General features: G+C 41.1%; 1 long non-coding RNA gene across 1 annotated transcript; it reads right to left on the reverse strand.

Moving 5' to 3' along the window:
- Positions 1 to 37,055: 37,055 nt before the first annotated feature.
- On the reverse strand, positions 37,056 to 78,179 carry LOC125699656 (uncharacterized). Its single transcript, XR_007379647.1, has 3 exons — positions 77,994 to 78,179; positions 42,225 to 42,272; positions 37,056 to 37,149 (listed from the first exon to the last, which is right to left on the reverse strand). It is a non-coding gene; the product is annotated as an uncharacterized LOC125699656 (long non-coding RNA).
- Between the last annotated feature and the right edge of the window lie 66,000 nt (positions 78,180 to 144,179).

The raw sequence follows: 144,179 nt of genomic DNA on the forward strand, positions 1-144,179 counted from the left end.
CCCATCTCAATATTTTCACGTTAACCTTTTCTTAGATACAGCATCTACAACCCCCCCCCCCCATCATCTAATACACTTTTCTTACGGGAATTTTCCACCTCATTCTCAGATGAGCTAAACTCATTACAGACTTAAGCAAACAAATCCTGAACATTGCAGGACAATCCCTGCAGGAGAAATAACCTCTGACTAAGTGAAACACTTCCTTTATCTCTTGCAGCCAACGCTCAGTTGAGTTTGTGGTGAAAAAAATGCCACATAGAAAGAAAAAAGAAAAGATGCCTGAATCCCAAGGTAATTATTCTGCAGTTCAGAAATCCAAAAGCTTTCATTCTTAGCAAAATCCTCGCCTGTTAATTTTTAAGACCTATGAATACGAAAGCTGCTTTGTACTCTTTCATTTTGGTGCCTGATATTCAAACAAGGCTCACAACAAACCTAATAGCTCAGTGATCATGCACACTAATAGGACTCCCTATAGCTCCCTCTGAGAACAGGTGAACCTTTCAAGCCCGGTTTTATGGAAGGCCACAGTACAGATGCTGTACCTCTGTCAAGATTTTGTCATGGTGTTTCTAAGGACAGATGAGAATTTGTAGAATTGGTGTTCTGGAATTTGCTACCAAGTATAAAGAAATACGAAGTCATACCTTAGCTGCAGGTAAATCAAATGATTCATGAGGGTACTTCTTATATTCCATCATCATAAAACAGGCAGAAGATTTTTGTTTGTGTGTTCAGGCTGTAAGCCTTCTTAACTTTCTGCCGGGGCACTTATTAGATTTATGGTGCCAATAATCATGTTAGTGCAAATGGTTAAGGGACAGTTTTCTGAAGAAAAATCACTGCTTAGGAAAGAATTATCCATATCTAATTACAGCTCATGCTGCTGCTGGACATTCTCCTTGTTCAATTGTCATCTTGTCCATTGTCCTCTTGTTTTAAAAGGCACTGAATATGCTTCAGGCATTGGATTGGGTATTTGGAAATCAAGGCCCCACATACAACTGTGACAACCTACCAGTTCAGCAGCCACTCTGCAGATCAGCCGTGCTGCTGGTGAGAAGTGAGACTTCTGAGCCTTCCCAGGATAGCTGGGAGCACTGAGTGTCTTGTCATAGGAAGGCTCTACAACAAAGGTTCCACATCCTTGCCACTGCAACAGCATCCACTGCCATTTCCTCCTGTGGTACCTTTCCCTTCCCCAGCAATTTGTACTGCTCTGTTCTTCTCCTGCAACGAGCTCAACCAACTGGGAAGCCTTCAGCACAGCACAAAGCCTGCTGTGGGCCTCTTGCCATGCAGCCTGTGCAGTGAAGACCAGCTCTTGCAGTACTTTACTAACATAGGGACAGTGCCTCATGGAGGGAGGCCTTTGCACAGGTGGGTGTCAGCACAGCATTTCACAGAAGATGCTAATCACAGCTATGAGCATGCAGAGCTGGGGATGCAGCAGCACAGTCGCTAATATCAGAGGGATTGGTAAAGATCCACAGCTCTCAGCAACTGCAGCCACACAGATGAGCTGAACGCAGTGTGCTACAGCAAGATCTTTCTGTGCAGGCTCCTGTAGCAGTTCTAATTGCACTGCCTTTAAATTTGTAAAGAGCCTGGAGGTTCAGGGTCCCATTCATTAACAGTACAGCAATATCTCCCAATCCTGGGCAAAGTGCTCCCAGAGCAATCATATCTCTGGCAGAATCTGGTTCTGAGCCGATATCTTTGACTCTAACCAAGAAATTAATTATATGAGATTTATTTATTTTTTATATCACAAGCATGGCACTTTTATAAAAATATTTTGCAGCACGAGATGTTTTCATAAATGCATCACTCATGCAAAGATTTTTGTCCAAGCCATCTTCAGGAAATTATAATGAGCATCAAAGACCAAACTATTCAACAGAAATCGTTTTAATATTAAAGTCTCATAAATTCCTCAGTCAGTAACTCTGCCTAGATGAAAATCAAAACCAAGATGAAAAATTGACTTATTTATTTGAGAAGGCATGGAGAGCCTCCTCCTTCTGAAAGCATGTGAGGTGGGACCAGGCCTGCCTGGGCTCAAGACTGCCTCCACACAGCTCCAACACCCTGGCACACTACAGCCCAGTGTGCCCAAACCATCTACCCATCAAAATAGAACCAACAGCTCCATGTTCTCCCATCAGCTACCTTGCCTTATTCCACACTTACGCCACAGAGCCAGATTGCTTTCTTTAACTTGTTTTAAAAACCTCAGGGACACTTAACATTTTATTCTGGATCTAGTGATATTAGCAGTGTTTCAGCAGTCGTTCCCTTTTTCATGCAGGGAAGGCATCTGAAATTTTCCTGCAGCTTCACAAAGTTCTGCACCAGCTTTTCATTTCACCTTCAAACGGTGTCTATAGTCCTTAAAAAACAAGCAAGCAAACAAAATGTACCTTTTTAGGTGAGCAGAAAAAGGTGAAATCTAAGATAAATTCCACATAGCAGAAATCTGAGTTGACTCTACACTGTATTTACCCTGTCTTTATTTTCTTATTCCTCAAGATGTTTTTTTTCTCCCTACAGCTCTTCTAACCACCACCATTGCAAATTTTACCCGTCAACTCTTGATTTGTATTTTTCTTTCATCCATGAAATAGCTTCTATATCTCAAAACCAACATTAAAATTGCATGGTCAATGTTTCTGAGCAGCAAAGATCAGTCAACAGGGGAGTTTGCCTCACTATCCATAATACACGCTCTGGCACCGCTGCCATTTATGCATCTGCTGAACCACACAAGACAAGCCTCAACACAGAAGATGGGGAATTATATGACATAACAGAAAAGTATTTTAATTAAGCTACAAAAGCATGCCACCTGCTCCCCTTCCACGAGTCCATTAGTAACACCCTCGTTCAGGCTGACATGGCTGAGGGTCAGCACTGCTGCCTATGTAAAGGTAGCCACAGCTCTGGGAATACTGAGAGCAGGTGACAGTCATCCCAGGGATAATGCTGCATTTTGCCCCACTTTAGAAGGACTAATCTTTGCAGTCACACCGAAGCACTGCTATAATACAAACGTAGGGGTAAATACAGTGTAGAGTCAACTCAGATTTCTGCTATGTGGAATTTATCTTAGATTTCACCTTTTTCTGCTCACCTAAAAAGGAACATTTTGTTTGCTTGCTTGTTTTTTAAGGACTACAGTCACTGTTTGAAGGTGAAATGAAAAGCTGGTGCAGAACTTTGTGCAGCTGCAGGAAAATTTCAGATACCTTCCCTGCATGAAAAAGGGAACTACTGCTGAAACACTGCTAATATCACTAGATCCAGAATAAAATGTTAAGTGTCCCTGTGGTATTCCAGAGGAATAAAAGGATAAAATGAACAGTTTGCAAGCTAATTCTCCATATGTAACAGAGTATTTGTGCAGATTTAGACTATGATCTTTAGGGATGCTAAGGAGAGATGGGCTCCCAACTCCCATTGAAAAGCAATGAAAACTCACCTATTAAGGGATTTCACATTCAGATTCAAGGGTTTTTTCCTCACATTTCATCCTTTAGTTTGTAATATTCATAAAATTAGTGAAAATATCTGAAAAGTTGTTTCAGTCAAACATCTACAATTCCAATGGCTTATGTTATTGCAAGTACCATCCTGGGGAAAGGGAAACATGAAAATAATGATACAATCTGGACTTCCCAAGGGTAACATGAAGGGAAAATAGACCAGCAATGAATACATCACTAATTCTAAAACATTAGTGGTACATACTGGAAATTAAGGCAAACTGTGTGTGTCTGGTCAATAAGTTAAATGCATTGCAAAAGAATTTGAAAGAGAATTGTAGATCAGGGAAAAATCCATCGTGTGACACCGTTTGATGGTTTTCTTTTCATATTTTTTTGTAATCGATGTAGAAAAGTTAAACAGATGTTTCTGGCTTATATTTTATAGATAACATTATAAACAAATGAAAAAGAATTTTTCTGAAGACACAAAGGAGCAAGCTAAAGCTACTGCTATTTCTGAATTAACAGGCCCAGATACAGAGCAGAAAGCTGAATATTTCTCTGAACCACTGAGGTGTACATTTAGCCTTCTTCAAAGTAGGGGAAATATTAAGGGCTTTGGGACTGCCAGTTTAGTATTTAAAAGGACAAAGGCAATACAGAAAGAGCAGCAGTGACTAGAATGGTACAGATTAACAAATGGTCTAAATCTGAGAACTGCTGCCAGTTAACTGCCATAAGTGAAATATACTGCTAGGTGAGACACCTGGAGACAAGTCATGGCTTTCAATCAAAAACAGAAGTACAGAGAAAAACTTAGGGACCATCACAAGTAATTGCCTCACAATGATTTCCCAAGTCTGCGATGGCCGAAAGGACATATGCCATCCCCACATGTTTAAAAAGGTGATAACTAAAGAACAAAGCATCACCTCTAAGCATAACACTGGTGAGAGCATTATTAGGCTGTTGCTTCCAGCTCAACTCGAGGAAGATGTGAAAAAGGGATGAGCAGTTTAAAGAAGAGCCACAAATGTCATTCACTAGCTGGGAAGTGGCTTCTACTGCAGGGGTTGAAACATTAAATAAATTTAGCTCTCAAGAGAAGCTGCAGAGGACGTTTGATCACTGTATGTACAGGTGGAAAAGATAGGTGTGATGGCAGTTTTTCACAGTTGTTGACAAAGGAAAAATAAGGCCCAACAGATGGGAATTGAAGTCATGCAAATTCAACCTGGAATCAGAAGTCATTTGCCACCACAAGGACTAATTAAACACTCAACAGTTGTTTAAATTGAAGGTGATGGACTTCTCCAAATGTGAGCCTCTAAAATGAGATGAAATACTTCTTAATAGACGTTCTTTAAGCCACACTTTATTTGAAGTGCTACACAAGATTCATCCTCAAAAGCCTGGAGGAATTGCATATGCTTTCTGCATATTACTTAGAGCTTTGCATTAGCATATGTTACCTGTTTCAGTACCATATCAAAAGGCAAATGCAGACTGCTGGAAGGTTTTGGAATGACATTGGTCCAATTCTTTTTTGTTTTTCTTTCCAACTTTTGATATTTTTGTAGAAATTGTCTACAACTGAAACACAGACTGCACTATGAGGAAACTCAGTATGCAAACACAGTTTCTTTTTCAAGATTAAAACACCTCACAAATCTATAGTCGCATGTTTTACCAGAGCAGGTAACATTTTTACCTCATTATTTCAACTCAGCAACTGCTTCTTGTTTGGTTGGTTTATTGCCTAATCTGCAGCTTTGGATCCTAGAATCACTCAGGCAAATTTCCGCTAATCAAGTCCTTGTTAGTTAACAGACCTGGTGTTCTGGGGACAAGTCAGTTGCTTCTAGTTTCTTTCTGCAGTACACAAGCTGAAAATCAAGATGCTCAAATCAATCTAGTCTTTCACCAGGGTCAATGCAAGCATATCACAGAATGATAAGGGTTGAAAGGGGCCTCTGGAGATTACCCAGTCCAACCTCCTGCTGAAGCAGGTTCCTTGGAGTAGGGAAATGTAAGAAAAAATATCACGTTAAAAAAAGGTTACATAGGTCTTTTCCATTCTGGATCTGCAAAGTAAGAATGCCCATAAACAGCACGGAAGGGTTATACACAGTTCAAAAATGCATCACTGTGAATAATAAGGAAAAAGAAAACCTTTTGACCTGGCATCTCTGTGAGCCTTAGCGGAAATATTGTGAGAATGAGCATTCCAACACTGAAGTGCTGCAGTTATGCACTTTCAGCATGTTCCTGTGTTTTGATAAAATATAAGCTGATGGCACCAAGGACATTTCTACCTCTCAGAATGGTAACTAAAATGATTTTGCCCAACACAAACCACTGGGAAATGCAGTCCGTAAATGGGCTTGACAAACAAGCCTAGGATGATCTTTTACCCTCTCCTTTCACCTGATGATAAAAGAGAAAAGACTCAGTGCAGGAGATTGCTGAGATGTGCACAGCATTTGACTGTCTGGGCCAAAATCTGTTTTCACTTGCACAGCTGAGCACAGCAGTTCTTACCCTAAATCTCAGGTGATTCCCCTGAAGTCACTGCAGTGCGAGAGGTTTGCAAATGGGGATGTTTTTCTTCACTTGAGAAGAAAAAAGGAGGGAAACAAGGAACATCACACATGAAAACTGCATACATTTTATACATCTACAATGAACTCTGTTTGCAAAAGCACTTCAGCTTCTGCTTCCTACATTTAGGTATGTCATGGCTAGAGAAAATCAATAGCTTTCAGTTTATCCCATTCTTATTTATAATAGCTTAGTACATTTTAATTAGCCCAACAGTTCTGTTGGATTTACAGGCAAAATGTACTAAAAGCTCATGTGAGCAATTGGTAAGTTATTAATGAACTATGATCAGACACTATAGAAGAGAATATTGGATTTCTCCATTTTGAACACAGTGGCACTCAGCTATCTTTGGACTCTAAATCACAAATTTATTTCCAGATTTTCTGTACTCAGTCACCATTCCTGCTTAATAATGGAAATTCTACATGATCTGCAAGCAGCATTAGAAACTCTGATTTTCCCTTTTCCAGCAATGCCATCCAATGCAATTAATTACAAACAATAATCACAAAGAACAGAGAGAGATGGAAGGAAAGCAGACATAAAGAAACTAGGAGCATCAACATCTGCAGTTAATATGAGTGAAGGAAAAATGTGTGCAAAAACAATTATAGGACCTGTGCTGAAGTACACTGAAATCAAAAAAGTCTTTCTTCAAGGTCAGATACTATCACACCAATTCTAATTCCTAATTCCAACACACTTACGTTTAACATAATGACAGTTTAGGGTACCAATCTGTCAATGCCATGTGTGTCTCTCACCTTTGAGAGTTTCTGCATGGTTGATATTTCCAATAGGAAAATAATCAAGGGTTGGAACCCCAATTATATGGCACGTGGCAGGAATTCTAACAACCTAACTACTCATAGGGAAGGGGAAGTAAATGCAATTTTCTAATAAGGACATCAGTATCAATATTTTGCATCCAAATGTACTGAGAGAGCTGGCTGATGTGGTTGCCAAGTCACTCTCCATCATCCTTCAACAGTCCTGGCTAACCAGAAATGTCCCAGCAGACTGGAGACTGACAAATGTGACACCCATCTTCAGAAAGGGCTGGAAAGATGATCCCAGCAGCTACAGACCTATCAGTCTCACCTCAGTGCCAGAGAAGGTTATGGAACAGATAATCTCAGGAGCCATCATGGACCAATTAAAGGTCAACCAAAGGATCAGGCCCAGTCAGCATGGGTTTATGAATGGTAGATCTTATTGCTCTCTTCAAATCATAGAATCATAGAATCACAGAATCACCCGGGTTGGAAGGGACCCCAAGGATCATGTAGTTCCAACCCCCCTGCCTAGCAGGGCCACCAAACATACACATTTAGATCAGGTTGCCCAGGACCCCGTCCAACCTGGCCTTAAACACGTCCAAGGACGGGGCATCCACAACCTCCCTGGGCAGCCCGTTCCAGGGCCTAACCACTCTCCTAGTAAAGAACTTCCCCCTAACATCTAACCTAAATCTTCCCTCCTTCAACTTAAAACCATTTCCCCTAGTCCTGCTGTTGTCAGCCCTTTTGAAGAGTTTACTCCCCTCCTGGGTGTAGGTTCCCTTCAGGTATTGATAGGCTGCAATGAGGTCACCCCGCAGCCTTCTCTTCTCCAGGCTGAACAAGCCCAACTCCCTCAGCCTGTCCTCATAGGGGAGGTGCTCCAGCCCCCTGATCATCTTAGTCGCCCTCCTCTGGACCCTTTCCAAAATCTCTATGTCTTTCTTGTACTGAGGGCTCCACACCTGGACACAGTACTCCAGGTGGGGCCTCACAAGAGCCGAGTAGAGAGGGACAATCACCTCCCTGTCCCTGCTGGCCACCCCTCTCCTGATGGAGCCCAGGATCCCATTTGCCTTTCGAGCTGATACCAAATACCTGAAAGGTGATTGCAGTGAGTATAGAAATGGCCACTTCTCACTGGTGACAGGTGACAGGATGAGGGGAAATGGTCTCAAGTTGAGGGGAAATGGTCTCAAGTGTAAGTTCAGGTTGGATATCAGGACAAACTCCTTTAGAGAAAGGGTGGTTAAGGATTGGAACGGGCTGCCCAGGGAGGTGGTTGAGTCACCATCCCTGGATGTGTTCAAAAACCGTCTGGATGTGGTGCTCAGGGACATGATTTAGCAGAGAGTTGTTAGAGTTAGGGTAGTATGGTCAGATTGTGGTTGGGCTTGATGATCTTTAAGGTCTTTTCCAACCTGAGCGATTCTATGACTGTATGATTCTGTCAGTTTACAGTAAACTAAGGAGAAAATCTCACAGCTATTCCTTTGATGGCTCCAACATATCTGTCTAAATAATCTGTTAATGTGCATTTGACATAACTTTCAGAAGAACTGACTTACCAGCCCATACCATGAGTTCAGCCCTGTGTCTGCTGTGGAGTTGTGACACTCTTAAAAACAAGAACTGTATTCCTGCTGGATAACCTGGTTCTTCATAACATGTTCTATCAGCATTGTGATCCTTCCTAACAGTCACCACTCTTCTCTCTCACTAGCCAGGACTGCAATGCTTTTTACTGACTGACCCTATAAATGTGTTACTAAGCTTAATTAGTTAATATTTCTTCAGTGCTATATAAATTCTAAACAGTAGTTTTAAGACTGGTGTGAAAGCTGTAAATTGCTGCCTAATACCAAATTTCTGGATGAGCTGTTAAATATGCAAAAGACGTTCTGCTCTCTACTCCTAGATCTGTGGTTGTCACAGTGATTAAAACTCCGTGTTTCCTAAACAATTAACTAACAAAGTCTATTAAATCTCATTTTATTACTTTGAATGGATTGCAATGGTACAATAATCCAACTCAGCAGCGAGAGAGAATTTACATATCTTTTTCAGAAAATGGATGAGACATAAAATGAACGACATGGTGGATCAAACCAAATCCTAGCATGTTCTCAAGTCTCTTTTGCATTTGATTTTCTCTGCTGTACTATAAACAAGTTCTAGCAGTGATAGACTCAGATTATGTAGAAACTAAAGAGAGAGAAAGCTCTGTAGCCTTCCAAAACAATTCACTTAAACAGAATACACACTTATCACTCAGCATGTTTTGACAAATTCAAATGTGCTATCAGCTCAAATGTTTATTTCCTCTGACTGGTGGTGCTGGAGACAGTACTGCATGTTGTGTGCCCCATGCTGAAACTTCAATTCAATTTTGTGGTTTGGAAAGTTTTTCTGTTCGTATTTCAAATGGAATATATGACCTGCGATTCATTTGTATTTCCTGTGTAATTAGTAGCTGGCAAGTAAAACAAATTAGGTGCTTGATAAACACACACAATTATATTTTCAAAGAACTTGTATTTATGCTTGGAAGGAAGGACAGTTTTATGAATGTGTAATCAAGGATGTAGAATTGGAAAGAAAACAAAATAGAGCATAGTTAATTCGGTGGTAGCGACAAATTAACACTATGCCAAGCCCCCTGCACATGCACTGCCCTGATAAACTTGTTATTGGCAAAGGCTCACTCCAAGAGGAGCTTGGTAATCCTTCTTCTGTGTTTGTTCTTTATTACTCCTTTGAGAAAATGTTGTTTATAAAATAAAGATCTGCACAAGCAAAGATAACAGAGTCCTCCTTTCCTGCCTAACCTGTTTAATAGCTAACAAGCTGGGAATATATCATGCTTTCTTTCTATTTCCTTTATATATTTGTGTACAGGTGTGTGCTGCACACCAGTGATTACCAAGCATTCACGAGCAGATGTGCATCCAAATGAAAGATGGAGCTGAACTGAAAGTTTGTTTGAAATGCAAGTAAAACCTGGCAGATGGCAGCGTCCAGAAATAGCACCACTTATACTGAATTTTTTGTCTAGCTCCTGCTCCCGAGCACCAGCAAGAACAGGGGGGAGGACGACTCAGCAGTGATCTATCCTAAGGGTAAAAGGAAAAAGAAAAGGCAGTTTTAGGGGCAAGGAGACCACTGTGCAGATAAGAAGAAAATTAGCTTCAGATGTCAACATCTGAAAAAAAAAAATAGAGAAACTTAAATAAGGATTAGTTATAAAAAGAAAAGAAAGGAATTCAGAATATTTATGAGTTTATTCATAAAGGAAAACGAGCAAAAGGATGTGCAAAAAAGAACATCATATAGAAAATCAGAAATTATTTAGAAATTTAGAAAAAAGGAAGGCAAAAACTTACAAGCTGCTGGGATCAAACAAATTGCAAATTAATATCCTAAAAGTTTTTGACATATTGTGGGAAATCAACTACATGTTGAAAGGAATGGATATTTACACTTCCAAAGAAGTACTAAAGGAAAAGCATATGCCTTTCACTAATACCAGCATGAGGAGAGGAGGAACCCCAAATATAACATGCAATCTTGGCACCAGGTAACTCTGTGAATTACAGCATGGTTTGGGGGCACAGTGAAGTGCAGGAGAAGCAGCCCAAGATGTGCACTTCCTTTCACCGTGTGCCCACAGGGGGCACAGAGCACAGCTGGCGTGTTTCCCTTACACGGTCCTGTTTGTGGTTGGCTGTGAGCAACTGTTTGAGCTGAGTTTTTTTCAGAAATTGCTCAAAGCTGAATTTGAGAGTAACTGTCACCTACAGTTATTCAGCTCTTGGCCAACACATACACTCTCCCTTCGGTGATAGGAAATACCTCTGAGCATCACTGTGATCTCCTAAGAGCAATTTGTGTTTGTGAGGGAATCATGCTTTTGCTTTCAATGTCTTTATGCATAGCAGCCCTCCATAAGGCCTAGGTAAGGCTCAATAAAAAGGTTTGAAACTATCTGAATCGCTTTTCAAAATGGAGTCTGTCTTAATAGTGTCACATATATGTACAGAGAAAGACACACAGCCAATTCCAGGCTGACTGAGTGGCACTGAACCAATCCTATTGCTGCATTCTGTATAGATAGGCTGGAAGAGAGGAGCTGCTCTCCAGTCATTGTACTATGCTCAGGGTAAAAAACATATCTGATGTGACAGAGTAATCAGAAACTTTAAATTAAAATTGCATCTGGATGTAGGAATAACTTGAACATCCTACTTCAGAAATGATTTCACCTCGTATTGCTTTCTGACTGCAAGTGACGTCAGATAACTCAGTAGTCTGAGATCAGCAAAGCCATTGGTCAGATTATTTAGATGACTTTAAAAAGATCCCTGATCACCTTGCCACTATTGTGCACTTTCTTTAGAGGAAGCTGACAACCTTCCCTCCCTGACAGAAGTTGTTACAGATGATTCAGATGAGTTGCTCATGACAACCACTTAGCAAAAACCTTCTAATGTGACTCACTTTAGGATGAATCATTTACTTTTTCATCGTTTTAAAACTTTCCCATGTGAAATAAAGATTTGTTGAAGAGACAATTTACAAATGCAAAACTGTATATTTTATTAGCAGCAGAATTGTTGGTTGGCCAAAATAAAGCTGTGATGAATAATTTCCATCTAGCTGTAGCCTTGTAAGCAAAATCCATTCTGAATAGAATGCTGAATACCATGACATCAGATATTCTGCAGCATGGGTAGGTTACTGTGAGATGCTGCAGATTTCTGCAGTGTTATCTAAAATTTCCATCCAAAAGTTGTGACCATTGTACTGTGTTGTCACCAAGTAAAACTTAGGTGCAATTAAGTAAAAAACATATGGAAAGTTTTGGGGGGTTCTCCTTTTATCAGCAGATTTCCCTTTAAAGTTACTGTACACATCTTGTATAGCAACTGAGGTCTTCCTCGGCAATGAATATTTGTTCTGCTAAGAACTGTAGGCTTTTCAAACTTGGGAACTATTGAGATCAACTGATTGAAGATTTGTAGATAACACCTGAGGTCTAAGATTTCCTGAAATGTCCCCAGAAGACCAGAATTTTGGCTGGCTTTTAACACAGAGCTACACTGGAAGAGACACGTGCACTGCCTTTATACGTTCAACCAGACACAGCAGCTGTGTGAAAGAATCAGCACACTTCTAATCAAAGGGATCCCACAAGACCGGGAAATTTCACTCACATTTCAGCTCCTTGAGAGCCAAGACCTATGATTCCCACATGAATAATCACATAAAGATTATCAGGATTCTGTACAGACCAAAACCAAAGAAAGTTGTCTTCTTGGTGCTATACTGATGGACTTCTGAGTCAATAGTATGGATTAATGGGCCTATGCTAACTAGAGAGAAGCTAAACAGACAGCCCTCGGTTGAGGGAGGAAATTAAATTACTACTTGCAGTCAATTAACAATAGGAATGTGACAGGAACACTGAAACCAAGGGAATACAAAGTCAAATTTGAAGCTCTGTCCTCATCTAACACTTCTTTCCCAAAGGATACGACTGCAAAGCAGCAGCAGATTTTACAGTTTGGACATGCTTGCTCTGCAGTTGCTAAGTCTGGAGGGAACTGAGGATACTCTTCCAGAAGCCCAGAGTTTGCTTATCACGTTTGGAGGTTAGAACTGTGTTGCCCAAATAGAAGATAAGGAGACTTCTGAAGATGCCAAAAGAAACATCAGCTATGAAAAAACCACTCATAGACATAATTGTTTCCATTTCTGTGTTGCTATTGTAAAATAAATAGATAACCTGGTATTGTGAAATGTGCAGATCCATATGATCAGTTATATTTGTGTGTACAAGAAAGGGCAAAATCTGTTTTCCATTAGACACAACCTGGTGTTTTGTACGTATCCAGTAAAGCAAGACTGACTAATGCATTATTATAATGAGCTTGTTGGGAAGATGAGAAGCTCTGGGTCAAACTCTGCTACATTTGCACCACTGTAGTGGTTTCACAGCATTTCAGTGTGCCTGCTTTTTTCACAGAAAATTGTTTTTAACTCTTTCATGATCTTCTGTTAAGAAAGCACAGAATTTTGTCCACATTTCCACAGAGGTCTAACTTTGACCTTAAACAAACCTCTCTACTGAGAACTTCCATGATGTACCTACGGATGAAAGGAGCGCACAAAAAATCTGATACCTATGAATGATGTGGAAGATAAAAATTAGCACAGGTTCTGGAGAGCAAAACTATTCAGCTATTTCATAACAGCTATTAAAGGAAAATACTGTTCTTTCTTATTTCAGAAATATTCTCAAGTAAAGCTTGCTTTTTGCCTCCAGCAGCTTGTTTCCTCTCAAGCCTGTTATACAAAGTGCTGTCTATGATTGTGTTATTTTTCTTGCTATCTGCAATACACAGGCTGACTGCCTGAAGCAAAAGAAAAGATGATGAAGGTGTTTCAAACATTCCCTCCAATGATCAGAAAAACTGAGCAATGGAAAAGTACAACACTGGCTAGCAAATGAGACACCAAAGACACTCATGAATACAGTGAGATAACAAAGATAATTTTATCTTGTCCACAAATAAATGGTTGCCTTAATCAAAAGCAAAATTAGACATCTGTTTGTGTTCATTTCTGGTTTCACTAGCGCCAAAGATACAGGCATCCTTGTTCATGCAGTGCCTCTCCAAATCTTTTATGTAATCAGCCACAATCAGCTTTATGTCAAAACCAAAACGTTTACCTCATTTTTTCCCTTATTTCCTCCCTTCCTAAGCTACCAGTCTCCTGCCTCCCAAACACAGCTGGTGTAACACCTATGACCCAATCCATAGGTTGTACGATAGTCATAAATTTAGACACTGGACAAGAGTAATAATGCTATTACAACTTAACCTTAAGTGAACCCTTAGTGCTAGCACTCTTCTTTATTTTGTGCCATGCACTTATTTATCTGTAAATAGGCATCTTGAAAAACAACATAGGAAATTCTATCATGCTTCAACTTTCTGTTCACTTGGACATATTAAAGTAGCCTAAAGTAGTGGAGCCTAAAAAGTGCAGTGGGAAATAATTCAGTGTGTATTGATTTCTAATCTAGAAATACACACAACAGTTTTCACCCTGTATCATAATGTTAAAATAATAATTTCAAAATGCTGTATTTTATTACTGTGTCTCTCTGTTCCTTCGTAACTCTATTCTTTGGGCATCTGCAGAGTCCCATCTGGCATATTGAACCACCAACCCGTGGGATTCTGGCAGACAAATCCATGTCTGTTAAGTCTCCTCAGCAGTCAAAGCTCACCCATAGCAGGGTACAGGTTAAAAACCTTGTGTGCAACAGAAATGCACTGGTAACGCTTGCAACTGCAAGCCAACATTCCACCTGTGACAGGGCATGGCATCCTCAAACTTTCTAAACTCTCAGATTCAACAGAATTTCTTATTTTTCTCTTCTGAATATTGATAAATCAGAATCTAGTACAACACCTGCTAACCCACTGCACTATCCTAACTATACACAGCTGTTCCACACCTGACGGTACTGCTCTTATCTGTGGCTAACACAGCACAGTGGTGCATTCATTCCACCAATAAGCCATACAACTAAGCCCCATCTGAATCATTTCTATCAAACTGAAATTTCTCAGGGAATCAAAATATTTTATTACAGTCTTCATAGGCTAAATGCTAACAGCCCTAGCTCCCTTTCTTGCTGAGTTCCCCTGGGGAAGAATAAAAGTGCCAATTGAGCTGACTAGCCTTTGTTTTCAGAAGCTGACTGATATCAAAGAGGGCTGCAGATAGTGGATGTAATCCTACAATACAAGATTTTTTTGATGTTCTGCTCTAAGTGAAATGGATGCCTAAGTTATTAGTGCATGTAATAGTTGCCCCTTGGATTGAACTATGTAATTAATAAAGAAATACGAACTCACTAAATTGAATGCTAAATAGCACCAGCATAAGGCTCGATACTAATGCTGTGTTCATTAAACATCAAGAGGAATAAAAAAATATACAGAAGCCCTTTGATTCTTTAAGTGCTATTACTCTCTCAGTGTCAGTAACATGTATGATGGGGTACACACTGAATTTGCTCGCTTTGTATTACACACTTTCATATATCTCTATTAATACGGTAAGTATCACTATTTACATTAGAGCAGATTTATAAATAGCACTGTTGCCTGACAGACCCGAAGAAGGCCAGGTAGAAACTATCTTGCAGAACAGAGGCAAGCCATGCCATCTATGCAAGTGCCTCACGTATCCCAAACCACTCTGAAAACAGAAACTCAGATTTTATTACAACGCCCTCACTGCGTAATAAGTTCACCTGCCTAATTCATTAAAAAATGTCTAATCCAACATCCTGAAATTAGTGCCTCAGAGAATTTGAACACCGCATTTGGAACGGCAATGAAAATCTACTTGGACACTGAGCTTGGCATATTTGATACAGGGAAAGGAAATGGATTTATGAGTGAAATATAATTTCTCATGAAAAATGCCCTAAAAGAAGAATGAATCTTTTCCATACATCATTTATGATTCTCTAAATTTGGAGTTGTCAGCGCTAGCAGCCTAACTAGACTCACATCAGAGTTTGAATTCATTGACATCTCTTCACAGAAATCTGATGAGAAGCTGATGGGATGGAGCTCAGGATCAGCTTCTGTGTGTTAAACTGCAAGACAATACTCGAGAACAGATGAAAATAAAAGAAAATGCAGACAGGGGGTATGCCTGGGTAGGCAGAGCAATTATGTCTTCCAGTGCTCTGGAGATGTTCATTATTTTTTTTTCCAAATGTCTTGCACTAAAGAAACTTTAGAAAATTTAACAGAGCAAATAAAAATATTGCATAAAAAAGTGGATCATGTAGAATGTTGAACGTCATGACTGAGTTTAAAAGCACAAATGTTTAAATAGAACTTCCATGGTTCCACCTTTTAAGGCGGCATCTGCCAGTTTCCACAGACAGACTTTGTGCCAGAGAACAATATGTTGTCTGCTTCAGGGAACACAGCTAAACCCATTTCCTTTATTCTGAAGTAATATTTGTGAAATAGCAACATTACTCGATGTGTCTATAATATATGTGTCATATATTGCTTTTTTGTGTGTAATTAGACCTTTATTAGTAATTAGCAATTAGCTTCCTCAGTTACGGAGTGCTCCTATTCAAAATGAAAATAGGACTAGCTCCATACATAACATACTTATTCATTATAGGCCAGTTAAAAATGTGAGACTCAAAGTTTTTCTTTGCTTAATCTATTTACTAACACTGGGAATGAATGAGAACTGAGAAAGCTGTTGATTGTTCTGCTGTGTGCAGGAAGGGATCATCCTCAAGTGCCGTAGTTATCACATTTCAGACTACTTTATCCCATGGGATGAAGCAATTTCCTAAAATTAAAAAGGAGGTGGTGATTGTTTTAATTAATCTGCTGATGGTAAAAAAAATCTAAAGATATTAACTGCCTGTCTCTAAAGGGGTGTGAGTTTTTGCTGTGAGCACAAGAATTCCTCCTAAACGACATTTCTAATATGCATGCTTTACCCAAACAAGGACAGTTAAAATGCTCTGCTACAAGCAACCAGATTTTCACAAAAACTCAATCTCAGATAAAGTGAGGAAGTAAAACAAAGGGAAACTTTCAGAGTGTGTTTGTTGCAGATTGCTCTCCTCCATCTAAAATACTACACAGCAGTCAGAGCCACTGTCTCAGCAGCAATGGAGAGCAGAGGAGGAAGACGAAATAATTTGTCCACCTTGATTGACCAGGGAACTAAAAGAAGTGAAAAATATATGAGCGTTTACAAAAAATTACTTCATGAAAGGCAATTTAAACAATATGCAACTCATCTCACTTCTTAGCTTTCAGTAAGGAGACCTTTAACCCACTATATATAATTAAAGCTAATAGATATGTATTGTAATTAAGTGACTGTAAGTACACCTGTTCCCTAGTGGTGGTTACCAGTGACAACTACCAATGTGATAATCACAGAATCACAGAATCACCTGGGTTGGAAGGGACCTCAAGGATCATGTAGTTCCAACCCCCCTGCCTGGCAGGGCCACCAAACATACACATTCAGATCAGGTTGCCCAGGACCCCGTCCAACCTGGCCTTAAACACGTCCAAGGACGGGGCATCCACAACCTCCCTGGGCAGCCCATTTCAGGGCCTAACCACTCTCCTTGTATAGAACTTCCCCCTAACATCCAACCTAAATCTTCCCTCCTTCAACTTGGATCCATGGTCGATAAGACCAACACAGAAAAATATGACATTTGTCAGAGCTAAGGGATGGGTTCAACAAATTCAGTGAAAATGTGAGGTTCCAAAAGGAATGTACAAATAGGAGGTACTTCCCACAGAACTAGAAGGACCACACAGGGACAGAAGTATACATCAAATCATCAATTCTCGGCAGTCTAACCTATGGTTTTCTTGTCACCGCCATCCTGCTTGAGGTCTATTAAAATGGTGAATTCTTAGCTTGGTTCTTTAAGAAAAAAGGCATATGCTGTGCTGCCTGGCCATCTGTTAGTTTGCTATTTTCCCTCAAGCATATTTTGAACCTGTTGAACGATTTCAGCCAACTTGACAGAAGGCTGAAGGTCTCAGTCGTACAAATTTCTGTGTATTTCATGAAAAGCAAGAGCAATGAGAGGAGAAAAACTCAGCTTACAGCTGCAGTGTGGCTGGCCAGGCTGACACCTTGCAGGGCACACTGCCCCCAGGACTTGGACAAGCAGGCCTATGATGGGGGCTGCATGTGAAGGAGGAGAAGTATAGGCGTGCTAAAGTTCTGCACAAATCCATCAGAAACTGTGTTTCCTCAGCAGCAGAAAAAGCGTCAAACCACAGTTTGACCTCCAGGCTTTAGCCAAAAGTCAGTCAGTATGCTCAAAAAGATATTTCAACTTGTGGGGAGGTTTTTCACTCCCAAAAGCTTACAATTCAAGACAGAAATCAGAGAAATGGGGCACATTGCTGGTAGGAGTGGAAAGAGAATCAAAGACTCAGCTAGTGCAACCATTTCTGATCTATACACTACACTTGAACACAGAAGACCACAATGGGTAATAGTTCAGAGTTCCCAAACAATAAATTTTCCATCTGATATCATCTCTGGTATCAATCTGTAGACACTGGAGATTCTAAGTTAGTCAGCAGGATATGAAAACCTATCACCCTCTTTGTTTGGTAGTTGCGTGCCAGAACATTATACTTTCTTACTAGGTCTACCCGTACGTTAGTTCAGCCTTAGTGTAGCTCTGTCTCCAGCTGTGACTGGGCAGGAAAAAGTATATAACAAAAAGGAGTGAAACTCCCACCTGTGCTCAGGGATTGCAGGTATCTATTTAGGTGTTCTTGAGCCAGTGGCTGCAACCAGGCAATTGCATTTAGTCACCATTGGTCTGTGTGTCTACACCCTATTAATCTGCCAGATCCTTTCTTACACCTATGTACAGTTTTGTATTCCAAAACTTCCAGTAATCATGAATTTTGCAGCTAAGTCTGCACAAGAAGCACATCTTTTCATTTAACTCCCTACCTAGTAGCTTAAGAGACTTCTAGTTTTCTATCACAAGAAACAACAAATGTTTGTGATCCACATGCCACAGAATCATAGAATGTCTTGGGTTGGAAAGGATCCCAAGAGATCCTATCTGAATTTATAGATATCATTCCTCTCAGTCATCTTCCTTTTAGACTGAAGAATCCTGGCCCCTTTGGTACCTTCCTTATGAGAAACCTTCCAGTGCTTCCAACCAACCATGTTAGCTTGCCTTCTCCTTGTGTTTTCAGTGCTGGCTGTGGGGGCAGAGCTGGAAGCACAAATCAAGATATGGGCAAATGGGGAATAGACGGTGGTGTAATGATGTTCTCAGCTTTACTCTCATTTCCTACACTAATAATGCTTCAAATCCTACTTTATTGCTAAGAAATTGACTGATTCTTTAGTGAGATGTCCACAATTACTCCAGGATTTGTTCCCTGAACAATAATAGAAGATTTGGAGTCCACTCTCATGTATCTACAGCTCTGCTTATTTGTCCCATGTGCATTAATTTTTGAAACACTAAATTTCATATCATTTTTTTCTTTCCATCATTGAGTATAATGTTTCTGTCTTATTATTTCCATCTTTCTTCTGCTATCTCATTTTTTGCTAACATATCTTCTAAATCTCTCCTGTATTTCAAATTCAAAAGCATACACCTCTGTCTCTATATTCTGGTGACCTGCACACACAAGTTTTACCTGTGTCCCTGGACACTAAATTAGATTGGAAGTTTGACATTACCAAGGAAAACGTTAAATCAGTTGTAATAGGACATATTTAATGTCAAATTGATTATGTTAATTTTCCTATTTAGAAGTTCAGTAACATTGTCAGTGCTTTCATCTGCATCACTCTGCATCAGAGGTCAGTGATTATGTGCGTGCCTCGCAGACAAACCTAATGCCTCTGCCTTTACGTAATGGATATTTCAAAAATATTTCCTGAAGTCTATTGCTCACTACCAACACCATGTGGAATTACCAAGATGATTTGTAACATGATTAGGAAGTCTTAAATACTGTTTTGTGCAACGAAGATACGCTGTGACAATATTTGAGTGGGTGCAATGAGTCATCCATATTTTGATTTCATGAAAGCAGGACTGCATAACAAAGTGCGAGGCAGCAGTCTCATTGACAGTACAGTCACATACTGCCTCCCTCATTGAAAATACAGTCACATGCCATTATGCTACTTTTCATACAATGATATCCACCTATTCTTAGCAAGCGCCGTGTTGAATGCAAGTGGAATAAAGTATGGCATGACTGCCCCTTCTGCTATTTCAGACAAATACACAGTGGAAGTCAGAGTGTTTTCACAGATGGAATGTTTAGGGAGAAGGGTATTACATTAGGAATCACAAGTGCTCTGTTTAACCTAAGCTGCATGGTTACCTAACCACTGCAGTAACTGGAAGCGTGCTGTTCAGTAGCACAATTTTTACCAACAAATATATAAGAAAAAAATCCATTTTTCATCTCTGCATGTAGCTATTTTTACAGTGTGAGGTTTTCTTCTATGTTTTTCAAGCCAATTGACCATTCTAACTTGATTGAATGAATTCTGCCATGTTGCATCATGGTTTAGGAAATAGTTTAACCAAAGAGAGTAATTTAAAGGACTCTGAACACACTGTCATCACCATTAAAAGAAAAATCCTATTTCTTAAAAGCAAATACTGGATGTGCACTGGAGCTATGGCTGACTATTTTAAGGAATGTGAGAAGAAAAGACCTTTCTGTACTTCAGTCCTAAAACAGCAGTAAAAAGTACATCAGAATCATTCTGTCTCTAGTACTTCAATAGAATATTCAATACCTTTATCTTTGAGGAGCTGCAATCTCCATCAAAAGGGAAAAAAAAAAGATGGATCTGATACTTTGTTAAGATTTCAGAAGCTGCATCTGTTTACCCAGATACGAATTTAAAGGAAAAGATAAGTCTGGAAGGGATGGTTGGAGGTCATATAGTCCATCTCCCAGCCTCACAGCAGGTTCAAATATCTCTGTATCACTTCTGACAGATGTTTGTCAAGCATGCCCAGAGATTAACATGGCATTAACCGCCCAGGAAATTTACTTCAGTACTTCCACTTAAAATGGTTGTATGGAAGTGTTTTTGAACTGAAAGGTAGAGAAAGTTGATAGGAGTAGAATATACAGTTCAGCATAACACTTCTCCTATGAGCAAAGACAGAATAGTTCTGTACCCTCCAGCAAAACATAGGACAAACATCAACAAAATGCCAGTAGGAAGCATCAAATAAAAGTTGCAACAAAAAAAATGCTAAATTTGAGCCTAAGAATAAGCAACCAGAACAAATACATACAGTCTGTTTGCTAAAGAAAGCTCAGAATGAATTTTGATAAGTAAATTAAACATATCAACAAGGAACAGAATCACCACGGATTGTAATTCTAGTCCTCAGCAACAAAAGAACAGTAGTAAGCTTATACCACTAATGTACCAGAAAGATGATGATGACTGTGAAGAGCAACTTCAAGGACACAAAGCATAACAGAAGGTTTTTCAACTATGCTCAGGTAAACTGGATACTGCTCAGTGTAGGCAATACAAAAATCTTAGGTAACAAAAGTATCTGCTTTTTGGGGTAATTACTTGGGAAACAGAAAGGAAAAAGGAAATACTCACTTAAAACCTTAAACCTAGCCCTTGATTTCATATTGAATAGTGTTTATGACCTTACACAGAATATTGTTTCAAAGGCATGGTGTTACAAAAGAGTCCCAACACGTGCTTGGTTTCAGTAAGGGAGTTCAGAAGCAACAGCCAAAAAGTTACATTTTCAAAGGTGACATTATATATAATGACATCAGCAATAGCAGGCAACATATGAAAAAAAATCTTTAAGGAGCTCCAGGAAGCCAATGTAGTTCAAAACAGAATCTATTAGAAGCAAGAAGATATGTTTCAAGTACTGCAAAAGTCTCCAAGAAGGAAAACAGTAGAATGGACTATCTGACAAGCTACATATAAAAACACAAAAAAAGGCATACAAACAAACAGAGATCTTAACATCTTTTCTTGAGAAACAACTACCAGAAAATACTAAAACTAATGACTAATTCTTAAAGAACGGCCAAAGTATGCAGGCAATCAGTCCTTCTGCATGACCAGGTGATAACAGGGATAGGAAGGGATCATTCGTGGAGGATAATGCCATAGAAGAAAAGCCAATACATTACTGTCACAGGGATAAGTGCAGGCACTTGGACTCAACAGCCTTTGGGGATATATCAGAGGATTGGTATTGAATGGTTGTGTTAGGAGAAGGGAGGCATCAAAAAAAACTGGAAAAAAAGGAATAGTAAATTACAGGACACAGAGGAGCTCATGAATCTTAAATGTAACACTGCTGAACTATTATACCAATCATATGATCATAGCATCATAGGATGGCTTGGGTTGGAAGGACCTTAAAGCTGCCATGGGCTGACAGCTCCCCCAGCTCAGGCTGCCCAGGGCCCACCCAGCCAAGACTTGGAGCTCCAGGTGGGCACCCACAGCCCTGGGAGAAGTGCCAGGGCCTCACCGCCCTCTTGAGTAAAGAATTTCCTCCTAAAATCTAATACAAATATCTCCTCTTTTAGTTTAAAATTAAATTTATAAGAATAAAGTTCATATAAGAATATACACTATATAAGAATAGAATATACAGGAACAAACCCGTTATAATAAAAAACAGTCACTCAACACAGTCCTTGTAAAGGTAAGCCATACCACAGAGGCATGTTTGAGTTCTCAGTAGGGCATGGAAAAGCTAGTTATATCCTGTAGTTAAAATCTCTAGTTTTCAGTAGGATTTTTTAACTGAAGGTTCATAAAATGCCATAGGAATGTTTCATTATGGGTTAATAACAGTTTAAAAGGAAACTAAAGTAGGGATAAGTAGGAAGGTTTCAAATGAAGACTCTGCCTTGAGGCTTCCACTTTTTAGTTTTTTAATAAACTATCTGGAGAAGGGCTGGACAGAATTGCAACATTTGATACTGTGATTACAAGTGATTCAAGGCAGTAAAATGGCAATCAAACTGCAAAGATTTGCACAAGAGTGTCATGATATAGAATGATTAGGCAATAAACTTACAGACAAAATTCAGTGTCAATAAATGTGAAATAATACACAAGGAACAGTAACCTTAACTATGCACATTCCAAGACTGAGTCTAAATTAGCTACTACCCCTCAAGGAACCTATCTTGGAGTTATAATATATAGTACCATGAAAACATCAGCTTGCTACTCAGAAGCATTTTAAAAGGCAAATAAAATGTTAGGAATTATTAGAAAGGAAGAGATAATAAAAGAGAAAATACTATTGTGCTGTTTTATAACCCTATGTTGCATGAAATCTGATTGCTCCACCTTGGAAAGCACTGAAGATGAAAAAGGTACAGGGAACTGCAGCAATAGCGATCAAGCCTCTTCAGGACAGAAACAACAACAGAGAGGAAATTCTGATATTTCATGATTCGCATAAAATGAAATCCTAGAGGAGATGAGAAATTCATTTTGGAAATGCCAGCATATGTTGATTCTGAAACACAATATGCTTTTTAGGACCCTGACAGTTGCGACTGAAATTACAGTAAAACTGCTGAAGTTTCACAGCTTAAGTGCTGTAGGCATTTGAGAAGGGAGCAATGTCCCATTGCTCGGTGTACCTCAGTCCCCAGGGGCACTCTAATGATCTCAGCCTCCTTTCTGCATGGGCTGGCTGGCAGCTCCAGCCCTGGCTTCCCTGGATGGATCTGATTTGTTCTGCTGCAAAAGCCTGAGCCTAAAAATTCCCACATCAGTTCTGAGCTGATGTTCTGAAGCATCAGTTAAACAAGCATTTCCTGGGATCTCATTTTCATGGCCCTGGACACAAAAATTTACTCACATATAATGCCTGTAAAAATGTCTTTGCTCACCTCCCCATCAGGCATGCTGCCTCTTCTTGGAACTCAGAAACTCATTTGTCAAACAATTACCAGAAAACATTCAAAATTTGAATATTATTTTTTTAGACAGACTCTCGCTTTGCACAGTCTAAAAGATATGACTGCACAGAAAAGCAGTGCTAGAACAGAAGAGCTCATATGTGTGCACAGATATGGACAGCTTTAGAAAAGAAAACAAAGAGCAGATTTTAAACCCTCCCTTAATCATCTAAGAAGCACGTTGAGGTTATGATGCTACCTTGCTCAAGATCTGAAGCACCTGCAGTACTGCTGACCAGCCTTCCAGAGTCAATGGATGTGATGCTAGTCAGCCTCTCAGCTACTGGTTTTATATTTTTCAGATGTCTTTCCAGCATGATTTAGAGGAAAGTTTTAGTCTCCTAAAGTCACAGAGAAAGGAAACTATCCCATCCTATGGTGAAGTTTACTGTTGGAATGCAATTATGGAGACACCACAGTCTGGCAGGTAAAGACACAATGCTAGAGATGAAGACTACACAAAATCTGACCAGAAATAATTTTATGGTGAGCTTAGCACCAAAAGTAACTTACTATCTTTATACTCCCATTTCCCAGAAGACATCCTCAACCACAAAGAAAAATGAATACTGTGACCTATAGTGTACAGATCAGACTGGAGAAGCAAGAGTCCTTCTTTCTGCCTTTATAATCTGTGAAGCTGAAAACATAAGTTGCTGGAAGCATCTCATATTTTTTAAACTAGTTCACTGAAAAAAACTTCTGTGGAAGACATGAATTCCCATGGCTAATGCACCAGAACGTAACTCAGAAGGCTTATAGCCTATGCATGATTGCTTTTATGTTTTTTAAAATACATCAAACTCATGACAGCAACCAGTAACTTCATAGGCAAGACCACAAAGATAAAGAAAATTATAATCTTCATCTTAAAAAGATGAGACTTGATACGTGGTAATCATGAATTCTCTCCTCTTTCTTACAAATGCCTACTTCACTCCTCCTAATCCTTTTATTTAAATTAAAGGTGAAAATTTAGAAGTATTTCCACTTTTTCATGGGAGAAATGGAAAATATTCCTGCTTGATTTACTTACCACATCCATTTATTTCTCTCACATATGGCTGCCTCGTACCCACACATTTTCATGCCTTTCCAAAACAATATGTCAGTCCTCATCTTCTCACCAATTTTCTTACTAAAAAGAGACAACAGTACAAATGGTTATTAAAAAGTGGCCATAGCAGCAATAGCATACAACTTAGTAAATGAGATATTTCAGCATGAAAACCTTTAGGAAAATTTCATTCAATATCAGTTGACAACTATCCTTTCTCTCTCAGGAGTTTGAATGAATCTCAGATTGGAACATGAAATTCAGCTGAAACCATCAAGTTTGATCAAAAACTTGATTCTGATCAAAGGCTTCTCTTGTAATATCTGATTAAAATCCCAAACCACCTCAGCTTCCTCAAACTCTCTGAAATTCCTCTACTACTTCTGCCCTTTTTAAGGAACTGAAATTAATTGGCCTCAAAGTTTATACAGTTTATGAAATTTTCACACAGCTTTAACAGAAACAGTGCCAAAAATGAAGGTGAGGCTGACACAGGACCTCCTTAGATTTAATGCTATGCCATGATATGGTGCAGCATCGGTTTGGAAATAGAATATTTCTGTTTGGTAAATAACTTTGGGTCAGTGAACTTCTATTTGAAAGCAATGTGAAGGTTGCCACAGGCACAGTTTGAACTAGAATTTTACCTATTTCTTATTTTGTCAAGAGAAAACAAAAAAATCATTATTGATTTTTTTTTAAATATGAATTAAAACCATTCTATTAAGCATTGATAAAGGCAAACCCAACAAAATAACTACCATGAGCATAGTTTGCAGCTACATCACTCTAAGGTTCTGAACCCAACAGTTAGTAATTTTTTCAGTGTGTTACGATCACTGGAGGAACAAAGAAGCCCCTTAAACAAGGGGCTTCCTCACACTTAATTTGATTCAGCCAGGCTCTTTCCATTGAATTTGGTGTGGCTGGGTCAGACTGTTCTCACACAATTGTAGTTGTACATAGGTGTATTTGAGAACAATACATGCAGGCATACAGAACATAAATAATGTGCCCTTACTCATAGGAACAACAGCTCTTCTCTTGGGTGAGCCAGACACATGAAATAGACCAAATCAGATCCCTTATTATCTTCAGATTTACAGAAATAATCAAAACTTGCATGGATTAACAATTACACATCCATCACTGACAAACTGTGATTAGCTACCTTGTTAACTTTATGGCACCACCTATCTGGAAATCTGTAGCCAGAAAGGATCACAAACTAATTTTTACCAATGGTATTTTTTTTCCTCCTTACTACTGTCATTAACTTAATGACTTAATTTTTCTGTTCTTGCTGATGGGCATGATGTCACAGGGCCCTCAGATATGCTAACCATTTGCAGCAACATTAAATTAGACAGATTTTTATATTTCTTGAAGGAAAAAATAAATAAAGAGAATTGTGAAAGAGTCTAGACAAGCATACAAAGTCAATATGCTAGGATTAAAGGATATTTGAGATAAACCATGCACGTATCTAAGAGTATTAGTTCTATGGTGAGTAATTAAAGATGCATCATCAATGAAGATTTCTTAAGTAATTGATGCAGATGACTGTAGCTGTGTGGCCATGGAGACTGGCAGATTTCATTGAGCCTACAAGTGTCTTTCCTATCTGCAGTTACTGCATGTGAGTAAACTTTCTGCAGTGCCAGCAGTAATCCAGGCATATAATGACAACACCTTTGAGAAAACTCATCTGAGGAACAAATAGGCTTGCTTTAAAAAAAAAAAGAAAAAAATCATATTGCCCCGACTCATAAATCTATGCTGTATTTAATTAAATTCAATACACAATTTTAAGGAGAGAAACAAATTAAAGAACCTGTACTAAATGACAGAGAAAATTCCAAATAAATATAATCCATTTTGCTTTTTAATCCCAGTGTTGCTTGTCCTTGTGAGGAATGATGCCTGCCTTACTCATCCTTCTAATTCCCAGAAACAGCTCTTACATAATGATATTACAGACACGTACTACAAAATATATAATATTTTTTAAAATCAAGTGAGCCGCCCTGTTGTTCGCAAGCACACTGAAGAAAGCTGGAAAAGACCATCACAATTTTTCATTATACCAAGGACTTCTCCTTTAATGATTCTGCCCCTAACCTCTCTGGAGAACAGCAATTAGCATGCTGCTTGTCCAGATCCATCAACAAAGGCACATATAAAGCCGTAAATATGCTATGCATGTGTTAGATTGATTAGGGTATCTTCTACTCTGACAGATTTAAACGTTCTCTTTTTGCTTGTAAGGGGGGGACCACTGCATGAAACAAAGAAAATAATGTGCAAGCAGCAACCCTTAGTGATGTGTTAGAGGCCATCTGAATCTATGCAGACTCTCAGGGTATCCTCATCACCCTGAAATCCTGGTCTCCAACACCCACCCTCTTCTTACACCTCTAGGGAGAGCCACTCATTTCTGTCACTGTTGTGCTCAACATTTTCCATGCTTAACAAATGAAAGTGAGGGGATGAAAAAAATAGTTAAAGCAAAGGTTCCGAATCCTGCTCGGGAGAGATGGAAACTTTTCTCTGTGCAGACTGAACCATCCCTCAAGTCTCTCAAGCCTGGGACATAGCAGACACACTTCCCACCTTCCCTCTTTTCCTGCCCACATAATCCTTCACAGATTGTTCTCCCAGGCACAGAAAAGCCACCCTTCCTGTCACTCCTGGCCCTGCTCCACTGCTGAGAGCCACAAGAGCAAGCCTGCTCCGTGGGCAAGCAGGGGGATTTCTGTCACTGAGAGGCGTCAAGCATTGCCCAGAGCCACGTCAGCTCAGTGGCTGCTGTGGGGAGGTGGGCAGGGAGAGCTAGCAGCAAAGGACAGAAAACATTTGCCTCCAACAACTGAGAAAGCAAAGGTGAAAAAATCTAAAGAAGCTGACAGGTGGTAAATCATGAAATGTTTCCATTTGGGTTTTTTAGAAGACAGAGGAAACCACCATGTGGTTCCCCCACGCAGAGTTTTATAATACATGTGTGTCTGTCGATGAAGCAGGCAGTGATGTGTACTGCAGAAAAGTTCCGCGTGTTCTTCTCAGCTCCTTGTCATGGGGCCTCTCTCACCCCACCCACTGAACCTGGAATAGCATCCTTGTTCCTTCAAGTCTGGCATCTTCTCTCTCTTCTCTCTCCTTTTTTTCAGCTCCCAGTCAACTGCTTGTTTCATTTCCCAGCTCTTTGCTCTTCTTCTCTCTGGGTCTCCACCTCCTCTGTAGACTCAAGTAGCTTAGAACCCCTGCAGCAAGTCATTCATTCACATGATCTTTTACCTCTTTTTTTTTTTGCCCTATCTTCTTACTATGTCTAAAGTCTGCACAGATTAAGACCACTTTCTTGAGGCTTCTGACACGACATGTATCTGACAGACTCTGTACTTTGAACCTGCAAGACATATTAGTGTCCAAATGTAAAAAAGCCTCCTGACGTGAATTATGAACAAAAAACTCACATGGATGTGGAAAAAGCCAGCTTTTTTTTTTGTTTTGTTTTCCTGTGAGACCAAAATAGAGTAAATCCAGGAGGGAAATAGTTATTCAGGTTTAATGATATGAGAACTATTGGTGTTGTTTTGAGCACAGGATGCGTTTTAGCCTGACCTCAGAGCCTGACAGTCCTGAGTAAATTCCAAGTGCAATTTTTGTTCTTCCTCCTTTTTCTACAAACGTGTAAGTAGAACACAAAGAAAAAACAATACAAATATAACAGCAAGAAAAAAAAATGATCAATGACCATTAAAAAATATACTAGAACTTTTGGATTGTGTTCATTCTGCTCATTTGCCAGAAGTACAACATACGTCTGGAGCGATACCTTGAGTTTGATTCTTCCTGCATCCCAAAGAGTTCATCTTGACCCTGGGGTGTTAATATGAAACCAGGCAGTGTTATTCTGTAGGCAAGATTATGTGCTGTCAACCAAGTGGAGCTTTCGCAGGATCAGCTGAGCTGCTGGAATTGCTCCCAGCCAGAATGCCGGGGTCATTTTTAAGACACCTCATGGAGAACAGGTTTCACAAGTTAGATGCCAGCACAGTTGGTTTTTCACCTAATAGGGCCTCAGGCTCTGCTATCGGAAGGATCCCGGTGACTGTGAGACACAAGGCTCAAATGTCAGGCATGTAATATTTATTAGAGGCAGCAGAGGTTTCAGCCTCCCTACGTAAGATTATTCTTTACTGAACAGAAAGAACCACAGCTCCCTGTGGTAGGATGTTCAGCAGTTTCGTAGTGCAGAACTGTTAATAAAATCACTATAAATATAAGCAAGGCTTTCATTTTCTCCAGCCAGCCTCTAAGGCTACGGCTGAGTGAAGGACTGCGGGCTCTGCGTGACCTGGCATTCCGCATAAACAGAAGCGTGCAGTGCAGCACAACATCTGTAAGAGCATCCGCTGAGATGTCTTCCACCGCTTCCTGGTTCCCAAACCAGGATCTGTGGGCTTTTTTTATTGCGTTCTGAGCTAGAGAAAAACTGTAAGGCAAGGAAGTCACAAATCAGAGCCAAGTACTTCAGTTCTCTAACTGACCCCAGCGAGAGGCCTGCTGCAGTGACAAGCGGGATGCTGGCTCTGCAGGAGGACTCGATTCCAGCAGCTGTTCCAAACTCCCTGGGAGCGTTCACAAATCTCTAACGCACTTACAAGAAAGCATATTATAATTGCTCCTAACGAAGGGAAATCTCTGTCCGAATTAATGACCCCAGAAATTTTTGCACATTTTTTATCACAAAATATTCGAACCGGTAACTTGGAACTGCTCCTCCAGTGTTTCCCATCTGGAACCAACAGTGGTTGTGGTGCCTGACTCAGACATTTAAGTCCAAATTTCACCCTGAAATACTGACGGGTGAAGATTTAAACCCCCATCCTAATCCACTCCTGTCAGTTCCCAATCCCTGCTGGGTGTGGAAAATCACTTTGAATCTTACATATCTCTGTCTTCTGTTCCTTAGAATAATTTCTTCCACACGATATTTGCCACATGTGTGAAAAACAAATTTGTCACCCAAAAGCATGTATTTCCAATGGTCTCAAAGAACAGTGATTCAAACAATGATTCACATTTTCAGCAGCACTAATACTATAGAGATAGGAGAAAAAGGAGTGCAAGAAAAAAAGAAAACAAAAAGGAATATAGAATTCTTCTTAAAGAAGAAATACGTGGAAGAATAAATGCAAACAATCCTTCACACGTGAAGCATGCAGAACACTGGCAGTGATAGAACAGAGTCTGCAGTGCGTTTCGACAGCTTAAATTATGATACTTGCCAAATTAAAGAAATCCTTTCATTGGAAACTAGAATCCTCTCATTGAACGAGTTAAAGGAATGACAAATGCCTTGATTAAAGTGAATTTTAAATCCCTGTGCATGACCACCTATTAAGACTCTTGCCCACACTGTCTCATACAGTTCTGCCCAGCCCTTGCTGGGAGCAAGGATGTCTGCATGCCAGGCCATCCCATCCTAACACAGAGCACTCATCACAATGGAAACTGATGGTCCCCCACAAAAAAAATTTCAGAGAGCAAATAAATCACACGCTTCTACTTCCCTCATTTTTCGACTAAGAAAGATAATTTTTCTTCCTGCTTTATGATGGTATTTTGAGAAAGCTAATATAATCCATACCAACCACTGTGTCTGAAAACTACACGAACTCAAGACAACCAAGTTCGGCCATGCCTTGCAGCAGGCAGTGCACTGGGTGCCAGTGGAAATGGAATGATCTGGCCATGCTGTACCTAGGGCTAGGAGACCAATGTCTTCCAGGAGAATTTTTAGCTATGCTTTGGGACCCAACCCAGGATCAGGAGGCAGCCTGCAAAATGAATCTGTGGCACAGATCACTTGCTGGAGGTTTGCCATTCACATACTCTTTTCGTTTGGCCCTTTGCCCCCACAGCTGCAGGCGGCATCCTTCACAATGGAGGCAATAAAACATACCTGCCAGAACTGCAGCTAGCAGCTAAGAAGGAAATCTAAGGTGAAGTTTGCATATGTGTACTGCAGCAAAAGACTTTTCCTCTAAGGAGTCAACATCTCTGTAAAATGGGATAAAAGAATACAATGCTCATGAGAGCTCTGAAGGCAGCAAGGCAGCTGCCACCCTCAGGTCTCTACTTTCTCTCTTCGGGGAGGGATCAGACCTTTAAATCAGTTCATTCCTGAAAGGGACGCAGTAAACCTCAGGGTTCACCATATCAACAAGCATGTATACATTCGCCTACTGCCCAAAGCTGAAGGGTGGTATTAACCAGGTAACCTGTTCTGCCAAGATAGAGCCACATCCCAGCCTGAAGACCCACAATGATGCCTGAATGTAGCAAATAGAGTAAATCTCTTATCTATGGCTTTAAATCCACTTATATTCCCACTTGTCCATGACTTATGTTGGTTTCAGTGGGTGGCAATTCTATTTTTCTGACAGCATTTTATAATAAGAGATCTATCTTAAATAAAGAGGGAAATACATTCTGATTCCAACAGTGCACTCACAATGGAAACAGACTTCCAGCTGAAGACATCCTTGTGGATGTATTTTATTGGTTTCATAGAGCATCAGCCGTAAAAAATGAGTCTGTGGAATTTATCAATTAATTGACATCAGCCTGAGACAAATCCTGAGCACATCATGACTCAGCCTGCAGCAGCAGCCTCCATCTGCAGTGCTGTGGGATGCACTCTGCTGCCCGTACACCAGATCTTTATGCATAAATTTTACTTCTGTGAATGTAAATAGTTTTATTTTTAATTTTTACTTGCAAATGCTTTTAAGAGAGTAAAAAATGTAATGTGTCAAAACCTAGTTGCTTTATATTTCTATTTTTATGACGACTTCTTGTAATGACAAAGTGCCAAGCATTTAATTGGTATGACCCAATTAAGCAATACATGAAAACCTACTTCTCTAAAGTTCATTGATGCCAGCCACCACTGCTGCTGCAAATGGCAAACACGTGGATTTATAGAATTATTGCTGAATACTGAAATGTAATCAAAAGCTGAAATGTGAAAATATACACTGGAAAATGCAGAAAATGCAGCTGTTCTCCAAAGAGAGCTTTCCTCTCTCTTTCCCAACTCCTCTCTACCATTGCTAGTGCCACAAGACCAAATGAATCTGCATTTACCTGCTGCTAATGGGTATAGGTGTCATGAGTACAAAGGCCTGAATTCAGTCATGAGACTTTAACATCAGGCTGGATGTGGCTCTGGGCAGCCATGCCTGGTGGTTGGCAACCCTGCACATAGCAGGGGGATTGAAACTAGATGATCTTTGTGGTCCTTTTCAACCCAGGCTTTTCTATGATTCTAGGAAATGCCAAACTGCTTACTTTCACACACACACCAAAAACAAAATAAAACAAAACCCTCCTCTAGGTGTCCTGTCCCATCCTGTGCCAGGCCGTGCAAATCTCCATGCTCCTCATTCTGTTCTTTTACTGTTAGGCTCCAAGGAATGTGCCAGATGTGACTGTACCTGATGGCATGGCACACAATGACTTCATCACCAGGTAACAACACAGAACAGCGCTAAGAAAAATGAAAGTTAGCTTGAAACAAAATTGCAAGGCAGCCAGTCTGAAGAGGAGTAAGACGCCTCCACCTTGGCTATGCCTGTGCTGGGGGCAAATGTAAGCGTCAATTGCAACAGCTATACAAGGAGGGTGGTGGTGAAGTGCAGTAGCATCCTTTGGACATCATTGTTCTGCATAGCCAGTATGAAGAATACAGCCAGAAGACTGGGAGCATTCCAGAGCCTGGGATGCCAGAGCAGTGTGCCAGCACTGTGGTGCCAACGCTGCAGCTCCAGCTCTAAATGAACTTTGAGATTCATGCAGATCCCAGGCACTCACCCACAGCAGCAAAAACTTATCCCCAAAACAATGAGATGGATGCATTGCAACACTAACAGAAACATGTCATTAAGAAGCGTGGTTTGCTACTCCTTCCCTTTAAAATCCTTGATAGCATACTATCTCAGTAAAACCTGGGCTCCTCTCATTTGCTTCATTTGAAATTCTCTGTAGGTAGATCACACAAGGTATGACAACCTCTATAAGACGAAGGAGTAGCTCTTGGCTTTCCAGCACTGAAAGTAATGATAAGAATGATGGCAAAGCCTACAAGCAGGCTTATGGGACTGTATCTACCTAACGCTGGAATGGATTAGCATTTGCCCTGTCTGTTCTCCTCCCCTTTGTGAATGTGTGGATTCACCACACCAGAGCCCATCCCCAGTATCCAGTTGCTCCTGGTACTGATGATGCAGTGGAAGCTGGTCAGAACGTCTAAGAAACCCTTCACAAATCACTGAAGATGCCCCGAAGGATAACACAGCAGTATTGGTACAAAGCACTAGGGACATGCTTAGTGATTTCTTTTCCCTACAGGGTATGAGGATTGCAGATAAGGAGAGCACTGTGCTTTCTTAGGACTGCTCAGCATGCTACTTTGTCTATTTTGCTTCAATGAAGATGAAACAGATGCTATTTGTTGGTCAATAGTGATGCTGTGACCAACACGTGAAGGCATGCATTGTGCGTAGGACTGGAGATTTCACCCTTCTTCCCACACAGCCCTCAGACACTCACGCTGGCTGTTTTTTTCTTTCACTGCTCCTGTTATCCACTGCTTTTCAAAGCAGTCTGCTTTTCCAGACTGCTGACATGAGGTGCTGCTCTGAGGCAGCAGTGAAGGTAACCAAAACCTTCAGGAAGGCCCACCGTGCTGCACAGACGCATCGGTGGGGTTCCTAAGGAGCACCCTGCCAGGATCTAATCAACTTCTGTGATTCATGCAAAGGACTGGCCTTGCAGGAAGAAGTGGAGGGAAGGAACCTAGGAAAATGGAAAACCGTGCATCTCTGAAAACATTTGAAACTTGCATTGGATACTGCCACCAAAGCAAAACCTTGAGCAACAGTTTCCCATTTTCCATCTTTATTTCTCTCTGTACAGGCATTCACAGCAGAAAATGTGCAATGATATTATGCCCCTGTCTTCAGCTGATAATGAACAATCTAGTAGATAGATATATAGCTGTCACTTTGCTTCTGGGATCCATGTCATATACTGAGAGGACATTACAGGGTTCCAGAACTGTGAGTTTGATATATGTAAATGTTTTCTAAGTTTTACTGACAATGAAAATTCATTCTGTGAGTGATACAACACTAGGACTGATGTCAGAGAGCATGATATTAACTTTCAGTCATTTTGGCATGCTGTTCTACTAGTGATGAGGCAAAGAACTTGATAAGCAGTCAAGCAACTTCTAATTTAATTTACAGCAAGTCCTTTGACACAATGGCAAACTGAGCATATCCCAGCTAAAGAGCATATGGAAGTTCATTTCCCAGTTACTCTGGTGACATAGAGCAATACCAAAGAGCAAGTTTCCTGATTCAGCTCTGGAATAGATGTATCAATGTGTTTCAACAGAAACAGCTTTTGGAAAGCAACTAAAAATCACACATTTATGATCCACTGTAGGATTACTTACAAATGTAAGTCCTAACTCATCAGCCTTTAGAACACAGCGTATCTTGGTAACTTTATGTTCTTTTCTTGAATAATCCCATCAGCTGTGCAAATTTGAATGACTTTGTCTTCAAGTGGCATTTATATCATAATTCACTAAAGTCATTGTAAAACACAAAAGTCAGCAATTTTAGTCAATCCTTGCTTTGTTCAAAATCACATTGACCAGCTCCACAGCGGAGATCTGTCTGATTATAACTTTGTGCATCTGTTATATCAAATGGATCATACAATAATAATCAGTCACATACTTTTCTGCTCTCCCAATCTCTCCTGAAGAGTGTTAGGCAATTACCCTCCTATCACACTTGCTTTGTCTGACAGCAAACCACAGCTTTCACATGGGGAAAAAAAGAATGACAGAGTATCATTGCTTGGACAAGATTCACAACTCCTGACAAATTGCCATGCAGCTTGAATTGCTCCATTCAGAAGTAGAGCTGCTCTCCCCAGCTCCCACAGTGCAGCAGACAACAGCACTTGCCATGGCACAGCACAGGGTGCAGCAGCAAGAGTAAAGAGCTTCTTTTCCTCTTCCCATCTCATCAACCCTGAGGGAAGAGAGACTGAGATGCACAATGAAAACAGACGAGCTTCACAACAAGATTTACACTTACAAAATCCCAATTTAAAATTGGACACTAAGCAACAGCATGAAATTCAACAAAAGCAAATGTCAGGTGCTGTGCCTGGGATGGAGCAATGCCAGACCCAGGTACAGATGGGAGAGGAGTGGCTGAGGAGCAGCTCAGCAGCAAGGGAGCTGGGAGTGCTGCTGACAGTAGGCTCAGTGTGAGCCAGCAGCATGCCTGGCAGCAAATCACATTTTGGGATGCATTAAACCCAGCATAGCCAGCAAGATTCTCCCACAAGAGTGTGATCTCCGTTATATAAAATGGATGATAAGGTCCCTAAAAGCTTCCAGAAGAAGCACCAAAACTGGTACAAGGGCTGGAAGGCATGTCCTGTGAGGAGAAGCTAGGACATTTGGGTTGTCTGGTCTGGAGAAAAGGAGGCTCCGAGGTGACCTCATTGCTCTGCAGCTTCCTGAGGTGGAAAATGGAAAGGGAGCTGCTGAGCTCTGCTCCTGGGAATTAAAAGCAGGATGCATGGAAATGGCACAAAACTGCACCAGAGGAGGTTTAGACTGAACAATAGGAAATTCTCTCCCAGGAGGGTCTTCAAGCACTGGCACAGGCTTCCTTGCAAAGCGAAGATGATTGCCCCAAGCTGCCAGTGTTCAAGGGGCATTTTGATAATGCCCTCATAAATATGTTTTAATTTTTGGTTAGTCCTGAAACGGTCAGGAAGTTGGACTAGATTATCAGAAAAATTCCCTTCCAACTCTAGTATTCTACTCTGTTCTAAAACTAAAAGCACTTTCAGCAGGACAGGGATGTGTTACCTGCAGTTTAAAATCACAGTTTGAAAAACGAGGACCAATGCAAAACAGTCTGAGTTTCAGTGAGACTTTTGGCAAAAGATCAGTAAATTGGAGCTAGGACATAAACCTATTAGCAATCTAGTTCCACACTAGGCTGTAAATGTCACAAAGCTCATGCAGTCATTAGTCATCCCTGTGCACAGTACATACACACACAGGATAGAAAAGAGATCTTATGAACACCTATCTTGAACATCAGCATGGATACAAATATCATCAGTAATAGGGGATAGCAGAGTAAAGTGGGCCCAATACATACAGGAACCTCCCAAAACTGTTTCCCCACAGCTCAGCTATGAAATACCACTGACATTTATATAAATTCAATTATTATTTTTAGATCTTGGTGATTTTCATTGCCTTTGTACTTGAGGAGTCCAGATAAACAGAGCCTAAATGCTGAAATGCTTTGAGAAAAGCAGTTGACATAAGTTTACTAGCCCCGGGTTGAAAAACGAAAAGGGCTGGAGCAGCAGCTAAGCATCCAGAAGTTAATTCTCTGTCAGCATACATGAATGCAGCTCCGCTGGGCAAAGAATGTTCCCACCAGTCCTGTGACTGCTGATCTGAACAGAATCATTCTCCTATGGTTTACTGCAGAAACAGCCTGGCAGTACCGACCTGGTGCTCTTGCAAAAGCTAAAAGTGAGACAAAAGATCACACCAGACATACTCATGTCCTGATCTGTCTTCACAGCCAAAATTGTGCTGGTAGCTACTACCTCTATATGCCACATTATAGTCTCTCCCACAGACCTTGCATATTATCTGCCCTTTAACTGAGTCATCCAATTCTCCATTTGGAAAGCACATCTCCTTTGTGTTCGTTCAGGAAGACAAACATACTGCCTGAGTCATTAGGATTTTTCATGTGGTCTCGCCTTAATGTTCCAATACTCCAGTTTAGACAATATCCACTTGGAGGAGTTCTTTGCTCAGCAGCAGGAAAGAAAATAACCTGACTCCATAATGAAAACCTCAAAAACATCCCAAGTACTAAAGGGTAATGAGACATGGCCCTGATTGATTGTCTAATAACCTTTATCTAGATACTAATGAATGTAATAAATTGTGAGATTTATGTACAGTCTCTGCTCACAGACCATCTTTTAAAGTACCTTCATGGAGAACAGCAAGTTGTGATGTGACTTCCAGCTTCAGTTTCACCAGGAAAAAAAAAAAAAGACCTGTATAATGCATAAATTTGAACTGATGATCAACTGAGACATTACAGTGAAACAGTCTAGGGGAATAAATTTGCATTAAAGTTTAAGTATTATTGTGAAAAAATATATATTTAAAATTTCAGACATACTTTAGAGGTCACAAGAGCCAGCAAGAATGCTCAGTTCATTTTATCGTTATCATTATTTATTACAATCTGATAATTTATTAGTTTCTTAAAACCCAGAAGTAATATCTCAAGGTCTTCTTATATCACAGAACCAAAGAATCATAGAATGGGTTGGAAGGAGACCTTGATGTTCACCCAGTTCCAACGCTCCCGCTGTGGGCTGAGTTGGCTAGTCTGGAAGATTCTTCCTCTACATGACCAGCAGCCTTCCCCCTGCTGAAAGGGCTCCTCACAATCCTTTGCCTCTTCACAGGTTCCTAGCTAAACCAAAGAGTACATTCAGAGTCTATCAAGAAGCTTCCCCTTTTTCTCCCTCCAGCTTTTCTGCTCCTGTGATTTTATAGGATGGTACTCCGCAGCCTCCACCCTTTGTTTTCTGCTTCTGCAGCTTTATTTCTACTTTAGGCACACTTCAAAAGCTGTGCCAAAAGAACGGTGCCATGCAGAAGTGCAGCGCCACGTCTCCTCTCTGCCTGTTTCAAACAAGACAGAGGGATTGACAGAAATCTTAGTGTGCTTACAACTTGGAAAAGAGAATTAAAAGTCACTTTGTTGCCTATTCAGGCAGCTGAATTGCCAAGAAGCCCTGAGCTGCCACCAGCAGTTTCATTCTGTGGGTATACAATGCCAAACATTTCTGTGTTCAGACCTGCTCTCGCTTTTCAGAAAGGAAGGAGCCCACTTTTTCCCTTTTTGCTTCCCTCATTCTCTCACTGTTCAGTTGCACTTTTAGTATGCAATTTTCTAGAAGAAGAGTATGGAAGTACCATTTAAAATGTACAGTGTGGTCTGCTTTTGGATCTGGGATCAGAACTGCAAGGAATTATCGTGGACTTTAACATGACTCCATATCAAGGCCTCTGAGTGTTACAGAAATGTATAAATAATACAGTTTGGGATCAGAATTTGCTAATAACACTTTCTACCAATTAGGCTTCCCAAATTTGGGAAGTGGGACTGTGAGGCAAGCTAATCTCTGGGTGCCATTTGAACTCTTTCCCCCTTATATTTTGTTGTAGAATTAAGAAGTAACAGGCAAGGGATCTGGGATAAAAGCAGGGCAACCTGTATGGAAGCTTCCATGTGGATTGGCAGTGTTCATATTTGAGGGCAGAATCCAAGTTCTTACTTTTGTGTGTGTGTTATTTGACATGTCTGTGACTATTTAATTCCTCCACTTCCTTAGGGCAGTGACTTCTGGCTAGTTTTAAGGGGTTCTGTAGCTAAAGAGGCCTCCTCCTCCCCAAGGCACAATCTATATGTTTCTCCAGTTTAGGGAAAACAGACCAGTCCCAGTGTCAAACTGCAGCTGATCAGCAGCCAGGTGTGAAGGAAGCACAATGTGCTCTGGCCCCATCCCTCCAGCCCAGGGATGCCTGCCATGCCAGAGAGAACCTGGCAGCTCCCCCATGCAATGGGCTGTGCTCCAGGCTCATTCAGCAAACCTGGGGGCAGGATGAATCCAGCAGGACAAAACTGGGTCCAAAATGCTTGGGTGGCACTGATGGTGGCAAAGTATCTCATGAGAAAGCAAAGAAAACAAGCATTCACTCACTATTGCCATGAAAAGATTCTCTGTGTCTGGGGATCAGTTCTAACACCAGCTATTTCCAAAGGATACCAGCTATCACTTTCAGTATTTTCACTGTAAAAACAATTTTCCTACACTCTACAAACCTGAAAGAAATCCTAAACAGCTCCCAAGAAACTGAAACATCTCAGATGAAGGCAAGAACAGTAACACCTATAAAGCATATTTGTAGCAGCACTTAATGAACCATCAGGGCCTAATCCTCATTTAGATTGTGCAAATATGAACGGCCTTTTGCTTCTTTTTATGTTAGCATCGTTTGCCAGCTAAAATCAATGTCAGTACAAATGAGCAATGAACAAGGGAATGTGTCCAATACTGTCTCCATTTTAAGATTCCAATGTTGATTTTTCAACTTTCAGAAAGATTCAATATAAATTTGCAGTATCTTTGTGGCAACATCCTTGCCCATGACTATAAATATTCATAGAAACAGTAAGAGAAAATGCTTTGCTTTTCCAAGGACAATTGATCCTCTTGCAGAATTTACTTATTTGTATTATAGATCATCCAGTTTTTATTCTTTGAGAGAGAACGTTTAACAACACTTAGCATGTGATGGTCTCCACATGACTTCCCATTCCCCGTGTTGGGAAGAACAGAGCATTTGCACAGCATTAATAAAGAATGCCTGTTCAAAATTGAAGAGAAACAGTTCCACAGCAATTAGTCATTAGCAAAGTGCAGACATGCAGCCTCACCAGAAAGCATCTCTGAATATGCAACCCTGACAGTCTTTTCAATAGACCTCTGCTTGCACTCTGCTTCTCCTGGTCACCAGAGAACAATAGCTATGACTAATTCAGGTTTTGAATGCTGCCCCTGCAGCACTACAGAATCTGCAGCACAAAAATAACAGATGTGCCTCGAGAACAAGTCTTACAGGTGCAGCAAGAACCAGCAATATGTGAGAAAACCCAAAGCTTGCTCCTATCAGCAAAGTTACAAAGGAGACCTTGCTGAGGAAGGCAAAGCTCATCCATCACTTCTTCTAGCAAGCAGTACACAAAGACCCAGTTTTTCCAATTTCCTTTCTCTTTTGAAAGCTTGAATAGCAAAAAATATTTGCAAGCTATGAAAATGTTTCCATGAAAGAAACTCAGATACTGGTCTAAATGAAGAGCATTATTAATGTTACTCCTAAAAATCCCATACCAAAAGCTATTTCCATAGCTGGAAACCTCCGGTTTTTGACAGGTTTATTTTCTAGGGGCACACATAATATGCAAATTAAACAAGTATACAAATAATAAAATTTTATTTAGAGGTAAAAAATAAAGCTGATATTCAAGTCACATTTAAGATGCAAATACTGTCCTCTCAGGACTAGATAATTTCAAACTGCAAAATGATTTTGTTTATATTTCCCTCGATAAGCAAAGTATAGAGGAGCAGGAAACAAATTTTGCATTTTATAGCTTCTAAACAAGTGCACCTCTGTCTAAAAACAGAACGTAAACATAAATGTACCACACACTGCAACTTCAATTACAACTGTTAAACAACAGAGCTCTGAAATAGCTGCTCTAATTGCCAAAATATGCCATGCCTAGCACACCACGTAACACTGCCAGCATAAATACCATCTCCTTCAGCTTCACTCATACCGCCAATCTTGCTGTATTCAAACCACATTCCACAACAGCACTTTTCAAGCTGAGGATTTTGCCTTTCTTTTACTTTCAATAAACTCACTGGCTAGGAAGTAAAAATGATAATAAAAATAATATACAAAGACATAATATTAATTAATTAGATGTCCAATAAATTTTTAGTAATGGGCACTGCAAATTTAGTTTCATGCTGTTGCTAAATATCAGAAGAAACAGAGAATCTCTGAAATTCTCTATGTTTCTATTAATTAATGCTCTACATAAATGAAAGGAGTTAAGGCATCTGTCTGGTTCATACATTAACCAGAGATTCAGTGTTCCTGTCCCATCTGATCTACAATGATTGATTTAATCTTAACAGCAACCATTAACTATTAGGGAAGCATTACTTCAACAATGTAGATACACATGGGTGTCAACTGCTCAGCGACAGTGTGCCCTGTATAAATAATAGGCTCCGAGCTAGATTCATCAAAGAGAGCAGGAAGATGTCTTGGAAGAGAGAGAGGGAAAATGAATTCGATGAATCATGTAAGTGGCAGCCTGCATCTTGAGAACAGTTCTCCATACTGTGATTATGAATGTGTTACATGCAGAGTTTCGTCAGCAATTGCTGAAGAGGAGTAAGATGCTCAGGAGCAGCACAGTACGTTGGTGAGCACAGCACGTGGGAGGCTCTGATTCAGGGCCCAGGAACTCTTCCAAATGGCCCCAGTAGGACCTATAGCAAAGCACTATCGGAAGAAGGAAGGAAATGCAGGACTTCAGATGTGCTTCAGGGTAACGATGGTGCCACAACTCTCTGATTACAGGCCAGGTCTGCCACAGGCCAGTCCCCTAGCCAGCTCAGGCCACAGTGAGAAAGTGATTTGGAAACTCAAGAGCCACTGAGGAAGAGCTGCTGTGCTGTCCCAACACTGACGGGGGCTGACTGTATCACACAAATAGCAAACATCATCGAGTGAATCCCCACTGCTGCTTCAGAGCTGATCCTTTATAGGCAACCCACACACTGAGTCGTAATTACATATGTCATTCACTGAATAATTTCAAATTAATGAATGTGTTCATGAGTATTTAAAGTGCTTTCACAGACCATTCACACACAGAAAGAGCTTCAGAAGCGCCACAAGAACTATGGGGAAACAGGCTTTCACTGTGAGTGCATTTTATAGTTTAAATTCACACTGATTCTTTGCCAGGCTGAGAAGGAAATTTTCTCAGCTGGATTTAGATTATACACAACCTCAGGTTATCAGGGGGCCTAAATGACGGGCATGCCATCAACGTGAATAGAAGGACAGAAGTTCATCACTTGGCCACAAGTGTGGCCCTGTATGCAGAGCCATAGCTCCAGGGGAAAAGACTTTACAACAGCTTCCTCCACAAAGCCCTGCCGAAGCAGCAGCAAATGCCTGCTTCAGGAAACCATATTTCATTTTGTTCTCATATTTTCTGCAGCTGAAAATGAACTGGGATAAAGCAGACTACCAATTAAGTCTAAATAGTTTAGATGGAACAGGCTTTGGTATTGCAGCCTTCTTAGATTCTTTGTTGGGGTAGAAAGTGAAGTACTTGAGGCAGACCTCAACTTCTGTCACTTCCAGACACTGCACAGTTGTGTGTCCAGGAGGCTATGCCTCATTTTCAGATATGCACCTCATCAAATAAATCCAGTGCAGTTTCTGGAATTGATTCTTAACTATCACAGTGAAAACCAAATCAGAAAAGCCAAAGCAGTTGCCACTGTTGCCAAGGCAGAAAACAGAAGCTTCCTAACCCTGAGACTTCCTTCTCTTCTCCATCTACCCTTGGGAAAGTGAAAGCAACTTGAGATCTTAGCACTTCCAAAGCTCTTCCAGATGTACCCAGAGGCCAGCTCTACCTTGAATCATGGAGCAGAAGTATGCAGGAATGGAAATAATCTCCTAAGTAACTAATTTTGGTTCCTCTCCCTCACAAGAAATCATGTTGTCATGCTGCTCTCCCTTCAACAGTTGGACCCAGGCCTGGGGAGCTGGAGACAAGCCTGCACCACTGGTGAGGAAATATCCTTCCACCATGACCAAATGTGTCTGAAGAGCCCACAGGAATGTGTCAACACTGATAGACAGGCAATGCATAGAACTCACCTTAGAAAAGGAAGCAACTTCTCAGAGGCAATGGAACATCTAATTATGCTAAAAAGAAAAGGAAAAATCAGTAGAAGTAAATTAGGAGTATGGAAAGTGAAAGATTCACTATTTTTTGATAGAGCCTTCTACAAGAGGGAAATCATAACTGTTAACATCCCTTCCCTTACTAATCTCTTTCTCTTCCTGACTGCTAAGGAACAATAAAAGTCCATGCAATTTTGCTGACCATCAGACATCACTTAGTTTTTCATACAAGGACCACAAGACAGGAAATGGGATCACCTGTATTTTGAATGTAACTTCTCCAAACCCAACACAGAACATTCCCACATGACAAATGTTAAGGCCCTGTTCAGTTTCTCATTGCTGATCTAGCCTGCACAGTACACTTGAAAAGCTGACAAATCATAGAGATTTTTCACAGACAATGCATTGCTGCTGTGACCACAGCTACATCAGCTTTAATTTTAAACCACGCATCCTTCTCTTTAATTTAAACATCCCCTTTAGTGCAGAATGACAGAACTGTACAATACAGCTGGCCTAGGTTTATTAAACTTCAGTGCAATGTGTAGCCAGTCTGACTAGTTGGTTTGACATTGATATGAACTGAAAAACATGCTGATTTATTGTATCTGGGTCTGAAGGTGATTGTTTATTGTCACTGCCACACAGATGCAAAAACACTGCCTGGGGGAGAATGTATCAGCTTGCAAACAATATAACAGGAGAAAAAAGTATTTCTCAAAAAATATAGCAGACTACTTGTGATATATCTGGGATCTTTGCTGAACCTGCCGCTGAGTAAAATGGCTAAATTTAACAAAACAAAATTAAAAATAAAACATTGTGTCATCATGCGCTCAATTTTGGCACTTAAAACTGATTTAGCCAATACTTCTGAATGAATCACACTGTCCTTCTTCCCTTCATACTTGAGGAGAAACTGCCCCAGGTTTCACAGGAACTACAAGCTGATTCAACACTATCCCAGATGTCTACAAAGGACTGACATGCAATTCCTGATGCAAATTGAAGTACATTGCTGGAAGTGGCCTAACTTTACATTTCAAGGAGATCCATGAGCACTGCAGTACAAATTAGGGACAGGAAATGTAAATAGCAAAAGAAATTTCACTTATCACCACTTCTGAAAGTAATCATGAAAGAAAAGTGCCAGAAGACAGAGAGCATTTTCACTTTCTTTCCTCATTTTTTTAAGCTGTTAACCTAGACCAGAGCAAAAGATGACATTCAGATCCTCCGAGGGAAGAAAAAAAAGAACTAAGAGTTCATCCAATGCTGTTATTCAAACACTCCTGCATCCATCAGATGAAGCACAGTTCCACCAAGCTGGAGTTTCTCCCTGAGTGAGTCAAAGCAGAGGCAGCAGCACACCAGGGCAACCTGGCAATGCAGGTGTGGTGCCTGGTTGCCTTCCTCCTGTCATATGACACACAGCAGGTACACAGCCAGGAATGCTGGCAAGGTGAGGGAAGATGGTCACATCCATGTCACCTTCAGAAATCTGCTCTTGAGACCAAACTGAAATGTTTCTCTGGCTTGAAGAAGCTTAAAAATTAGAGAGTGGTTTGGATATATCCACAACCACTGACTTGTGGGTCAGAGCATCAGATGCTTTTATAATGTTTAGGTTTTATCAGAGAATAAGCATTATTCAGAAACATAATCAAATAATAGAATTCAAGTGGACATCTGAATTTTGACTGAGAAGTACTGCAAGCTTAGAAGGATTCTGAGCTAAGACTTAACATGAGCCAGCAGTGCGCTCTGGCAGCTGGAAAGGCAAATGGAATCCTGGGCTCCATCAGGAGAGGGGTGGCCAGCAGGGACAGGGAGGTGATTGTCCCTCTCTACTCGGGTCTTGTGAGGCCCCATCTGGAGTACTGTGTCCAGGTGTGGAGCCCTCAGTACAAGAAAGACATAGAGATTTTGGAAAGGGTCCAGAGGAGGGCGACTAAGATGATCAGGGGGCTGGAGCACCTCCCCTATGAGGACAGGCTGAGGGAGTTGGGCTTGTTCAGCCTGGAGAAGAGAAGGCTGCGGGGTGACCTCATTGCAGCCTATCAATACCTGAAGGGAACCTACACCCAGGAGGGGAGTAAACTCTTCAACAGGGCTGACAACAGCAGGACTAGGGGAAATGGATCCAAGTTGAAGGAGGGAAGATTTAGGTTGGATGTTAGGGGGAAGTTCTTTACAAGGAGAGTGGTTAGGCCCTGGAAGGGGCTGCCCAGGGAGGTTGTGGATGCCCCGTCCTTGGATGTGTTTAAGGCCAGGTTGGACGGGGTCCTGGGCAACCTGATCTGAATGTGAATGTTTGATGGCCCTGCCAGGCAGGGGGGTTGGAACTACATGATCCTTGAGGTCCCTTCCAACCCAGGTGATTCTGTGATTCTGTGATTCTGTGATTCTGTGACTAAATAAATGAATAAAGTTATCTCTTTGTGGCTGTTTAGTTGATTACTAGATTTTTCTATCACACAGCCCTAGTTCTCAGCATACTCACACACAGAGTAACAGATTTCCCCTCACCAGTGCCGTTAGTGACCTTGTCCCTTGGCCTGAGCACTATGTACACAGAGTGCCACCTGTCTGTGACCTTTCAATGTCACAGAAATAACTGAAAGGAAACAAGCAATCACCTTTTCAACTGAAATTTCATTTGCAAGCTGTAATTTTGATGTGAAAAAAATATACATTTTTGGAAGTCAGGAAGAAGGCAGAACACCACCTATTACATGGATGTCATGATGACTTCTCTCCAATCATTCAGTAAACACATTCTCAAGAACACTTATCATCTCTTTCGTCTTCGTTTTACTGATCTTACAGTGTAGTAAAAGAAACATCTGTGGAAAAACAAATGTAAGAGTGATTGCACATTCAATCATAGAGAAGTATGTAGTAGTAGCTTGTGGCACTGATAGGAATGGGAGGGTGGTTGGACTAGATGATCTTGCAGGTCGTTTCCAACCTTGTGATTCTGTGATTCTGTGATTCTGTGAGAAGTTACATGTTGCTATCCTACAAAATGTAATGAAACACTGAACCAGGTCACCAGGGCGTAATACTTGTTGTTGTGTGATCAGTACAGCATCCATCTCTGTAAGAGAACCAAGATATCATAACACTCTCAGCTCAGATGTAACCACATCTTACAAATCTACCACATCATTTGGCAATTTTGATGCTTTTCATGACTTCAAATGGCTTGAAAATATAGCTTTAGTCCATCTTCACATCTTTTTGTGTGTAGATTTACAGATCTGTGTACTATTCATCTTTTCAAATCACCTTGTACACATAATGTATTGGTGATAGCGAGGGGACGGTTCACATCTCTCAGTCTTTGCCAATGATATAGACATGTAGGTTTAAGTGACCAACTGGTCCTCATCCATGCTCTTTAGTGAGTTCTTGGCATCTCTAGAGTAAAGATCATGAGAAAGAAAAAGATTTCTTGGGATTGAAAACTCTGCATCATGATGGCATAATCCTACCAAAATGGAAGATGTGAAAAATAATAATATAAGGAAAATAAAATTTCAAAGGCTGTGGCAAATTCTATCATGGCTCCCTGGATTAAATGACAATTTCTGTGCAATCCCTGAATTTAAATCCTGCCTTCTACTTGGGGTAAATCAGGACTATGTGCAGAATTTCCTATATTTAAACAAACAAAGCGAAGACAGAAGTTGACCAGCATTTGAACATACTTTAAAGTAAGAAAGTCTGTGCATATACATAATTTCTGTTCCTTCATACTTCCCAGCATGTGTAAAGCAAGTCCCTTCCAAGTCTCTTTTTGCCTTACATTAGCCGAATTTAATTGTAAGTGCTAAATGAGAAGTCTCAGAGTCTCTCAGCTCATTAGAGTAACATGCACCAAAAGAGTTAAGCAGGTAACTGATTTTATCATCATTTTGTACCTTCAAGCTTATTTTAATGAGAACAGATCCACTTTCTTAGTAAATTCATAAATAACTTTCCTCATAATTAATTGTCTCTCCATGAAATTTTAAGATGGATTTGAATTTGCCAGGAAAGGCTGATTTCCTTTGTAATTAACTAATGTATCAAAAGGGATCATTTATAATGTCTGCGGTCAACATCAGTCAGCACTGTTACAGGGCGGCACAGTAGGGCATGACTAATGAACACATGATGGAATCAAAACTGACAGACAGAAAGTCATAAATCTTTAATTTGCATCCTGGATTTTGCATTTTATATGGGGATTTTGCCTCAAAATGATGCAATTTGCAGAGAAGCTACAGGAGTGAAGTCAATGTCAAACTTGAAACATGCAGACAGAAATTTCTGTCTTCAGAAAGTGGCTGGAGAATTTGGCACTGGTTCTCATAGGCTCCTTAGTTATCTGTGAGCAGAAACATGCAGGGACCAGGACCCATTCCACTTCCATCAGCAGATTCTCTAAAATGTCATGCTTCTCATGAATGCCCCTGAAAATTGGAGTATCGATTACATAATATACTACAGTGATGGGTGCTCTATAAATATCTAAGATCAATAGCATTCTCATCCTGCTTATCCTGGACAACAACAGTCTGCAACTCCTCTCTAAATATTGACTCTTCTCCTGTCTTAGCTGCTCTGCCTGACCCAATTTGTTCCACCCCAGTAACTCTCTTACTCCATATAACTTCCATATAACCACTCTTAAAGGTTGCTCAAGCATCTGTCACTAACTCCTTTATTGCAAGCCCTAGCAACTCTTTTCCAAGTCTGATTCCTCTATGAAAGATTATGAACTGATTGCATTATCTCTCAGAAAATTAACACTAGTGTTCATTCAAGTCCATTATTCCAGATGAAGGTTTCATTCACAGATCTGTGGCCAGTGCTCTAGAGGAAGTCAACCTGAAAGACCACATCTGTCGTTATGGTGTTACATCAGCAGGACTGAATCGTGGTGGGGGTGGGATGATGGTACAGTCACAGAGCTGTGCCTACATCACATGGCCACACCATGCTCGGGGGAGAAAAAGGAGCTGTAAATCTCAGACTCTTCCTCAAATACTGTGATTTTGAAAGCTATTTTGAATAGCTATTATGCTATGCATATGTTAATTATAAAACAGAATGCAATAAGATCAGGTCTGTAGACTAAAAAGATGCCGAGGTCCTGATATCCATGTACTGCATGTACCAGGGTGTTTCACCCACTTCAGACTAGTTTTAGTCTGGTCCTATCCACTGAAAGCTCATTTGCACTTGGAGCACTGTATCTGTGCTCCCAGAGCATGTCTTCTAGTTTTGTTTCATCCAGAAGCAATCCAGTTCATGAACTTCAAGACTCTGCCTTGATGCTGACCAAAGTTCATGTGGGCAGATCACCAAAAGACTAACTCCAAAACATACCCCTGACCCAGGTTAAAACCCACAGATATCTGCCTCTCACCCAAAGATGTCATCTAAAGAGGAGTATGGGGATAATCTCATCCTTCCACAGGTCATGTCACCAAACTCAGTGTATGCCAAAAGGTCCAAGAGCTGACCTGAGGGCTAAACATACATGTTTGAATGCATTTAGCCATGCCATGTGCATAACAATTCCTTTTTCCAGCAGAGGCCAAGGCACAGCACATTGCTGTGTTCTCCAGGCTCTGCCCTGCACTGTGCAGCCCCCCAGCTGGGCAGTCACAGAGCTTTAGACACAGCTTTGGGGGGAAGGGCAGTGGTTATTAGAGGTGCAGGCAGATGTAATGGTAGGAAAAAAGGGGGACAAGTACAGTCTCATCTTCACATCAGATCCAATCATTTTTATAGGCCTGTTTATGCACTTGAGATAAGCAAGTTCTATTGCACTGAGCTTCGTTCTAACATTACATGAGAGCACTAATGCAAACGCCATAGAAAAATTTGCACATCCATTCCTTACTTAGTTTTTCTTCTAGTATTTCCTACCCCTTATCCAATCTGCCCATGCATTCCTGACTTTTCAGAATTATGGTAGAATGCAACCTTATTATCGCAGTCAATACTACTATTAATAGCAGATCTGAGTAATATCTTTCTGGCATAAAAGTTGTTTTTAGGACCACATGGTGCTAGGCCTAGCCTACAAGCAGCTACAGAGTCTGGGCAGAGATGTTTGGAGTTTAAACACCATATGGAATGAGCAAAAATTAACCAGGAAGCACACAGAGGGGCAGGAACACTGCCAGGATTAAGAGAAGGCATTCCCTCAGATTTGAGCCATGCAACAAATGAAGGAAAAAGGCTTTGGATTAGGGTCTATTGTGTTATACAGCAAGTGCTCATTTTAGCTCTGCTTGTTTCAAAGGTAAAATTTTGGTTATGAGCAACCACCTTCTTTATAAAAAGCAATCATTCAAAGATGGTGAAAAGGAAGATGATTTCCACTTCTGGGTAGCAAAGCTCTCCCAACATGAGGATTAAATAACGTCTGTGATGTGAGAATTCCACAGTGTAAATACCAAGAAACTACTCTCCATATTAAGCAAAATTTATTCCTAATAGTAGCAGCTTGTTTACATGGCAACATGCCGTATTTGCAAAGCTCTTTTACAAATATCCTCAATGGTTCCAAGCTGCAAGCAATCTAATAGAAATGTATTCTACAATCTACATGCTAAATCATCCTTCTGAAGGTCATGTTTTTCCACCTCATTGTGTTTGAGTCAGCTTTGGTAGATGGCCATATTTCCTGAGACTCAGTGCCACAGAGAGTGAAATAAGGGGAACATTTTGGCCTGTGTACAAAATATTTTTGCTTTCAGGGGCTTAAATGCTTTTAAAGCTGATTTGAATCTTGCATAGGGCAAGTAATAACAAAGCACATAAAGAGCACTGAAAAAAGCCCAACAACTAGGTGAATCTGCCCTATTACTCTGCAATAGAAGACCTTTTTTACCTACTGTTTTCAGTAATTTGAAGACTAGTTCAGTGCCAAGGAACTCAGCAACACTTTTGAGAGAAAGGATGCATCTCAGCACTTTTTTATATTATTATTTTATTGTTATGAGCCATCTCCTGCTGAGGCACAAAGAGGAAGAATATCAACTTCTGTACTTAATACTCATTTCAGAGCACAGTACCTAAAACATTCTGCACTTCAAAATCACATATATGTCAACTCAAGTTTAAGATATCTGATTTTCATTTACAGTATCAGTATTTCTCATTTTAAATCTTTATAATCTATTTAGCCTTGTCTCCAGAAGTATATGATGTGTTGTTTCTAAGACCAAAGAGACACCAATATTTCTTTTCCATGTTTTCACCTCTAAAGCAAACAATATATTCCGTTAAGGCTCTAATTCAAAATCTCTGGAACTCAAAAAAGAAACCTCTTATTTACAATTTGTATCTAAGAAAACTATTTGAAAAGTCAGGCTGAATAAATTGCATTGTTTCAGTCCAAAAACTAAAGTTTTCTATGTTTTTCTAACAAGAATTTTTTTAATGGTTTCAAAGTATCATTTGTGCTTGTCAAAATTATATCTACATTTTATTGTAGGCTTGTTTTCTATTAAGAATTTTTTCTATATTTCAATCACTTTGCAAGCCTAAATAACACTTGCTTATATAGCTCAGGTTACATCCAGTCCTACTCGAACCTAGGAGGTAATGTTTACTTACAGAACCATAACTAATACACGCGGCTGCCTGTGTCATTACAAAGTCTAACACAACCCGATGGTTGTCTCTGCATTCATTAATGTGAGAATTAACCATCCTTTAGCTCAGCACTGAAGAGAGCTAACTGAGAAATTCATCCACACAAGGAAATGGAGGAACTCAGTGCCCTGATAGATTCTCCCATGATTAAACCCTACCACAGCATCAAGCAGATGACTTCCAGAGAGCAACCGATTGCTCCTTGCAAGGAGATGAACCACAGAGCCCAGCTGTTTGTGTTACAGAGACGAGAGCCACTACAGTCAAGTGAGATCTCTAGAGAAGGCTACTACAGAAACGACAGGAAATGCAGTTTGCAGAGATGCCTTTATCACACCACCAAAGGCCTGAAGATGCATTTACACATCTGCCCATTTTGCAGTTGTGATTATGCTATCAATGCAACACAGGTCAGCTCAGGTAGCAGTGCTAGTGAGGAAAGCACTGAGCCATTCAGGGACTTCACTGCCAGTATCCCTGACAGGTTTTGTGTGGTTCATACTAAAGGATGGTTTTTCCTGCTCTGGAAAACTGTGACACCTCAGTGAAAGTTACTTTGGTAAGCCTACATATACCTGGCATGCGTGCTCCTGTGGTGTAAGAAAACTGTTGGTTTCATGATACAATTCCCAGAAGTCTGTCAAACCTTCTCCATTCAACCACAGCCCAGCAGAAAGCCATGCAGGACTCAGCCACTATTCAAGTGACCACAAACTGCTGGAACCTAATGGCCATGGCAGTTGTGAGACTGGATTCAGTGAATACCAGGGTTTCAGGTGGCCTTCAAATTTACTAATTTACATGTAATCAGTCAATAATAACAATTCTGATGCTTTTTGTGCAGTTCCAAAGATCATTATATCCATTCGCCGTCTATGATTCATTTTGCTTCTTAATTCAACAATCTATTTTTAAGTCCAACAAAAAAAACCTGCAATCACAAGCACCACAGGTGGACTACATTTTGAGAAGGCTACAACCTATTATTGCTATTAAATTTGCTACTTTTTCATTTCAAGAACTATCATAAACGTTTAAGAGAAAAATGCCCCTTAAAAGTCATAAACAAATAATGAGATTTTGCACTTATCTCAAAAGTAATTTTGAGATTGTATTGCTAAGCTCTTTAATTGTAATTGATTATGTTCAATTTGCCACACGTATTTAATCCTAGCATTCAGGTTGGCTGCCCTATTCTGACTGACCTTGACTACACGAGATGCAACACTTGTTGCTGAAATTGAACAAAATTGGTTCCCTCTTCTGAATGTTTTGAAAGATTAAGTGTGAAATTACAGCTTGAATATCAACCAGAGCAATACCAAGGTCATGCAAGTTAAACCTGAGCGCTCAGGATGTAATCAGGAAGCAGATGCACAAAAAAATTTTACTGTGTTTTCTTTAATCCATGAAGCACTTGACTTTTTCAAAGAAATGGAGAACAGCACAGGGAAAGCAACAGCAGCTTCTTGAAGCCTTTCAGGAAATCCACTAACCAGAAATTGCCAAATACCCATGCCTTGGATTAAAAACCAGTTAAAAGAAAGTTGACAGCTATTGTGCCCAGCTTTAATTGCTAAAAAAAAATACATCACTTAGCAACAGCCTAACCAGTATCAATAGGAAGAGCCAAGACCTGCACTTCTAAGGCAAGCTTAGAAAGCTTTTATACAGATGTAAGGAAGTTATGGTAGGGCACAGGAAAAGCTAGGTAAATAAAGGATTAACACAGAGGGAGATATGACCTTCATTGCAACATAGAGATAACCAAGGAGTCTGTAAATTAACTAGTTGCAGCAGACCAGCAGTGTGAGCAGGACAGCACACATCTGAGCACAGACTGCTGCACTCTGCTTTGTGTGACACAAAAGCCAGAAAGACTCTGCATGAACTATGGATGGACGGCACAGAGCGGAGGAACACCACTGTCACAGATTTGGCTCTGTTGCACATCAAGAACTTCCTAATGCAACTGACCCCACTGGCCTATTTCCCTTGATTGTTGAGTAAATCAAGGCTAGGACTGCCTGTGGACCCTTAAGCAATGCTGCCGTGTACATCCTACATTAAGCTCCCACTAAAAAAAATTACCCAGAAGACTTCCAAATCTCAAATAGAGGTACAAAACAAAAGCTTATCCCTGATGCCCTCTTTTTCACACGCCTTCCCCAAACACCAACTCCCTACCTGATGCCTGCTTTGTGGGTGCTCTACAGGCTGTTGCTGAACTTCGTTTTAGAGAACTTTGTGTAGTGGTGGGACGAGGGCCAACAACAAGCTACCGAGCCATGAGAAGCCATGAGAGCCTAGAGAAGGATCTGCAGCCATTGGAGAGAAGTCTGTCCAAGTTGTACTACTTCTATTTCCACAGCAGGGATATCTGGAGACACAGGTGAGGACTTGAGGGCAGTGGGGTTCACGTGGCTCTCAGCAGGATGGGGTCTGTGCTGCTTCCTTCAGCTTCTCTCTTCCTTCAGTAAGGCCCTGCTGAGCCCCCCAGCTCAATCTCCCAGTTGCTAAACTCAAAATGCTACATTTGCAACAGTCCAACAGAGCACAATGCAGAGATGAGTTTTGATCACAGACGAAGCTTTCTGCATTATGTGGATCAATACAATCAATGATAAATAGTATAACCAATTTGTGCACATCTCTGCACTCAAGTTTTATAGTCAATATATTTAATATAGATCAAGAATTTCCTAGTATTTTTTATCCCTGTTTCTGACATTCTCTTCTATCTTTCTCCTATCAAAGCTACAGCGCAAAGCTCTGCAGCTGCTAAACCTGGTGCTAAAGAACATTTAGCTGGAAACCTCATTGCTCTGAAATCAAAAACATTTGATAAGGAATGGTAATCCTTACAAGCACAACAAATTGAGTGTAGCTTTCAAATTCTACAAGTTTCTACAGTTGTATCAGCAAAGTCTCATTATATTTATTTTTTCCTATAGATCTTCTTGCGCAGTGCAGTTCTGACAGCTAGCTGACATCATTATACTTTTGTAAAACATAATTTCTCAGGTTCAGCCTCAGGTCCTCAAAATCCTTCAGCTGAAGCAATCTTCCCTATTCTGAAAGTATTTATTTTAGGATGTGCTTTCAAAAATCAGAGACCACCAATATCTACAGATGAGAAAACATAACTGCCTGGTCTTGCATATTGCTCAGCTAGTAACCTCACGCAAAGGGCTGTGATTACCAGCTGATGGACACTGACACTGCAATTAGGAGCCCCAGTGATCCTGCTACCTTTCACATGTCCTTGCAGCATCAATGGCAATTAGCAATAAACTCCAGAATTCCTGGGCCCTCATTTACATCATTGCAACTTCATTAACTTAACTGAGCACCAATGGATGAATTACAGACAAAATTCAACACAGATAAAGTTCAGCTGTGTTTTCAGTGCCAGCCTGCTCAAACAGTGCCAGCAGTGCCACTAGAAAGCAACAAGTTCATTAAGAAAGAAGGCATTTCTGGTGCATTTACTCTATAGACCAAAAGAATTCCCTATAGATGAAGAGAACTAAATGAATTACAGGAAGCCAGGCTTTGCTTGCAGTATTTACTTGATCAACATGCTATTTCCACTCAACCCTGCAAAATCCCAATAGAAATGGGTTTATGTGGAACTCTTCCAGACCATGAACAGTGCCTACTACAAATAGTTACTCAGTAGAAAATGCACTGAGCTTTTTCTTAGTATCTATTGAAAATGTTCAGCATGAAAACTACCTGTTTTCAAAGTAAATCAATTCTGCATAATACAAATTAAGGGTGTTTATATACATATGTATATATTTAAACAGCAATCAGGCACTGGAACAGGTTGTCCAGGGCAGGAATCACAGCCCTGAGCTGCCAGAGGTATTCAGACATCACTTTCAGACTTAGGGTTTGAACTGCATGTGATGCTACGTGTGACCAGGAGTTGGACTCCATAATCCAGGTGGGTCTTTTCCAGCTTAGGATATTCTATAACTTTTATAATATTGATTAGAATTTACTAGATAGTATAATGCAACATCTCTAGCCTATGATGAAGTCTGAAAAAGTAAACAAAATAATGGAAAAAAAAATCAGTAATTCATGTTCACTTGTGCATTCACCCACTTGGTTTTGCATCATAATTTACCTTCTTACTAACATCAATAGCAATATACAAAGAAAGGAGACTTCCTACTTTTGAAAACTCCTGGCAATGCTTTCTTTATTAACATTTCTGCGTTAGAGCTGATGAATGACTGGTAATTTCATTCTTGATCTCTAATTCGGCATGAGAAACGGTCAATTTCTGAAGAGACACTTTGACTCCAATTTATGTGAAGTAGTTTCTGTTTAGTAGTTTTTATTTCATATCATTTATATTCTAATTCGATTTTCTTCCCCTTTTGAATAGGGCTTATGAATTCATCACAAGGACCATGGGCAGTTGTGAAAACCCTCTTAAGACAGACACAGGTTAATAACCATTACGGATGCATGAAAACGTATCAGCTAATTTTCTACCTACATCATGCTTACAGGGAATTCAGACCTTATCAAATTTACTCCAGACCTTATCAAATTTATCTTACACCTATGAAACGTTAGGGGAAATGGGAGCAAAGAGCTAGAAAACTAAAGATGAAAGAAAGCATTCATGAAAAAATAATTAACATGCACAGTGATCTTCCTGCTTCTGGTTCCAGTAGCATTTTGCAAGATTAAGAAGTTCAGGGCTTCATCTATAATTATCAAAACTGTTAATGGATAATTATTCAAGCAAGTTAACTGCCTCTGTTTGCTCTCTATCATTTTATCGTTTTTTTTTCCCTAACTTTGGTAAATAGCAAACCATTTTTATCTCCCTTCCGCAGCCTCCAGAACATGACAGGCTTTTAAGAAATGCCATCTCCTTATTACTGTGTCGTTTTCTGATATTTAACAAAAGACCAATATGTGCTATGTATTCTCTAAGCTCATCTTTTTATTATCTTTAAGAAAAGGATCTCTACTAATAAGCTTACACTGACAGACTACATACTGGACAATTCTTAAATGCAAGCTTTTAACTCTGACAAAGCATTAATTTCTGAAAGAAAATAATAACAATAAATCTTGTCCTATCGGAAAGAAAAGTAGAAATAGCAAAGCCACTTCTGCTACAACTGACTGCCCTGTTCATTCCATATCACTGCCACGTGTTAAATAAGTGAACTTCCATTAAGCAGACTTACTATGAGCATAACAGCTGAAATCAATGAGATTAATTCCTGATTTCTATCAGGTAGCGGCCAGAGGGAAATCAGCCTCGTAGCTCAGAACAAGAGCATAAATGTGATTTCCAAAACTTAGACCTTGATGGTCTGCCTTGGGGGCAAAAATTAGGTGGATAAATCCACAGTGATTCCACTGCAAATTCCCACTGACTTTAGCAGTACCACACACAAAACACGTGCATAGAAATTAATCACAAAACAGGTGCTGTAAATTAATCTCCCTAAGAGATTTTATTAGACAAACTAGTGAATGATTTTCCCTGTGCTCTTCAATAAAGCTGTAATTAGGGGTATATATTCCAAAAGGCTTTCAATGACATGCCAAATACTCCAATAACACAAAAGTTAGTTGTTCAAAACAGGACAACTTTTTTTTTTTTTCAGTAAAATCTTTGGCTAACTCCAAAAACTTTTTTCCATCTTATATATTTTAGACTGCTTGTGTTGGTAGAGGTGACTAAAGAGAACTACAGTGTAAGAAATCAACAAGATTAGTGAAGCCTTCATCCTGTTTTGTGGTCATTTAATGAAAGGAGCTGCTGCAATTCTTCTCTTTTACTCATTCTCGCATTTATAGATGTGCATGGCAGGCTCTTCACATAAAAGAAATGCTCTTTTATGAAAGAAGGAATAAAACCTTTTCATTCACAGCTAAAGGAAAAAAAAAGGGATTTGGAGAATTTCAGATGTTCTAGAATACTTTAACCTACCATTTTTTGAAATGAACAGCTTCTGGAAGGACAGATGGTGCATCGCTAGTGGAAGAGGCTCACCACAGTGAACCATTTTACTCAGTTACAAGTATGAGGGCTGCTCCAAGAGCAAGGCCTCCTTTTTTATTCTGTTGGCCCACAACCTCAGAAGCAAATGTTGGTTGTATGGCAGTAGAGGTTGAACCTTCCCACCACTATCCTGTTATGTTTTGTTGCCATGTAACAGAAGGCAGCAAAGGGGCAGTGTGAATGGCTTCTGACACTGAAGTACACGTGAAGCAAAGATGTTGAACCAAATTCCTCCATGCAGAAGTAATTGCACCCATTGACATTCAGTGGCACTTGCTGGATGACCACTGACTTAATGGAGACCAAATAGTGAGTTTTAGCATAGCAAGGCAGTGGGTGGTGCGTTACTGCAGAGCTGACGGTGACATGAAAGACAAGCTACTTTCTGGACTACCTTGCAGAGTTTCACAAGTGCAGCATACAGGCTCAGTGAAAACACATAGCTCCTGATGTTAACTACACTGCAAAAGAGTGTTTTGTAGCTGAGAACTTGCTCTCTCAAACTGTGTCATTATGCTGTTTGTATCCGTTGTAGTTTCTACAGAAATAAATAGGAGGCATTACTTTTGGAGCGACCTCCATAGATTGAAGACATATGCTGGCTAACTTCCAAGCCCACTTCTGAGCACCAGAAGAATGCTTTTGCAGCCTGTACAAATTCCATCCCATATGCAGACAAAAATGTGAGTTATTCAAAGCGCTACCCGTAATATTTCTAATATTGCTGCAGATCAGTAGAGTGCAATTCTTTGAGCAAAGTATTTAATGCACATTTGTCAACAAAATGTGACAAATTTAATTTTTTCAGTAAAATTCAGCAAAAAAAAAATTTACAACTGTGTATAAATTTGAACATTTCCTAACAGGAATCCAGGACGTAAATATAAAACAAATTTTCTCTGAAACGTTCAAAATTAAATGAACCATTGTCTTTTGAATGAAAAAAAAAAAAATTGACACATTTTACTTTTGAATTCATCAAAAGCATTGAATAATTTTGGGCTTTGTTCAACCTGAGGTTGCATTTTCACTATTTTGATGAATTACTGGTGAGATGAAGAACTTGAGTAGCCAACAGCAAAGACCTTTAATGCAAGTATTCAAGCTTAAAACTCAATGTAATACTATCTGATGTCATTAGTCAAGAATATGAGTACATACTAAACTACTTGAATAAATTTTCTTCTTTACTGATTCAAAGATTCAATAGTAAAAGCATAAATAAAAGAAAAATAGAATTTTTTCTCCTGCCTACACTGCACTGGACAGTAATTCACTACAGGAATTATTTCCTTGGTACTTGGCAATATAGCAAGAGCCCACACAGATTAATTTACCAGTACCTACAATAAGAAAATGTGTCAACTATTTCTACACCTTAGCAACAATATTCTATGAAGAAATAAGAGGTTCAGGGGATTTAATCTTTTTTTTTTTTTTTTAACATATAAAAACTTGTAAGAACTGCACCACTCTGAATGGTACAGATTAGGATTGTATTGGCATTCAGTGCATTTATTGTTAATGGCATTACAGAGTGACATTAACGTAACCAGGCATGGCGGGCCAAGCTCACTCTGGAGACTGGAAAAATGGTAATTGGGAGTACAGACTGTCAGCAATACATGATCTCAGCGTGAGAAGCCAACTGTATGCTCCATCACACCGACCTTTAGAAAAGGAAAGACTGGGAAGGCATTTGGGAATAGCCTCGGGTCTGCTATTTAACTACTCTAAAAACGTTCTCGTTAAGCCACAACAACACCTTCAATAAATTCATAGTGGGACTCCCTAGTTTATGGTACTACTTTTTCATTTATTTTGTCTTAGTTTCCTCTCTGTTATCGTTCAGTGCAGCACTCATCTAAGGAATGACAGAGCTCTCCTCTGAGCCACGCTCAGGCAGTGACAGTAGCAGCAATAAAGAATGCTGGAGAAAAGAATTTCCTACACGCACCTCCTAGCTCTATTCAAGAGGTGTTACATTCATGGTGAACTTTATAGACAAGCGCCCTGAAGGAAAACATACCATCAAAGATCTGGGCAGACTTCACACAGGTTTCAGTTGCTGGGACTGCACCCAACAGGGTTATAAAGGGGTATTAAAACTGTGCATTAAGCACAGCCTCTTGTCTTAGTTGCTTAACATTGCCCGAAACGTTACCTCTCATTTGTCTTTCCCCTCATTCCACACTTTGGGATAAGGCAGCAGAAGATCTGAGAGCACCAGCTTGCGCACTGAAGAACAGCCACCCTTCCCCAGGCTGTTCCTTCCTGGGGATTAAGGGCCCCACAAAGGCACATATGCAAAGAGATACTGCTGCTTTATTGTGTTGGCTTTTTTTCTCCCTAGTCTTCTGTTGAAATTGTTCCTTTTTATGGCTTTTGGTAGCATAACCTTGAAGAGTCTCTTCATCTTTAAGCTGATTAAAAATATTTTTCACACCCAGTAAGCAAAATGCGACTTCATGCTATGTGTACTTAATGGAAGAAATATGCTTTACATGCTTCATTAAGTTATTTGTGAAATTGCATTAGTGCCATTCCATTAGTATACCTCTCTCAGCTACATCTGTGGTCTGTTTTTGACAGGCAAATTACCAGTTTCATAAGTCTATTTTGAGTTAGTAATGATCTTCTAATATGTTGAAAAATATCCATCTTAAAAGGAATTGGAAAAGAAAATAATAATGTATTTTTCAATACAATGGCACTGAAATTACCTGCTGTAGGACAAGATAATTATCAAATTTCTAAGTGTTTCTGAGAAACTAAGGGTTATTTGGGATATTTCGTTATAACCTGATGCAATACAGGAATGTTAATCTTGAAATAAGATGTCACAGTAAACTTTATATTGTTTAGAAGAAGTGAAAGGAAAGCATTTACTTCATTAAAATCTTTTAAAATATCTGGAAGGATATTAAAATGATAAAAACGAGGATAGGTTGACTATGCCTAAATTGTGAGAAAATGTTAAAATACCCTTTTACCCTGCTTAGTAGGAATTACTTTAAAAGAAGTGAAACATTACTGATCTCAATGCAGGCACTAACAAAAGCCAAAATTTAACACAACAGTATTTTTCTTTTTTTTCTTTCTTTTTTTTTTTTTTTCTTCATTTTCAAGCCACTTTCATTCAGAGATCAGCTTTTAAATCATACCAAGACGAGGGCATGAAGTGCTATTCTCCAACTACCTTCTAAGATTAATGATAATGTACCGTGTGTGTTCAGTTAGTTCTTCACAACTTAGGATCAAGGTCTCATTATCTTTAGCATCATAAATATAAACAAAAGAAGTTATGGCCTGTGGCCTGGAGAAATTACAGTCAAAGGCTCTAAAATAGTACTCATCTACACCACACTGCCTGCTGTGCTGATGCAGAATTAACTGTGCCCAATATGTATTTCCAAACTGCGATTAAATATACTGCATGGGGCAACAACCTGCCAGAGTGAACAAGGAAAAGAAGAGGTGGACAGCAGGCAAATTAATTTAAAGTACCTTTTGATAGCTCTTTATCATCTGGAGGGATAGTTTCAAATGAAGCAGTAAATACCTATATTCATTGTTTATCTGCCCAAGCAGCTGACTCTTCCTGTCCTTTCTTTGAGTCGGCCACTGACTTTCAAGATCAAGAGGCCTTGTATCAGGCTTTAGCTCAGTTGCATTTTAGGTGTGTTAAGATACCATGCAGATAGTAGCTGTTTCACTAGCAAAGATTACCTGAAGGGGAAAAGAAGCACTGAAATTATGACTGAAATCAGTAAAGCTCATGATTATGTAATGATCCTGTAAGAAGAAGAAGTAGAAATATACACACTTCATAATTTCTTCAGCTTTCTCATGTCAAAGCAATAGAGACTGAGGGCAAAACCAGAGGTAAAATATCAATTACTGAAACAACACCAAGGATTACAGCATCACGAGAAGGGCAGCTGCCTCCAAGTATTCTGACTTTACTCTAAAATGAAAGACTTTCAGCAGGATTCTGTCAATGACAAAAATACACCAACTTGGATGGCTTGTTTAGAGCACTAAGTAGCAAAGCAGGGCAATCAGCATCTCTGTGATTAAAATTGAACAGTAAACAGTTCAAGCTTGTTTCACAGTTTCTCTGAACACTTCAGTACTGCCCTTAAATGGCTAAAAGTACATAAAGTTGAGAAGTCCTTCTAAGTTCCTCATCTCACACCAACTCTTTATTTCTTACATCTTTTTCCTCATCATAAAAAAGTATAAGATGTCTCGTACTGATGAAAGAATATAAATAGCCTTGTTAAGCTGAGTATATAGTACATCAGTACTTAAAAACATCTTATTCACTTCATCTCAAAATATGATAGCTGGGCCAACTATATTTGGCATCACAGAGTTTCCAAACCCTGAAGCAAATAAGGCTGATCCAAACCAGAAAGTTGTGGCTTTTCATTATTTTCCTTTAAGATATGTGCTACGTATTTGTGTAACAAAAATGAAACAGATTGTCACGAAAAAATCCTTTACAGGCATTGCAGTAACCTTACTTCAGCTTTTGCTTGCCTCACCAGGCCCCAGGCACAAGGGAAGCCCTGCTAATTAAGGTTCGGAGTTCTGAAGTACTGCCATTCTCTAGCTTTTCACTTTAAAAACTTTGTTTATCTTTCAATATCTCAGGTGGATTATCTCATAAAATTAAAGAGAGACATCTGAAAATGCGTATCTAAAACATTACAAGCATGAACCATGCCCAAAGATTCACACAGGTTGAGCAGATTTAAAGAACTGCCATTAAAATCAGGGGCATCGCCACTGCGAGTTTTGTCACGTAATGCCATATGTCATGTTCATTAGTATATTTGCTTCTACCACTTACAAGAACAACTGTAAATTGCACTCTTCCTACCCTGGCAGATTTCAGAGAATATTGACACAGGAGCACATCCAGCCCCAATTACAGCTCACAAAAGTCAAAGCTACAAGACTCATAAACACCTACAACAAATGAACCATGGGGAAAGAAAAGCACAGTTCAAGAAAGCCTGGAAATAAGGACTATTAATAGCTGTGGACCCATGGGACTAGGAGAGCAGCACACATGGGTAGACAGCAGTGCCCTATATTCACAAATAGGTTACAGAGAGCACCAGCAGGCCATGAATCACACACACAAACACAAGGACTGCTCCACAAATAAGCTGTCTTAACCTCCTTGTGATAAAAATGTTGTTTTGCTCTTCCTCTATTGAGCCTAAGTGTGCTACATCTTGTCTCCGAGAGAAACACAGGCACACAGAAGAACCAACCTGACTACTTTCATATAGAATGTAAAAAAATCGGTATGTAAATAAGGACATGTATATAAATAAGGACAATACAGACAGTGGATAACATTTCATTCATGTCTTAAACTCTGCAGACATGGAAACCTCATGCAAACAGATCATTTTTTATTTCAAATAAGCTCATGGTCCAGTAAGCATTTGTTTTTCTGTATGCACCTAAGACTATACCTGTCCATATGGCGTTTTTTACTACACAAAAGACCCACTAATGCTGCTAGGTCTTTATTCCATGCTTTAAAGAACAAAAGCACAGGTTATCGAGGCATTACTCAGATCACATCACACTCAGGTCGCAAACAGACAAAAAGACATGAAGATGGATGGTGCTATGTCTCTGCTAAGCAAGGTGGCTGGTTTTCAAGTGTGGTGTTTTGGTTTTACCCCTCAAAGACTGAAGCAGACTGGAGTCAAAGGAGCATCAATTATTGAAATTGCTGCTAATGTAAAGTATATTTTAATGTTTCAGGTCCAGTCATATGCTAGAATGTGTGTATTTATAGAAGCACTTTTAGGGACCAGAGATTTGGATTTTGGCATGTGTGATCAAAGCAATTCTGTAAAGAGGTGCCAAGGCCAGAATTTGTTGACCTTTATTTGTGAAAGCTGTTGATTCAATAAAGGTCAAGATGTGTGACAAAATTCAAGCCTGTCTGAGCCAATTAATGACAAGTAACCAGACCATTAAAAATCTCATTTATGCGGAGCAGTCAAGTGGGTTATATGAGGGCAGTCTGTACCTTAGGCATCAGTTATAGGCTCACAACAAAAAAATAAAGGACACAAGAAGGCAGAACAAGACAATGCTTAGTCTTAAGAGGAATAAGAAAATCTTTCTAGGTCTACCAGCAAAGATAGGTACATACAAAGAAAAAAAGAAATTTTAATGATGCAGTAGTGTTTATTTCATTGTAAATGTTGGTACGTCTGAAGACAAATTTAGGAAAATATTAAGAATTTATGGATATATTGCCTATAAAAATACTAATGAAATTCATGGGAATATACTACTCAATATGGCTATATACAGATCATCAAATAGCAGTGATACTCAGCAATAAGGTAATAGAGAAATAGTCTGGAAGTGCCAAACTACTCAGGGATCTTTTCTGAAATTCTAGAAAACTGAAGAAATAAAGTATGGCACTCATCAGGAGGGAAAAAAAGAAAAATGGGAAACTGGAATACAATATTAGTACCTAGAAAATCTAATTTTAGTCCCTAAAACAACTTGTGCTTTTTTGTTGTTGTTTGTTCACATTTAAGGTCTATTGAAACCAAACGTGCAGCAGATTTCTTCAGACACCTTGGATTTTATGATAACAACAAAAAGATTTCACTGTTTTAGACTGCAGTTCCTCCTGATAGTAGCAGTAATCCTTAGTTTGTAAAAATGTAAGAAATCCTGCTTTGTTAGCTAAGGTGTGTTGCCAGCAAAAAGAATATGTCCAAATATAAAAGCCAGCTTGTACATATTTCCTTTTAAAGAGCGATATATAAACTATGGCTTTTATTTCAGCTTACATATAACTCTTTGTTAAAGCCAACACTAAATACTCCAAAGTATCGGTTGTATTTCTAGTCAAATTGCGTTCCCAGTAGGCACAATAAAAAATTACATCCACCACCATCTCTGCAGCTAAAACCCTGCGCTGGTCTGACCGCAGAGGAGAAGAAACTCATGGTGGTCACGTTGGCAGACAGCAACAAACAGCACTGCCTGAGGAACAACACTTAGCTTTCATTCCTGCACTGCCACATGGGCGCTGGCTTAAAAATCAGTAGAAGAGAGCTTCTGCCAGAGTCTGGCAAGGTGAAGCTGGAAGGGGAGATGAAGCATGCCCCAGTGCTGACAGATCAGCTTGGAGGCCAGATATCCAACGGAAAATGGGGCAGAATGGATTAAACAGAGAAAACGCCTCAGGTTGGCTATGTAGGACAGCCACCCTCTCCTGCAGAGCACCCACCTCAGAGGCAGGAAAATGGCACCCGTCCTCTTGACCTCTGAGGGGCATAAAAAACAAGTGCACTGGCAGTGCCTTCGCTCAAGGTTGTTTAAATTATCTGGCCTTCCTTCTACAGGCTCATCGTAATTCCCCTGACGGCGTTTTGCCTGTTTAGTAAATTTCAATTTGCAGTACGCTGTTTTTGAAGCAGTCTGACAGACACCTTCGCAGATTACCCGTCAGGATCAGCAGCTTTCAATTTTTATGCAGCAGGGAAGTTTCGCTTTCTTAATTGAACGCTGCAAATCACACACAGTGTGCCTCTGCCACAAGACAAGGCAAGGTAAGGGAGCTGTCCTCAGACCCCCAATGGCTGCCACCACCAGGCACAGCCTCCTGCATGGCCCTGTGCTATGCGTCTGCTTGGCTTCTATTTTTCACAGCATGCAAACTTAAGCACATATCAGTCTCTAACAATTCAAATACATAACGTATAGGACACACATATGAGATTCATCTTCGGCCCTGCCTGGAAAAGCCTTTTCAATAAAATTCAGGTCAATGCTGAGGGAAACACATTTACCTCCGGCATGCTTGCTTTCTTTCATCACACATCTCCACAGCTGATTGAGTACTAATTTAGCAACTATTACATCTCAGCATGTGCCCAAGACAATACTTGGCCTCCATCCCTGCACCAAACTGGGTTCTCCCATTCCTGGAACGTCCCCTTTGTCCTCGCACCTCTCCTGTCCTTCAGACAGGTCGCCATGCCTGGCTGAGAGCTCTGGGCACAGAAGAGTCAAGGAAGACCCCACACCTCATTCAGCCAAAGGAAGTGAATGTCTGCTTCCCCCCACAGCACCTTACTGTCAGGACTCATGCATCACCTTGCTTATTCCAGAGCTCTCTGTTGACTTGTGCTTGGTGCAGTACAGGCTGCTGGAGGTTTAAGGGGGAAACCTTATTTCTGTTTCAAAAAAGAACAACGCAAAGATGCTAGTAAAAGTAATAAATGTGTGAAGATTCACCACTGAGGTTTTTGTGACATGGCACACAACAGCAGTGTCTGTGCAGTGCACCCACTGCATCACAACTGGTGTGAGACACAGCGGTCAGAGCACCAGCTTTAGTAAGTGTGGATAACAATCATACACCTATATGCATTTAACATATTTCTGTATTTTGCCAAATTAGTACTTTAACCTTCATGCCTTATTCCTCTGACTAATACAGTGAGGAGGATGTTAGCATTTCCCTGTTTTCCTATAGGTGAATCAGTGGGACTTAATGTTCCAGCTCAATTTTCACTTCCAGGATGTATAAAATAATACTGAATTCTGCATTCCATCTGTGACAGCAAAGCAAGTTATAAGAAAAATCTGCTCATCCAAAATGAAGGAATTTGAAGCAAGTTCATGAAATACTTAGTTCCCTCACAAACATTATTTTTGTGAGTGCTGCTGGAAATGTGAGGTACCTAAACAGAACATCTTCTCATAGCCTGCTGCTAGACTGCAGCCTGCCTCTCAGTAAGATCAAGCACAGGGGTACATATAAATATACCCAAGAATGAGATGCAGCTCTGGAGCAAACTATTCTTCTATTTCAGCCTTTACCAGGAAAACTCAGAGTAAATTATAAACCCAAGCAATTGACCATGTTCAGGTTTGTTTGCTGTTTGAAACTAGAAGAATTTGCAAATTGTATCTATAAGATAAGATCTTACATGCCTGCTTTGTGCAGTACTGAGTCACCCATGACATTCATGAACAATGAAATACTATTGGAAGCGAACATCTCCACATCCCCTGCAGAAATCTACAGCAGCACAACAGAACCCTATTCACAGTGTGCAAAATCCTGTGCAAAAAAAAAAAAAAAAAAAGCCCCTGGAAATCCAAAATCTTGAAAAACAGAAATAAAAGCCAGATTTTTAATTTTCTTTTAAATTGGAGAATCTTAGACATGATGCAACCGTGCTGACTTCTTTTTAGTATTTTTATTATTATTATGTAAGAAAATTAGACAGAAGTCATGTTGACTACTAAAGAATCTGCAGCATCTAAACTGGAAACTGCAGAAAGTCCCTTCAAAAAAACCTTGATTTGTACTTTCTCAGCATTTAGCTTTCTCTGAATACTACAGTTAAAGAAACCAAAAAATCTCTAATCGTATTTCTGTAATGCAAGTGAAAACACAAGCCCTCTCTTCTTTTTTGCTGGTATTTGATAGCACAATTGCCTTTCACACTGCATGGAGTTGAAGCAGTAGCTTTTCAAATAGATATAAAGCTTGAGCATCTCAAAGCGAAAGGTAATAACTACTTCTTTCCAATCCTAATTCTTAAACTCATCTATCTTCAGCATGACTGAGGAACAAACAAGCTGCAGGTAAACTGGCAGGTTTTCAATTTATGGCAGGTTCTGTATACTTTACCTTAGCCTGCATTTTATTTTGATGACAGTACCTTTTAACAGAATCCAGTTTAATTATGCTCAGCAGGCCTTAACTTCTGTGAAACTTTGATTTTTAATCACTAAATATATTAAATCTAAACACAGCTACCTTTACTACTTGCAATGCTTAATTTAATAGCCTACGTTACAATATGTTTATACTCAAAAGCACTCTCAAAATTATTTTTAAATGGTCACAGTTGTTCTTGTAATGAGAACTAGCAAAAATGACTCTGCAGTTTCCATATCCTGGAAGTCAGTGCATATTTTATGAACTCCCTGTAAATCTGTGTCAGTCTGCAAATTCTATTTTGACAGCACAGATCATCACAGTTCATCCCTCCTCCTGAACCACAGTTCAAAAGTGTGATGGATGAGGGTCATCAGCACAGGGAGGACAGTTAGGTAACTTTCTTTCTTAAAGGATGCACACTTGGATGCTTCTCATCATACACAAATCTGTTTGCTGGTGGGTCTTTGTTGGTTTGCTTCTCTCAAATTGGCGTTCTGTGCAGGTAGCACCTATAAACCAATAACCGCCAGGTCAAACAACCAGTGGGAAGGAAGGAGAGATAGAAAATGTCAGAGGAGAAAAGAAATACAGCCTTGTGAATCAAGGAATCTCTTGGTAGAAAGCCAGGCTAACCAGCAGCAAAAAGAGACAGACAAGGCTCCAGCTGTCTGAAGAAACTTCACAGAGAGGAAAAAGTCTATCCTTGACCTTTCTTATGAAGGGTACTTAGGAGCACTGTGGAGGTCACTCAGTGCCTCACCCTATCTCTAGCACTATCCCTCTCAACAGCCCCCAGGGCAAGAGATAATTTGCTGCAGAATCTCTTTTTTGACTAGTTTTGCTTTGAAGCAGGCAAGAGATTATTCCTGGAGGTTTGACCAGACTATCAAATACAGGATTGTATTCTGCTAAAGGTACAGCCTGAGCTTTTATCAACTCTCTGAGAGACTGAATGCAGCCTCCCAAAAGGAGGCAGGGAAGGTCAGAGCCTCCTCTTCCCTCCCCAGGAGCAAAAAAGTCAGAGCATTCATCCAGGAGATGGTGAATTGGGTCCAGTTTCATCCTCTCCTGATGCTGACTCAGATAAACATTCCTTCCAGGAAGAACCCTAATTGTAAGGTGGAACCCTAAAGAAGTCCTGAAACATGCAGGTAGTCTTGTCTTTTTGCCTTTCTCTTTTGCTCTGAATAACCTCCCCATCAGTTTTATTTTGCAAGCACACCTTCCCATTGTGAGGCCAAAACATATAATGATGACATTTGCCTTCTATTTCTTCCCTTAAAGCTGTTCTATTTCATAGTCCAGGAATTTTCTCAGAGAGATCCGCATGGAGCGGAGCTCTGCAGGGTGACAGCACTAAGTGCAGAAGGTCACAGTTCCTATACCCTGCTCCAAGCTCACTTACACATACCACATTAAAAAAAAACGTATTTTGACAAGATAATGTTCTTGTTACATCTTGGGGGAAAAAAAAAAACAAAAAAATACAGGATCCAGAACTTTACTGAGTCCTCCAAGTTATTACTAGAAAAACAGTTATAATAATAACACTGAAAGTGGAACAGTTGCATTACAATTGGTGTAAAATCAGGCCCATTCAGTTTTTAGGTCATGTCTATCATACTTTCATCTTTTAAGTTCCCATCAAGGTAAACACAAATTAAGTTTTTGGACACTTTTAAAAACCCTCCTTCAGGGGCACTGCTGTTCTAAACCATAACAAGGTATTCTGTTAACAGATCTGTGCTTGTACAATTTCCTCATGCTTACCAGCCAAATAGAACAAATCTGAGATCTGAAGAAAAGCACTCATCTCAGAAGTTCAGGCTAGCAGCGTTGTTCACAAACTGCTGCAAGCCTCCATTAGCCATCCCAAGAAGAGCTGGGAATAGAAAAGACCTGATTCTAGGAGATGTGCAGGATGGGTGCATTCCATGAGAAGTTCTAGTAGGATGAAAATCTACACTTCTTATTGCAACAGTGGTTTGGGTTTTGGCTACACAACGTCCAATTCAGCCAAACGTACACTTCCCCCACATTATTCTGTGTTTCAGCTCCAAAATACAACTATTCAATGCTAGGGAGGATTTGAGTGGACACACAATTCCAGGATCTTTATTAACTCAATCACAGCATGATGTTTTATGCTTCCTTGGCATGCCAGGCATATGCTGGGAGTAGGTGCATTCAATCTGCATTAACATTCCCAATATCTTGCTAATCTACCTCAAGAGATCCATATACATATTGCCACAAGTTCAGCATGCTTGTATTACAACAGGGCAAAATGTAGGCACCTACTTACAGCCCGATTCAAGAAAGCTCTTTTCACTTTGTCTCACCATGAGCACAGATTCATGCCCTAGTTTTGGTGATGCTTCAGTCATATCCATATCCCAGGCATGAAGGACTTTACTGCATCTTAGAGCACTGTTTGTCTTCAGACTTTTGTGCAGTCAGGAGGACCTGGTTACTATATCCCCAATAATCCATCTGTGAATTGTTTGCACTTTCTGAAACTTAGAGGAACGTTTTTTTGCCTGCTGTGGTTTAGATGCAATACAAATTGGTGGCAATCTATATGTTAGTCTTGCTTTTTTACCAAGTGCTCACAGCAGGTTTTTTGCTCACACTTTGCTATGCAGCCTACTCTAGGGGACTTGCTTTAGCAGGGGGGCATTGAAGTAAATGATCTCCAGTGGTCCCTTCTAACCCTTATGATTCTGGGATTCTCTCTAATAGAAATCAGCCAACCTTTCCACATGTTGCCTGCCATTTTCCATGTGCAGAAACTGAAAAACACCACATCTGCTTTGCTCGGAGTATAATTGCTACAAATTGAAAATAACAGCATTTCCTTTCTGCATTGTTTCAGCCTCAATAGCTGCACAGACACCCAAGATTGAAATCAAGAGTTGTAGATGAGAAATTTAGATATAATTGAGTGTGAAGCATCTCATTTCAGATGAATTGTTTCTCTTTAATATGTACAAGTGTACGGGTAAAAGATGTTTTGAATTGCAAAATCCAATCAATGAAAGTGTAAAAGAAATTAGTTACATTTTGCAAAACACAGAAAAAAATGTTTTTCAATTGAAGTAAAAAGAACATTTCCTTTCTCGTGAAATAGGAGTCATTTTAGTAACCATTCTATGGTACATAAATCACATTCATCCTAAAAGTATAGGCATTAAAGAATTTCAGAAGCTGCTCATTCTTACCTATGTTGAATAGCTAATTAGAGCAGCCATTTATCATTCAAAAAGTCTTAGACAAGTTAAAAGAAAAGAAAACAAAAGAGATGACAAATACATTTGGTAGCTGGACAACTGAATAAGCTCTGTCCTTGGATGAATTTAGTGGGTCTCAAACTTTCAATCAACAGAAATGAAGTGAAAACGCCCTTGAGGGGAAATTCTGCATTGTGGCAAAGGTGGTGCAGCAACCTCTTGGGAAACAGCCTCTGTCCCAAGCCATAGTCATATTACAGAGTTTTACATCTACCGTGTTAGGACTAGCATGAATCTGTGGTAAGCTGAAGAAACAACACTATTTACTTAGGGCTCATGTCTTCTTAGCTAACTATCCATTTAAACAAAGAGTTCTGTGACTCCAAGTTTGTAATGGTGGTTTTTTACAGAACAGCCTTAATCTGCACAGCATATTCCTTTCCAGTATTTTACTGAAGACCTATAGAGTTACTAATCCTAGAGTACAATAACAAGCACAAAAGAAAACACTTATTGGCTTGAACCATAAATTTCTCCACCTCGCTATCTATGTTCTTCTATTAAGAAATATCATCCTGAGTATTCTTTGGGACAGCTTGCTGTGCAAGTTTTTTCAGGTTTGGTATGTAGTGAAATCACAGTCGGCTGATAAATACCCATCTCTAAGGTGCTCTAAACCCCCATCTCTTTGTACAGTTCCCTGTATAGACCCTGTATATTCCCTTTTGGGAAACAGGAGAGAAGTGGTTAATATGTGAAGCACTGGGGAAAAAAAAAATCAGAGTTCAGGAGCAAGTAAATAAAAAGGAAATGAGTCAATGAGCTAAGAAAGAAAAGACAAAGAAAACTTCAGGTAGGTCAACAAAGGCAGCAGCCCATTTCATTTCAAACAAGAGCCAGGATCACCCTGTCCTATTTCTCATTTCTAAGAAACTGTTCTGGTGTGTGTTGACACCAATGGAGAGCACTGATCCAACCTTTAGAATGTGCACTGTGTTAAACAGTACTCTCTAATGGCATCCATTATAAACATGCACGCATCTAACTATGTCTCACAGGAAAAGGTGGTAACAAGGATTTTAGTAACTAAAATCAGTAACGCACACAACTGGAACTTCCTAGAGCTACAAAACCCATTGCAGTGGAACTGGAGACGAGATGAGAAGTTACATGTTTCTAATCCATACAAAATGACAGACTTACATCAGCCATTTCTACCGCATCGTAATATTATACTAAGAACTGTTCTTTGAAGTCTTTTCTATAGAAAAAGACTGATTTATCGGGTGCGCAAGTAACAAATCAATACAGCACCAAGTATAAAGCTAACAATATATTTCGTAAACCTACTGCATGGCAACAGTTTTTGAAACATGTTCACTATATTTTGCCTTTGTCTGATGTGAAAATCAGATCATGACAGTTGATTTTGCAAATACAAAACCTTATGCGGTCCACCAGGTATCATTCCTTAAAATTGACCAGCTTACTTGTTAGATTCATCTTTAGGGGAAAATCTTCATATAACTTCTGCCCATAATTGGACACCATTTAGCAGTTTCTGCTTATTGAAGCTGAATTAATTCACACAGTGGGTGACTTACAGCACTTGTCACCTGAATAGAATGCGTGCCTGCATGACTGCTGTTGAGGTCAGTGAAGGGACACTAGCAGTGACTATAAAATATCAGTCTGCACTGAAAGGTTCCTAGTTTGGCTGCTTTAGCCCCTTGAGCAGAAGTGTCTGAATCACATGGAAATAAAAATGAGAACCTGAAATATAAGAATCAAGGTAAGGTGCTCTCAGATTTTCAGAAATGAAAACACAGATGTTTTTGATAAAGTACAGAATTATTTTAGGCTAGATTATTCACTATGAACGTCATAATAATTTTTGGATGCATGAATACCCATGGCTAACATTTGTTAGTCATCATTTGTTCAAGTGCATGTTTCTAAACTATGAAATTCTCATCACCTGCAAGTGGCTGTACTTGCTTTTTACTTCTCCATCCATCATCCTTCTCCATACATCATCCATAAATCCTGAAGCTACTCCTTCCAGATACATGAAGTGGTGATCCACTAAGCATTTAGTCCTGTTTTTCAGTGTGTTTCTGACGGCACTGGACACACTCCACATGTCCATCTCATGGCTGTTCAGCACAAATCTGAACGACAGCCATTATTACACTAGAGAATTATAAATTCAGGATCTGTCTGAGCATGAGAAAATACCTCTTTGTTGATACATTTTTTCCTATTCTCTCCTTTAATATAAGCCTGAATCACGGCATCCATGGAAAGAACATCCTTCATCAAGTATACAATATCTTTGTGTAACAATAGGATGTGGCAGGATAAAATAGCATCCCCTTAGAGAATGCCACTTCAGTATAGATTCCTGCTCAGTTCTACATACTATTTAATATCTTTTTGCTAAAATCTCAGTGTGAGACATTTAATACTACTTTTGGCTATTTAAAATATTGTTTAAATGAAGGACAAAGCAGATTTCTGTGACTAATCTCCCCACTCTTGAGAAGCTTTCTCCGCAGTTTGAAATTTTTTTAGATTAAGTAAACTGTTACATCAGTGAAAAGGGGCACTGTGAACTGAAGATATTTTTGTTAGGGTACATAGACGAGTCTTCTTTCATTAATGTATTGTCCCTAAGTGTATAGATTAGCACCTGCACATATTGACATGCCAGTCAGAGTGAAAGGAGAACAAGAAAAGAGTACAATAGATGCAGATATCTTGTCAGCTAAGAGAGATGCCACAAAAATAGGGAACGGGATGCTCTCTTCCCAAGTGACAGCTGAGGCAAGATCAATGTGTTTCTCATAGTACTGAAGCTTTTCATACAAATGAAAAAATACCATCAACACACATCCTGGGAACATTCCAAATAAAACTCTCTACAGCATAGCAATGTGTAACTCATACTCAGTTAAAACAACTGCTGCATCATATCCCTGAGGCAATAGGAAGTCAGAGAAGATAAAACAATTCTTTGTGCAGTGTATATTTTTGCCACAGGCTCAAAGATCCTGCTGCCTACGAGGTATTTGAGGAATTAAAGCTGCTATCTTGATCATAATTGTTACGAATATTTTTGATCAAACAGCAACTCTTTAATCAACAAACATGGTTACTTCCCTGTAGATCTGGCCCAGTAATCATTCTGTGGTCTTGAAATTAATTTAAAATAAATATTAAACCAAAAGGAAATTCACATTTCCCTGGATATTGCAAAATTCCAGATTTCATTTTAGACACAAACTATCCTTTCTGTAACGACAGCAAGAGCAGCAACAGCGTGAGAAGCACTTTGAAATCCAAGTTGTTATAACTCAAAAGCAAGTAACGTCCTTGGGCTGGTACTATCAGGAGAGAGGCCGTGACCTAGGAAGAATATTTAAAATAAAAATCAAACCTCTAGGCAGTTCTAGAACGTTAGAAGTAATATAAAACCTGTGAAATCTCCTAGATCTCTAGTGTTTGTGCAGTGGAGTGCTAGGACACAAGAGGACATCAATAGACGCAGAAGGGGAGTTTTAACTGGTTAAGAAGTTGCCAGAAATACTCAGTATGAAAATTACTGAGATCCTTGACCAAGGAAAAAAAAACAAGGCAGACATCACTTGATTTTAGGGCTGAGATCCTCACACGATGAAAGGCAAGTGGTAAGGTGCAGTCATGGAAATGGGCATTCAAGCAATGCTAGCAATTTGATAGGAACCCCAAGATACTGCAACGGAGCTCCAACATTTTTGTGCCCTACTTTTATTAGGCACAGCAGAACTGATTCCCATGTCTTTCAGGAACAGCTGTGCTATCAGTCACTGAGTAAAGATGAACTGGTGCTTGCACTACCATTGCCCTGCCTCCATGGAGTTAAATTACCCTATACCTGTCTGGTGGTTTTTTGCACTCCTTTCTACCTCGTTGTTGAATGAATGAGGATCCCTGTATCTGGAAACATTCCCAGATTTTTAACACGACATTAATTGAATCCTATTCCATGCCGAGAGCACTCTCAGTCCCTGTGTTATGCATATTATGCATCTCCACATGGGTATCTTTCTTCCTCTATTTCAGATAGCTGCTGACAAACAAGGCACCTTAAAGCTACTGCAAAGGCTCCATAGCACATTATATATGTGTTATACAGCACAAAATCTTGTGCAAAATCTGAGACTTGCAATAAAAATTACCTGGGGAGCTTTCATTGGTCTTAACGCAACTCCTGCTACAATATTTTCTTTATTTAAAAGAATACCTAGAGGGAAAGGGGAATTAAACTTCTTCCAGAACCAACTCTGGCACTTAGGCCATCAGAAACATAACAGTCAGTCTGAAAGGCTCCCCTTCGTCTCTGATACATCCTTTTTTCTTTGTATTGACTGTAGCTCTTAATTAAAGCATTGCACCAGGTTACCAGATGATAATAATCCCCTCTACTATGCAGGTACAATGCAGTAATTGAAGAACAAGGAAAATTCTTAATACATTTCCATATTATTTCCCAGAACTATTTAATCCCAAACTGAGGTCTTTAATTTGCATGCCAAGCTCAGAAGCATGTGGTTCACCCCGACTGCTTAATAAACCTCAGTAAAGCCCAATTGCTTTTATGCTGAAAGATCTATACAGGCTTCAAAGCGTATTTTTCTGAGTGTATTTAATGACAGTGAGCATACAGTAATGAGCAAGAGCCAATCTGCATTCCACCTTTCTTAGTGTTTTGCCTTACTCTCAGTTTTGAATTTGGAAATCCTTGCTACACAGAAGTTAAAAATGTATATAATAATAAGTTCCACCTAAAATATTATTTGCATATTTTTAAGACCCAGACTCAGCCAATTTTGAACAAAATGAAGCCTCCAGCAGTGGTAGGAGAAGATTACGATCCTCTTCATCTACATCTCGTGCCAGCCCTACGTATTATGAAGAAAGAGTGCTCTGAACATTCCACTCTTTTCTTTTTAACCATTAGGTTTCGGCATGCTGATCGTATTTCTGTGCTGTCTCTAGAAATCATTAATCATTGAAGTGACAATTTAACTAAATACAGTAGCTGCCATTTTACACTGCCAGCAGGAGAGGTGAAGAAGTCGGCCTGCTGCTTCAGCATCCGTGAAATGGATAATACAGCTCAGGGAACAGACTTGTAATATTTTCTGTCCATCAGTCAACTGATTTCATTTTACAGGTTTATCTGCTATCTAAAAGCTACTTGTTTACCCAGTCACTCTTATCTTCCCTCTTTGTGAAACTTCTTTGCAATAAATAAAACGCCTTGTGTTTGCTATGCCTCCAGATCATTTTGATTTCAAACACACTCAAGATTTCATTTTGATGGCCCTTCCAAAAATGATATTTCATATTATTCTATAGCATCAAAATGGACCAATACAGGATATCATTTCTGGCTTTTCCACCCATTTGTTTCCTTCACAGAACTCAATACATGCACACAGGCATATAAATGTACACATATATGTGTATTTAGGTTTGGATCAGAGGATGGATACCTACACACATATAGACACACATACACAAATAAACGTCTTGTGAAAATGACCATGGCATTTTCCCTAAATTAAAATGAACTGATACACATAGAATCACCAAGGTTGGAAAAGACCTCCAAGACCATCCAGTCCCACGGTCCACCTATCACCAATACCTCCCCACTGAGCCTTGTCCCTTAGTACAACACCTAAACTGTTCCTTGAACTCCTCCTGCAGGGTTGGTGACTCACCCACCTCCCTCAGGCACCCATTCCATCTGATTCCATCTGACCACTCTTTCGGAGAAGTAATTTTTCCTAATATCCAATGTGAACCTCCTCTGGAGAACCTGGAGGCCACTACCTCTCATCCTATCACTAATTACAGAGAGCAGAGGCCGACCCCCACCTCACCACAGCCTCCATTCGGGGAGCTGTGCTTTAAGATCTCCCCTGAGCCTCCTCTGCTCCAGACTGACCCATCCCAGCTCCCTCAGCCGCTCCCCATCACACTTGTGCCCCAGAGCCCTCACAGCTCCACTGCCCATCCCTGGACATGGAACTACATGGAACTGCTTTGTTCACTGCTTTCACAGGTAAACAGAAAGATGAGTATAAGCTAAGTTGAATACTAATGACTTCCAATAAAAAGAGAAACTGTAGTACTGATTAATCTACTAGCGAGACAGGTCTTAGCAAGATTATTTTCACTGTTCATTGAACCTCATAAAATATTTAGATGATCTCAGAACTTCACCTGACAAACACGCTGATGGCAATAAGAAGAGTTTTAGCCTGATACGATGATGTTAGAAATAAAATGAAGAAGTTCCTCTATCAATAGTGTTAGAATTAGCTTCTTTCCTTGAACCTAGGAATATAATTTAGCTTTTTCCATTCACATGCAAATGTACTATTCCAAGAGCACAAAAGATATCCCAAGGAAGAAATTAAAACATTACAGATTCTAATACTAGGGTTATTACATGCCACACAAGTTTCGTGCTATGCTTTGTTTCAGGTTCTGTGTGATATGACAGCTGTTTCTATTCAGATGGTATTTTAAAGGAAACGTTTTCTGTAATTTCAGCTGACTCATATTCAAACTAGCAATACCCCATTTTAAAATATCATTGAGAACATGCAAAATGTTTCTGCACTGAAGACAGCATTTACCGTTCTAATCTAATGCAAATGTTAGTTAGAATCAACAAGCCTGCACAAATGCCAATACCGCTTGTCCCCCTGAAGATGATTTCACACCTAGCACAGCAACAGACAATTTGCCAGAAAACACATTAAAAAGCAGTTTAAAATGTATCACTGTATTATTATCTCTATGGTAAATAACACAGTAGGCCCCAGATGGCTCCCAGAGACCTCCTGTTCCAAACAAAGGAAAAAACACAAAAACAGTCCTGAAACACAACAAGGTCTGTGAAATAAACTCAGGTGGAACTAAGTCACTAATAGAGGCACTGCCTGCGCGTTCCTTCTAGTAAGGGACTTGACAGGCTGTCAAGTGAACACATTTTATTTTGTTGACCAATGTCAATTTCAGAAATAAACTCAGTTTTTCCTCACTCCTCAGCAAGTCCCATCTCATTTCACTAAGGGGAAGACATATTTATGAATTGATAAAATGACTATTTATGCAGAGACAAAACACATGCAGAAGTCTCAGAGAAGGACACGATGGCGAGATCCCTTGATCGCATCAGAAGTTGCACAAACAATATCCCCAAGCAGCACCAACAGCCCTGGTCTGTCAGAAATAACCAGCAGCAAGGCTTGTTGGCGAGGCAATTTCTGCACGTCGCATGAGCTGCTGAGGGCTGAGCCATATGGTAATAAGAAAATGGCAGCCATTTAGGTGGCCATAGGAGGACCATTTGTTTTGTGGGCAGTGAACAAAACTAAAAGGGAGAAAGCAGAAAGACTGAGGAAAGCACCTGGTGCTGCCAACTGGAACAGCTGATGAAATAAAGCAGGTTGGTGATTATGCAGATGTAATCCTTCATAAATCTGCCACAGCATATGGTGAACAGGAGAATGAAAATGGCCAAAATACCAAAGCATGCTTCCTACCAGAGGCTGCAGAAGAGCTATAGGAATGTGACCAGAAATGAATGACTGGTGAACATATATGCACTGAAGATGAGGATGATAAAGACCAGAACTGTTGCTGTCAGCCACATGCAGTTTTTAAGAGCAAGAGAGAAAAAGCAAACAAACTGAGGCTCTAAATCCATTTTAAAACATGAGCCTAAGCACTAACGGGATCACTTCCAGTGCCTTTGCAACCAGGATGATCATTCCGGATGTGCTGTGGTGTTTTTACTATTTGGACTGGGTTGAGAGCTATAAACCAGAATTGTGCAAAGCAGATGTGGACATATCCATCTTGCAGTGAATATTGCATGGACCCAAGCTTCACTATGCTTCTCATCTCAGCGTTCTGCAAGCCTTTTATTTTAAAAGGGCAACTCCTTGCTTTCTTCTCACTTTCTTACTGCCTACAAGAGCATGATCCCAGCTGATTACCTTCAGTTCTTCACTGCACACTGCAACAGTCTCTCCCTCAACAAATCATAAGTGTTCATTTTGGGGCTCATGAGAGGAGCTGTAAGTGAGAATGGCAAATGTGCTGGAGCCAGTGGCAGGAAAGTGAGTCACCAACATGCTTGGGAAGTTAAGCCCTGACCAGCCCCACTGCTGGCACTTGCTCCATTTAGCAGCTTGAGTGCTGTGTGATACTGTGAAACGCTGATATTACTAATTATATATACTAATTATACCAGAACTCACATGTCACATGGTAACCATCCAGCACTTGCATGGCATTGAACTCAAGATATTACTCAGCCAATGTTGCCTGGATGAAGACTTGACAAGGTGTGCTTCTATTTGTAATGTCTACCTATATGCTATGCACAGTAATGCCTCCTGTAAACATTAGGCTTTGCACTCTACCTTTTCCAGCAAAAAAAGAAAGACTGCCTTAGTGATAAGAAAAAATTATACCTTACATTCGACTTCTTATCTCTCAACTTTCTGCAGAGTGGATCACCATCAGTATGCACAGCAGATTATATCCTGTGGGACACAGGCATTCCCAAGGCTGTGTCAAATCCATCAGCAGTTTTGCTAATTGATAAAAGAGTGTCTGAGGCTGGAAACAGGCTCAGGATCATGTTATGTCCCTCTCATAGACAGTGCTGAAATCCTGTGTTGATGCTGAAAGTAGCAACAACTGGTTTCTCCTCAAAGACCTGTTTGCCATCTGTTGGCAAACCACATCAGAAGAAGCTGACAAGAGTCTTCAGTCCATCAGCTTCTCGTGTGCTAAGTGAAGAGACAGGAGGCTGCAAAGGCAGTCACATGCTGTCAACCATTTCAACAATGGATTAATTGAAACTGGCAGAAGAAAATGGGCTGATATGGCACAATGAGAGTGAAATTACTGAATATTTAGCTAATTTGAATAGGTGTGATTTTTATAGATTTTTTTGCAAGAATATTTCATGCGGCTTTACTTACCACCAAATAGAGAATGGGTGGGAAACAGAGGCCAAGTGATAAAAGTACACACACAGCACAGGCATCGTGTTTTCATAGCAGATTCCAAAGAAGAATTCAGGACCTCCAACTCTGCATCTCTTGCTCTAGGCTGGGACCTTCAGAAGGCAGCAGATCCTTCGTAATGCAAGTTCAATGGCTCCAACACATCAAACAGGGAAATGCACATCCACCAAGGATTATCCTGCATTGACAATGAAACTGCTACATTCTGTATTCTCATTATATTTGCTTTCAGGTCAGTAGAATTTATTTTGTCAAATTTTCAGCTCTTATTAGAGTATAGAAGTTGGCTCTAGGTTGAAATTATTTCTATGTCAGCTAAAAGATACAAAGTAGTAAGAATGAAAACAGGTAGTATTAAAAAATAGGATAAATCATTATGTCATACAGCTTGCAGAAATAATCAAGTATTAAATTACTCTTGACAACTGTTTGTCCTCTCCAGCAACACAGTTTCTTGACAGTCCTGCTTTGATAACAGGCACAAATTAAAGTGAGAAGCACAAAGGCATTGTCTTGGAGTGCAGAAGAAGTGCTTGTAACTTCAGATTATGGCTGGACAAGAGCAAATGTCCCCTGGAACTTTCAACCTGCACCAAATAATGCCTGCTACATTGAAAGCAACAGCCGAAATGCAAAATCTTTATCCCATCTTATTAAATAGCTGTTGAATAATAGAAATGCATCGGCAATTTGCAGAATGACATTTGCAAGCAATAAAGCAAGAAGACAAGGCAGGCAATTTTTTTTCTCAAGCATATTACTGTAACACAGACGCTTTTTAGAAAGGTGCCAAGGGAGAACAGCAGGTTACTCCCAGGATTATGGTTTTGTGCCATTTCCCAACAGCTCCATTTCAAGCAGTTCCTTTTCACAAGTGTTGCCATGACCTTGGCCGTACTGCTGTGGCATTCCCTGCTGCCAAGGATGAAGCTGTAGCAAAGTGTTTCTGTGCTGTGCTGAGCTCTGGCTGCTAAATGGCTTCGTAACCAAGCTTGTTGTGAATGGCTCTTACTAAAACAATGGAATATTTTCTTTTGTTTTAGTAGCATAATTGATACAAAGGAACACAAGAAACAATGCAATACCAAAGCAACAGCGGAAGAAAGCAGATGTGTCTCAGCACCACCACAAAGGCTTCCTGGGCATTCATAAGAATTTATATTTACATTTGTGCTTTCAGCTGCAGCTGACAGCAAGGAGAGCTTGAGGTGCTCTTGCTTTAGAATATAAACCAAGACCCTTCTTCCTTGCCTGATGCATAACGTAGTGTGGTGAGAGATCTCTGAAACTGCTTCCTCACTCAACATCTTCAACACCTGGATTTTCTTAGCCAGAAAGTTTCCTGGAGAACACCAGGAAAGCTGAACCACTGCTTGGTTCATCTTGTCTCAGACACCATTTGCACTAATCCCTATGACAGAGGCTTCCACCTCTCTGTACAGTGGGTTTATCCAGTGCTAAAAAACATTGCACAACAGAAGGCTTACTGCCCCATGGATAAACTTTCTGCAATAACACAACTATTATTCTAGCAGTTTCCTATCCCACGTCTGTCAGTCTGTTTTCTGATTTCCCTCCCTATCCTCCAGAACAGCAGCAGCACACAACATGGACATCCCACAGAGGCACAGGTCTGCCCCATCCGTATCACCTCTGCATTCCAAAGAACATGTGCAGAGAGTGCACAACAATCTGTGCACAACAGAGAGAGATGCAGTTTAAATAATTTAGCAATTAACAAACAAAAAGATGTTATTAAATGTGCTGTGTATATAGATGTTTTCCACAGATTATTGTTGCTGTCTTGTCTTAGAAGAAAAGTGTCACAAGATGAGCACTGTTTCCTTTTTCACCACGGCGTTGCTAAGATTTTATATTTGTATGAACAAGCAATGCAAATACTTCATAAAAGCCTTTAATAGTGTAATTCAGCTAGCAATGGCAACAGTAATCAGCATCTTGCATTCAGACACAGAACAATCTGACAGCTTTGCCTGATTGCATCTCAATATTTTCCTACAAGCAAAGATTGCTGTAAATGAGTGGATTAAAAAGTATGGTTGGACAGGTGCTTCTGGGAGACAACCATGGTCGCTTGAAGCATTCATACTGGCTGAGGGAAAACCAACTGGAAAGGTGAAGAAAAATGGGCATCTTCAAATTTTGTCCACATTAAATAAGTATCAATTGTATCCACTTGAAATGAATTATATGTACTGCCACTGAGTAGATTTATGTATGCTTTGACATGGTACTGAATCATCTTCTCATTAACAAAAAGAGCTCAAACATGACAGATTGAAAAAAATTCTGATAAAGGTGCAACTAATTACACCTCTTTTTGGAAAAATGGATATAGTCTCATGTATGGGCTGGATATAGCAGAGGTGGTTACTTCAAAAATGAAGTGAACAAAGTTAAGTGTCTTTTATAAGAGTGAATGGGGCTCATTAGCAGGCTTTATCTAGGTTTGAAGGGGGAGCAAGGTGATAGTGAGACCGCCCATGACCATGTGAGAGACAGCATAACTAGGTTAGAGGGACAGCACTTGTAGGAGCCCACTTGTAGGGCGTGCTGCCCTGAGATGTGCTGGCCACACTGCAGCACTTGAAATCTTAAAATGAGCCAGGGCACACTGATACTACAGGAGAAGGCCACAGAGAACTCGAGTTACCAAGGAGTCATCCTCCAAGAAGGCAACAAGGCTGGCTGCCCAGCTGAAGTTTCTCTACACAACGTTTGGGAAACAAACACGAGGAGTTGGAAGCCACTGTGCTAATAGAAAGCCATGATGTTTTCTGCTGTCAGCGAAACTTGGTGGGGTGATTCCCATGACTGCACTGATAGCCCTAACAATGGCTACAAGCTGTTCAGAAGAGAGGCAAGAAAGGAGGGGTAGAGGCATTGCCCTCCATGCTGCAAAAGGAATGGAGTGTGAAGAGCTATCCAAGAAGAATTGTCATAAGCAAGTCAAAAGCTTATGAGTGAGAGCTAGAGACAGGCAACAAAGGGAGCCTTGCAGTTGGTGTCTATTACTGGCCACCTGATCAAGCAGAGCCTCTAGATGAAGCCAGCTTCCTCCAGTTACAGGAGGTGTCACAATTGCAGGCTCTCATCCTGCTGGGGAACTTCCACCACTCTGACATCCACTAGAAAAGTAGCACAGCAAGCTGCAGGCAACCCAGGAGGCTCCTGGAACTCATCAAGGATAACTCCTTGAGCCAAGTAATGGAAAGCTCCACCAGGGGGGTGCAATACTTGCAATACTTGACCTCATAAATGCAAGTGAACCAATTAGTGAAATCAGGATTGGATGCTGCCTGGGCTGCAGTAACTGTGCAGTGATGGAGTTCATGCTCCTGAGGGATATCAGACAAAGAATGAAATCAGGATGCTAAGTTTTAGAAAAGCCAAATTCCAGCTCTATAGGGAGTTAGTCAACAACTCCTCTTGGGACACAGAACTCAAAGGACCAGACAACAGAGCAGAGCTGGCTGGTCTTTAAGGAAACTTTCTGCAAAGCAGTCGGGCTCTCCTACCTGAGGTGTAGGAAGTCAGGAAAGGAAGGCAAGAGATCAGCATAGTTGAACCAAGACATGCTGGTCAAGCTGGAGAGCAAGAAGATGATGTACTGGCTGTGGAAGCAGGGTCCAGGTACCCTGGGAGGAGTATAGGGATGCTAGGAAGCTGTGTATGGATAGCCTCAGGAAGGACAAGGCCCCTTTCTAACTCAAATGATTCCATGATTCTAAATGCCCAAACTGAGTAGTAGATGTTTTTTTCTCGCTTAGTTATTCTTCCTCTGTATTTAGGAAGGCCTAACCCTAAAATGTTTTCACAAAATATCTCTTATGTTGTCTTAACCTAATGCTTCACCAGCTCTGTGACACCCCTTGATTGTAATTATACTTCCTTTGGAACCGCACCCTAAATAGAAATTGAACTATTCATGCTGTAAATTGAAATTCTTCAATGCAAAGCCATATAAATAACATGCATTAGCACTAACCTTCTCCCAAAATTTGATAAGATCACTCTCGTTTCTCAGAAAGATGATACTAATTGCTGCTATTTTATCAAGTAGCATACAAACAAACAAAAGCTTGAATGGCCCAGAAATACTTCCCTTTAACCTCTGGAATACGTAGATGACCTCACGTAACGACCCACTAACCACGCAGCCACGTTCAGAGCAGCTATCTGCATATGGGAGCTAACAGAGTGGTAGCTGGCAGCAGTTCACCCATTACAGTCATGATCTATGGCACTACGCACACAGCAAAACAAAACACTGAAACAAAACACTTTGAGGATTATAAAGCAACTGAGGAAGGAGTGAAACAAGAAAATCCTCACAAGCTTTGTTAACTAACTTCCAAAGCAGCCACAGACTTCAGTGTTCATGCTAATCAGCATCCCTGCTACCCTGCTCCAGTCCTCCCCAAGCACCCTATAAGAGCTCCCAGGATTCAGCTCCCTAGAAAGCGCTTGCCCCAGCCTTTTCAGTACCTTGCCCCTTGTTCAGTGCAAGGACACATACACCGACTGTTATACCCCATCATTCATCTCTTCCCTTCTACTGTCGCCGTACCCTCCATCCTGCTTTCCTGCTTGCTTGTGTCACTGCAATTCATGAAGCCACCTCTTGGGTAATGCTCAGACCTTCATCATTTCAGGCTTCAGCAAAGTCAAGACAACAGCGATCAGAAATAATAATATAGTATATAACCTAGTAAATAAACTAGAAAATAAGACTGGTTAATGGTAAGCATAGTTTTTCCTAATCACTGACAAGGAGAGCAGATCCTACTGCTCAGCCAATTAACTAATTGCTAGGGATGTTACAATAGCAGGACATACAGACACGTACTTCTGCATTTCAACTTGTCAAAGTTCCCACTGGGAAGGTCTGATCATCCACTCCACTGCATCATGTCAAAGCAGTGAGAATTTCCAGTTCTCTGCTTGCTTCTGATAATGTTAGAGTGATTTCAAGAATGCCAGAATTTAAAACAAGGGTTGTACAAAAAGTGTGGTGCACAAAGCCCAGGGGTAGGCTGCTCTGCAGTACCAAAAACCAGCACATATTCTACAGGAACCAAGGAATGGAAAAAAAATTGGGGATGCAAGAATAAACATGTCAATTTTGCTTCTAACTTCTACAATTTCATTACAGAAGACTTTGGAATATTTACTTAGAGAAAATGCATGACTCTTCTATGAACCAGAAGGGTTGGAATTCAATTATTTCAACAACAACAACAAAAAATTGTATTAACTTTAGTTCTTGAAATGAAGCATTAATGTAACACTCTTTACACTGGGAACATTTCTGCGAATACATTCTTTTTTTTTTTTCAGTGCCAGTTCTTCTGTGCTGAACAGACCATAAATATCCTCAGGTAATTAATTAGTAAGAGAGTCCAAGTAATTACTTACTGCAGGCCTTGTTATACATCATTACATTTGTTAAAGGGACACGGTCATGATAATGTTCACTGATCAAATTCAGAATGAGGTAGATTTGCAAGAGAGCCAACCTTACACGTGAAAGGAAAACCAAGAGGACAACAACAAGGCCTTGCTTATGGGACAGAGATTATTGCCTAAGACAGGAGAATAGCCCTACACTGCTCCAAGGGTCAGTGGAAAGATAACTGCTCCCAATAGCAATGCAGGGGGTCTTCTTGAGCATCAGGCCTTGAATCCACCAAACCCAGAGCCAAAGAAAAGTCATCTAGCATTCAAGCATACAAGCTAAAAGGCATTTCAGAAGTCCCATTTGTAGCAACTCAAGGTGTTTGTTTACAAATTGAATTCAAATCCTACATCTCCCAGCATCTGAGGGCAATGTGCCTCTGTCAGCCCACCTCGACCACAGAGCAGGAAGGAACTTCTATGGAAACAGCTGGAAACTCAGCTCTTCTTCCAGGACACAAAATCCCCAAACTCCTTTCAAACAGCTCACAGCCTCAGAATTAGAGATTGATTCCATATAAATATAATTGTATAACAGTATATGTAACACAGTCTGCCTTTCACAAACCCAGCACCCCTTCCTCCAGTTCGTCCCAGGTTTTGAGGTCATCTTCTTCCCAGGTCTTTCCTCCTTTGTAAGGGACTCATTTGCAGGATTTGAAGGGGAAGGTGACTCCTGGAACCAGCCCCAGGCAAGCAAGCAAGGCAGCCAGCAGCTGTGCTGGTTGAGGAAAGATGCTTCATTTTGTGTTGCCTTGCGAGGGCTTTTTTGTTGTTGTTTGAATTAATGAACAGTGCCCTGAGGAAAAGCCTGAGAGTGATTTGAGCATGTTGTTTAATCCATGCTGTCTGCTCCCTTGCAGCCTATGCTAATCATGCCCAGCACCATCTGAAAACTGAAACACACAGCTGCCTTGCTGCCTTCGTTACATTTATTTGCTAGAACAGTCACCTTCAAAAAGATTATAATAAAGAAAGAAAAATCTTATATCTTAACGTTACTGCAGATAAACCCTGGAAATAGAAGTATGATGCAGTGATGCAAATATTTCCAAGTTAGATCTGTTCTCTTTAATTAACTAAGCAAAATATTAAGAACAAGAACAAAAGAGCAGAAACCAACGCCTGTGAAAATGAGCTCACACTACCTTTTCTGTCAGTTGTAAAGCTGAATTTTAATAGCTCACCCTGCTACTCTCTTTGCTTGTGTTTCAAAATCATGTTACAGGCAAATACATTGCAAGTTTAGCATTTTCAGTGGTCCTTCTCAATTCATTTTTCTAGAAGTAGCATCTGTGAACCTGACTGCCTTCCAAACCTGTGTTACTTCACATCAGCTGTGAAACCGCTTATGCTAACAGGTGATAACAGAACATTTCCCTGTGGGTTTGAGAGCCTAAACTCAATGTGCTCTCTATGGACACTTTGCACCTGGTCTCCCTTGTGAGCCATTCTATATCAAGTCATGGGAACAACAAGAGGATCCAGAAAAAATCTTAAATATTGCATAAAATCCTGCACAGCCAACACAGGGATACTTCACTCTTTGAAGTGCATTACCAACACCATTCAGAAAAAGGAAAATATCTGAAACATTCTTAACAAGGCTACAGTATTCACGTGCTCAGAGATGGGAGGTACGGAGAGAATCATTTTCATTTATTACGTTACAAAGCCGTTCTGCAGCAGCAGGAGGATCTACCATCACATGCATCTGGCACCCTACACCTAACAAATGGCCACTGCCAGCAAGATGATAAATACTACTAAGTAAAGATGCTTCAATTGGAAAGGGCTGAAGACAAACAGAAAACAGGCAAAAAAGTCAGAGGCTGGGCACACACAACAAAACCACCCAGATTAACAGCCTTACAGCTGGGTGCTAAAAAACAAGGACAGATGAGCATCTCTACAGGAGCTGTCTGCTGTGAGTCACTCTCCAGACAATTGGGATGAAACTTTAATGGTGGACAGACTCTCCTCGCCCTACATGCAGGGGTCAAGCACGGGCTGTTCTGCAGGCTGCAGGGCAGTCATCGACCTGGCTCCTGCCAGCCTCTCCAGGGAGCGTGAGTCAGCGGCCCAGTTCTGCAGCCCTCCCCTGCACCATTCCCTGTTCCACTTCTGCTCCCAGCCCTCTGGTTAGGGCAGGAAAATACAGTTTTATCTGCTCTGCGGAGAAGCCTCGAACTGCTCTAAGAACTACTACAGAGTTGTTGTAATTTCCACTGAAACTTCTGGGCCATTTGCTCATTTGCAGATGTAGGAGCAAAACGCAAGTGCAATCTGTGGCAGAAAGTATAGGGTAGTGCAGCTCCATAGTTACCTGGGCTACAAGTGCATTTACCAGCTAGGAGTCTTGTCCAACAGCTGCCACATCATGAACAAGTAACCAAAAAGATAACACACAAACTGATCCTGAAACCTATCACAACCCTTAGAGGAGCCCAGCAGGTCCAGGATTCCCATCTTTATCTTCACCTAGCCCTTATCTGCTCCCTGCATGCTTGGGGCAGTCTCACCTGGAAAGGCCAAAAACCAGAAATCACCAGGAACAAAATCTACCATCCCAATTCACCAATCATATTTCTCACTGTAAGTTACGTTGTAATACCAAAATAGCTTTCTACCACATAATCCTAACACACATTTCAGCTGCAAGAATGTCAGTCTTGTCTCTCAAGAATAAAAGTCATTATTATGCATCATAAAAAGTAGTTTATAACTCCTGTGTAGCACTTACAGGCTTATTTCATGATGTATTATACCATCTCATTTTTTCTTTTTGATTAAAGAAATAATTTTCATTACTTGTGGGTTTAGAAGACAATAAGTAGGAATTAAAATTTTGAGAGAATCCATCCACTGATAATGAGATAGTCTTCCAAAGAAAGAACCAAAGTTGCAACTAATGAATTCAAAGCCTACCTTTTTTCCCCCTGCTCTCAAGCGGGCAATACCACGGCTTTCTTCTCTTGATTACCACTGCAGGCACCTGAGTACACCTGAAAATGGAAGAATTCAGATTTTATGCAAAGTCAGATGAGACTAGTTAACAATTTATTATTTAACTGATAATTTAAATCTCCTTGCAAGTTTGGCCTTTTGTTATTTTTTGGGTGTTATGGTGTTTTTTTTTACATATTTTAATTCAGTGGAGACAATAATAATGTAGAAATACGTTGCCAATGAACAGAAGCTACATTTTGTGTCTCTTTATTATCTTGTACTTTACCAGATTGTCAAGAAACAGATTCACAATAGAATGGCTAAATATAGAATTGTAGAATGCAAAATCAAAGGATCATAGAATGCTAAATGTTGAATAGATCTGGAGTCCAAACAGATCTGGATGGCACAACAGTGAGCATTTGTAAGAAATCGTTGATAATTTGCATATATAAGGCTCAGTTTGTGGCAACCAAGCTTCTATATGAATTCATTTGCACCAGAGAACCATTTTACTATTTTGTGCAAGCACAATAATTTCTCTATTGACAACGGCTTGGTTTTAATGAGTCCTACATTCCATATTATTTTTTTTTTTTAACAGTCTGAATTTCATGGGGAAAAAAAATCACACTACAGGATATAAACGCATCCACCAGAATGTGTAATTGTACATTATTCTTAAAGCAAATAGTACAACATTTTGGCTTCAGTCAGCAATGTCAAAAAGGATGGAAAGCATCATGCTTGCACGTCAAGCCCTCTGTATCACGTGTCATACCTAGAGGTGCCCAGCCACCATGGGTTCTCAGACAAGCAGGCTCATTGCTGGGTGTTCCACTGCTCTCTGGCACTGCAAAAATGTCATAGTTTTGATCTTACCATTATTGAATTTGTGCTGCTATGCAGTCTTTCCTATGTCTGAGCTCTTTGAATAGCTTCTTTGAATGGTTTCTTTCCCATGAATGGTTTCTGGTTTGAAAGCAGATGCCACTCTTTGAAATAATTGGAATTAGTTAGGACATTAACCCCTCAGACTACTCTGATGACTCAGGACAACATAGAGAAAGGCACCAGATGACTTCATTCACTGCCTTTCGTCTCCTAGAAACTCAGGTAAAATTACAGTTAAGAATGCATTTTAGCATTATTTTGTCTCAATTAAACAATGACAATGACAGTGATGTACGTGCTAAAGGAAAAAAATGAGATCAGAAAGGCAGATACCTCACCAACTGGGACCAAGCCTCTGGTCTAATTAATAATATTCTGTTCTCAATTACCACCACAAAGAATGAAGTGTTTGTAAGGCAGTAATTAGGTATTAGTATTTGTTTTCGTGAAGCATCTGGGAACAGTACCAACATTACATCCTCTTTAAAATATCTGATGAAAAGAAATACAACACAGCAGAAAATCACTTTTTCATTAGATTATTAAGCATGCATCAAACATTTATTGGCTTTTGAGGCAAAATTGATGCGTACAGGAAAAGACCAGAAGTCTGTTATTAGAGGGTTCTACTGAAGGGAGCAGAGCTACATATGGGATTTGTTCTGCAATTTGAGATGTACACGGTATTAAAATAAGATGCTGCCCTGCAGTAAACACCACATTTTCAACATATAGCAGAAAGGTGATTTTAAAGGCCTCTTCAGTGTCTGCATAAGCAGACATTCAGATGGAAGATTGACTCTTCTTGCAGGCTGTGAACTGACAATGAAGAACTGAAAAGTGGTCTTGAGTACAGAATGCTGAACATGCAGATGGGACGCTCAGAAATACACACCACAGATACTACAACAGTCCAACAGTGCTTAGAAAGACAATTTGTAAACAGCCTTTGCTGTCTCTCTGTTACTTCACATAATAAGTCACTACCATAATAACTATTTGATAGTTATTATGAGTTATAATATGAGTTATTATTCACATAATAACTCACACAAACATCCAAGTTTCCTTGCAGACCTCAGAACAGACAAAGCACAGAAGCATGGAAGAGCAGATCTTCCCTACCATGGAGAAAACAGGCGGGGAGTCTGCGAAATGACAAACCATTCTATTTAAGACATTTCTTTTGCCTACTTTTCTAAACTCTTAAAGGACTGCATCACCACGAACTACTTTCTGAGTCAATTCTTTCCCAGGTCCCTTCTCAAAGTGAGGAAAATAGTTCAAGTTACCACGTAGGTGTAATGAGAACAGTTTGGGGCAATATGACCCATAACGTGCTCTGCAAGAAAAGAGATTTGAGTGTTTCACATCACACCTCACAATAGTCTCTCTGAACATCTGATATTTCTATGCTAAAAAATCACACTTCCTGAAGCCTACAGGATAGGAGAGCACTTATAACTATGGAGAGCCCCTCAACATTTAAAGCTCTGCAGAAAGGAAAAACTAAATCCAGCTCTCCTAAACACAGCTTGAAAAAGAGGAAAGGAGAGGGCCATGCCTCACGTCAAACCCCAGTGCAGCAAAGCTGTGAATTCAGCTGTCTGGTCTCAGGTGTGCTAGAAGGAGAGCACAGCCCCAGCAGGGCGAGCATGAGCTGGCATGGGGAACCCAGCTTCACTGCTTCTGCAGGGAAATGGGCACAGCATCTCAGTGACAGAGAGCAAGGGGGGGATGCGAGCGCCCTGAAAGAAGTTGGCCCAGACACAGAAAAATGGCAGGAAGGGAGAGCAGAGAAGCAGAGTCCCCAGCATGCAGCATTACTAAGAGGTTCGTGTTCATGGGAGGTGCTGTGGCTTTTCCCTTTGCATACTTGACCTGGGTATTTACCACGCAGAAAATAACTGTGCTTAACACCTCACAATATAACACTAACCAAATGCTACTAATCACCAGAGAAAAGTGTCCTCCAAAATCAGCTCAGCGAAATCAAAGGAACTCCTTGCAATGCATGAATGAGGCCCAGTTCCGAACAAACTTCTGATCCTTAAAAGGAAAAAAAATAAAAATTCCTTTCCCTGTTTCTTCAGTAATGGAAAATGTTTTGGCTTTCCACTTTTCCAGAGTGCCCCTTTCCCTGTGAATGCAGACACGCAGCTAGCCGAGAGCTGCTGCACAGAGCAGGGCTGCTCCTCCTCCCACATGGCTGCAGAGCGCTGCAGCACGGCTGCAGAGCAGGCAGGTATCCTTCTCACAGTTATGGCTCCCTCTGGACACAGCTGTGCCGAGCAGATGAAGAGAAAAGGGACCAGGATTTATTGCATAAACACACCGTCTGCTTCTCTTTATCGATTTCACCTCCACTTGGTGCTGTTTCCCTCCGCAGGCTTGCAAAGCCCCCAGCACAGCAGGACCAGCACCTCCACAGCCAAAGACAGAGATGGGAGGTGGCATGAGGGAAGAGGGGTGAGGTGATCTGAGTCAGAAATGTAAGTTGCTAACTGCATTGTTGACTCATTCGAACACTTCACAGCTCTGTTCTTTTAAAAAAAAATAATAAATCAGTTGATCTTTCCTGGTTGCACTCCCAGAAGTTATTTTTCTAAAGGCAGACCAGTTCTTGCCACTTAGAAACCTTCAAGGCATTTGATTGATAACTGCACATTCTGTTTGCATGTTAGTCCATCTCTTTAGCAGCCAAGAGGCTCTGATACACACATAGCAATGCACTTATGCAGCTTGACACAGGGACTTGCAGCTTTTACACTTCATTAGACAGCAGAGAGCTTGGGTCTGTATGAGGGATCTTTGAATGGAAATTGGAACCAACTTGTTTCTCCAATCCTTTCTCCAACACCTCCTGCTGGAAACGGACCACATGTTGTCAGGCCAAAGTGCACTTCTGGATGGAAACCACAGAAATGGGAGAGAAAGGGAGCTGAAAAGAGAGCTGACCCACGATGGTGGGACAGAGCCTGTGGGCGCCCAGCATCCCCAGCCTTCTGTCTGCACAACCACACAGCTCTCAGGTCTGTTGGTCACAGAGCATTTCTCACTGTCCACTTTTCTCCAGGAGCCCATAGGTGAGGTGTCCCAAACTCCACCTGGACATTCTAAACCAAATCACGTGCACAAACCACAGACCCTTCTCCCATCTCCTTGAGATGTTCAGCACACTGTACAACTATACAGAGAAGCACAATATTGCAGCTTAACTAAAAGAGATTTCACACACAGATTTGGTGCAAATTCTCACAAGCACTTTCATGTTTCTCATAGCTGGTTCACATCTGCAGGCTGGCATTCCACTTCCAGTTATTCAGTGTACAAAATTCCCCCCTTGTAGGCTTACATCTGCTCCACAGTTTTCCCTGGCTGCAGGCTTGGGCAGAAATGAGACTGAAAAAGCTTGCAGCATTTTTCCAACTGCGTTCTGTACGTTCTTGCAACATCTCATCAAGTGCTGCTCACGTTTTATTGTCAAAGGCAGATGGTCAAATTGGTGACATGAAAAATCTCCCAACTGCCATTGCCTGAGAGTGTCCCTGACACACTGGGGACAATTGAAATGAAATTTCACATCAGACCAGGGAAGCCTCTAAATTCACCCAAGTGGAAACTGTTTACACAGACCTCTGCAAAAAGGCCAGTGATGCTTCCAGCTTTGTTCAAAGTCACTGTGAGGCCCCCAGGCCTATTTTATCCTCTGCAAATTCTTTCAAATGTTGAGAAATTTTACAGTCATTCCATTTCCTTCTTTCTTTCACTAGGCTTCAGGAGGAAAACTGAATTTGCTCACCCTCAGGATGTGCAGAACTTGGGCATGGGGATCAGGGGACCAAATGTATTTCTCCTCTTTTGCATCCCTAACAGATGGGCAGCTATTCTCCTACTTATGGATCTCCTGTTTCAACAAGGGAATACGAGCCAAAGCCTTGAGGGAATTGGGACTGAGGTTGTTTTCATAATTTTGGATGAGCCCAGGTGGATGAAAATGAACTTGCCCTTCTGCATTCAATCTGATTGCAGTCAGCCACAGCCTTTGAAGCAAACATCCTCAAAAGGAGATGCTAAAATTCATCTCCTCCCACAGTGCTGCAGCACGAGACCACTCGCTGCCCAGACCCCTTCCTGCAGGAGGGCCACTGTAGTCAGTGCTGGCACCTCTGCCCTGCCTTGTGAGATACAACTTTCATCCCAAATTTTCCTCATTTCATCCCATGTCACAGGACACAGCAAAGGGCTCAGTGGATGCTCAGGGAGAAATGAACAGGGCTTCTCTCGCCATAGCATCAGTTCCCACACACCCACCCCCATCCACTGCCTCTTTTTCGGGCCAAAAGCAGAGATGCTGCAGAGGGGACCTGTCCCCTCCCTGCCATATGTGGGGAAAAAATGATAAGCTTGGAAATTCCCCTAAGCCACAGCAACAATCCCACCTACCAGTTCAGCTCCCCATCTGCCAGACAGACTGAAGAGCAGCCGAATTGATTAGTTTACCACATCAATCCCTGACCATCCATGTCTCTTGCCACTTACATTCTGACTGTAGAAAGAGAGAAGCTAAGAGCCCTACATCAGGAAATGAGAACAGAACAGTGCTTCAGTATTAAGGTCTTCCTCCAACCAGGGCTACAACTTGCAGCAGTTCAGGATCATGCAAGTTCATGCAAGTGCACAGTTCCTGCCATCAGCACTGCTATTAGGCTGAAGGGAACAAATGTTACTCTTCTTTCTAAAAGGAACATGCTAAGGTCAAAGCTTATGTCATCACAAACCCAAAACATGAGAAGCCTACACATTGCTTTCAGCACGAGTTCACTTTGCTGACATGCAGTTTTCTCTTCATTTACGACGTTTCTGTCTAAGATTAAAAGCCAGAGGGTACATTCTGTGCTGACCTTCCTCCAACAATTAAAAAGAACTCAAAATCTTCAGGCTTCAGGGGGAAAAAAAGTTGATGCCAATTTCGTCTTAGATAATGCAGCATCAATGAGCCCAATCGATATCAAACACAAGGCAGTCAGCAATTTCAGTATCTTGTTACATTTCTTTTTGAGGGGTGCACATAACGAGCAAAAGGGAAAAAAAGAGCTCTAAGGATCAAAGCGTTGTAGAGAAAAGCTGATAACTGACTGCAATTGCAGTTCCATCTTATATTTCTGAAAAGATACTAGGGAGCAATTTGCAGCATTTGCCAAGTCTGATTTCATCCACCAAGACCTCAAACAAATATTCTTCATTTTTTGTTAGCTATTAATTGGAGTGGAAACTTTCATTCATCCTGAAGGATAAAAAAAAAAACAGCAGAAGATGAGTTTAATAAATATTTCGATCCAAAGAAAAAGCACAGCTCTGTTTGGGAGCAGAGCTAGGCTGGCTGCATTGTGTTATTCTCAAATCCAAGTTCAACAGATCAGCTTTCCCAGACTGCACGGAATTAAAGGGACAGAAATTGGAAGTACATTTAAGGCCCTATAAATCATTATGTGTAAGGCAAATGCACATGATTACCCCATCTTAGAGGCATTTTATTTTATTATGTTTCAATTTCAGCACATTCGGTTTTTCTCCTCTTCAGAAACATAAGCTGTGATTCATCACAATTAAGGTGGCTGCGTTCTGACCTCAGCTTGAACAATCCATGTTGGCTGCAGGGTCAGCTCGTCTAGAGCACAGCTCTTTTTGTTCTTTGCTGCAAAGGGTCCCCAGTGTCAAGAACATTCAGTCTGAGCACAGAGGGGGCACATGTCACAACTCTCCCCTTGCATCCCTGAGTGACCTTCTGCAGCAGAGCTCTGGCTGGCCAAATTTTCAAATGCTGGTTCCCAACAAGCTGGCCTCCAGCAAGTTCCTTTTTAGCTAACTGGAAATTATTGTGCCAGGCCTTGAGCTACACTTTAAAATAAAACTTTTAAGCAGTGGCCTTTCCCTGATGTGACAAGCCCTTCTCAAATGAATGACTGCAGTACTTCTGCAGAGTATACAATGCTTGATACTTGAAAAAAAATCTTTGTATTTACAGAAAATGGTGAGCTGTAAAGAACAGCTCAAAAAGAGCCACCTAACAGGGAGGAAGCTGCAGCAGCCCCAGTTCCCACAGCTGGAGTTTGCCAGCAGCTGTCACTATCTAACTGGGCGTTCATCAGCCACCACTACCTGCTCCCCGGAAAGCACGATGCCCAGTAATTACATGTTGGCAAAGCACAGCAAACAGCAGCATGGCTGGCAGATTCTTTTGGGCTTGCACCTCTGATCTTTGTAAGATCCCGTTTGCATCATATGCACGCACAAGACAAGTTTGTTTGTCACATAGTCACTGCCACGGAATTAAATTTGGAAAAGTTAATAATTAAGTGACATAGGTTATATAGCAAAATAAACAGCTTCTTTCTTTCTAACAGGTTGTAACAAGACAAAAGTAAGCTTTCCCTTTTGTGCAGACCAGTGGCATATTAAGGAGCTAATTCACACTGAGCAACACGAATTTATGACCTCCATTAAAAAGAAAAAAGTACAAGACACAAATATGTGTGACTGCGTACTTGAGAAACAATTGAGAGCTGGATGGCAAACATCAGACTCCCGCCATGCGTTTCAAGTAAACATTGACTGGAAATGTCAAAGAATCAAAACCTCATTAACAGGAATTTACCCTGTATTGATCTGACCCTCTGTCCAGTCAGCAGGGGCACTGTGCTGTGCTTCTGCAGCACAGGAATGCCACAAAGGAACGGTCAGGCAGAAGAGAAAAGCATATGAGTTTGAGAGGCAGTTTGTGCCCTTGTGTGATCCAGCTCTGATTACTTCATTACTAAAAGTTTCATTAGGGAGTGCCGGAGTTTTCTGTTTGTAGGAGCATGATTTATTAATTTGTTACACAGTCCCCACCACAAACTGGGGAGGTTTGGGGCCTGAATCTGCTCCCACTCAGATAAATCTGTGGAGTTTCCCTGACATGACACAGAGGTGAAATATAAAGAGATTCAGCCCCTTGGGTTACACTCACCAACACATTTCCCCTAAGTCAGAATTTTACATATGGCACCTCAGCAAGTAGCTTAGGAGGTTTCAAAACACAGGAGCATCTTTAAACATTTGATAAATAAAAAGCAGCTCATGCAAATTCACACAACTCCTCCCATCTCACTTCAATGGAAATGTCACCTCTTTTTTTTCTTTTTCCAAAAAGAGACATATGTTGAACAGCCAATGATAAACTGCAAACTGCAGTTTAAAGGAAACTTTCAATCTCCCCAAATTTGTGAATTTAATAATTTCAGGACATGAAAAAGAACTGACGCACAGAGTTTCTCAGCTCTCAGTCCAGGCACGGTTGTGGCACTAGATCTTGCAGATGTACCATCCTCTCCACTGCCTTAAGAAACAATCTCTCATTTTCTCCCTCCCATTCCCCAACCAATGGACTCAAGTCTCCCCAAAAGCCTGTTTGCTTCATTTAAAGGAGACATCTGCATGATTTCTCCCAGAGATTGCCTCAACTGCAGCTTCCCTGCATTCCTCCAGGCACTGCCTTTTTGCACTGCCATACCACCTCTCCCCATTCCCACTCCTTTTAGTACAACTCGCACTTGTCTTCCTGCAGCCTGTCTCTCAGAACCCTGGGCAGCCATGCTCCCTTCATAATATCTTAGCCATTCCTCTGCTCCAGAGCATCTTCTAGGTTATCTTCTCCACCTGAGAAAACCACCTGTTGTCCAGCTTTTAGTAAGCATTATGCACCTGTGCTGAAACCATTCAACTGGATAACCACTCAGATACCTCAGTCTCCCCAACACTAAGGAGCTGCTACTGCTAGGGCAAAACCATCATTTGAAAGCACCGTGTTGAAAGTACAGCAACATTCTGCTGCTCATTTCTAAAACGCCTCCCACATCTCCTTTGAGAAACCATTTTATTGTCTTACCCTTCCTAATTTTATCCCTCATTCCATCCTAAGTAATAATTTCTTGCTTACTGTTTACATGCTTAAAAGAGACCTTTGGTAAAATGTCTCAGACCATTCACTGTTACTTAGTTAAACCAAACGTCACAGATTCTTCCTCCTTCCAAGTTCGAATTGTATTCCCAAATGAGTTTGATTTTAAAACTGGCACTCTGCAGGAATGTATGCCACACAATCATAGAGCTGTCTACCAAAAACTGTCTGATGCTACTTCCCAGAAGTTAAAAATGACACAAGAAAAAACATGTTTTTTGTGTTTTGTTTGTTTGTTTGTTTTGTCTTCAGACAAAGCAAATATTCGCACTTTTTCTTTCCACTGCTCTCAGGAATTCCTGCTCACATTTGTTGTCAAGCACCAGCTGATTGCTGATCTCCATTGACTGTTTCCTTGATTTCTCAGTACCCCAGGCCAGAAAGTTTGATAAATATTCAAATGTATTTGTTGTGGTTTAACCTGGCAGGTGGCTCATCACCACACAGTCATTTGTTCCTGCCCCTCTTCCCAGCAGAATGGGGGAAGGAATCAGGAAAAAAAAAGAGCAGAACTTGTAGGTTGAGACAAAACTATTTACTAAGGTGGTGAAAAGGAAAAGGGTAATAGTTATGGCTATATATATGTGTGTGTGTGTGTGTGAATGTATGTAATGTGTGATGCACAAGCAATAATTGCTCACCATCCCCCAGCTGATGCCCAGCTAGACCCCTGAGCAGTGGAACAGATGAACTCCCACCTCCTTCAGAACTCCTTCCACATGATGTCATATGGCATGGAATATCCCTTTGGCCAGTTTAAGACAGCTGCCCTAATTTGCTCCCTCCCAGCTCCTTGGGCCCTTTGCTGCACATGGCTCTTATAACACTGCATAGCAGCAACTATAAACATTGGTGTGTTATCAACATTGTTTTTCTCCTAGAATCAAAAACACCGAATCTTAGCACTCACTCTGAAGGAAGTAATTCCATCTCAGCTGTAACTAAGACAAGATGGTAATAAGATTTTACAGCAATAAATCAAAAAGCATAAAGAGTGAGATAAAACACGCATCCTTACAAACAGCAGAGACACTCCAATGACCCAACCAGGGGCCAAGCAACCTGCACTGGAACAATAGATTTTATTACAGACTTCTTACACAAACACAGACAAGCCCACAGAGCCTGTTGCAATCGACTATTCTAGTTATAAACAGAGAGATAATAGGACTTCCCTCTGTCACAAGGGTGTTCTGAGTATAACTGCATTAAAGATTAGCAGGTGCTCAAAAACTATTGCAATGGACCGATATAAAATCTGAAAATAATGACAGAACATAAGGAGTAATACCTAACATATTCATTTTGAAAATGTGACCTTTCACTGTCAATCCTTCTTAAGCTAGAAAGGGCAGATATGGATTTTTCAATTTACAAGCCTGAAAATTGCAAATTGAAAAGAATTCACTTCTGCCCTCTACTGTAAGATAGCTAAAGCATGACTGACAAGTAGACATATCCTAAATATAACAACTTTAATTTCTTTCAAGAATCATTCGCAAAAATTCCTGTTTTCTCCAATACTTCTCTCTGCAGTGACAAGTTCTCAATTGTGATACAAAGACGATGAGTAGGCCTGTGTTTCCATCAAACAGTCTTTGAATACGGTGTTTTGTAACAAAGGACTCGTTTAGCAATTTTGCGAATCAATGAGCCAAAATAGAATAATTAGCATCAGTGGTAGATGAGGAATCCTTAGCAGTAGTCAGAGACTAATTGCCATTAAAACACGCTACAGCACCTAATGATTTTGGTTTAAAACAGCTCCTGTAAAGAAGCTGCACGGAGTTATTTGCATGTCAGGAAATTGTTGATCGCAAGACCTTTGTCCTGATGCAGAATCATAGATTCACAGAATCTTTCCAGTTGGAAGGGACCTTTAAAGGTCATCAAGCCCAACTCATCTGCAATGAATAGGGACCCCCCTCCAGCTCCACCAGGTGCTCAGAGCCCAGTCCAGCCTGACCTTGAATGTCTTCAAGGATGGGGCATCACCATCTCCAGACAACCTGCACCAGTGCCTCGCTGCCCTTACTGTAAAAAACTTCTTCCTTAAATCCAGACTAAATCTCTCCTCTTTAGTTTGAAGCCATTTGTCCTATCACAACAGACTCTGGTAACAAATCTATCTCCTTCCATCTCACAGCGCTCCAGGTGAGGTCTCACAGCACGGAGCAGAAGGGCAGATCCCCTCCCTCGCCCTGCTGGCTGTGCTGCTTTGGATGCTCCCAGGATCCGATTGATTGGCTTTCTGGGCTGTGAGAGCACAGTGCTGGCTCATGTCCACCATCTGGCTCAATCCACCATCACCCCAGGTTCTTTTCAGCAGAGCTGTGCTCCATCCTTCCATTCCCCAGCCTGTATTGGCTGTGGGAGTAGCCACAACCAAGGTGCCAGACCTTGCCATTGACCACCACTCTCTGGGTATGATCTCACAACCAGTTCCTCATCCATCAAACAGTCCACCCATCAAACCCGTATCTTTCCAGATAGAAGGATGTTGTGGAACGCTGTGTCAAAGACCTTTCTGAAGTTCAGATAGATAACAAAATGGCTCTTTCTTTGTCCACTGATGCAGGTGCGCCATCATAAAAGGCCACAAGGTTGGTCAGGCAGGACTGCCCTTGGTGAAGCCATGTCGTGCATCACCTCACTCTCCATGTGCCTTAGCATAGATTCTGGGACAGTCTGCTCCATGATCTTTCCCAGCTCTGAGGATGGTATTTCCCTGACTTGTCCTTTTCACCCTTCTTAAAAATGGGCCCAATACTATCCTTCTTCCAGCCACCTGGGACTTCACCTAACTGCCATGACTTTTCAGATATTATCGAGAGTGGCTTAATGACATCAGCCAATTTCCTGAGGATTCTGGGATGCATCTTATTGGGACCCACAGACTTATGAATGTTCATGTTCCTAGAGTGGTTGCAAACCTGATCTTAGCTCACAGCAGGAGGGACTTTGCTCCCCCAGTCCCCATCTTTTGACCCATCAACTTCAGGGATGTGTGAAGAACAGTTGCCAGTGAGGACTGATGCAAGACTCAGCCTTCTCCTTGTCCGTTGTTACCAACCTGCCTTTATTGCTCACTAGAGGAAGTGCACCTTCTTGGACTTTCCTTTTCTGTTTGGTGTACATGTAGAAGCCTTATTTGTTCTTCTTTGCAGCCCTTGCTAAGTCCAGCTCCAGTTGGGCCTTGGCTTAACTTACCCCCATCCCCACACTGTCCACAGTGTCTCCCACTCTTCCCAACCCCACAGCCTCTGCTCTAATACCAGCTCCTTGTTCTGTACTCTAGGTATTCGTAGTAGTACACACATACAGCACTGTCATCCTACAATGATAATTTCATTCAGGTCAATGAGACTTCACATTGCCTTGAATGGAGGATAAAAAGGAAACATCCTCCGCACTGCCAATAAGGTATGCAAATTCCTGAGTGTTTAGATATTGTTTGGCATATAGCAAGTTGTTCTTTGTTACAAGACTGTACACAGCACTCTGAAGAGATACCCAAGCTCTCAACAGCAACATTAAGTCCTTGGAGTCTACATCCATGTCAGCATCCCCTCTTGGCTGATCAGTGCCATGTCAGGTATCATAAGAAATACAAATGTGTTTTTACTTTTGCTAGCACACATGGGCACATGCGAAGTGATGCAGATTGAACGTACAAATCAGCTTTCTAAGCACAGTGATTTCATTCACCAGACATAAGGATCACACTGAGACATACGAAGCAATGCAAATGCAAAACCCAGCTTTGGTGTTGCTGACATCAGAAAACCGGCAAAGACAGAACTCTGTTTCCAAAGCATAGAGAAAAAAATGAGCTTTCTGCTTATTCTTGACAAGTTCAGAGCACGTGATACATGTTTGCTCAGTTATACATATTAGGGTAAAAGTTCACATGCACACAAAATGGTTCATCACACTACATTTAATAATTTTAAAGTGTTCATATCTCTAATGTGCATGTTTCTGAAGTAACAGCAGCTGTTTGACTGTAATTAAACATAGAACTTTCAACAAACTGAAGAATGAGAAGTGCAAAGGCAAACAGAACAAATCTGTAGGTCATTAGCAAGATCAAACACAAAACCTTCAGCATTTATGCACTTGGGGGTTGCAGTGAAAAATAACAGACTTGAGCAAATGGCAGCATTATCGTTGTTAAGGTCACTGCTTGGAAAAAAAGTCCTCACAGAAAGCCAGTACATTTCCTAGTGAAGTGCTACCCAGACCAGATTAACATATGTAGGTCCCTCTATAAATAATGCCTCCTATTTAATTTCATGGAGACAACTACAGATCCAAAGAGCACAATAACACTACTTGATAGAGCAAATTCTCAGCTACAAAACACTCTTCAACACTGCCACCGCCACTAGCTCTGCATTTTCACCAGTGATGAACAAGAGCTTATATGCCATGCTTGTAAAAATCTGCACAAGTAGAGGTGACCACTGTTGCTGTCATCACTGCCAAAATGCACCTCCCAGACCTCAGTGTGCTCACATTTGCTGTTTGGTCTCCATCACCCTTCAACAAGCATCAAGGAATGTCAACAGGTGCTGTTTCTGCGTGGAGGAATTCAATGACAGCCCTATGCTCCACACGCACTCCCACGTCAGATGTTGTCCTGTCATCACCCCTCTGCTTCCATCTGTCGCACAGCCACAAAATGTAATGGGATGTCAATGGGAAGGTTCAGCCTCTACTGCCATGCCACCATCTGTCCCTGATGTCATGGGCCAACATCGTAACGTAGGAGGCACTACTTTCAGAGCAGCCCTTGCAGTAAGACAGACACTTAACTGCTCCTCCACCACCTTTCTTCTCTTTCCATTGACACTACCCATATAGGGCAGGAAAGTGCCTCAACTTTACTGCATGAATTCCTTAGCAGACCCAACTGATAACAGCACATCACAGCTTGCAGCCCAAGTGCCCCTTGGTCACCCAAACTGAACACGAAGTCCCAGTTTCACTTCCACCTTTCAAACTCTCTAAGTCAAGCAACACAGGACTCAAGAGTGACTTACTTTAACTTACTGGGGACACAGCTCCTGAATTCACACAGTGCTCTTTGCTGGGACATGGGTGCAGCCAAGTGGCTGCCCTTGCAGTAGCAAATGAGCCAGGAGCCGAGGGTACCGAGCAGGAAGAGCAGAGGAGGCCTATCAAGAGAAGGCATCAAATCAAAAACACCAACATACCTGGCAGGGCAAAATACCTAGAGGCATATCTCGGGCAAGGCACAGAGGTGAGACACTGGAGCTTACAAACATCTCCTGGACCACGGGGCCTGGCTCTGCATGAATGAAGTTTCTCCTCATTCTTCTCAGCAGTGAAAGTGTTGGACGCAGCCTTCTGCAGCCAAATGCCACACAGGGGTGGGATGTGCAAAACCTTTTGATATAGTGGGGCCCTCAGAGTGTATCACCTACACTCAAAGCATTCTCATTTAAATTGTTAATCTTTCCAAAGAAAAACACCCTCCTGATACATTTTTCTTGCGTTCATCCCATTAATCTTCCTCCCTGTCACGAGCATTCACAGAACTGAGCCACAATCATCCATCCTTTTGTCACAGACCGCCCCTGGGATCAGCACAAACACCCATTTGTTGCACAAGCCCACACTAGCATTTGCAGAACACCAACCTATGCACTCACAACTCCCCTGCTACTTCTACCCCTTCTTTCAGAAGCACAAAGGGGAATTTGGCTCAAGGGATGCCCTTTATATATACAAAGCATTCGGGGAAAGCGTGGGCTATTTTCTTTTCTCCATTCATGTCCTTCTCTATTTGAAATCTATAGAGGCAGTTAATCTTTCTTCATGGGAATTGTAGCCATGTCTTATTTTTATGCTATCGATCATTGTAATGTCTTTGTGGAACAGAGCTAATGCAACAGAACTCACTTATCAGAAGTATTAACTCATCTGGGAAGCCTCCAAATGTTGTGAGAAGAACCTTGTCCCAAAAAAATGAAAAACAAAATAGAAAAGAAGGAGAAATGAGGGAAGAACACAAAGGATTTTCAGGTATTCATCCTGATTGCTTCCCAAAGACCTCGAATAAGACCTGGAGAGATGAAAGCAATACATGACCCAGTAAAGCCCTTGCTGACAAAACTGGCTCTTTACCGAGGCACATGGCAGCAGCCTGGTGACAGAAGCTGTGCTGTAACTAGTTATCTCCCATTTGGTCTCGAGTAACTCCCTTTACCTCAATTCCCACCTTTGCCTGCTCTTTTATATCAAAATCAATGCTTTCCCAAAAAAAAAAATAAAAGCTTTAGGATCTAAGTCTCTTACTGCAGTGGTAGGTAGCACCAAGTTAACAGGATGTATTACTTATTACACCTAAGGCAAACACTACTCATGATTACACAACCATCCCGGAAAAGCAGCCACAACAGCATAGGAGCCTGTGTAACTGTGGCTTTTTCAGACCATTTTCAATACATTTGTAGTAAAGAAAAAAAAATCAACTATAAAGACACAGGAAATAGGTCTTATTTGAGGACATTTCTCCCCCACCTCCTTCATGCGTTCAAGAATAGCCTAAGAAATATTCTTTAAAATTGTTTAAAGACTGATTAAACCAGACAAGAGATTTCAAGACAAGGAAACCCTCCAAAACTCTTGGAGTTTATCTAAGTCTGTGTACATTGAATTTTAAATCAATAACCCTGCATGATCTACAGCATAACTGCCTGCCTCCTCTCTTGCAGCAACAAAATCACATTTGGGAGGCTGCTGTCTAGATCTATCTAGCATAAGCAATAACAGCAGAACCATAAGGCATCTCCCGCTTCAGCAAATGCTTGTAAACACTATGTACCAAAACTGTTAACCACCAGTACTGAACAGCCACCAGTGCAGATGAATCTGTGTTGCACTTAAGGCCAACTCCAAACGGGAAACTAGGGAAGAGCTTATGTATCCCTCACTGCACACAGAGCCATTGTTCTGCTTTCACCCAATCTTGAAAATTTGTTACCTTCCCCATCACTGCTGACCATACATGCTGAAAAGGCATCTGAGAACTGTATCCCTGAACTCCTGTTTCTCCAGCTGTATAGTTCCTTAGGCCCCAGCGTTCCCGCTTGTAAGACTGAAGCTGGCTTGTCTCATCATTCCTTTCTTTCCCAATTACGTGCTTTTAACGAAGATTTCTCCATTCTGACTTAGTTGAAAATGCAGGCAACAGGAAAAGTTCTGCTGATTTCTATGATAAAATCACTTCTCCTGTACCAATCATAAAAGTCTACAGGATATGAAAATCCACATATTTTCCCATTTCGCTATAGTAAGAAGGAAAGGAAAATATACTCTAAATCTATAATGTTAAAGTCTTTTGTTTGACTGACTTGCTACTAGCACCTTCTGGACAAAGCTTTTATTGGTTGGTGTGAGAGCAGTAACAACAAGTAAGGCTTGGAAAGTCCCATCAGCTGAAGTTTGCAGTTGTAGACACATTCAGTTTCCACTCTCAGAAATCAGTGACAATGGATAGTAAAGTTTGCCTGATCAGGAAAATACGGTTAAGCAGATTTACACCAGTGTGTTCCAACATATTTTTCAACTAAAGTAGTTTTAATTGGGTTAAATTCAGGATTAAGACAGCAAGTGGGAATGGAAAGCTGGACATGAGGTCAGAAGAAATGATACTCCCTCTCTGACCCCAAAGCCATTTAGCAATATATTTACATTGATATCAGCAAGATGACCTACCATCTGTCATTTGCATCACAAGGTCATGAAAGAAATGATTGTTTTAACTGTAATGTATATTATTTAGTAGGAGACCTGATTTGTTTCTCTCAGTAATGGTAGCATAAAATTCCCGTGATAAATGTTTGTAAGAGAACTGAAGCATCTTGTATGACACTTACTGACAGCAAAAAGAACTCTTAACTTGCAGTGTGTCCTAATTAATCAATACCTTTGGTCTCAAAGAAGACACTGACTAAATGTTTTTGAATCGGTTTCTTTGTTTGAAGCACGTGGTCAAGTTTACAGTGACCTCATTTGAACTCAGTGCTCATTGGTAGATTGGATTGGACCTTGAGAACAGATTAATTTTCAAATACCATCTTCAAGATTCAATAGAATGGGGTCTTTCCAAAATCAAATCTCAGTGGGCACAGAGTGAGGGTTGAGAAGAAGCCTCTGCAGGATCAGGACTCACTTCAAGTTTATCAACATTTTAGGGTAGAAGAACTCAGTCTTGATCTTGAAGGGGACATCACACATCTAACCGAGCCCCAAACACAGTGACAAACCTCAGCACCATTCAGCAGCCAATGGGAGAGCAGCAAGCAGAGTGTAAGAGCAAAGCAAGCCCAAAGAGATGCCCAGGATTTTGCTCAAGTTATCTGTGCTTAGCTGTGAGAAAAGCCAAAGCATTCCAGCCAGTAACTATTTGGACAACATAGGCATAGAGCAGTTTTTGAAGTGTACAAACGAAACAAGTAAGAGAACTTTTTTCTGCTTTCACTGTCCCTATGTAGGAATGCCACAAAGGGATGGGGTGAGAGCAACACTACACCAGAAAGAAATGAAGAAAAAGCAATCAATACATAGATTGTACACCTTTCCTCATCTACGTAGACACAAGGAAAAAGAATTAAATAGAGAAGTTAACCATCCTATACAATAGAGCAAATCCTGTATCATAACCTTCAGTTTCATCCTGGCTAAGCAGCATACAAGACAAAGATTCTCGGTGCCCTTTCCCCATGTCACCCCTTGGTGTTTTCTTCCCTTGATATGGGGCATGGGGCTCACACACCTCAGGGGGGGAGTGGGGAGATGACAACTCCCAGGGAGAACTGGCAAGAGAGGATGAAAGAGATGTTGACCTAATAAGGACTCTCCCTCTGAGCTGGGAGCTTGCTGTCACTAAGGAGACTGTCAGACACTACACAGCATGCAACTGAAAGAGGACAAAATGAAAAATAATCTAGTCTTGCATTTTTGCCAGAGCCCAGAAGAATATATGGCTCTGAGTACAGAAAGTGCTCCTTACTTGTGGAGGAAACATATCATTATGTCACTATAATATGCATTACAATATAGAGCCTGCTACAGAAGAGTGATATTTGATTAGGCATAAAATAGAGACAGCAGAAAGATACAGAAGTCAAACCTGCACAAAGCCACTCTTAGTGAACCCATCAAACCACTCAGAACACCTGCAAGATAGAAAAGCTGCTGTAAATTCATGCTCTATACCACACATTTATGGTGTTTCTCAAAGGCTTGCAAGTAGACTTCTCAGAGGTGGGATTTATCATATCACAAGCTTTACTCTATTAAATAGTCATAATTCCTTTATAGTCAAGATGTGTAAATAATGGGTTAACTCTTGCAGACCTTGGATTCATCTTTAAAGTGAAAGCAGTAATAAGCACCCGAGGCCCCTTCTGCCCATACACTGCAGCCCCACGTTATTCATACCTGTCACTGCAGGATAGCCACACCTGAATCATCCCTTTTCCATTCCTTTGTGATCTGCACTCTTCCTTTGTTTTAACTTATGAACACTCAACAAACACTCTCTGAGTTTCAGGAGCTCCTCACCACGTGTGTAACTTTTACAGTCCTCTGTGTAAAATTAACTTTTGCAGAAGGGCCGTGAGTCACTCCCAGGGGGAATACCTCAGAAACAGCATGCAAATATTCCCGGTGCTTTTGTCTTTGGTTTGTTCGTGTGAATTAGAGTTATCTCAACCAGATGCTTGCAAATAAGTGATTAAAACGGTATGCAGTATCAGCAAATCAAATCAGCAGGTTTTATTCATAAGAACATTCTCAAATGCTTTATTGCTACATTCAGTCAATTCCAATTAGAGCTTCTGCAACTCTACTTCTTTCTTCCAGCAACTTCTCTTCCTCTTGGTACCTTTTAACAAATTTCTTCAAGTTTCACTGCTGCTGCAAGTCTTACTCTTCATGTTAAATCAGTTTCTGTGTTAATTACACAATTAACGTGCCAGCACAGCAGCAACTAGAAGTCAAGCTTTTCTCCTTTTCTTCACTTATGTCTACAGGGAACACTACCAAGGAGTAGGGAGAAATCACATCTTGAAACCAGCAAAGAACAAAATAGCATGCAAATATGAATCCAAGAATGCTTTTCAATAACATTACATTGCACTTTGAGATTTGAGTGCATGTAAAGCACTCCTGATCTTTTGTAGTACAAAACTGAACATTCTGCAGCTGAGTTTCAGTTTTTCCTTTTTCCACAGCATCATGTTTGTTCAAACAAACCCAACTGCAGAGGTGGGGGGAAGGATGGAACCATGAAACGTTATCAAGAAAAAACAGCAAAGCTTCCATCTCTATGTGCACCATACAAGAGAATAAAACTAAGGACACCAATTAGGGTTCCTGTGATGGGAAGCAGGAAGGATGTTCTGCAGGTTATGGCTGGAGAGGAGATGCTCTTACAATAGGCCAGTTCTTTCCTGAGCATCAGTAGTAAAGATCAGGTGCTTGCTGTTGCTGACTTTCCAGCTCAGTATTCAATGAAACAACATTAAAACAGAGACAGTGCAATGCTGCAGTACAGTACAGACAATGCCCCCAAAATCCACTTCGCTTTTGAGAGACAAAGATCTCATTTCTACCCATGTCCCTTAAAAAGAGAAAACTCACTTCTCAGCTCCCTAAGAAGCCGCCCATGGTTCCACTCCCCCAGCCCTCTCTTACTACTACGTGTTCCTTCAGCTTTAACTGTTGCCCCATCAAAGTCTCCAGCAGCAACTTAGGCCTATAGGTTTCCACTGTCATTCCTTTTTCTTTTAAAAACATCCTTCTGGTTCAAGAATTTTGTTTTTAGAAAACAATTTTTAAAAATTCTTCCAGGCCACGGGAAAAGCAAACAATCCTAAAATCACCAAGGTTGGAAAAGACCTCCAAGACCATCTAGTCCAGATATCCACCTAGCACCAATACTGCCCACTAAGCCGTGTCCCTCAGCACACACCTACGTGTTTCTTGAACACCTCCAGGGTCAGTCACTCCATCACGTCCCTGGGCAGCACGCTCCAGCATCTGACCATTTTTTCAGGGACTAAATTGTTCCTAATATCTTACATGAACCTCACCTGGTGTAACTTGAGGCCATTTCCTCTCATCCAAAGTCACATAAGAGCATGTTAATAATAATAGTGGGTTTTTTTTTGAGGATAGAAGTTTTGTGGCAGCATTTTCAAAGAGGATTTATACAAGACAAGGGAGCGCTAGGAAAAGGCAGTAATAGCTGAAGCATGGTAATTTTGTATACAGCATTTTCTAGAAGAGCATACACCAAAGAGGGAAAAGACAACATAAAAAGGAAGGACAGAATTGTTTTCATGTTGTTTTCTTCCCACTATGGACTGCTAAGGCACTGATGGAGTATTTGCACCAGTCTTGCTCACAGCTTATTTGCAGTAGCAGCGCATTGCAAGAACACAGGGGCAGCTCTTAACGAATTAGAAGCTTGCAAGGTGCTGTACCTCAAACAACATAACACGTCACAGTCCCCCTAGCAGCTTTTGTTCTTTAAAAGGCAATTTTATAAAGATTTGGTTTGTGGTTTAAAGTTCAGAAACACTGGAAATTAATGATTTGTAACCAAAATGCAATCTATGTCTCTCATTGATTTTGTTTTAGTTACTTGGAAACAATATTGATTCCCAAGAGATGCATATAAAGACCAAGTCTGGGGCCTAAAGAATTTCCATACCATTGATTAGTAGATATTATCTGCCACTTTCACTTTTAATGAGTCGTTTTCTCTTCAGTGAGATACTGTGTTCTATTGAAAGGTCAAAAGTGGATTCTGTACAAGAGAGAAACATTAACACACAATCAGCCTCAACTTCAAAACAGCTGAGTCCTTTGTGGCTTTAATTAAGCCATGACCATTTGTTTTCCTTCCTGTCCCTCAAAAGTTACTTTTTTAACATGTTTTGTTCTTTTTATAATCAGTTCTGTTGACATTTTGCCTACACTTTGGTTGGCTCTTCTTTAAAACTCAAACTGGTTTTGCCCTGTGGATTTATAAGGCACAGTGGAAACCTACACGATCAGGTCAGTGCATTACAAATAACAATGATCCTCATTAAAGAAATCCCCATTACTCTTTGAGGCATCCTTCTTCTGGGCCAAACGCCACTATCTGTGCAACCCTATTAAGCAAAACCAGCAAAACTGGAAGTGACAGGTGATACAAAGCCATTCATAAGGGGAAGACAATTTGCAATGATATTCACCATCCCACCGGGAAATACACATCACTAGGAATTCAGCAAGTAATACAAGTGCTTACCAAGCCAGCTTGGTAAATAACAAGAAAATTTCATCCAGGCCACAGAGAGAAGAGTTTTATATAAGTCCTAACAGAGTAATGACACTTTCAGCATTACTCAGCAGCATGCAGGAAGGTTCAAAACAGGGAATTTGCATTTACATAAGTCCAGGGTAGAGGGGCAGAAGGGCACAGCACCATCAGCCAGATGCAAACCCACGGCTGGAGGCAGCAGAGCCCTCATCCCAAACCTGACAGGAAATTCAGGTTGAAATAATTCAGGTTGAAAGGGCCTTCGAGAGGTCTCTACCCCAAGGGTCTGCTGCCTCTCACCCTCACACACAGCCCCCTCCGAGAGGAGCTTATCTCAGCCCTCCACACTCCATCCCTTTCAGTGGCTTAACATAAGCATCCCTCAGCAGTAACCCCAGCTGCCCAACACCCCTGGACAGGATGCTGTTCTGTGCTGTGCCCACCGAAGGCTTTTCCCAGGGCACAGGCAAACAACAGCTACTTTAGGAAACCTTGCTTCTGTGGCACAGCAGAGCACGTTGGCTCCTCTGTGCACATACATGAAGACTCCACTTTAAGAAGCGGGATAATTTGGTGCTCTGCAGCTGAGCAAATCATGACTAGAATATGGTGATCTAATGACTGGAATGTATTGATTCAAGGCATTTTGTTTTATCATTTTTCAACAGTTAATTAGAGCTAGTTATGCTTAAAACAGCTTGAATTTCAAACATGCGTTTTTTCTTTACAGACATCAGCTTCAGTGTGTTACAAAAATATTAATCGATGCCTAAAGTTCCTGGATTCCCACTGAAACAAATTAACAAATTAGATGCTAATCTTTGCAATTATATGCTATTGACAAAGTTCATGAAAAAAAATGAGGTGAGGGAGTCACTGTTTGAGTCTCTGAGCTGCAGTTTCATTATGCAATAAACCAAGCTTTTGGTGTTTTAGCTACTTCTCCAACAAGTTCCAAGAATATATTCTGCTTTGTTCCATTTCTCCTCTCCTTCTGTCTAGTTCAGTTCAATACGTATTTTTTTCCTCAGGTAAAGGAGCAGCTAGGATTCAAAGAATCAGAATTTTTCCTTTTCCTTATCTGTTAATAGAAACTACTTTGGGAATCGGAGATCTCCAGAACAAGATTTTTTACCAGAAGTCAGCTGAATTCAGAGTGTTCCATCTTTAATACACCAGCACTAGATGACACATTATAGGAAAATAGGAAATATACTTCTGTTACACTTTTCCTCGTTATGCAGTGCATATACTGTTGATTTACTTTAAAGTACCATTTCTGTGCGTAAGTTTAATTCCAACTTCTATTCCAAAGCCAGACGAACCTTGGGCAAAATGAACGCAGTCAGCAAAGAAGAGTTACTACGGCACAGATAGCAAAGCCTACTGAGCAGGCACAAGGCAGGGCTGGAGAAGCCAGGGACAGCCCTCACAGAGCCCCCACACATACAGCCACCACCTCTCCCAGCAACACCAGCACTCGTAGCACGGGCTGTGCAAAGTTGGAGGCTTTAATGCCATAGCACAGAGCTGCAGTGAGCTTTCTGCCTCCCAGTTCTCTGGGCACAAGAACCAGGCAGCCTTGTGCCACACATCAGCTGTATTAAATGCCTCTGCACTGAAAGGCAGCCAGCAGTAATTCCTTCAGTCTATCCATTAGTCTTCAGGGACTGGAGGATGAGATGCTGCCTGCATACCACACTGCACAGAACCTCTTTTATTGCTAAGAAGTTTGGCACTTTCTTATCGCATCATAAATCAGCACTGAGAGAATAAGCACATACGTTTTCCAAACAGTACGTTAAATCAATTGTCACCAGGAAAATAACAAGTGTGGTAATGACATGAACAATTGTATCCTGCCTAGAAGACAGAGAATATAAGCTGTTTCTTTAATTGTGTTTTGGCAGTCCCATTCACACTGATATAATCAGGTTGCATCAGCAATTCTATCGTTATCTCCCTTTAAAGATTTACAGTCCCTCTCCAGAAAAGCTTCCTTGGTATGTGAGGCCCACGTTAGCATCTCAGAACATCAAGAAGAAACATGGAGTGTCCAAAGTCAGGCTCTCCTCTTGCTCAAGCATGGCGGCACATTTTGTTTTGTTTGTTTTCCAGTGCAATTCTTTTACAGCATTACAAACTCAGGAAAATAGCTGGAAAGAGAAAACCATCAACCAGACCAGCAACAGCTAATCAGCCTGTGAACGCCTGCTCCCTCCTGCTGCTGCAGCCAGAGGGAAGCATGGCTGTGCTGCACAGCTGAGGCCCAATTAAGCACTGCTGGTCCCAGGTGCTGGGAGGTGAGCACTTCACCAACAGCAGCCCAGATAAATTCAATTGCTCCCAAACTCTTAAGATGGGAACGATCATATTTTATAATGGTTATTATGTTTTTAGGGTAACTGTTAATCCAAATAAAGTCTTGCAGATCAAAATAAATGGTTTTCCAGTCACTGGTGTTAAAAAGAAAAATAAATGCTTTAATGAAATGTTCTTGAAAGCAGTTTAAAGGACTTTTCTTACTGAAGTTCTCCCTTGCTTCTTCCACTTGCCTGCATACCGAAGTCCAGACCCTGTAAAATGCAGGAATGGATCCAAGACACAACAGTGACAAGGTGCTCACCCAAGTCATCATGAACGAACACCAGTTACCAGCAGCAGACATTTCCACCAGACACAGGCACACAAGATGAGCTGTTCTTGTCTTACAGCAGCACGCTAATGACAAAATGCTCATTTTGCTCTCCAACAGATGAAGCAGCTGAGATTAGCCAACAAAATAAACCTTCATGCACTACTATAAAGGTAATTAAAGCTGAAGTTCTCCCTCTGCTCTGGGGAAACCTGCAATTAAGGAAACCACCTGGAATCAGGGAACCAACTAGCAGCATTCCAGGCACACCTACTTGGGAGGAAAATTCCATAAACAAAGTAACTTATGAAGAAATTATGTGTTCTTGCTTCTTGCTTTGAGATACAAATGTTCAAAGTCTGTGGTTTCAAAACACACTTAGGGAGCAGAAACGGAGAGGAAAGCAAATGTGTTTCAGAGCAGGAACTATCAAGCTTTAGAAAGATGTGAATTTCAGAAGTGCTAAATGAATATCAGTGGCACGATCTTTAATTTTCCCCACAAATTCAAACAAAACTGAGCCATCTACACTACTGTTGTGAAAGTACGTAATCGTTTCCATGGATATATTAACCCAGATCTATACACGAGACAATTGGTTGGTAGAGCAAGCTTAACACTGTGACATTTCAGCATTCACAATTCTGTCAAGTGCCTACGGCTTTTGGTAGGTTCTTCTGATGTATAAAGAGAAAAAGAGAAGAAGGGATGTGCCTTGGGAAGTCCCAGCAACCTCCTTTAACAACAGGGCCAGTCTTCTCCACTGAGTGTGACAAGGGATGCCAGCTCTTAGACACCAGTCAGGGTGGTTGGCCACTCTCAGCAAATGAAATGAGCAAGGGCAAAGGAGAATTCTTCCTGTTTAGCACTGACCTAATATCTTTCACTCTTTATTCCACTGCAAGAATTTTGGTTTTGCAAGTAACATTTACTCCACAACCCTTAGCGCAGGTTAGGGTATCCCAGGCCATTTAGTGATCCACCAAACTACAGCACAGGAGCCGATTTTCAGTAACCAGCCCTCAAATAATCCACAGTGCCTGAAGAAAGGAGGGTTCACTTCTTAAACAACCTGCATTCATGAGGCACAGATTTGAGAGGTAGAATCATAGCTCAGGGGGCAATGCCAGGCAGCAAAGCAGTCCCACACAGGTGGGAAGGAAGCAGGGCTCCATGCAGGTTCCTCTGCTCCCAGTAAGCTCAGAGCAGAGATTCAGCAGAAAACACTTATCCCTTCCTAGCATCCAAGCATTTGGGTGCAGTGTGCTGGGAATGCTACAAGAGCCTGGACACAGAGCGCTGCCCCATCGTCACCTCACCCATCTGCCTGGGCACAGGTTGTGCCATGACACCAACCTGGCCCAACCCTTCTGAACTCCCATCTGAAGAAATAAGTTTGTCCAAGGAATAAGGATGCCTGTAGCACTGCCTTTGCTAACAGAGAAAAAAACATTAAAGAGATACTCTGATATAAGCACTTCCTTCAAGTGCTCTGTAGTTCCAATAGTTGTAATGCAAGCCTGAATAAGCTAGCAGGTTCCCACAAACATTGATGGGATTTGGGTTTGTTCTTTGATGAAAAAACTTACCAGAGCATCTAAAAGAGCTCTGGTAAATGTAGCTATCACTGCATTACAGGGCTGGCAAGCAAAATCATTACCTGTAATACATTCTCTCCCAAGAGAACTTCTCTTTAAGAATGCACAGATCTGCGACAGAGAACATTGTCACCCTTTTGACCCTGAATCCTGGCAGAAGAAAACATGCCAGGAAAAAAAGAAGAGAATACAAAATTGATTTCCACTCAAAGAATAAAAGAATGACTCATCAGATGGCTCTTCTGAATAAGAAGTTCACATTCACAAGCAAGTGAAGAAATCCCACTCTGGGCTTTGGTGTTACACAGGGAGGAAAACAGAATTTCAAGTGGTCCACAATAAATTGATTAGATACATCAGAGAAATGAAATCCTGCTCCAAGATTTAAGCAAAAAAAAAAAGGATTTGGGAACAGATTTTACATTGTTTAAGGACATGCATTTGACTTTTTAATGTTTTCACACTTTTTAATATTAAAAAAAAAACCTTGTCAAGATTAAAATATCCCAAACTTGCTGTTGCAGAAGAGCAGTGTCCTTGAGGTGCTCGGGACTGACATGTAATTGGAACACTGCAGCTGCTCCCGCTTGCAGGAAGCAGAGCTCTAGGCAGACACCGAGCAGCAACAGATTTTAGAGAAAGGGAGTATGAGAAAAGAGACATAAATATTGCTAGAATAATATCTCATCGGTTTTGTCTTTCTATACAGTGCTCCAGCATGATAGATGTGCTGCTGACATCTCCTGTTATATTGGTTGCCACTTTTGAAAACGGTGTTTTCACTCTGAAGTACAGAAACAACTACATTGTAGGCAATAACAAAGTCTTCGACAGACACGGAAAGGTGAGAAGTTTAGACATGTAATGCTAAGTTAAATTAAATCCAAAACTTGAGGGTTATGAAAGCCTTAACAAAAGCTAACACAACCAAGAAGTTCCCAGAGTATTATTCCTTTTCATTTGGATAAAATCAATGAACAAGTGGCATTCTCTCACATAACTCCTGGAACTCTCGTCCAACAAGGATGCTAATAAACATGGTGATGCACCAACAAATGAGTAACTTCTATCATACAGTCAGTATCGAGGGCAGGCTGGGTCTACAATGGCATTTAGCACAGACAGAAACCAAAGCTTCAATACCTCCACAGAAGTACCCTATGCTTCTATTTCCACCACCGTGCACAGCCCTTGTATCACCACAGCCCTGGGCCAGGTACAGAGGTGTTTTGCAGGTAGTGGATTCCCAAAACCATAAAGCCCCCTAACTCAGATGAGACTTCTGCCTTACTGTAACGTACCAGCCATGCTATGAAGTGAACTGAACAAAGCTCACGGATAGGAAGAGGGAGGAGAAGGAATGCCTGTAGTCCCTCCCAGGGTTATACATTTGCACCAAAAACTGAGAGACCTCTGCTGAAAATATTTTGTGATACCGTGCATTTGACAGAAAGAACATTCTGGTACTTATCTAGCAATGGTTGTGGGCTGTTTGGATGCGTGGAAAATAAGAAGACCATGAGTCAAGGCCATAGACCTTCTGATTTATAAAGACATGTCACCGTATTACTAAAAAGGAAATTCAGAGAATGCTGGAAGCTTTGAAGAAAATGGGAATTAGAACTAAATAAGAAGAAACAGGTTGTGCATACTGATGTACTCCGCATCAAACAATCATACTACACAACATCCAGTTTTGCAAATGATCTGATATTCACAATAAATTCTGAATGATTATTTTGGAGGCAGATTGCAAATGTATTTTACTAAATATTGCTGTCTTCACTGAACCCTTGGTGATTTTTCTCCCTCAGAAACCATCACTCTGTGGTTACCCAGCATGCCTGCTGCTTGCAGCTCAGGAGGAGCAGTAGTCGGTCCACGAGATGGCTGCACCAACATGGAGATGCACAGGTAAGGAAAGCAAGCACTTGCAACAAGCAGAAAACCAACCCATGAAATTGCAGGGGCACCTTAGTGAACACAGGTAAGCTTTATAGCTTACATGATTTCACATGATTATCCACCATTAGGACATGCTGAGATTCCTTGCGGGATGCGAGATTCCCCGATGCTCATTCACTTAAGCTACATCTTTAACCTTGCCTCACTGGACTAAAAGAGAACCTGCAGCAGAGGTGCTTGCTGACTGGCATCCATGCCCCTTCTATCCACTTGGCCCTGTCACCCCTCAGGACTCAGCAGAGCAGCAGGAGACATGGAAGCCACCAAGGAGAAAGAAGGCACAGGCACAGACACCACTCACCAGCACAGCAACCCCACTGCTCTCCTCACATGGGGCTTTGTGCCCTGAGAGCACCCAGCAGCAATCTGGAGCTGAGCATAGCTGCCCCAGCACAAAGCCCAGCAACCATGAGATCAATTCTTCCAGGGTAACATACCATTAGCTACAAAGATTAATGTGATTCGTGTGTGAGGGATCTCATCTCATTCCTCCAAGTTAACATACTTCTACTTTACAGACAGCAACACCAGCTTTTCAAGGGATCTCCAAAGAACAGTTACATAACTGTATGCCTGATAGTTTCTTAGCAGTGCCAGCCGAAGCATCCACAGCAAAAACTGAGGTTGAAAATCCAGCCAGACATCAGTAGTTATGTAGGCACTCTTAACTTGTTTTGAATGAGAGCTGTAGCCATGTAACATGATGGACAGACCCCAGAGGCAGTGTGGGAAGCGTAGGTTCTGCTCCTACACCTGCTGTTGGTTGGGCAACCTTGTGCCACTCCATTCACTGCAGCTTCGTGTTCATAAAACTGAACCAGTCCAGCTGACCTCCTTCAGAAAAGTGTTGAGATCTGTCAGTGAAAGGTACTGAGGAAGAGCATGGAGGTATTGCATTATTACTGCACAGATACATCAGCTCAATTCTACACGAATCAGCTTACAGCACAGACAGACAAAATAGGAGCTACTCCTGGTCAGTAAGGGCTTACAGAACTGTTACAGAAAAAATCCCAGAAATGACAGCTTTTGAGAATTTGCCTATAACATCCAACCAGTGATGAAGGTTTTTCAGACACAGCAAAAATTACTGAATCCTGGGGTCCAGAGTGCTGGGCAAGGTTTGAAAGAACTGAAGAGAATCACAGCTCAAACTTAATGGGCATGATCATTGATTTTATTATTTTTTTTCTGCTGGTGCTGAAGGCTTTGTTTTGATGGTTTTAACTCCTTCCTGTAAGGCTTCTTCCTTTCTGCCAAACATACCACGCTTCTGTCTTGTTCATCTACTCATGTGTTAAAGAAACATCATTACAAAGCAATGGGTTCCTCAAGACAAAGCAGGCATGGGATGCTAAAATCAATGATTCATCTCAAGAATACATATTTGATGATTCTGACTTATGATTAAACAAGGCCAAAGCCTCAGGCAGGAATATATCCAGGTGGACAGTGCCAGCAATCAATGAAACACATCCAAGAAGTGATATCCACATCTTTTTCCAGATCTAGTATATTGAATAAGGAACTGGTTTGTTCACACTTATTTAAATGGCTTTTGCAAGCCTCTGAAATCTCACCTCATTCTAAGTTATTACTTATTTTAGAGATCAAAGTAAGATTCTAGAAATAATTAGAAAACTGGAATGGGTCAAGACATTTTGCCTGCCACCCATAGCACAAAGGTACTGAGAAAGTGGATATTAAAGAGAAGATTTCAAAGATTTTACCACGTCATTTTTTTGTACCCACATTGGATTACATAAATTTGAACAGTCAAATTACCAATGTTTTAAGCTAACATAAACAAAATTCCAACTTTCTTCTTTTTTTTTTGCTTTTAATTAAACACTACCATTCCCTTAAGATAAGATACCATCCCCAGACACAACATGGATAAGGACCAGAGCATTCAGTCCTCTCAGAGCCGTGCTTCTCAGGTAGGACCAATACCTAAAGGTATTGGAAATTCTGCTAATGCAGAAAACAACCAGACCAGTAGCAGTCAATAACCTTTAACTTAAGGTCTTATAAGTAAGTGAGTTAAGATGAGCTGTATGCAAGCCTATTATTCTCCTGCTAGGTAATCACTTTGTCATTAACTGTTACACCTGTGATTCCAGCTGCTTTCCTGTGAGCACAAGACTGAAACATCACAGAGCTGTGTAAATGGGAATGCCAGGGCTTTGTTCTGTTTTCAATTTGATAGAGGAAAACCACTCCTTTCCAGGAAGGGCCAATACTGCTCCTGTGGACGGAGGATTTCTTCCCTTTCCAGGAGTTCTGGGATCATGCTAAGGAATCAACGTAGGTTACTATTTTTCTGGGTTTTTTTCTGTTTTTTCACTCTTTCAGCCTCTACAGCAGTGTGTATTATCTGCCAACAGTGCCATAAGTGCCAATTTGTCCAAAGGTGAAAGACAAGCCACAACTTTCCCATGGGCTTTGTAGCTTTCAGGCACTGCTGGGATCTGGTCAGGTGATTTTCCTGCTATTTTTACAATCAGTAATGACAGGGTCAGATTGTCACTGCTTTTCAAGTTTTTACATCCACCCATTCCCACAGATAACTGGTAAAACGAGAATCTAACAATTTTCCTTTTAATCACATCCAGTTTGGAGAAGAAGATTACAACCTATTGTATAAGGCTTTTCTGTCACTGTACTCATTCACAAGGAAAAAAAAAAAAACTTTCAAAAGATCTTTCATGAAGTTCAACCTTTAACTCTGAACATTGTCAGACATCGGATACACCAGTACCTGCTCTTCCTTGTTATGCACCTGAGAATTTGTACATGGCAGTCCAATTACCTGCCCTCACAGCCTCCATGTGAACACAAAAAGCAACCGGAGCTCTCAAAATAGCAATGACCTTCTGATATCTGCCTGTTTGAAGAGATGTCTTGCTGTTTTGGTCAAGTATCCAAAAGCACCTAAAGCAGATCTGTGCTGAAATTCCTGCCAATGGGAATTCTTGCCAAGTAATGCTGCAAGGCAAAAGGTAGTTGGGAAAGGCTCACACTCAATGTGAGAGGTTTGAGCCATCAAGCACTTCTGACAGGGTGTTTTTCCTTGACAGTATTATCGTGGAATAGAGGAGCACTGGTACCACGCCAATGGGGCTGAGCATCTCCAGATCAGGCTCCATCCAAAGGATGACAGCTTAGTGGACATGGTAGTGGGCAGGGCGGTGATGGATTGATGGTTGGACTTGATGATCTTAGAGGTCTTTTCCAACCTTAATGATTGTATGGTAACTGCAGAATGCTTGAAAACACTGCTCCTGTGTGTGGCCAGTCCATTTGTTTGGTGTTACAAGAGAGAAAATTTGCTGTTGAAAGCTATTTGCATTAAAAACCTGCTCAGCAGATATGAAATTAATTTGATGCTATAACCAAACTTTTTGAGAAAATGCAGGGAGAGACAAGTGTGAAAATTGCTGTTATTTATATTCAGACAAATAGCTGACAGGACTGCACAACAGCCCAGTAGCAAAATAGCAACAGCTCAGAGTGAAACAAATTAGCCTGGCATTTTTAATTAAAAATTTTCAGCTTCCTGGAATGCACCAATTTTCACTGCTTTCTCCACGTCAGATTAACAAACTATCCTTTAACTGCTTTTGCACAACAAAGCATTCTTATATTAAAAATAGAAAAATATTAAAATGAGTTAGTTTATATCCTTTGGAGATTTTTCCTGGTCACACATGCTATAGGCAAACTTATTTTTTTTAGTGATGTATCCTAAGGGAAATTAGAGGGCAGTGAACCCTAGAAGCAGACTGCTAAATGAAGAACAGTTGTTTGCTTCATTATTTTTAGGGTCTGGATAGTCTACCTCACTTAGATCACACTATGGAGCTCAGATAATCCCATCCTATCCCCCTGAGCACAAACCAGTGGTTTGGTGCTGAACAAACTGATGTTCACGTGTAGCACAGTGCTTTAACTTGTGCCATTTCATGTGGGATTTTTCCCTCCATGCTGAACCCCCAAGAGATTCTTAATTTTCATTGTTTTGTACATTTTTCTAAAGAAATGTGGCTTTATAAGAACAAGGTAACCACTAAACAGTCCAAAATTGGAAAGCAATTTAAAAACTTTTCCATTCCCTTAAAGCCTAACCACATAATGTGGTTCTCTTGGGGCCTGATGCAGGACTGCACCAATTGGGTTTGGCAACATTTTCACAGTGACCAGTGACCTCCTAAACTTACCACAAATGCTCACATCTCACTGAACCGGTTGGACTGGATGATCTTTTAGGTCTTTTCCAACCTTGGTGATTCTATGATTCTATGAACCTGCATGGGTCTAAGAACAAACTTCTGCACTGAAGGGCATAGGGCTAAATAGAAGAGTTGTCCAAACATCCTTAAGTTCCTATTTTCTATCTGCAACACGATAGAAAACTTAAAAACCAAAGTAGCAGCCAAGAATCTGACCTCTGTCAGAGGACTTTGCCTCTGTCCCAGAGTGCCACTTTTGCCAGCCCCAGGGCACTGTGTGGAGCAGTGCCACATTGGAGGACATCTGCTGGAGCATCACGTTTGTTACCCATAGGGCATGTGATTTCTGAGCATACAGGAGAGAGAAGAAATTATCCTCTTCCTTCCTCTTTCTCCTGTTCTCTTGAATAACGCAAAATAATGCTAGAAAGCCTCATTCTGTGCAAAATCGTAATTGTCAGGTAGTCACATTCTCCTGCCACAAATTAGGCAATTATTTCTCCATTTAGAGAAATACTCACCTGCCATTTCTGTCCATTTTTGTTTAAACGCAGGCCTCAAGGGACTTAATAAATTGAAGCAGTGTACGATCATTGCCAAGACATGAAATGTGTTTATTTTTCAGCATCACGTGTTGAAACGGGGGAAACGAAAAAGCAGTATAATCGCTGTGAAGTCAGATAGGTTTCCAGTTCTAAGTCAAATGATAGTCCTGAAAAATATTGCAAATATGCTGGTATTTCTTATGCACTAATACAAAAAGAAACAATACAGCCCAAAGAAATGGTGCACTCTTTTCTCCCTATTTCAGTGGAATCTAAACTCCTGGGTTTAAGATGCATAGCGTGTCTGGGGATAAGTGTACTTCACAGAATCATAGAATGGCCTGGGTTGGAAAGACCCACACTGATCATCTGCTTTCAACCCCCTGCTGTGTGCAGGGTCGCCAACCAGCAGCCCAGGCTGCCCAGAGCCACGTCCAGCCTGGCCTTGAATGCCTCCAGGGATGGGGCATCCACAGCCTGCTTGGGCAACCTGTTCCAGTGCCTCACCTCCCTCTGTGTGACAAACTTCCTCCTCAGATCCAACCTAAACCTCCCCTGTGTCAGTTGAAAACCACTCCTTGTCCTGTCACTATCCACCCTCATAAACAGGGTACTTGCATGATCTGGGACTGTATGAGTAAACACATTAGTTAAACTAAGCGATTCAGGTTTAATTAATTTAAAGAAATTTAGCATGTGTTGGCCTTTTTTATATCCCAAACGAATAACAGACATGCTTCTAACCTTAAGAGGATAAACAATATCCGCCGTTGTGACGTTCTGTTCTTAGATGATAACTGTCCACTCATCTTGTTGGAAAACTGGCATATTTCCTCCCAGTTTCCAGCAGCATTTGAAAAACATTCTCATGCCCCTATCTCTGTTTCCAGAGAATGGCTCTCCATCACCCTCCCAGTGCAAGCAAGAGGATGGGACAGACCCAGTGCAGAGTACTGCTCACTGGCCAGAACAGAGCATGAAAATGTCTCACCTTTTGCAAAGTGCGTGACTATAGGAAACGGGATGCTAAATTTGTAGGCGACCTGATTCTGCAGCACTTGCCTTGTAAAGAGAGGCCAAGCATGATAGGCTTGCTCAGTTTTAAAAGAGATTCAGGAGCTCGGTGTCAGCCACCTCATCCTCACACGGAGCCTATCAAAAGGAACTGAGCCAGGCTCTTACAGCAGAGCACAGGGGGAGGACAAGAGATGACAGAAAGAAACTGAAGAGGTTCACACGAGATTTAAGGAAAGACATTTTCCCCCTTCAGGTCATTTGAGCAGTGGAATAGGGACCCTTCTTGGAGGTTTTTAAAACCCAACTGGATAAAACCCTAGGTTGATCTCAGAATTATTCCTGCTTTGAGCAGAAGCTGGACCATCCTTACAATCTGGATTATTTTACATTCCAGGAAGGATTTCAGTTTTCTTAAGGAAAGTTCGGATTTCCTTGAAAACTTCCCCATAATCACATCCTCCCAGAAATTCTTTAAGCAAATCTCTTCCCCACATGTCTGAAGCATGAGCACATCCAGAAACACGTATCAGACCTTCTGAGGTTGAAGGAAGGGACTATCCTCATTATAATAGACTGAAAACCTAAGGGCTCACCCTCTAAAATTACAGTGTCTCAAACCCTCACTGTGGACAAGTTCTTATCAGAACAATCTTAAACAATCTGCTCTTCTATTCCTACAAAAGGGTGAAAATAAGCTATCCCAATAAAATGCACCTTTACCAATTCCTGTTAATGGTTACTTTCATAGAATATACCAACCAGAAGCTATACTCACAAAGATCACAGATATACAGATGAGAAAATCACGCATTTGTCCTGCTTGAAGAAGCATAAAAAGGACAAAAAGCAAAAGAGGGGGCAAAGACTGCCTTTAAATTCCATACAGCCAATTACTGCTGAGAAACAAGATGACTTTGCCAAGCTCACAACAGTGACCAACCATGCCAGAGCATCACCAAGACTGCTGACAGCCTTGTGCTTCAGCCCACAAGCAGGGGATGCTTCCTAATGTGTGGGGATGAGGCCACTCTGTGGGTGGGAAGAGGGAAGAGAGATTGTGTGCTGCTCTGTGCCACTTGATCTTAGCTCTAGAAAGAGGCCCACCACTATTTTGTTCACTACTACTTCTGCTTTATTCACTGCTACAAATAAAGGATGGATGCGCTGGTAACTTCTGAGCACTCTATTTTCTATCCTATCTGTGGTCAGAATTTTTCTTCACCAATTAGAAAAATGATTAAAGAGGCATGCAAAACAAATGCTACGCACATATGAGGTTACAGCACAATATTTGGTTGCCTCCTTACTATGAACTTGTATTGCTGCTAACCTCTTCCAAGCCTTGTTTCCCATTATCCAGCAGAGTGCAAATCTTAGATAGCTTTTGCATATAAAGAATTTGCATTTACAAGAATTTTGCTGCCATTCACATAGTGAAGTCTGCACCGTGATTTGCATGTAAGACTCATAGGAACTGTACAACATAGCTCCTGATGTCATTTTATCTCATGAATCCAGCCTTCAACCTAACTCATGTAAGACGAAAACAAATCCTAAAATATTCTGTCCAGCACCAGCACAGCATCTTTAAGCAGCACCACCTTTCTATCACACTTTATTTCTCTTTGCATTTAAGGCATGGCTGTCAGTAATCACTGAACGTTTTTCCTCATTCCAGCCTCTTCCTAAAAAACACAAACCCAGCAAATTAATTAGAAATGGAGTTGCCAGGAATGAAGCAATCAAAATAGTGAGCTTGCCAGATAAACCATTACATATTTAATCTAATGAAAACCATTGATAGAACCTACACATTACGTGTGCTGTATCACTTCATAGCAAATGAAAATCTCCATATGGTCGCATTTATGCAGTTGTATCTTTGATGAAAATCAAGGAAGTGACAGCTAAAGAAGTTAGAGATTGTTAAAAACAGAGAAACAAATAAATTCTCTCCTACGGTGCTCTCCAAAAGGCATCTGAAGCCCTCCGGGAGCAAAACGTCTTGATCTTTCCAGTGCTTCATTCCAAACAGTCTGAAAGCAGCACCAGAGAGAGGTTTTACAGAGATGGTCCCAGATGGCAAGTTTCCAGTTTGAATGTGGGTGTATTCAAATTCATAGCTTTGGCTTATGTTAATAAGCATTTTAACACTTATGCCTCCTGTCAAAGGAGGAAAAAAATAACTGTAGGCTGAGCTATTGCCTGAGAAACAGGAACAAAAGATAAAGAACAGTAAAACTAAGCCAATCTCAAAAGAACTTTCTGGTCAGAGAGAGATGATAACTCTTGTTACCCTAATACAGATCTCCTTGCAGAGCTTAATGATGCCTCCACCAATTTGACAAAGACCACTTAACTGGCTGAAAACTAATAAAACTCCCTCTTCATTTGCTGGCTGAGAGCTACCTTGCCGAATAAATATATATCTTTCTAGTTTGTGTTAAGTTCTGCATTTTACAACAGTAAATTAAGGCCTGAAATACTGGGAAGTGTTCCCACACACACTAAAGTGCATCATGGTAAATTGAGAAGCAAAAAGACTTTATATTAACCTCCAAAATCAGATGAGGATTGATGACACCTTTGATTCTAACAAGGCGCAGGAAAGGCAGTCGTACTCTGTTAAGAATGGCATTAAACTGCCTTTCCACCCAGATAAGTGACAGCAGCACGAGTGCTCAGGAACAAAGTGCCACAGTTTGATTAATATGCAATCCTTTAGATCTTCTTTAGCTTACACCCAAGGTTTCAGCTCATTCTGGGATGGTTTCTATTAATTTATCTCCATTCTCAGTAAATCCATTTCTTACACACTGACACAACACTGCCTTCATAAACAATACCTGATTCAGCAGGAGGTGCAAACATACGTAAGCACGACCTGCACAATCAGAAAGTGACTCATTTGTAATCGGTGTTACTCACATCCCACTTGCAGATGCCTTTCAAACCCCAACTGTCTTTCCCTCCTCCCCCTTCGTTAATATTTTTCCAACAGTTTTTACATTAGCTGTGCTCGTCCAAAGCACGAGATGAGGGGAAAAAATATACCGCGGATCAAAGCATTGGCTTGAGAAACTCCACATCACCAACAATCTTAAGCCTAAGAGTTATGCTAAGGGTTTAATGAAAGGCTACAAACGCTGTACAAGACAAATAGCCGTCTCTTACAAGCCTCTTTACCGCACAAGGTCCCCATTATCATTCTCCAGCAGCAATAAATTTCCACAGGAATTAAGCACCTTTCAAACCACCCCATCAATCAATATAACACTGTTAGATGCCACCGAGTGTCGCTTCAAGTTTCCCAAGCCTTGCTATCACTGGGAATAGGAGAAAGCCAGCAGTTCCAAGGAAGAGCAAGCTTTCAGCAGAGCTGCTCTGCCTCAGCGCTGTATTATCTTACACTGTATTAGAAGCAGCAACGAGCGTTGATCTTTTCTCTCAGTGCCTTTTACCCCCTTTCTATGGTACTGGTGACCTCATACACTTCACCAATCTATTAAACGTTATCAGTTAACAGCTCAAGAGAGACTATTACCACTTGAATACCAGGAAGTCCAGAAGCAAACCCTCACTAGAGCAGCTTTTCTCTTATGCTTCAGTATCCTGAATTCAGTAACTCAGTTATCAGAGACCACTGAGACCTTCAGGGTTTGCTCAGCATTACCCTAAAAATCCCATTTCCCTTCTAAAACAAGAAACGTGCGAGCCCAATTTCTGCTGCCCAATCTGACTTCATTATTTACCATTGCAGACAACAAAGACAAAGTGGCAAACACTTCCAACACAACAGGATTTTCCTCACTGTTTTTAATGTAGCTCTTGGAGTCAGATATTCTCATTCCAAAGACTAGCACGGATCATTAAAGAAAGGGCTCGTTTACTCTTAAGGAGACTACAGAAAACTTTCTCCCCAATACGCAGCCCTTATCTCCTCCTCCTCCTTTCTTCCATAATCACTATTTGTAATTTACTATGTGTGCCTAATTAAACGTGGGATGCAGCAGATCTTAAGTCCCAAACTTTGAACTTATCTTGGTATTTGCACAAGATGTTCTCATTTTATAAATTAATTGACCTGCAGCATGGAAAAAAACACTGAATCTTCCGGTGGTTAGTACAGACTAATATAACCAGTGTGCTATTCACCCTTGTGTAACAGGCTCATTTCCAACATACTGCAACACAAAGAAACAAAGTGAAAGAAAGCAGATGAGCTGCTTGCCTTCCAACAAGACATGTAAGCTAAAGCAATTCTGGGGGGGGAATTGCTAGCAAATTCTGTTTAGATAAGAAACAATATATCAAGTGGCCAATTTCTTCCTATGTTGCATCTCACTGCAAGGTGGGAAGGCAAAACAAGAAAAACAGTATTTTTCCATGCCCTCTTTCTCTTCTGTACAACTTCCCTACATCATTTATAACACAGAGAGGCTTTGGGGGAACACACAAAAGGTTGTTTATCCAAAATTCAACATTAGGTTGATGGGAAAAGAAAAAGGTAAACAAAGGCATCTAGAATATATCTAGGAAATTGCTTAGAAGGCTCTCTTGAGAAAATACCTGTGAAATCAAATAAAAGAGGCAGAGGGGCTGTTATCTTACTGCGTTCACAGCTCCTGCTTCAAAGCTGTTGGTTTTTTTTCTATTTCATTAAGCATGCCAGATACGCAACATGGGATTTCTGACTCTGGTACCTTCAGCAAGCAAAGGTTTAGGAATGATTTGTTCTTTGTGTTTATTTGCTCTTAGGAGGTGGAGTGAGCACTGGGGAAAGCAGGCACTGGAAACAGACTTCCACCCCTTTGGCCAGCACCCTGCTCCTCCCAGACCAGCAGGCTGTGCTTCGTGCTCCCGATGGCTCCGAGGAATGGCCTGAGCTCACACACTCATAGAAGGGATGGGACACGGTTTGCAGCACCCAGGGAGGGTTCCGAACCCAAATTCCATTTTGGTTGGAAAGTGCTTTAACCAAGAAATGAGAGGGGAGCACTTCCAGCTAGAAAGCCCAGCATCAGGCAGCTGTGCACACAGCTATGAATGGTGCACTGCTGCATTAGGAGACCACAGTGCACTCATGATACCCAAACACCATTGTCTGGGAGATGTTCCCAGTTACAGGCTACAGAGACTTGCTACAGATTTGTGCAGAAACGCAATGTTGGGCACAGAGCAACATACCAGCAACACAGAGCAGCTGACAGGCCATTAAAACACCATTAAAACACTCAAGCAATCAGGTGCTGTTTGGCAGCTAAACTTGATTTAAAGGAAAGACCAATGAGGGTTTGTCCTTTTTAGGATCTGGCCTCTAGTTCTGGAGAGGACAAATCAAGCTTAGAGAGTGTGTGGTACCTGTGGCACTGGGGCTGGAAGACCATGCAAGAACACGCTTCTCATCCTGAGATTGTCAGCTGCTCTGGTGGCCCCGCAGAGAAAAAAACGCAAGAACAACCAAGCCAGACAAGAAAAGAAAATAAATAATAATAGAGATATTGTCTCCAAGCAGATGAGCTAGTAGGCTTTGGAAAGGCAGTAATTATTCATTGGCTGCTCCCAAGCACATCCTCAGAGAGCACACGTGCTCCGGTGTCTGGCTAAGGAGTAGAGAAATCCTTCATCCAGCAGTGTAAATGTCAGGAGCACACACTGGCTGCCAGTTAGCCACACGCTGTTGTTTTATCAGCTGTGAGTTATTCCATCAGGGCCAAAGTGCATTCCTGGCAGGGTATGTGGCAGCCCATGGCTCTCACTGCCATAAACCATAGCGAGCCCCAGAGCCCACAGTGCAGCCTGACCACAGTGGACATGGCAAGGGCTGTGCCCAACCCACAGCACCGCCTGTGCAAGGAGCAGGGAAACCAAGCAGGGAAAAGACTCCTGAAATATAGTAGTCATACACAGATATACCATGGGGAGACAAAGCCGCATTCTCCTCCAATTTCAGCCAACATATCTGCAATCATATCGAGAACCGATTCGCATCCATTTTTGCTTTGCATCCTCTGGGCTGTAGAATACCCAGAATTGTTCCTGAAGCTGGATTTAAGTTGCAGACCACACGATGACAGATGCCGATACAAACATGAGAATCTGGGAACTGACACGTTTACCTCTTAATAATACATGATTATTGTTATATTCATTTGGGGTTTTAGTTGTTCTGGGCCTTTTTTGTGGGCTTTTTGGGTTTTAAATGACACATTGTCTCACAGATTTCAATAGTGGTTGGAAGAATTACAGTGCAGATAAGTAAAAGCCGTACTTGTCTCACAAGTAATAATATATCACAACCTTGAAGACTACTCAGAAGCTTTATCTAATACACAAAGTGGTTGTCTGCTTATTTTGTAGAATCTCAAGAATTATTACACAAATTCCCTGAAGTTTCCCCTACCTCACAATTTTCTTCTGAGTGCTCTTAAGGGAGATCATTTTTATCTGCACGATATTAATCCTTAAAGCTCTACCCAATTGGAACAGGTTCCTGGGGAGGCAGGGATGAACTGTACAGAACCTGCTCTAAGAGAAGAACATTTTCAGAGATGCTGTTAATCCTGCATTTTTCTAAGTATATAAGATGGAATAAAATAAAGTAAGCCAAGAAGCAATGCCAGGTCTGTGCGGCCTGAAAACATCCCTGATCCTCACTATCTCTCACGCTGAAACCCACAAGCTGGAGTTGGATTTAACCACAGGCAAGCTTTGAGCCTTGGTGTAAGGAAATGAAAGGAGAAAAAGGCTGCTGCATATTCCTGCTCTAAGCTTGTGTTATCGTAGATGTAAGCACCAGGGAAACGCTCCTTGTGATTTCAATTCACCAGCATTTCAAAGGCAGTCACCGGTTATGAGACAAACATGAGGTTACCTCTGTGGGAAAAGCTTACAGAGCAGAACTATTCACAGTGAACCCAAAGCAAGGAAAGGAGCTGGTGAATGCTGTTGGCTCAACAGAATGTCAGCAGAATCTCTTCCCTGTTTGCAGCTAGAAAAAAATCATTCCTACTCTCTGCGCTGATTTACTTCTTTTGAACCCACTTGATGGGGAAACTTGAGGTGACCATTTTATTCATTACCCCCCTGCTCTGACAGCACAGATTGAGCTGATTTAGAACAGCAGCAGCAGCATTACATAGAAATCAAGACCGTAGCACAAAAAATGGTCAATTTGTTTCATCTTTCTCTAGTAATCTATGAAAAAAGACAAGATATCTTTATGATTGAAATCTACTTTCCCCCTCTAAAAGTAATGCCACCAGTTTCAACTAGCAAGAACTATGTGTCTGTTACAGATCCTGTACGTTCTGGTCCAGAGGAAATAATCTCAATGCTTCAATAATTGCTCCCAGTATAACTCCCCTAAAATACCTCCACCTAAGAGTCCACTAGCAGCTACTCTAAAGTAGTGGTAGCTTTGCCTGGATGATTTTCCATTTGGATTCTGCTTCTGCCTGCATTGTTTTTCTTTGACTTACCACTCTAAGCATAGAATTGCTCAGGTTGGAAAAGACCTTAAAGATCATCAAGTCCAACCACAACCTGACAATACTACCCTAACTCTAACTACCCTCTGCTAAATCTGAGCACCACATCCAAATGGTTTTTAAACACATCCAGGGATGGTGACTCAACCACCTCCCTGGGCAGCCCACTGCAGTGCTTAACAACCCTTTCTGTAAAGAAGTGTTTCCTGATATCCATCCTGAACTTACCCTGGTGCAACTTGAGAATACTTCCCCTTGTCCTGTCACCTGTCAAAAGAGTCCAGCCCTGCTCTCATTGCAATCACCTTTCAGGTATCAGAAGAGAGCAATCACAGAATCACAGAATTGTAGGGGTTGGAAGGGACCTCCAGAGATCATCGAGTCCAACCCCCTGCCAAAGCAGGTTCCCTACAGCAGGTCGCACAGGTCGGCATCCAGGCAGGTCTTGAACATCTCCAGAGAAGGAGACTCCACCACCTCCCTGGGCAGCCTGTTCCAGTGCTCTGTCACCTCACTGTACAGAAGTTCTTGCGCACATTGGTGCGGAACTTCCTATGCTCCAGTTTCTGGCCATTTCCCCTTGTCCTGTCTCCACTCACCACTGAAAAGAGTCCGGCCTCGCCATTCTGCCCCCCACACCTTAGATATTTATAGACCTGGATCAGGTCCCCTCTCGGTCTCCTTTTCTCAAGGCTGAACAGACCCATTTCACTCAGCCTTTCCTCATAGGGGAGATGCTCCAGGCCCTTCACCATCTTCGTGGCCCTCCGCTGGACTCTTTCCAAGAGATCCCTGTCTTTTTTGTACTGGGGAGCCCAGAACTGGACGCAGTACTCCAGATGAGGTCTTACCAGAGCAGAGCAATCAGTTCTCCCCTCAGCCTCCTCTTCCCCAGACTGAACAGCCCCAGTTCCTTCAGTCTCTCCTCATAGGACACATCCTCTAGGCCCTTCCCCAGCCTTGCTGCCCTTCTTTGCACCTGCTCCAGCACCTCCATTCCTTTCTGCACTGAGGTGCCCCAAACTGAACACAGCACTGGAGGTGAGGCCTCACCAGTGCCGAGTGCAGGGCAGGATGACTTCCCTGGTGCTGCTCACCACAGCATTCCTGATACAAGCCAGGATGCAAATATAACAAGCACAGTTACAGAGGGAATCAGGCCACCTCCTAATCCTCCTCCTTTCAGGATTGCTCCAAAACTCAGTTGCTGAGAAGAATATTTCCCAATATTGATTCCCAAACAAGACTACATGGCTCATTACTACGATGTTGTGAGTGGAAGGATAAATAAGGTCAGATGTCAGTCTAGAGAAACATGACCTAACATTCTTCCCAACCACATTGTTTCAGTGGGACATCTTCACAGCTGCTTTAAGAGCAGCAGCAGAGTAGTGGCAAAGAGGCACCTGCATAGAAGTTTTATCTTTACTGTCTCTCGCTCCTCTATTTTATAAACAATTAATTTAAGCAGCTTCATAATTGTTGGTAATTAAAAGGTACCATCAATCAACTACTCTCCTGCTGGGGAGGAGAGAGAAACATTTTGATTTTGCTTTCCTGGATGCCCACGTTGATGATGAGCACTGTGCCCCAGCCCAGCTACCAGCACACCAGCATGAAGTCCTGCTGCAGGAATCCCAGGCTGGGGTACCACTAACTCCATCCACAATGTACTCAGGCTCTTAGGAACATCCAGGTCCTCCCAGAGAAAAGGGACAGAACACAGCTGAGCACAGAATGATAGATTCTGGCTTTTTACAGTAGGGATCCTAAGGGGTTGTTTGTTTGTTTGTTTCTTCAAAATAAGGAAGCAGTGTCAACAGAGCGGGGAATTGATGCCAGCCATCTGCTGTGCGAGCATTGCTTAGGTCCCAAGCATTGCTTTTCCTCAGGCCGAGGAAAACAAACAGCCTGGGCAGAACAGGGATGCACAGCTGATGTGGTGCCACTCTATTTTCCTTTGCATGTTTGAAGCACATTTGCTTGAGCAAGATTTCATCTGTTCTTTCAGCTCTTTAAAACACAGCAATTGGCAGAGAGAAGAGAAACATTAAGAACAGAAAGCCCAGGCCTACTGGAACAAAAAATTAACAGTACTGTGCTCTTCCTTCCTTCAGGTATAAATATGAAATCTACTGTTAAGTTTTACAAGCTTTGACAAATTCCTGCCTTCCTCATCAGTCTTAATGTACATAGTGCCTGCCTTATTGTGCTGGGAAAGGGTCCAGAAGTGCTTTGTTTGGCACATTAAAATTTGAGCTATAAAGCATTAATTTAATATCAATTTAAGTTTAACTACACTACTTTGTAGCAACAACAAAAATTCAAATGAATAAAACAGAGGGGAGAAAGATCACACAGGTTCACTTGAGTTCAAAACCATTCCCTACTTCTATAGAACAGGGAAGAATTTATCATTCAAGTGATTTAATTTATTAGTGTGACATTTCTATTTGGAGTTTGTTCTGGTTTAGCTCCATCCCGGAGAAGACACAGGAATCCCTCACCTTAAAAAAAATGTTTTACTTGTGATAGCACACCGTAGCTTGAATCTGCGACGACTTTATTAATTATACATTGTTCTCAATGCATAATTATGTAAAGTGCAACAAATTCAGTCTGATTTAGTTTTCCCTTCTGTGGCAAAAGCACATTCATATTTAATAAAGCTACAATAAAAAAAGTGAAAGTCTAAGCTCCCTGCACTGCCCATGGTTATGAAGACCATAAATTAAAGCTTCTGCTGGGGTCCTTTGAGGAAAATGCAGCAATTTTTAAAAAGTATCCAAAATACTCTTTTTTTTTTAAGTGAGGGAATAAAAAACTAAACATCATGCTCTAACAGTTTTACTACAAAGCCAGTGATATTTTCACTCAAAGTCACATCAATGACATTTATTATACATAAGCTTTCAGAAGAAACACTAAAAACGTAATATTGTTTTAGCCTGCTAGCAACAGGCCATGTATTTTTTAAAAGTATTCTACTTAAGGTTTCCAAGCATTCTTTAATGGCATCTCAGCTCCGTTTTTCCCTCCCATTTTAAACGTATCCAGATTTTTCCTAAATCACAGAATGGCAGGGATTGGAAGGGACGTCTAGAAATCAAGTCCAACGCCCTGCTAGAAAAGGTTCCCTACAGCAGGTGGGCATCCAGATGGATCCTGAATATCTCCATCATAGAAGGAGACTCCACCAGCTCTGTGGGCAGCCTGCTCCAGTGCTCTGTCACCCTTACTGTAAAGAAGTTATTGTGCATGCTTGTATGGAACCTTCTATGTTCAAGATTTTGCTCCCTGTTCTACTGCTACACACCACCAAGAAGAGCCTGGCTTCATCCATTTGCCTCCCTTTTCCTTTTAGATATTTATAAACATTAATCAGATCCCCCCCCCAGTCTTCTTTTCCCCAGGCTGAACAGCCCCAGGTCTCTCAGCCTTTCCTCACAAGGGAAACCTCCACACCTTTCATCATCCCCATGGCCCTCCAATAGACTTCTAGGAGGTCATTGCCTCTCTTCTATATATATCTTTATTTAAATCTCTTAAATCACTTTACTTTTAAGCTCTCAGTTTGTCAGTTCCACAGCTTTAGTCACTGTTCAATACAGAAAAATCCCCAAAACAGAAAAACTTGTCCATCTAGACCAAAGATAGCAGGAAAAGGGCTGATGGGGAACGCACCTGGTCACTCTTTTGAGAAGGAAAAGAGGGAGAAGAAAGAAGAGCAAACACTGGGAATGAGCAGCAAATTCACTGCAGGCAGCACAGATGGAGCAGCACTGATGGAGGCAGAAGTGCAGCCCAAGGTCTGTGTTGATGACCCAAGTTATTTTGTGACACCTTAAGGGAGATTCAGAGGTGTCGAGCTGGATAGGAAGAAAATCCAGCAACACACTGAGAAATTTGTGTAGGAAAGATGTGCTGTGAGGATTCACACTGCAGATGTGCTGGAAGGCCGTGACAAGAAGCTTAAATCTGAGGCAAGGAAAGAGAAAGGGGACTGCAACGTGACCAAATAAAAGGAGAGCAAACTACGTGATGAAGTTCCCAACTAAGATTCTCCCCCCTCCCTGTAACTTTTGAATAAAACCACACAGCTCTCCCTGCAAAACCTCACACTGCAGCTTGTGAGAAGAACCCCTCACCCACATTAGCCTTGGCAAGCTTTATTCTGGGGGCACAGCTCAAATACCAAAACACTGCTGGAAGAAATCAAGCTTTCAAACAAAGCTAATAACAATGTAAGTCTACAACTACAGCACGTGACAACCTGCACAGCCAGGAAGTTTAAGAACAAACAACTTCTCAGTGCTAGCACCTAGGTCTTGCCTGAATGTTCCTAAGGACAGAGAGTTTGGGAAGCTGAAAACTTCCGCCGCTCATTCTCCAAAAAGGAGCTCAAAAACCTGAAATAGCCTATCTGATCTCACAGCCTGATCTCTGGCTTTTTAAGGGGTTTGCTGACATCCCTCAAACCATTTGAGAGCTCATACTATTTCTACGAAAATGGATATCCATCAAATACCCCAAAGGTGGGGCAGAGCAGAGGATTTTGATGGCTCATTTCCACCAGGCTTGCTGGCACCTAACTCACAGAGAAAGCTGGGCTGGTCTAAGTGCCCACACATGAGATCACTGGGAGACTTGGCTTTTTCTTTCTGGATCTCTTATATTTTTTCCATATCCAGTATCTTCATAGGAGCAAGCTTAGCAATAGCAGACTGACGATAGTGTAAATCTGCACATTTTGTTAAAGTCAGCCTAAACACATCAGACCAAAGCCAAAAATAACAGCCCACCTTCAGTACATGTTGCTTCGATGTCATATCCCACTCATGCTTTTCTCTGCCTCTTCCTGAAGTACGAGTTTCTTCTACTGTTGCAAGAAAAGGAAAGTTCTCTAGATCTTCTTCCCTTATGATCCTCATTTTGAGCACTGCTGATTGCGTGAAATTTGGCACACAAAATACAGATCAGAGCAAAATAGTCTTCACAGCCTTCAACATAAAAATCAAAGCTAATTAATATTTATATCTGTAAAAACAGTGCCAAAGATTACGCATAAGAAAAACACAGAAGGAACCTGGAAACATCTGAAAAATTAAAACCATTTATCTGAAGCAGAAGATAAGCTGAAGGAGTTTACAAAAGAAGACAGTGATGAATGTAGCAATTTGGAAAGTGAGAAAGAAAGCAAGCATGAGGAGAAGTTCCGGAGGAGGAGAGCAGGGAGGACTAATAGAAGGAGAGACTTTGGAGGGAGCAGAAGAAAGGAAGGGTAGCTGAGTGCAAACTGTTTTCAACGGCAATAAAACAGAAGGGAGCATCCTCATCCCTCATCTGACTTCTGTGACCTCAGTATAGTTAAAAGGATCGAAGGGACTGTAAAATATTAAGCTGAAGTCTCGGCACTAAAACCCTCTCAACCCATAGTATAAACAGCTTGTCTCCTTCGTGGGATTTTTAGTTCCAGTATCTAAAGGCAACTGACAGATTTACAGCTTCGAAGGAAGGCAATCTGGACTGCTCAGGAAATCAAGGGCTGCCCACGGACCTCAGGGCTGCAGAGACGAGCCGAGGATTGCTCCTTCCCCACTGCAGCAATTGGCATAAAGCAGCTGAAGCTTTCTGGTCTTTGTCCTAAACAACTTCATTTTTTGCCTAAGTGCACTGGCTATTGAGTGACCTCCTCACAGTAATTAAGGACACTTGCAAGAGAGGCTGTTGCTGTGAAACTGCCTCAATTCAACACCTGCTGTATAGACTGGACGCGGTGACCCATGTGTTCCTGCCTATCCCATAATTTCCATCATGTATTTTCTGCTCAAGGGTAGGAAGATGTAAAAATGTAGTCCTAAGAGAGGAAAACAGACGCATAAAGGACAGAAGTCTATTGAACAAGATGATACACAGAACATACGATAAAGAATTTCTTTAAATCGCAAGGTTCGTTATCGCCACAGGAAGCTTTACTACATCAGAAATTAATTGCCCAGCTTTAACATCTGTTATATCGGTGATTTCCAATGTTCATTATCATATTAAGAAACTAGCTAGATACTTAAACAACCCTGACACCATATGAGCATTACCCCATAAAAGCCATTTAAATTCAGCTAAAGTGATCTTGAGCACTTGTATTGCATCTCTGGATTGCTGATGGCTACGTCCAGCCTCTTCCCATCCAATCAAGATGCATTTTCCTGCCATTTTGCAGATGAGTTGGCTATTCATCCCAGGATTCTTGAGCAAATGGAAAAAGAAATGCACTGCTGGAACTATTTTAGCTTTGCGAGAGACTGAACAGCACTGAAATGCTTTGCAAATTATTCTATTCAGCTTCTTACATCTATAGCTCTAATTTCTCAGTGCCTTTGAATAGCACATTGTTGGGTTTTTTCCTTTCATACAACTTCTCTGTACTGCTTATCCTGCACACTTCCTACACAAACCACCTACATTCTTGCACGCTAGCCTGTACACACCGTGTGTTCCAGCGCTTAACAGGAAAATACAATCTTTTCATGCCATCAAATTGGACAAGCCACCTTCAAAAATGAAGTGCAATCCAAGTAGGCTGCCAATCCAAACCAACGATGCCCTGGCACCTTGCTTTCACCAGACACAGGAAAAATCAGCTGCTCAGCCCCAGCTAGAACGCCAGAACAGAGCCATAACATTTTAAGGCAATACCATATTTTACTTTATCTCTTTAGTCATAAATGAAGATAACTTTCCATGCTCTCATTACTGTTTTTGAGCTTCCTTCATAACCTCCATTGTGCTCACCATTTTCAGTGGTTTAATGGTCATCTTTCATCTCTCACACACTGGTTTTTCAAATAACATTCAATGTTTCTGGCAACAATCTGAGAACCACCTGATGGTAAATGTCTGTCCGCATTGCCTCAGTGAAAATGTAATCAATTAGAAGCCACAAAGGGACTTAAGCTTACCCAGATAAAATACAAGTTTGTAGAAAACAAGACCAAAGCTAAGAGACGAAGCACTTCTGAGGTTTAGGGAAAAATGTACAAGAAATACAGCAGCAGCACAATATGTGAGCCCTATGATTACTTCCCTTTCTTTTGTTCCAAGTGAAAACATTTAAGCAGCTGCATGCTGAAGCCCGTAGGGCCAGGGGATGCAGGGTGCCATAGAATCCCTGCTGCATAGCCAAGCTGCTGGCACGGAGCAGCCAAGGGACAGGCTTCAGTCAGGAGGACACTGCTGACAGCCACCCTAGCCACAGAGCTTGTGTTGTGTATTTTTCCAATATTCCACTTGCAGCTTTGCTACCTGTCTGCTCGTATCTACAAGCAATAGATAGCTCAGACAAGAGAACCTTCAGACCACTGTTTTTACCCAGGCTCATATCAGTAGTAACCACAAGGCACTTGGGAAACAGCACCTGAGATGAGATCGGCTGCCTCAGCCCTGGGCCCAGCAAGCAAAAGGCTCCTCTGCAACTGGCACGAACAAGTCCCCCACCAGAAACCCGGAAAGGTTTTAAACAGAGCACTGAATGCAATCCATCAATTACATTCCTGATTGTGTCCACTTTTTGTGAAAGAAGATTCTGACCCATCCATCGTCTCACAGTTGGGAACAGAACGAAGGCATCTCTGTTTGGAGTGAACAGATAAACATGTGGAACTTAGAAAACATTTTCCCTCCTCGTGTACCAAGGGAATTTTTATAAATAGCATGGATTCCAAATGCACTGAATACTGAGACCACTTGCTTAGAACACATGCTGCTTCCTCCAGCTGCTGCTGGCTGAGGGAAAACAAGTCCTTTTGGCCCATCCATGTTTATGCCGCATTTTGAGTGCTTGGTGGAGCAAAGAGTTGACAGAGCGTCAACACGAAGATGCCAATTAGCACACTGCCATGACAGCACTGCATCTTTCAAGGAAACCAGGGATGATTTTACTTCTTCTCTAGGAATCAAGTTGTTTGTAAATTCTGCAGGTTCTCATTCCTTTTGAGAAAAGCTTGTTATTCTTCCACAATAAAAGTAGTAAAGGAGGAATTTAGAAGTGAGTGGAAAAGCTATTTTAATGAGGTGGGACAAAAATTAGGAGTGATCAGAGGCCAAATTAACTCATATTGTTGGGAATTAACTTATTATTTAAAAAAAAAACTACACTGCCTGTCACTTTTTTTTTAAAGGATCAGCAATATTTTTTCTGCAATCTACTTATGATTGACAATCACTTCCCTGTAATTTGCCTCTCTACGAAGAAAAATCACATGAATATTTAAGCAACAGCAGAGGCAACGTGTTACTCTTACCAACTGTAAATACTCTACCAGAGATGCTGCAAAGAACAGCCCTGATGTGGACTGAATGCCCCCAGCTCCAGGACAATTTCTTTTCCACCTTGCCAAAATCTAGAATGTTCTATGACATTTTAAGATGGAAAACAGTACTTTGGAAAACGTAGATGCTCACTTACACCTTCATGTTAAAAGTACAGCATGGAACTGAATGGCTGAAGGGAATACAACAGACATTTCTCTACAGTTTATGCCAAATGATTGAAAGTGTTCTGACTTGTGGTCACTAATGTGAGACAATCAAGAGACACCCTCAAGTCTGCTCTGAGCCCGAGGCAGCTTCACCAGGAGTTACTCCACTCAATCACAAGGCCTCAGCCCAGCTCACGGGGACTTCAACAGCCTTCTGTTTTTTTCTGGACTAGCATAAAATGCATTCTGATACTTCCAACGTAAATAAAACATGAAGATGTGAAGGTGCTTTCAAAAATCAATCAGCATACTGACTTTTCATAGTGTCTCCTGTGAAAAAGTCTTCTAGCATTCAGTGGGACAGAGAAACACCTTAAGAACCCTACAGGCAGGAAGAACCATCAGTTATCATTAAGCATCTATTAAATTCTATACAAGTTTCCTATAATGGATATTCTGCTTCTAGTTGAGTGGATTGAAAATAATTTCATCACTCAGCCTGAGGCACAAGGAGCACAGCAGTCCATTGTGTCTTGAAATCATTATAACAAGAATTACTAATTTTTGAGGCAGCTCTATTTAATGGCATCCATTGCAGCTCTTCACCACTTCTCAGGTGCCATTACAGCACAGTGGTCAAAGGCAGGAAAGCTGAAGGATAAGACTCTAAAGGCAGTGGTAACTCCTGCCCCACAACGGTGATTAGCACCAGAAAAGTCTAAGTTTAAAATGAGTTTTTGCTGTTTCATTTCATATGAGCAATTTTGGACTAACAGCTGTCCCTTCTGTTATTGGTGTTGAGGAGCAGGTCACTCTACAGAAGCCCTGGAAGGTATGCCTGGCAATGATTTCAGCTGCTGCTACCAGTATCTTCAGGCATTCCTTCTGAACTAGCAGAGGAACATTATTTACATTACAGTTAGAAAGTAGATAGATGTCCCGTTCTGATGGCCTTCGTGTAAAATATATTTCTGGGAGTCACAGTTTGCACTCAGCCATACGGTTGAGCGCCCAGGAGACTCTTACCGCTTAATACAGAGCAATCTAAACAAACGTTCCTATTCCAATCATTTATACTTCTCAAAGGCCTCAGCCATGCAGTCACAGATCAACAATTTCAAGGCAGATGCAAAGAAGAGACTGTTTTCTTGCTTATCAATTCGCACGTTTAAAGGAATAATATTCTTCCTTACAGTTACAAATGAGGTGCTCGATTTACTGCTAATGTTTTTAGAAGCTGACGCTTGCAATTCACTGAATTCAAATCAAAATGTAAAGGATGGCATTATGACTTGTAGCAGAGAGGCTTCCAGCGCCACTGGAGGGAGCATCTTCCCATCCTAAATAATCACATCAAGAGTAGGCTCCGTTCTGACTTCATCCAGATGCATGTGACTTTATGGATGAGCTCGGGCTCACCCAGAATTTATTTTACTTTACTTCAAGCTGAGAACATGTACACCTCCATATCACCAGACTGTAACTGCCCTTGTCATTATCTTGTCTGCTTTTTTTTTCCTCTTAAGCTTTCCAAAGAGGACTCTCCCTCTCAGAAATTATTACCCCCAGAAAAACAATATTCATTAAATATAAGCAGTCAATGCTAATATTGAGGACAACGGGTTGAGCCTTTATCCTTTCATTCAAAAAGTAGAGATTTTTATTGTAATCCTAGTCACCAGGAGAGATCAGTCTGAAGTTTTAAATCCTAAAGCACTTAATATATTTATGTGTGTGGTTCTGTGCCTGTTATTTCTTCCAGACTAAGGTTATCTTTCAGATTTTACACTCTCCACTGAACACAAATGTGTATACCTGCCAAGAACATGATTCCCAGGCTCAGCAAGTACCTATGCAACATCCACTCTGTACAGATATTTCACATACCCAGTGAGATGAATTCTACTCCTCCCATTTGCCATTTTTTGGCTTATCTGCTGAAGTATAGCTTTATCTCCAGTGAAACATCTGGAATGTATTAGCTAAGTTTTTGTGAACAGAAAATTGGAATGACTTAATTACAGAAAAGTTCTTGAGATACCAAGAGACACAAACAACACAGCCAAAGCTGAACTGAGGCAGCAAAGTTCTTCGGCTCCCTAAGATCCATGCAATATTATTTGCAACTTTGAATGTGATGTCACTTCTCTATGAATCCAATAGCTGCATTAAACTGATAACATGTCAATATATCTTAGGGGAAAGTAATAAACCCTGCTGTGAAACACTATTTCCGTAGAATCTTGGAGAAAAGATAACTTCTTACACAAACTCATTTTTCATTTCCATGGCATTGTCTTCTTTCTCCAACAGGATATAAGATGATTCCACAGACAACTTCAAAAATAAGTGCTTATTCAAGCTCACTCTTTACACAAAAGCTGCCCATCTGAAGAAATTAATAAAAATAGAAATGTATTGTATTCCTCCAGAAAGAGAACACTCGAGATCAGCAGAGCTAAACTATTTCAAGCTCTTTTCAAGGCAGAGCATCACCTTCCACCCGTTAAAAGGATAGTTTAGTTGAAATAGAGCATTTTTACAATAGGAATCACTTTTCCTGTGAGGGTGGGGGGGAAAAAAAAAGTAATTTGAAATGTTATTAACTGCATAATCCAAAGAACTCAGTAATGGCCATTTTCCACCCTTGCCTAAATTAGTCGCCTTTACAGTGCACTCAGACATCACTTATTTTCTTCACCTTGTCTAGAAGTCTTTTGTGCATAGGTTGAATGGTAGAGAGGTATAGGCATCAGCTTCCATACAGCAAGAAAATCTTCAACAAGGACTAGGTTCTCCAGCCCTGTAAATGTTGTGTGCACTATCAAGGACCACAAGAACACCATTTACCATATGTCTGTAACTTCCTTCTAATTTAATTTCTCACTGAAGATTTCTTTGAAAGATCAGCAGTACTGTCATTAGACAAAGTCACGGTAACTCTACTGGAACTCAGAGTTTCTTGCTTCTAGCACTGTAGTAGCAGAGTTAACACCACTCTTCTCCTGGGGCAGGGGAAGAAGCAGAGGTGCCTGACCCAACAGCCCACCCCAACTCTGCTCCCGCACAGCAGGAGAAGCAGCTGGCTTGGTTTGGACTCCAGGACAATTAATAGTGTAGTTCTCTCTGGCCTGGCACGACTCTCCAGCTCAGCACCCAAGAAGCAGGGTCAATCACATCACCTGCACATGGGGCACGCATGCCCTTGGCTTTAGTACAGCCCTTTGTCAGCCCAGGGCACGTGCCATCACCATACCTGTGTGCTCCCAGCAAGAAACTCCTTTTTCCAACCGCAGCTGCTCTCTAGCTGCACTTAGCAATGCTGATGCAACTTGAATGCTGGCCAACCAGCAGGTATTTTGCTGATTGTCATTTTAATAATAATTTTAGGACTCCTTTCCTGCACAGTACTGCAGATACTGACCCTGATTTAACAAAATCACTTTCAGTTATACAAGAAATATCCCCTACCATGAGGCACTCACAGGGTGAGTCGTAAGAACATGCTTAAAGGCAATTCAACACTCTGTGGAGTTAAGTTACTCATTAGCTGGTCACCTGCTGGCACCATTCAAGCTAAGTTCCTGGCCCCTGTTCTGCTTGGAATTTCAAAATCTTAAGGAATTTGCATCATTCTTCATACAATTTTCAAAAACAAGACAGTACTTCAGAACAAGATAAGATGTGACTAGGAAAGAAAAAGGCAGTTTCAGTATGACAGCTTCTTTAGGTGGATACTTCAATGGCTTGGGAAGGGGAGCACAGCTCCCCTAGGACAGCTGATAGCGGGGCAGTTACACCCCAAAGGGTTTCAGTGGCATATAATGAAACATCAGTAACTTTCAAATTTTCATCTCTAAACAATAAAAAAGCGCAACATAAATTTCTAAAGCAAGTCTGCTGCAGGAAGCTTTACAAGAATATCCAAATATTGCAGTAAAAACATACCTTAACCTCTTTTGCACAGTAAAACAGGAATAAGTTAGAGGGTTTGATGTGGTTTTTGGGATATGGCGAAGAAGCTTCTACTGGTTGAGTTGGTTTTTGCGTGTGCTTCCACCACCTAAACCCTCCCCCAGGATATCCACATCCCCCCCTTCCCATCCCCCTCCAAAAAAAACATAAGGAAAACAAGTTCAGAAAAAATTTGGGTGGTGTGTCTAGAATTCTCCATCACTGAGATAATTCCACTGCCTTGTTTCCAATGCAGCTGCAAGCAGGAAGGACTGGAGTTCAATAGTTTCTGTGTTATCTCCCATTGTTCTCTTTCAAATCCATTTTCTTTGAGAATGGGACACACTATGCTTTTGTTGTCTGGTACAAGTAATTATTAGCCCCTGTTCACATTTATGGTAACCAGCTCACGCAGAAGAATAAGTCACTGTCTGTACTGGGACAAGGAAGGCAGGTCAATCAAGTCATACTGCATTTTGCACCTGACAGCACCAGATAATGACTACATCAGGAAAAAAAAATCCTCATCATGCACTTACTATATGTGAAATGATGCAACTAATGGGAAGTTCCCACACAACTCCCACAGAGATTGTCTTAAGAGCTAGCTGGCGAGACTGGTTTTCAATTATCTTAACCCGTACAAATAGGACCGTTTGCATGTGTCACTGTATGTTCACAGTGACCTTTATGGAAATCCACCTTCACTGATTACTGCATTCTTTACACCTAGAAACCAAAAGCTTCTCAGTGGCAAACAGGGCAGTGAGAATAGCATTGCCACATCAAAAGGTTTAATAGTCAGTTCTCTACTCAGTGTATCTCAAGCCAGGGGGATTTGTTCCCCTCTCTCCCATACCGAGCTGGTATCAGTCAGCTCAAGCAAGTGCATTTCTTGGGGTGATTTGGCTGCAGTGACAGCGCCCAGATCCCAGAGGCGCTGATTAAATCACCAAAGCCACGCAATCAGACCACCACATACAGCAGCAAAATGATAAATAACCATGCCTGAGAGATGGCCACAGCCTGGAGCACGGGAAGAGCTGGGACAGCATGTGCAGCACTGCTGTCTGGGGGCTGAGCCTGCTGCCTCTGGCTCTATCCAACTGTCTTCTAACCTTCAGACACAGCACAGCAGAGCTGGAGGTGCCCACCAACCCTCCCCCCAGCAAGGAGCTCCTGCCATCACTACCACTTTGGAGGCTGGGGTTTGGTGGGGGGTTGTTCAGGCAGCCAGTAAGTGTCAGGCTGATTGCCAAGGCATTTCTGTGCACTCAGTGAGGGGAAGGAGGAAGAGGGAGGATTTAAAAGAAATCTCCAAGGAGTAAAGACAGCAAAGTCCTAGAATAATTGTTTCACAAGACAGCAAAACAACTTCTGAACATCAGTCTTGCACAACCCAGTAAGTGATACCACCTCCAGTTATCACTGCCAGCCACGGGCAGCACTCCTTTAGAGCTGAGCTGCTTTTTATTTATAAGTGTTTACCGCAGGCAAGATACAAAGATAAGGCATGACATACAGCCAGTACATGATAGACCACAGGTTTAAGTGTGCTTCCCACTAAGATTTAATTTACACAAAGAAGAGCAGCTCCAGCAGCCGAGGCTGAGACCAAAACCCCAGGGAGTCCTGAATGACAAACCCCATGCCTACCTCAAGGCTGCTCCGTTGCTGATGCAGGGTAGAAACCTCATACTTCAAAACTTCATTATTTTTTTTTTTTAAAACTCTTCTGAAAAAGCAGTGAAGCTTTGCACTTCAAATCAGCATTTTCAGGAAGAAAGAGCATTTGCAGCAATGTGTTCCCTCAGCTCTAGCTGAAGTTCGATGGCAGAAATGTAAGAGTACCTTCACCTGTTTACATATATCACTCTGAGAATAGACTGCAGTGAAACGTTTTGCATCAATAAAATCATTTAAGTTCATCTTTGTCAGGTCTTCTCACAATTTATAAGATACTGCTGCATGTCATTAGGAAGTCAACCAAATTTGAGGGAGAGCTTAAAAAAAATCAGAAGAAATTAGGTTAGAGTTGCACAAAAACAAGAGCACATCCAGATGGAAAAAATAAAATCCTATTCTACAATGTCTTACTATATGTAACAAAATTTGCTCATAATGTATTGAAATTATTTTCCTCATAACTTCTACCAGTATGAAATTTTATTTGCTCTGCATTTATTTTTCCATTACAGAAAGAAGGCTGCTGAAATGATTTCCCTAAGTCATTGAATCACATTTACAGGAAAAATCCTCTGCTTTGGAATACTCCATACCATGACATGCCAGCTTTGTGCTGCAGCTAGATCATAAAACTCTACAGAACTATGGGTAGAGAATATTTCTGGCTCACAAAATAGCACACAGCTAGGTAACAGCTGTAGGGAAGATGACCAGAATGCCTGATTTCACACCACAAAGACCACTTGCCCATCCTACTAGCCATTTCATTGATGATACTCATCAGACTTTGCTATCTGCTTCCTCTGCTTGCAGTGCTCATTTAGCCAACTCTCGTTATTCACCACACACCATAATGAATCAGGCCAAGCACCTCAAAACCCTGTGCCTGCATCATCAGGTACATGGGTTCCAAAATCCCACATACAGGGCCCGAGCAGTACCATCAGGAAGCCCAATTAAAGCATCAGAAGATGGTGTATCCCCCATTTCTCTGCTTCATTTATTCTTCCTGCCAGACTCCTACTCCTTCCTTCACTCCAGGTGAAGAAAATATCGATTAGTTTCTAATTAGTACTTAGTCAAAATTATGTCATCTGGAAGATATCATGTAACAAATTAACATAGAGTTGTTCCGTATTTTCACAGATAGCTGTGATAGATACCTAAAGAGTAGGCTGCATAAATATTGCTAAATTTCCAGTTTAGAATGTTACTTATATTTCAGCTTCCTGAGCAGCAAGTTATGTAGGTCACTCAAAGTTACACCAGCATACCAAAAATTTCCAAGCATTCAATTCCTGCACCGCTGTGGAAGAGGCTTTCAGAGGACAGAACACACTATGAGGAGCAACATTTCAACTCCACCACCAAAGACAACAGATAAAAAGAACAACTTCTCTCACCACAGACACAAACAAGTTCAATAAGCAGCAGGAATACAGCATCAGAGAACAGGCTACAGAGGTTTCAGCAATAAATTACTTCTTCTTTTTAACATTCTTCTTAGGTGCCATTTCAAACGACGTAGCTGGCATTCCCAAAGCAAGCACCAATAAACGTAGTTAAGCCAGTTATTACAGCAGCCAGCAATGTCACATCAATAGTAATCCTCAGCTCATCGACACATGTTCCATCACAAAGTGGGCACTTGGTTGTTGCTAAATTAATCCTTCCAATACTGTTTTGTTTGCGCCGTTAATTACTGTGTTTCACATACATCCCCTAATAAACCAGAGCTTACCACATAATCACTACACAACAGGGTAACACACGGATGAGAGTCATTGTTCAAAGCCACTTCAGAAACGTACTGACAAGTAAATGCTGATGTATTTGCTTTCTTGTCAAAAGTGAAACAAATGAATAGGAAGCACGTCCTGCAAGTCTGCTTTCACAGCAGGAGCACAGAGCCCGCCCTACGCAGGTCAAAATACCATTACTTGTTTGGAAAAGCATTACGAAGAAATGTCATGGTTTTACTGGAATATAAGAGAGCAGCACGATATTTACCTGCGCAAACACTGCCAAGCAGCAGCAAATCTTGAAGGAATGGTCAAGTCATATCAAAAGTCATAATCAGAAAGTTACCAAAAAAAAAAAGAGAGAGACAAAAACCCCAGAGGGAAAAAAAATGATGAAGAGCTTCATCTTTCACAGGGTGCCAGGAAACACCTATTTTCTAGAGGAACAAAGAATCACAGCATTGTAGGGGTTGGAAGGGACCTCCAGAGATCATCGAGTCCAGCCCCCTGCCAAAGCAGGTTCCCCACACCATGTCACACAAGTAGGCAACCAGGCAGGTCTTGAACATCTCCAGAGAAGGAGACTCCACCACCTCCCTGGGCAGCCTGTTCCAGTGAAGACGTGAAGAAATTCTCAAAGATTTCAGACTCACATCTGTAGCACTGATTCAATTCTAATAATTTTTTGGAATTACATTCAAATATTGCTTTCTCTGAGAATACTGCCAAAAACATCCTGAGATTCATCAGTTAGCATGCTACAGAAACGTACGCTCACGCAACCTATTGGGGTGGTTGCCTGGTGGATGGCAGCTGGACATGAGCCAGTACTGTGCCCTCACAGTGCTCATGAGCAGGGTCTGTTGTGACAGAACAAGGGGAAATGGTTTAAAAGAGGGGAGATTTAGACTGGATATTTAGTCAGCACATTTTTGTTATCTCTCTCACTGCTGACAGCTTCCCTGCCTGTGTTGTAGGCTGCTCTCTGTTCTTCAAGCAGCCACTTGCCCAGAGCCTGCAACATACGCAGCTCTGCACCACTGCCAAGATGAAGGCTTTCCTGTTGCCTGCCTGAATCCATGCATTTACTTCTCACCAGCAAAATGGACATACAGAAAAGGTAACATC

This window comes from Lagopus muta, chromosome 13 (genome assembly GCF_023343835.1).
Source record: "Lagopus muta isolate bLagMut1 chromosome 13, bLagMut1 primary, whole genome shotgun sequence".
In the NCBI taxonomy this organism is placed as follows: domain Eukaryota; kingdom Metazoa; phylum Chordata; class Aves; order Galliformes; family Phasianidae; genus Lagopus; species Lagopus muta.